At 53.8% G+C, this 132,234-nt stretch overlaps 4 protein-coding genes and 1 long non-coding RNA gene across 8 annotated transcripts; 3 read left to right on the top strand and 2 right to left on the bottom strand.

Moving 5' to 3' along the window:
• The first annotated feature begins 12,053 nt into the window (after window positions 1-12,053).
• On the top strand, window positions 12,054-45,723 carry ANKRD11 (ankyrin repeat domain 11). Its single transcript, XM_027719763.2, has 11 exons — window positions 12,054-12,198; window positions 19,307-19,445; window positions 29,698-29,868; window positions 30,963-31,166; window positions 33,106-33,248; window positions 33,960-34,107; window positions 34,865-41,592; window positions 42,684-42,782; window positions 42,873-43,016; window positions 43,612-43,704; window positions 44,503-45,723. The coding sequence occupies exons 1-11, from the start codon at window positions 12,112-12,114 to the stop codon at window positions 44,686-44,688; spliced, it is 8,142 nt and encodes a 2,713-aa protein (XP_027575564.2). The 5' UTR covers window positions 12,054-12,111; the 3' UTR covers window positions 44,689-45,723.
• Window positions 45,724-48,280: 2,557 nt separating this feature from the next.
• Window positions 48,281-51,783, top strand: SLC22A31 (solute carrier family 22 member 31). The gene is made up of 9 exons (XM_027719770.2): window positions 48,281-48,628; window positions 49,173-49,276; window positions 49,352-49,506; window positions 49,747-49,915; window positions 50,197-50,318; window positions 50,431-50,539; window positions 50,621-50,835; window positions 50,950-51,061; window positions 51,147-51,783. Exons 1-9 carry the CDS (start codon window positions 48,281-48,283, stop codon window positions 51,493-51,495), a joined length of 1,683 nt encoding a protein of 560 aa, XP_027575571.2. The 3' UTR covers window positions 51,496-51,783.
• A 255-nt stretch (window positions 51,784-52,038) lies between these two features.
• On the bottom strand, window positions 52,039-57,662 carry CDH15 (cadherin 15). Its single transcript, XM_039382243.1, has 14 exons — window positions 57,597-57,662; window positions 55,748-55,882; window positions 55,456-55,611; window positions 55,231-55,375; window positions 54,992-55,152; window positions 54,683-54,811; window positions 54,381-54,566; window positions 54,059-54,312; window positions 53,832-53,974; window positions 53,526-53,762; window positions 53,212-53,451; window positions 52,585-52,721; window positions 52,348-52,503; window positions 52,039-52,268 (listed from the first exon to the last, which is right to left on the bottom strand). The coding sequence occupies exons 1-14, from the start codon at window positions 57,645-57,647 to the stop codon at window positions 52,071-52,073; spliced, it is 2,328 nt and encodes a 775-aa protein (XP_039238177.1). The 5' UTR covers window positions 57,648-57,662; the 3' UTR covers window positions 52,039-52,070.
• Window positions 57,663-62,459: 4,797 nt separating this feature from the next.
• On the bottom strand, window positions 62,460-118,620 carry ACSF3 (acyl-CoA synthetase family member 3). Of its 4 annotated transcripts, XM_027719765.2 has the most exons (10): window positions 118,541-118,620; window positions 115,300-116,022; window positions 113,788-113,943; window positions 104,016-104,170; window positions 103,401-103,546; window positions 97,533-97,645; window positions 84,859-84,985; window positions 65,376-65,510; window positions 64,705-64,816; window positions 62,460-62,761 (listed from the first exon to the last, which is right to left on the bottom strand). In XM_027719765.2, exons 2-10 carry the CDS (start codon window positions 115,990-115,992, stop codon window positions 62,644-62,646), a joined length of 1,755 nt encoding a protein of 584 aa, XP_027575566.2. In that variant the 5' UTR covers window positions 115,993-116,022; window positions 118,541-118,620; the 3' UTR covers window positions 62,460-62,643. The 4 variants fall into 4 exon arrangements, with proteins under 4 accessions (XP_027575566.2, XP_039238152.1, XP_027575568.2 ...); XM_039382218.1 differs by lacking the exons at window positions 115,300-116,022; window positions 118,541-118,620 and adding an exon at window positions 114,938-115,283; XM_027719767.2 differs by lacking the exon at window positions 62,460-62,761 and having other exon boundaries at window positions 64,534-64,816; window positions 118,532-118,607.
• Window positions 118,621-123,636: 5,016 nt separating this feature from the next.
• Window positions 123,637-130,659, top strand: LOC113987231. Its single transcript, XR_003540419.2, has 2 exons — window positions 123,637-124,397; window positions 128,316-130,659. It is a non-coding gene; the product is annotated as an uncharacterized LOC113987231 (long non-coding RNA).
• The last annotated feature ends 1,575 nt before the right edge of the window (window positions 130,660-132,234 follow it).

Here is a 132,234-nt window from a genome sequence, read left to right as displayed (position 1 = left end):
CCCTTCCAGGCTGTGAAACCCTTTCCCAGGCATCAAACCCCTTTCCACTGTGGAGCGTTAAACGCTGCCAGTGCCAATCAGGCCAATGCCGAAGAAAGAAATTCCAGGGTTGCTTCTGCAGGTTGTGGAGCTCATGGTGGGATCACCTGGGCAACCCAGGAGCCCACTGGTGAATTCAGGTCTTGTATTGACCCTTGTCTTTAAGTCCTAAGCCCCGTGTCCACCAGCTCAAGGTGTGTGGTACATGAATCTCAATGTTTTCCAGGAGCACCAGGCGCTGCTCCTTGGAGATGGCAAGGCTCTGCTGGGCTGATTTCAGTCAGGGGGTGGCTGGTGAGGCTGCTCAGTCCATGGGAGGCTCTGGAGAGGTGGCCAGGCTTCACCATGCAGAGGATTGGAACCTCAGCTCTGACGTTTTCTGTCTCCCTCACCATTGTGCTTGGCCAGGAGATAAAATCATTTTGAGACAAGACCTGGTTGAGCTGTTTTCTGTGCCCTAATTCACCACACAGGTAAAGGACCAAGCCAGGAGTGTGAAGCTCTGCTGAAGCCCAACACTCCTGTCCTGCTCCCGAGGCCCCTGAGGCTGAACCCTCCACTGGCACCCACTGGGCATCCACCTTCTGACACAGTGGGAGCGGTCTTGGTGTGGCCCCGTGCCGGGCTGGGTTCCGACAGGGTTCCACCCTGGTTTGTGAGGAGGTTTAGTCCTTGGATCACAGACAGAAGCTGGCTGTGCTCACCTCTTGAGACTGTGATTCCTGGGAGGACCGGCAGTGTCCCCTTTGCCTGCTGTGATCCTGATGGGAGCGCGTGTGCAGTGTGCCAGGTGCCAGCCACGTCAGCCTGGCGCAGACCTGGGGGACCAGGTATAAATAGTACCATTCCACTTGTTCTGTTCCTACCTGTATCATCATGATCTCTGCTCCAAGGCTTGGCTCCATGGATGTGTTATTTTGTTCTGACTGCAGCCTGGCTTTGGGCTGCTCTTGGGGCAGAGGCTGCCTGTCAATTCTGGCTTCTGTTTCCCCCCCCAGGGTCACCAAACCTGACCTTGAACCCTCCTTTCTCAGAATTCTGCTACTGAATGCTATGTTGTCACACCAGGTCCTCAGCCTCGGGAGCCAGGCAGATCCAGGACACAGCTGGGAGACAGACCTGGCTTTTTAAGGAAGACAAGGAGGTGACAGAGTTTTTTACCACCCCCCCCCCCTTGCCACACTTATATATTGTCTGAGTGTTGCCTTTTGGAAGGTGTTGGGGCTCCTTGGCGAGCCCTGGTGGAGCTGTGCCGTGGTGCCAGGGACATCCAAAGAGCCACATGCTTCCCAGCATGTGTCTGGTCAGCTGCTCCAGGTATTCATAGAATTATGGAGTCATGGAATGGTTTGGGTTGGAAAGGACCTTAAAGCTCATCCAGTTCCGCTCCCCTCTCCCTCGTGGAAGGGACACCTTCCACGAGACCAGGTTGCTCCAAGCCCCGTCCAACCTGGCCTTGAACACTTCCAGGAATAGAGAATCCACAATGTCGTTGGGTATTCTCAGTTTGACTCGGTTTTCAGCCAGTGTTGAGGCAGCAGCTTTATCACAAATTGTCCCAGAGGCCACATGTCCCTTCATTGGGCTCAAAGTCAGGAGAGGCTCTCAGGTTTTTTTGAGGGGGGACACATGTCCTTACAGAAGAATCCGTTGAAGCAGGTCCATTCTTACAGCTTGCCATCACTCCTGCTCAGATGGTACCTTCAATAAGAACTTTGTAGAGGAGATTGAGTTCTCCCTATACAGGAGCCTACCCGTTTTGGTAAATGCGTTCCTATGTTTTCACATACAATAGATCTCCAAAAGCTGTGTAATTTGGGAGCTGGAGCTGGAAGAAGGAGAGCATCAGGTTTGTGGAGAATTCACCTTGGTTCGATGCTTTGCAAACCAGCAGTGGGGTTGTGCCGTGCCCAAACCTTCTCTGCCAGCCCCTGGACCAGGATGGCCCCTTCCCTTGCTTCTGACGTGTGTCCGACCGGGGTCCTGGCAGTGAGCTGAGCCAGGTGGGAGCATCCTGGCATCACCATGGCCGTGGGCAGGGACCTGCCGGCACCTGCCACAGCAGAGCCACCGCTTGTTGAACCGAGAACAGGAAAACCAGACGGGGAGTTTGGCTTCTGGAACGAGATGAGCAGAAGTGACGAAGATAACACAGGCAAGGCGCTTCTCCCCTGGCAGTGGAGGGCATGTGGTTTGCTTGGAGAAGCTCAGGATTTGTGTGTTTTCCACGTTGGCTGCAGCACACGGAGCTCCGTGAAAGCCACAGTGAGTGTTTCCTGTCACACAGCGCGTTGAGCAGCAGCGTGGCAGCGAGCTGGCGTCAGCAGCACAGCTCCAACTGGGGCTCAGCTCCCAGCTCGGGCTGAAGTAATGGGGAAATCCGCTGGTGGTATCAGCGTGTCGGGAGCTGCCATGGCTTTTTCAGTGGTACAGAAAGCATGGTGACAGTTCTGCTGGTGGGGAGGGAGCAACAGCAATTGAGAAGGAAGGGACCCAGCTCTGAGTGTGGCACCTCACGCATGGCTGCCCAGAACTGTGCATGACAGACCCGCCGTGTGCCCGCTCTCCTGCCCTCCCCTTCCTTCCCTCTTGCATGGAGCTGTGAATCCAGCAGAAGCCTTTCCCCCCCTCCGTAGCCTGGTGCTTGCCCGGCTTTGGCATCATGCTGTGCTGCTCCATGGTGCCTGGTGTGTTAAGGAGAAAGGCTTCCCTGCTGAATGCTGCCCTGGCACAAAGCTGGAACTTCACATGGCCCAGGCTTTTTTCCCCCCTTCCCCAAGTTCCTTCCATGCTTACAGAATTCCAGTTTACTATAAGCTATGAATCCATCTTTTCATAGAATCCCAAAATGGGATTTAAGGGACCTCAAAGTTCATCTCATTCCATCCCCTGCCGCAGGCAGGGACACCTTCCACTATCCCAGGTTGCTCCAAGCCCCGTCCAACCTGCCCTTATGTCCATCTCTGTTCAGTTCTTGCCCTGTCATTTAAAAGCTGCCAGTAACATGGCAAACAAATCTGAGTGTTGCTGCAAAGTGTTTTGTACACTTTGTAAAACATTGGTCTGGAACCCGCTGGCCTCGATGGGAGAGGGAAAAGAGGAAAGCAAAGCTCCTGGGTTTGCAGACCCCAAATTAGAGGAAATCAGTGAAGTTCTGTGCTGAATTTTCCCTGAAGCCTGATTCCTTCAGGGCCCCTGTGTGAAATTCGTTCTGTCTGGTCCTTGCTCCTGAATCCACCAAAATATTCCTGAGGTTCCCACGCTGGGAGGAAGCACAAAGATGCTGAGATGGAGAGAGGGATCCGGGGAAGAATTGTGCAAGAACAGGGAGGACGAGGAATGTTTTGCTGCCATTACCACGGATTTTGCTGCTTGCAGCTGGGAGATGTTACTTGTCCACGTTGCGACATCGTGGACTGAAACCAAATTTAAACACAGATATCCCAAAGCATTTGTCCAAATTCCCTGAGGCTCAAGCAGGGATTTCACTGGGGTGTAGCTGGAGCTGCAGAGTCCTCAGGCTGGTCATAGCAGGACTTTCATGCCGAGGGTCTCCTCGACTTGAAGGACTCTGTTCCAGTGGCCGTGGCACCTTTTGCAAAATATTTTTGATTTCTTTCTTGTGTAATCAGTGTGCTTGGTCTTGATCTCTTCTCAGGTTTAAGGGCATGTTTGAGTCATGTGGTTTATTTGTAGTTAAAGCTGGTTTTTGTCCTAGACTTTGACATAGTGAAGCATGTGGTGGTGAAAATTGGGCAGGACTGGAGCGAGTTTCAGTTGGGGTTTACTGCAAGGTGTGTGTCCATTATATGCACGTGTGTCTGTGTGTGTGTGGGCATGTACACGTGTATGTACAGATATGGACACAGAGAATATGGAGTATTTATGGAATTAAAGCAGCCTGGACTCCCAGGACCTTGTCTCTGTTCAACTGTGTCACATCAGTGCCAGTTCTGAGTGCCTGAGAGTGAACAGGGCACAGAGTTATTGGTGATGAGGCCATGTAACGATGATGCCTGTGCTCATTTAAATGGCCAAAAATGAGCCTGCCACCTTCCCAAGCTTTCCTGTTGTGCAACCAAGCAGCAGATGGGGCTCTTAGGAGCCAGCATGAGCTTTCTGTAGGAATGGTGTTTGTCCTGCAGCTTCCACTTGGGACAGGGCATTAGTACCAGGAGTGGGAAGGTGGAATATGTGCAGGTGGAAACATGGAGGAGGGAGCAGTGTGGCAGCAGACCCTGCCAGCCCCAGGTCCCCAGTGCCACCAGCCCGGTGGGTAGTGCTGGTCACTGCCAGGGCACCAATGGCCACTGGTGCTTCATCTGTCACCCTTCAGTCCATGTGATTCAGCATCAAACCAAGGACAGCAGTGGTCAGGAATTGTCTGTGCTAACTTGTTTCTCTGTCTTGAAAATCAGATCCAGCCCATTTTTGGGGCTTAGCTGGTACTCTTGAACCCCGTAAGCTGCACTTCAGCGGAGCAATCCACAGCCCCAGCTCCGTACTGGGCACGGGGGGCAGAGCCCAGCACCCCAAACTGTCCTGGGAACACAGTGGGTTCTGCAGATTTGTGTTTAAATTTTGCCAGGATAAAGCAGCCCAAGGGAATCCCTGTCTTTCTCCGCTGGTGGGACTTTCAAGACCCTGCTCACATCCCTGTGAGCTGCGGGTGAAGGCTTCGCCATCCCCAAACTTCTCAGCTCATCAGGGTTGCGTTTCTTCCCTGTTTTCTGTGTGCAGGGTAGTTTAGGCTGTGTTTTTCCTCCCGTGTGCAGCAGCAGTGGAAATATCTGTGTGAAGTTGATCACGGTTTTAAAGGAGGTTGTTGTGCAGGAACTCCGGCAGCGACTGTGTTGGCAGACACAGCTCTTCCCTGGCTGATGCCTGATAGATTTCTGTGCAAAGCAGAGATGGGCAAAGCGCGGAGTCCTCCTTCTCCAGCAGGTTTTGGTCCAAGCTGGTGATTTGGAGCCATCCTGGAGAGGACAGCAGTGTGATAATCACTCTCTCACCCTGGATAACAGTGGGGTGGTGGGACCCTACACTGGTCCAGCCTTCCTGTAGCACTGTGGCTGCTCCAGAGGTTTCCTCATCGCAGCTGATCCCGCTCCCAGAGCACAGCTCGGAGCACTGACTCAAACTACAGTTTTGTAACCTTGGCCAGGAACCAGATCATCCATCGGCAGCATCCAGAAGTGGAGCAATACCAGAGGCAGCTGCGTACAGATAATTGAGGGAAGGGTTTGTGGGAAAAACTGCTCCCGGAGAAACCGCACAGGCGGAGTGGCTGCTCGTGGGTGCAAGGCACTGTCAGGGCTCGCTCCTAGTTCGGACTTTGTGTCTCCCAAGAACGGTCCCAGCTGGAGGATTCTGAGTCACAGTGTGGTTGGACAGAAATGTCCAAATATAATCCTGTTAAATAGCAACACTTGGTGTAATAAAAGTATGTGGAGCTGTCGGAATTTGGCACTGTTGACCTCCTGCTGGGGCAGGAGAAGACACTGGCAGGTCACAGGTATGAGGTTGTGGTTGGAATTCAACCCTTGGCAAGGATGGGTTTGTGTAGTGGGTCATCGCCGGAGAACTGTGGAGGAGCCGGACGTTTGTGGAGCCCAGTGAGGTCATGGGCATCATCCTGACCATGGCCCTTGGAGACGTGGGTGCAAATCCACGTGCAGGCCGAGCTGCTTCGCTGTGTTGTTTTCTGCAGGTCCTGAGGAACGCCAGGAAGGGGCATCTGTTCCGCAGATGATTGAAATACTAAGAGCCGCCATAATTCAGTAATATTATTTAATTCAGTTTAATTTAGGTAACTTAGGCTGCAGGATTGTTGTTTTTTATTACAGTGAGGGTGGGGAGGCCCTGGCACAGCTCTGGCTGCCTTGTCCCTGGAAGTGTTCAAGGCTGGGTTGGACAGTGCTTGGAGCAACCTTGTCTAGTGGAATGTGTCCCTGCCCATGGCAGGGGATTGGAATTAGATGGTCTTTAAGGTTCCTTTCATCCCAGTCTGGGATTCCATGATTCCAACATAGTAAGTTTACTTGGCTGGCGTGTATTTGAGAGGGCAGCAAGCCTTGCCCAAGCCGGCTGTGAGTTGTTGCAGGATATCAGGAGGTCAGGAAACACTAGGAATTAAGGCAGAATAAATATTTGGGAAAGGTGGAAGGAAGGACAGTTACTGGGGACCAGGTAGTGATGTTGAGAACAGGAGAGGAGAAGCTGTGCAAAGAGGTGAATGAAGATGTTTCATATCTAAGAACTCCTGATAATGGGGGACATCCCCCTTCGAAAGCCAGGAACAAGCAGATAACAGGTTCCCCATGGTAAGGAAAGATGTGGAGTTGAAGGTGAGGACACGACGGAGCTGTGAGACCAGGAGAGCATTCTTTCCCGTGGAAAACACAGGGCTCTCTCCATTGCCCTTTTTTGGGTCCTAAGAATTATTAGCACCTTGCACTGCACTATCTCATTTAATAGCTAATCTCTGTGATTACCCATTGTCAGGTGCTGAGGAAACCACCTGTGTTTGCTGTGCAGGCTTGCAGGGCTCCTGCTGCTCCTGGCCCTGTGTACTCACCATGGAAAACCATGGACTTTACTCCTCCAGAGTGGGGCTGGAGCACAAAGAACAATTGTTCCTTGTTCCCCAAACTGCACGTCCCGCTGGTGCTCACAGGCAGTTTCAGGGACTAATCGTGGGTTGTGTTGGCCAAACAGGTGAAGGATAAACTGGTGGAGAGCAGGTGCTGGGAGCATGTTGGTGGAACAGCCTGAAGGTGTTCCTGCCCATGACAGAGGGTGGAACAAGATGAGCTTTAAGGTCCCTTCCCACCCAGACAGTTCTGAGATTCTATGGTTCTGCATGTTGAAAGACCTCAACTCTTGGTTTTCTCCCCTTGCTTTCCAGTGCTGGGGGTGTATGTCAAATTCTGGGTGTGAGATTATTTTAAGGCAATTTTCAAAGATTTAAGACACCTGTTTTTCTGGGACAGAGTCCTTAAAAGGAGCCTGAGGTATTAAAATTTTCATTTTTCACAAGGTTTGTTCCTATTCCAACCTTTTCAGACCAAACAAATGTGTTGAATCTGTGCAAATAGTGTCTGGGGCTCTAATTGCACTGGGGGGTTTGCATGGGCAGGAGCCTTCAGCCAACTCCCTCCTTATTTTCTGGCATTGAGGGAAGGCCTCAGGATCTTTTTTGCTCCAGGCTGGCGGGGTCCGGGCAGGCTCCGATGCACAAATCGTGTGCATGAGCTCATTTATTGTGGCTTCAGCTTGAATGCAGGAGTTTGGCTGCTCTGCGGGAGGGCAGGGATGGAGGGCTGGGACCAGCAAAGCTGTGGAAAGCTGCCATTCCCCTTTGGAGATACATCTGAAAGTGTTCTTTATTCCTTCCCTGTGAGGGTGGTGAGGCCCTGGCACAGGTTGCCCAGAGAAGCTGTGGCTGCCCCATCCCTGGAAGTGTCCAAGGCCAGGTTGAACGGGGCTTGGAGCAACCTGGGATAGTGGAAGGTGTCCCTGCCCATGGCTGGGGGTGGAACTGGATAAACTTTTAGGTCCGTTCCAACCAAACCATTCCACGATCCTATTCTGTGATTCGTTTGAGGTCCTCAGTGGTGTTTGCATTTCCCTTGTCACAGATATGGTTGTTGGTGTGTTGCTTGCTGGGCCCATGAGCAAGGAGGGATAGGGATGGGGGAATTTAAATGTACATGGGATCCATTGGGTTTGTTAACGAGAAATCTCCTCTCCTGTTGGGCATGGTGTTGGTGTTGTCTGGCTGGGACTGGAGTGGGCTCTGTCAGTGTTCCTCTGTGCCTGTCCCAGTTTGCTGTCACCTTCACTGGGAGCCTGGTCCTGGCAAACAGGAGCAGCTGGTCCCATACTGCCTCCCAGATGTCCTGAGCTTGAAGCCAGCAGTGCTCTCCTCCTCCAAGGGACAGATGAACCCCTCCCTCCCTTCCCTCCCTTTTGGGATCATTGCTGTTTGAGGTCCTCCACAGAAGTGTTTGGTCTCAGTGTGTGGCTTTGGCTTGGTGTACCCTGGGCAAAATAAAACCCATTTTCAACTGGTTCCTCAGCCCAGCAAGGGGAGAGGATTGTGGGTGGGTGGGCATGGCCAGGGCTGGCTCTGCAGAGCTCTGCTGTTCTCAGCTGGCCTCACTCTGCATGGCTCCAGCCCCACTCCTGGTCATGCTCCCAATGGTCCTGTTTCTCCATCATCTGGGAAGGTTCTAGGGGATGCTGTGGGGGCTGTGACCTCCATCTGCCAGCCCCCGGCAGTGTCCAGGAGCGCCCTAGGTCTGGGGCAGGGGGAACTGGACTGGGTGTCATCTCTGCTTTTCCAGCTTTCTCCCAGCTGGCCAAGTCCCTTGTGCCATACTCTGTGGGCTGGGACCACCATGGCCTTCCATGCTGGAACCAGCCATCCTGAAACAGCAGGAGCTGCCATGCCCAGGCTGGTCCATCCCAGAGCAGGCTCCCCGTCTCCATTCACCGCTTTCCCAGGGGATTGTGTGGAATCCAAGCTTTCCGGCAGTGGGGACTGCTGTGGCCATGCCGGGGCCTGGTGAGCACCAGGCTGGCTGTGCAGCCAGGGCTGGACACTGGCCGGGGGGAAACAGCTCCTTTGTTTTCCAGGAGAAGTACAAGGGATTATATTCCCTTGAGCTCACTCAGTCTCCCACTTCTTATTGTGTGGCGACATGGAATCAGCTCCTTGGAGGAGCTTAGTTAATTGTTTATGAAATAGGAAGGGTGCTGGTTATCTCTGGTAGGGAGGTGAGCTGGAGAAGGAGGTCGTGGAAGAGGGGTGCTCGTCCAGCTCCTGAATTAGGAGGGGTTGAAGCCAAATTGTCGTTCTGCAGCCCTAGATTTGTGACTCTCTGCTGCGCCTGGGGGTGGCTCTTCCAGCCGGGAACGTGTACCTCCCCTCCGACTCTGATAAAACGTGCTTCAAAATGAAACGAACTTATTAAACGTGCTTAAAAATGAAAGGAAGGCTGCGGCGTTGTCGGCAATTGTTGTGCAAATGTGATACTCCCTGCAAGCTGTGGAACAGGCCAGGGCTGTGTTTACCCGGAGAGGCAGTGGCTTTCCAAGTGTAATGAGTCAGCTCTGCGAACAGAAGGGGCGCAGAATTAATCTGGCATCCGTCTGGCCTTTTCTCAGTTAAACAGGTTTTAGAAGCTCCACGTGAATAGGTACCTACCCCTGGTACAAACAACCACAAAGACTTGGGAGTGGGCACAGGTTTTTTGAGAATAAATTGGCAGCGTGCAGGTCATGGAGCTGTTTGAGCGAGGCACTGGTGGCAATGTGGGGTTGATTTTTGGCTGCAGGTGGGAGCAGAGCGTGTCCCAGTCCCAGCCTGCTCGCTGTCAGCAGAGCTGAAGCTGCTTGGGTTTAATATCCATTGGAAAGTGTAAATAAATTTCTGTTGCCCAGCACTTCATCTGAATTTCCACCTCTTAGGTTTGCAGTGAATATTGAAGGGAATATTGTCCTCTGCTCCTGCCTCCTCCCAGGCACACACTCCTTTCTCCTTTACCTGCACCTTAATGAGGCCCAGTAGGTGAAACTGAGGGGAAATAATTCTCTAATTTTACCAGCTGGCTAATGATGCCTGACAGAGTGAGGTTCTTGAGGCTGGGAATGGCTGGAGCTGCTCCTGGAGCCTGGGGGTGGTGGTGTGGGGGAGCTCCGGGGCCAGCGCCCTTTGCCTTGGCCAAGGGTTTGGTGAACTCCAGCCCCTCCATGCTGACAATCCAGGAATGGCTGAGCTGCCTTTTTAAGGTGCTGTTTGCATTGGCCCTGGTGTGCTGAACCTTGGCACTGTCTCTGAGGAGTGAAGAGCAGAAATGTGGAGACACAAATCTCTGCAGGCATTCCCTCACTCAAACAGGTTTTCTTTTTCCTTAATTCTTTATGGGCACGCTGGGTTATTAGACTGAATTTTCTACACTTCCCCCCTTCTTGCTGCCCAGCTATGGCAAGGAGGAGAGTGGATCAGCCTGCTCCTGTCTTGGCCAGTTCAGGTCCTTTTCCTGCTCTCCCAGCTAGAAGGAAAGGGCTGTGGACTGCTGGTTGGGAGTCCCAAAGCTCAGCACCACAGCTGTCCCCACATTGAGCAGGGAGACACAGGGAGGTCTCTGTCCCCAAAGCTTCGTTCCTAAACGTGGATAACCACCTTCCCATAGTCCAGGCAGAGGATCTGGGGCTGAGAATTAGCCACCTTGGGAAGCACAGTCACCTAGTGCTGGGACTGTCTGTGCCTAGTGCTTTGGTCTGGGAATTTGTGCTGCTGCTGGGCTGCGATGAGGCCTCTGAACCACCTTTTTTTATTAAAAAAAAACCCACAAACCAACCCAAAGGGCCCCAAAGCCTCTGAAGCATAAATAAAACATTTAAATTTGAAAGGGATTTCCAGGGAACTTCTGAAATACAAGGCTGATGAAAGCACCACTCTTGAGTTCCTTCAGCCTGTAACCCCTGTCCTGCCCTGCTGCAGGTGTGGGATCCAGCACCTGGCAAGGTGGTGCCAGGCTCTCCCAGGACATGGTTCAAGCTGCTTCAGCCAGGGCTGGCAGGAGGCTTTGGGTTCTGTCCTGTCCCGTCCTCTCTCCTTTCTCCTCTCTCTTCTCTCCTCTCCTCTCCTCTCTTCTTTGCTTTTTCTCTCTCCCCGCCCCCAGAATTCCCATCTTGTGAGGGAGCACTGCATGACTTTGTTCCTGGACAATTTCCTGCAATTGTAGCTCTGCAGAGGTGCTGGTGTCAGACGTTAATGGGTGCGATGTTAGTCCTGGCAGGTGACAATCAACTGGGGAAATGTTCCCAAAAGTGCCCTGTTTGTGCCATTCCAGCCTCAGTCCAAGGAGCCCGTTGCTGTTGGGGTTGCTGGGGGTCACTTCTCGCAGATATCCCATTGCACGGGTGCTTTCCAGCCTCTGGTCTCAGGAGAGGAGATATTTTTGTTCACCTAAAAGGGCCTTGGCTGCTGTTCCTGATCCCTGTTACAGCTCGTGCCTCCCTCTATTTCAGATGTCAGTTGTTGTTCCAGCCCTGTAACCAGGCAACACACACCGGAGCAGGAGCGCTTTGTACCCTCTAGGTTGGCTCACCTGGGCCAAGGTGTGGCACCGGAGCCAGAGCTGGGATGTCAAACAGCCCTGGGAACGTTCTGACCGCTCTGTCCTTTCTGGTCTGATAATAGCAACTTGTTCAAAAAGTGCGTTTTTTTATGTAGGTTTTTGTAATTTGTGTTGGTCCTGCAAGTGTCTGGGCGTTCAGTGTGGCAAACTGGGGGGAGCAGGGCTGTCCCTGCCTCAGGGTTGTCCCGTGTCCCTGCGCTCTGGATGGAGCCGCAGCTCTGGGAAGCTTTGTGTAGACTTGGAATCTTGCTGTGGGTGAAGAGCAGGAGAGACGTCTCTTTGCTGGGACGTTATCCATTCTAGGCTATTCCTTGCACATGGAACAAGCCATGCTTGCAGCTGCAGGTCCCAACTTGCCTCTCTTGGGGTCAGCCTCTTCTCCCAGGCAACAAAGATAGGATGAGAGGACACAGCCTCAAGCTGTGCCAGATGATGTTCAGATGGATATCAGGAGGAATTTCTTCGTGGAAAGTGTTGTCAGGCATTGGAAGGGGCTGCCCAGGGAGGTAGTGGAGTCCCCATCCCTGGAGGTGTTCAAGGAATGACTGGACTTGGCACTCAGTGCTCTGGGCTGGCGAGGTGGGGGATCAGTCACAGGTTGGACTCGATGGTCTTGGAAGGCCATTTCCAACATATATGATTCTATAATTCCATATGTGATTCCTCACAACACCTCTTACTTATTGGGAAGGTGGCAGAAGCCCGCAATGGCTTTTCCCACATATGAGGGTGCTCTGCCATCCTGAGGCTGCCATCCAAGGATTGGGAGGGGTTGTATCCCCATGGGAAGTGCCTTGCCTTTCCCCCCCGCAGTAGGAAAATCCTTCTGAGATGTCTGACCTTCCTTTTCCTCTCTCCCAACAGACGGTCGATGATGAGGCGATGGCAGCATAAATGAAGATCAAGTAAGGAAGGCAGAACGATGCCCAAGGGTGGGTGTTCTAAAACACCACAGTCAGAAGATTTCTCTCTCAGCAACGACATGGTGGAGAAACAAACGGGGAAAAAGGTTTGTGTTTGGGTTGTCTTCCTTCCTTTGGGAATGCTGCTCCTGGAGCCTGATGTCTCCAAGCCAATGGAGTGTTTCACATGGTGGGAGGTTGCCATGGGCTTTTATCCTGGGAATGACATTGGTGCTCTGCCAGCTCACGGGGTCCATGCTGTTCCTCTGTGGCTGCAGTCCTTCCCAGGAAATGCTATGGCCACCTGGACCCGACTTGGCTGAGCAACAGGAGATGCTTTGGAAGATTCTCTTCTGCAGTACTGTGCATTTTTAGAGGTTTCTTCACTGAGCTGTGGAAGGCCCAAGTGATGCAGTGATGGTGCAAGTGTGTGCTGGGCTAGGGAGGAGCTTCTCCTCCTCCTCCTCCAGATGGAAATGTCGTGTCCATGTCAGGCTCAGCTGGTCTTGCTTCCCCCAGCAGTGTGGGCTGACCAGGGCTCAGCCTGGGAGCTGCTCTGCTGAAATTGCTGCTTCTGGGCTTTATTTGAGGTGTTTGGGTTTTGGTGTGGCTTAATGTGAAGCTACTGAGATGAAATCTGAGTTGAAGTATAAATAAGTTCACACTTCTCTTCATTCCCAGATTCTTGTTTTGCTCTGGGCATGAGCTCTGCCTCCTCTCATTCAGCTTTTCCCCCTCCTCAGTATCAGTCATTTCCAGTCAATAGTTTTGCAGAAATCTGGGTGCAGATTTAAATAAACATGAAAACCTACATCTACCGAATTCTGCTAAGGAAACAGATCTCATCCACTTCCCTTTCATCTCCTTGCTCCAGTTTCTCAGCATTCCCCCAGGAGTTTCTGCCTGGGAGCTGAAGCTGAGCGTGGCAAGCCCCAGCTCCGTCACTTCCCCTGCAATCCCTCCCATGGTGATGGCAGTAACTCCTCGTGTGATTGAGCTCATTTTCCTCAAAACGAGGAAAATGCCAAATAGCCAGCAGGAAAATCCCAGGAAGGATTTGGTTATGGAGCACGTTGGTAGCATCTGCCGCGTTCCCCTTTCTGTGTCATCGTGCATGCACAGGTCAGTGCAGGAGCGTTTGTGGGCACAGCGTGGGACTTCTAGGAGGGAGCAAAATCTGGGATCAGGGGTATTGGAGAGAGAACAGCTGTCCTGGAGCATGGGGAAGATGCCAGCATTTACCCTGGCAAACAAGGATATGTAAATACAGGGCTGGTCTGTGCCGGGTAAGAAGCTTAATGCTGGCGCAGGTGCTTGTGCAGGGAGAGGATCAGTTGGAATATGAATCAGCTCCCATTTTATTTCATCCACTCCCGGCAGCTTAAAGGCTGCGTGTTATTTACAGAGCAGGTTTGTCGAGCGGCGCGGAGGACGCCGGGAGCCAGAGTTATCTCCCGCTGGCTACAGAACTAGGACACAATTTTCTGCCTCCCATTCAGAGGTGTCGGCACAGACCTGCGGAGAGTGGCACTGAGAGGGGACGGGGCAGAGCTTTCTGCTCACTTAATTCTGGCCTTTTCAGAGGAGGAGATTTTCACAGGCTCTTGTCTTCCCAGGACTGAGCTGAGATCCAGCCTGAGTGGCCAAAGGATCCGTTTCTCCCTGTTTCTGGTTCATTCTGCAGCTGAGCTGGAGCAGTGACTCAGGGGAAAAGCACTTCGACCTCCTCCCTGCAGACGCTGTTGTACCTGCCTGTCAGCAGCCACTGCCTTTCATATATCTTGCCTTTGTCAACATGTTCAAAGGCCTGAGCTGTAACTTGGCACACGAGGCTGGATAGGGAGGGCAGAGCCTGAGCAATGCCACACGCAGGGACCCACCAGTGGGCACGGGGAGAGCAAAGCGATGCCACTGCAGTGTTTTCCTCTTAATGTGACCTTAATATCGATAGTTGATTTAGCAATAAACAGACTTTACGTGCCTGGGCTCTGCAGCTCCAGCACTTGCAGTGGGATGGTATTGGGTGCTGGGGGGTCCTGCTGCTGCGGTGGGCTGAGGGCCACAGGGTCAAGGGGAATGGCCTTGAGCTGAAAGAGGGCAGGGTTAGATGGGATATTGGGAAAAAATCCTTCTCTGTGAGGGTGGTGAGGCTCTGGCACAGGCTGCCCAGAGAAGCTGTGGCTGCCTTATCCCTGGAAATGTCTAAGGCCAGGTTGGATGGGGCTTGGAGCAACCTGGTCTAGTGGAAGGTGTCCCTGCCTGTGGAACAAGATGGGCTTGAATGTCCTTCCAACCCAAACCATTCCATGATTCTGTGATCACCAAACTTTGAACATGAGTTCCATGCTTGAACACGCAGCAGCCCAGCTCTCAGGGAAGCCGCGCTTTTCCAGAGGGCTCCTGCTTTGAGGAATAGGATTTCAGCTGCTGCTTTGAGCTGTAGAGCTCATACTCCTGGCTCTCCGCTCCCTGCCCTTCCACAGGAGGGACTTACGAACTAGTGGGATGCAGCCACGAGTGTCTGACAGCACTGAAACCGTTTCTCCCGGGATTAGTGGAGCCCTTATATGGCTGCACTCAGCCTGCCTGGGGCGGGCACTGGCAGCCCCGTGGCTCCTCCTGCTGAGTTCAGGCTAAAGGGTTCTGTAAAAATCTGCATGCCTTATATGAATAATTCTGCTTTCTGGTCTAGATCCACAGATCCCCATAGCAGAGGCAGATTACTCATGGCTTAGCCTGAGCAGGGCTCTGCAGCGAGAGTCAGATCAGTTGTGGAAACCATTTCCTGATGTGCCTGGGACTGCCTGGGTGGTTACACCATGTGCTCGGCGGCTGCCACAGAGCATTTGCCTCTTTGTGACGAAATGCTCCCTCTTGCATAGCCCAAATTGCATTTTTGCTGCAATGGTTGAGCTGAACACCAAACAGAACAACACTTACCCTGGTTTTTGCTTGTAAGAGCTGGCAGAGATTAAAAGAACTGAAGGTTTTTCTCCTTCCTCTTCTCCCCGTTTCAGAAAAGGGAACATAGTCCTTGTTTTTCAGTTCTTCTTGAAACCGATTGGGCTGTCAGGGCTTTCCAGTGCTGTACAAATGAGAACTGGGCTATGTGTCCACCAGAGTCACCTTCTGGGCCATGAAATGGCCCCTGCAGGGATGGGTGGGTGACTTAGATACCGAAGAGCCTACGTTTAGATGAAGAAAATCATCCCATGGTCATCACAGGGTCATGTTTCTTACAGACCTCGGAGCCTGAGGCTCACAGGAAAGGGGCTTCAGCTCCAGTCACCTCCATACTTCAAATATTTCATTGCAGCACTGATAACAACACAAATTCAGACTTTTTGGAACTTTATGTGTGTGTGTGTGTGTGTGGTGTGTGTGTTGTGTGTGTGTGTGTGGTGTACTCTGGTTTTGGAAAGGCTGCAAGGGACCTAGATTTAGGGAATAGTTTGGTTTCTACCACATTCAGTTGCTTTTTGGGTAAAACCGTCCATTCCTTTTTGTAACACAGGGGGATAATGTTATCCTGCCTCTTCTCCCCCTGACAAGACCTGCTCAAGAAATGACCTGCTAGTGCAGGGAAAACCCCACCCTTGGGAGCATTTGTTTTTTTGCAGAGTGGGCTGGTTTGCCCATGGCAGGACTGTGACGTGCGGCATCACCCGGGGCACAGGCCTTGGAGCCCTCAGTGCTCCTGGGCTTCTCCTCCTGGGCTGCCTGGGCTGGTTTTGTTCGTTGCTGCCTAATTTTTACTGACATCACAACTTGAAATGCTTTCAGCTTGTTTTGGAGAACAAAGGGCTCGGGGATTTCCATGGCTGGCAGTGCAAGTCTCTGCATAAGCTCTGGGATGCGAGTCAGGTTCTGTTGGAGCAAGGTGATGGGGCTGGAAATACGGATTCCTTTGCATGGGTTTGTAAATCATAGAGTCCCAGAATGGTTTGGGTTGGAAGGGACTTTACAGCTCATCTTGTCCCCCTCCCTGCTGTGGGCAGGGACACCTTCCACTTCCACGTTGCTCAGAGCCCCATCTAAGTGGCTCTGTCTTTAGAATTCTGCGTCAAAAGGAACCACAGGATTGTTTTTGCTCAGAGAACCAGCCTTTGTCTGTTTTTTATGTCAGAAATGCCCTGAGCAGATTGATATCGGGGTCTGTCGTCCTGATTAAGAGAAACCATTCCATCCCCAGGCTGCAGCATCTCACCCTGGGTGGCTGCTGGGGCAGTTCATGGTGGATTTGTGTTCTAAACCATGGCAGCCAAGAGTGACTTGTGATCTTTGAACTTTTGCAAGTGTAACTCACGGTGGGTTCAGTTACTCATATAGTAAATCTTACTAAGAACATGACATGCCAGTAGGGGATTTCTCGTGTACTCATGGTTGCCGTGTCCCCTTTGCCAAAGCAGCTTTTATTAACACCTACAAAGGGGAACTTGTTGCTGCTGCTGAGCTCTCAACTGTTCTCCATCCCCAGGGCTCTCCTGGCCTAGGAGAGCCCTAACTCTTACACACAGATGTTCATACGAGTTTCTCTTCAATGCCAAGGCCAGGTTGGATGGGGCTTGGAGCATCCTGGTGTAGTGGAAGGTGTCCCTTGCACATGGCAAAGAGGTTAGGATGAGATGAGCTTTGAGGTCCCTTCCAACCCAAACCATTCCAGGATACCGTGATTCTGACTTGGATTTGTTCCATTTGTGAAACCTGATTCTGATGAGTCTGAGCTTTCTTTAAGCATGAGAAGACCTAAAAGTGAAACCAGGTTTTACTCAAGTAAAGGATGACATTCTTCATTACAAAATTGGAAATAATTAGGGAAGTAAAGCTTAAAATAAGAAAAGGAAAACTTTTAGGAATAAGACTCTCCAAGTGCCTTGATGTTCTGCAGGCTACTGCAGGCATCCCCAGCAGGTTGCTGCTTTCCAGGGGGGAGCAGAGTCTGGATCTCCCTTGCTCCAATTAGTAGAAAAGGTTATCGTTGTGCTACTGTACAAATTAATCTTCAAAGCAGTGCTGGGGCTGCTGCCACTTCCTTTGCTCCGTGATATTTAATTGTGCTGAACTTACTGGATCAGCAGCTCCGAGCGTTGGGGCGGATGCAAAGGAAGCGCTGCCTGAGCATGCCCAAGATTCACACAGACAGTTCCAGTGCCAGTCCCATGCTGGGCTCACCCTGCTGTCTGGGAAGGTTTTTCCCCTAGTTCCTCTACTCTCTCCCTCCTCCAAAGTGGAGATTTAAACAACATGGCAATAACAATGGCTTTAAATTTGAGGGTGGTGAGGCCTTGGCACAGGTTGCCCAGAGAAGCTGTGGCTGCCCCATCCCTGGAAGTGTCCAAGGCCAGGTTGGACAGGGCTTGGAGCAACCTGGTCTAGTGGAAGGTGTCCCTGCCTATGGCAAGGGATGGAACTGAATATGTTTAAGGTGCCTCCCAACCATGATTTTATGATTATGACTTTCTAGAATAAGCTGCGTTTTTACCTGTCCTTCCCTTTTTCTCACTCCTGGGTGTGCAGAGATCCTGGACAGCATTAATCCATCAGAAAACCTCCCCGATGTATGAGAGCATCTTCCAGATGCTCCTTGAACTCTGACAGCCTTGGTGCCATGACCACTTCACAGTGCAGGAACCTCACAGACTCATGTCCTTAGTGCTCAGAGATGTCTTTTATCCAAGCAGATATAAGGAAAAGTTCAGGATGTGGATGGCCAGTGTGGTAAAAGGTGCTTTATTTATTTGGTGGCTTTTTTTCGTGACACATACATGTTTTATTTTATTCTTTTGATAATAGAATCATAGAACTGGGACAGACTACAGTACCTGCTCACAACACGACATTCCTGGGAGGTGATGGGAGCTCCTCAGAGCAGCAGCTGGCAGTAGAAGTGGCATCATTTGTTATTCCCAACTATTTTTGTTCACCTCAGAAAAAGCAAGGCAAAAGCATTTCGATCTGGAGGGTTTAAAGGAAATGCTGGAGTGTTTATTTTGGCTGTGGGGACTCAGTCCCGTTGCTCTGGTTCTGAGGCTGGCGCTCGGCAGCTGCTCTGGAGCAGGGCTGCCCTTCCCAGGGCTCCAAACGTGCCTTGGCTCCCTCCCACCACAGAGCCCTGTCAGGCAGGTTTGTTTCTCTTGCTTTACCAAAAAAGGGATTCCCCAGCCCATTTCCTCCGTCCTCACTGGAGCGCAGTGAGAAGAGCCACGGGGCTGTCACGCTGCAAACTGAACCCCTTGGGCTGAGTCAGGGGTTTCTCTTTCGTCTGTGGGTGAAGTCTGGTCTCCAGACAGAAACTTGGGAAGAGGAAGGAGCGACGCATGCAGTGACAGCACAGTCCTGTGACTGCTGGCACCGGGGCCACCTGCCAGGGACAGACAGAGACTGCGCCTCTCTAAACAAGGGATTGCTCTTAGGTTGGCTCCTCCGAGCTCCCGGCCACAGTCTGGCATGATTTAATGTATTGAGGTGCTTGTATTTAATCTAACTCTGCCTCTAAAGCTCAGGGTCTGGGTTTTACTGGGTTATTGAAATCAGATCTGTCACAAAGCCACTTGTGCTGCCCTTGTTGTTGGAGCAGGGGCACAGTGGTCAATCCAGAAGTGCTTGCTTAAAATAATACTGTTCCTCACATACAAAAAACACAAGGGCATGACCTCGGGCTGTGTGTTCCCGGCACACTGAACTCCTGAAGTTTGAGTTGTGAACCAGCTCTCCCTGATCACGTGAAAAATCTCACTTGTCTCAGTACTTGGTAACTTTACCTTGCTCAGGATGTTCCTTCAAAAGCTCTCCCTGCTTCCAAGGAGTTCCCAGCATTTCTGCTTCACATTAAAATCCAAATCAACCTGAATAAACAAGACTGGTAAAAAGCAGGACATGGGTCGTTTTTGTCATGTCGTTTTGTTCAGAAATCCTCAGGTTCCCCCATCCCAGCTTACCTTCCCTCCATGCTCACAGCCAGGCACATCCCCAGCCTAACATAACGTGTTGGCTCCATTTTTTACGTGAATTGGTTGGAATTTGGCACCACACAGCAGCCTCAATTGGCCTTGTTGGAGCTTTTTATCTTGGTGGAGGCTGCGTTGGCAAACCCTGATGCTGGAAATTCACAATATAAAGGAAAGAGGTGCTGTGTGAGGCCAGTGTGGGATTTGGGGGATCAGGTGAACTCAGTCTGGGGAAGAGAATTGTTAATCCGGTCTCTTCTCTTTCCAGGATAAAGATAAAGTTTCTCTAACCAAGACTCCAAAGTTGGACCGTAGCGATGGCGGCAAAGAGGTGAAAGAGCGAGCGACCAAACGCAAGTTGCCTTTCACTGTTGGAACAAATGGAGATCAAAAAGACTCGGATACAGGTACAGAAATGCCGTATTCCACCCTCAAAATGTGAGTGTTGGGGCTGGTGGGGAGCACACAGGATCCAGTGTACAGACAATCCATACGGTAGTGTTGTATCAAGTTTCCTGCTTTTTTTTTTTTTGGAGGAAGAGGATGTGGATAAGGGTTGGATAACTGCTGTGTGCACATCTGGAGCTCAGTGGGTTAAAGCCCTTCTTGGTGCTGTTTCTAGGTGGACCAGGCAGTGGCTGTGTGAGGAGACACCCTTCCTTCAGCTGTTGTCTGTTCTTCCTGTTTCTTACTATCCTGGTTCAGGAACTGTAGCTGGGACAAGCCATGGAGCTGGGCCTGCTCGTGAGAACTTTGAAAATAAGCAAACTAAGCTGAGTATTGTTTAAAAGGAAACCAACAAATAAAATCTGGTCAAGCAGGTCAGTCTCGTGGCAGAAGAGTGGCTGGTACACACCGGTCCTGCCCAGCATGGCTACTCACAGATGTAGAAGGCTGTTGGATTTATGAGGAGTTGGGAAGAGCTGTCACAAAGCTTGGATGTGGAGAAAATAGTGTTGTTTGGTTGTAAGGGACTGGTCTGTGGATTTCTGAGCAGAGGTTTGTGTGGGTCCTTCCTGTACATTCCTAGGAAATCTGTGCTTGGAAATAGTTTTGGTCAGGTAAAATGGTTGTGCAAAGAGATAAAACCAGCTGAAAGTTGGGAATGTGCTTTAAAAGGGTACCGAGGCTGTGTTTTGTGTTGCTCTCTGGTGAGTGTGGGAGGTGTCTCCTTTGGTTCAGAATTTGGGAGGGCAGATTTGGAAGGGCCAGGAGTGCCACTGGTGAGGGCTGTTCATGGATGAGCACACACTGTGACGCATCCTGAGGTTGGCCTGGTGCTTCCATGAGTTTGTGTTGCTGAAGTCCCTGTCTGGAGAGAAAGTTTCAAAAAATTAATTAATTCTGTTAAATGTGATGGCTTTCACAGGGATGAATTTGGGGTGCTCTGGTGTCTCACGTGGGGTGTCACCTTTGGAGGGGAGGTGGCCAGGACGAGGCAAAGCTGATTAACCAGAGCCAGAGCTTCTGCTTTTTGTCAAGGGTGTTTCTGCCACGTTCAATACTTGGTTGAGAATTGAAGGCCAAACTGGCTGCAGGACTGTCTGACCCTCGTGACAGCTGAGACGTCACAGCAGGGCTCCGCCAGCTCGCTTGCCACGGTCCCCAGCAGCAGGGATTTGCTTTTCCGAGGGCTCTGGCCTCTCTCTGGCTGCAGAGATGTTGGAAATGTTTCTGCTGGCAGCAGCGAGAAGGAAACCGAGTGAAAAAAAGAGCAGAGAGCTGCTGGAGAGAGGCTGTAGCTGCTGGGGAGGAGCAGCAGACTGTGACCCCCCTGCCTGGGGGCTCTCGCGTTACCCCTCTGATTTCTGCAGCTGTGTGACTCTTATCTCCGGACATGTCTTCCCCTTCCTCTCCAGAGCTCTTCCCCTTCCTCTCCAGAGCTTGTCCTTCCTGGGGAAGCAGGTGAGCTGAGGGGCAGCAGCAGCCCAGCTCCCACAGGAGACCTGTAGAGGGTTGTGGCACTCACAGGCCCATTGAAAGACAAACTGGGCTCTCACAAAATCTGGGAAAGTGCAGGGAAGGTGTAGGAGACTCTCAGCAACCTGTCTGGTGGGGACTGGAGAGGAAGTGACTCAGCCACTGGGTTGGAGATACCAGCAGGGAGCTGCAGATCAACGTGCAGAGTCAGACTGATGCTTAGCAGGAGCCTGTTCCTCTTCTTTGAGATCATTTACTCCAGGAATCTGATGCTGGATATGGGAAAAGACTTAGTGGAGATAGGAAAAGACTTCTTGGCACCTTGCTCTCCTCTTGCACCACCCCATTGTGACAGTGGGGTGTCTCACACCCGTCTGTTCCTTGGCCTGGCTTGACGTAGAGGCAGGTGGAGACATGTTTGTGGGTGCACAGATGTTGCACGTTCCGGGGTTGGAGGGGTCCCCCCGAGCCTGTGCTGGTGCCACCAGTGGCACTTGGCTGAGGACACACATGTGTGCTGTACACACTGAAGTGTGTGTGGTGTGCAGGACAGGCTTTTGTGTGGAACAAAGGGACTGCCACTGCCATGCATCCACCCCACATTCCCAGAGGAGGGAGAGGTTGCTGCTGTTTGTTCTGCTCTTCAGCTTTGCTCCCAGCCCTCAGAGGAGCGGGATTGCACCATCTCTCTGGCTGACCCTGGGCGGTTTATGTAACGTGGTCGTGCTTCCTGGGCCTGTTCTGTGTGTGTTCTGTGTGTGTGTGTGAGGGGGGGGTGCAGGGATATTCCACAGCCACGTGGAATTCAGATGGAAGGACGTGGGAGCTGGGAGCTAGCACAGCTCTCTCTTTGCCTCTAGTGGGATATTTTTCCTCCTCTTTAAATGTTTAAACAATGGCGTGGATCCTCATCCTGATGTGTGGCAGTGACTCATTTTCCTTAGCACGGTGTGTGTTGCTGTTTTCCCGGACAGCTCTGGCTCAGACTTGACACGGGTGCTCCGATCATGGGGCGAGAAACATCGGAGGTGGGATTGTCTGCCATGGAAGGGCAACAAAACCCATCCTGGCCAGGTGTTGGGCAGCAGCCAGTGCTGCAGGGCAGTTTGAGGGCAGGTGTTAGGAAAAAATTCTGTCCCTGTGAGGGTGGTGAGGCCCTGGCACAGACTACCCAGAGAAACTGTGGCTGCTCCATCCCTGGAAGTGTTCAAGGCCAGGTTGGATGGGGCTTGGAGCAACCTGGGCTAGTGGAAGGTGTCCCTACCCATGGCAGGGGGTGGAACGAGATGAGCTTTAAGGTCCCTTCCCACCCAAACCTTTCCATGATTCTGTGGTGTGGGCCCCAGAGGCGCTGCTGGCCAGCACTACTCTAAGCGTACGGTTTGGGTATGGTTGGTTCAGTGCTAAATCTTTTTAAATAATTTCCTTCAAAATGGTTTCTAGAGCAACAAATCTGGCTCTCGGGTTCCTCAGAGTTAACTAAATAAACTGTCTTTGGGAAAAAAAAATGGCATCAAGCCGTGAACCTCCAGACTGTGCATGTTACAGCTCCAGCACTGTGGGAGCAGCATCTCTGTGCCTCAGACTTCTCCTCCTTCCTTCTCTTTCCCTCGTGCAGCATCTCCCCACATCCACAGGCACTGCCGGGAGCCTACGTGCTGCCTGGCAGCCACCAAACGAGTACAGCCAGCTCTTCTCCCAGCAATTCCAGCAGCTTGGGAGGTTTCCTGCAGCTCCTCATCCCTGTGCTGCACCAAGGGGGGTTCAGGCTTTAAAATAAATTAATATTTGATAATTGTGGTATTAGAAGCACACAGAGAGCGGACAGCAGGGAGAGAGGGCAGTCCTGCTGGGAAGGCACCTGTGGGGAGGTGGTGGGAGAGATGGGCACGGGCGGCTGGCGCAGCGGTGCCGGCGCTGAGCCACGGCTGAGTCATGGGCTGACTCAACGGCACCAGACTGCCGGCGTGGGGCCGGCGCTCCCCACCTCCCCCGGGCTCCCGAGGGGACGGATTCGCACCAACAGGTCCCTTAATGCAGAGTGGGACAGGTAACGCTGCTTGGGGAGCAGCTGTGAGATGCGCGGAATGCAGAATTCCTTATGCCCACTCCTCCTGCGGGTGCTTTCCTTAGCTGGATGTCCTGCTGTCACTTGAGTCCCTTGGCTCGAGGTGCAGCTGTGGTTTCCAGGCCTTTAGTCATCAACAGGGAGAGTTGGGGCTCAGTACAAATCTCTGAGTACACCGAGTTAATTTTGGCTTCCGACAGCTCTCCTTGGGAGCTGGGAAGGCCTGAGCAAGGCTGGGCAAAGCTGGTGGTCTGCAGCAGTGATAGGTGCCCTGCCCCCTCCCTGTGTGCCCCGCTCCCCTCCTGGGTGACAGCTCTTTCTCTGGGTGCCCAGCTCCCTCCCTGTATGTCCGGCTCCCTCCCTGGCTGTTTTCAGGAAAAGAAGGGAGAGACAAACCCCCACCGGCCCTCTGAGCTGCTCTGTCCACACCGACCTTCCCTGGCTCCAAGGTCTCTCTGGGAGCCCAGGGCTGAGCTGGGGGCTTGTGGCCCAGGAGGTGCTGGATGGACGAGGGCCAGTTGTGAGTATGGTTGGCAGGAGCTGGCCTTGGAACTTCAAACTCCTCTCTAATCCCCTGAGGTTGTTACGTGACGCTAATTAGTAGGTTAGAAAATGCTTGATGAATCAGCTGACCCAAACCATCCTTTCCCAGAGCCGGCTGCTGCCTAATGCCTGCAAGTGTTTGAGAAAGGGCTCGTTAGTCCCAGGTTGGGAAGGCTGGCAAGGGAATCCGTGAGAAGCAAATTGCTGGCTTATTAAAAAAGGCATCTGCATCCCAAAGTGTTATTTGTGCCGTTCCCTGTGCTGGCTGTGCTCCGGTGTTTGCAGCTGGGGGCTCTGAGGGGCTGCACTGCATCGGGGCTTTCTTTGCTTGTGTAATTTCAATCCTTTAACTAAAATAGTCGAGGAACTGTTCTCACCTAGCAACAGGGAGAGAGTGAATGTCAGAGCTTCTCCTTTCCTAGCTGGGCTCCATAATGCCGGTACAGTGTGGAGAGCCTGGCACACACCAGCCTTCAGATCACCCTGAGAAACTCCCCGTGTGCAGCAGCCATCTGGGAAGGGCTGCGCAGAAAACCAGGTCGTTTTATGATGGGAGTTGCCATAAATCTCCCTCCTCCCCCCTCGTCACCTCCTTAACATGCAGAGGGAGAGGTTGCAGTGTGCTGTGTCTCTGTGAACCAAAAATCTATCAATGATGGCTTTTTCCTTAATACAAGAGCTTTTATCAGCGCTGTCTGCAGAGTGTCCTGGCCCCGGCTCCAGGAGGGGGAGGGCTGGCCATAGCCTTCCTCCCCAGTCCTCCCTCTTCCAGTTCTTTCTATTTCGTGGGAAATGAACAGTTTGAACCTGAAAATTGGTCTCTCTCAGAGTTATTCTTGTTTAACATGGAGATTATTGTTTCTGATGAAGCCTCTGGGCTCCTCTTGCAGCAGTTTGGGAGCCAGTTGCCACTAGGGAGGAGCTGCTTTTACACATTTAGGCACAACTGTGGGGTCTGGCCTACAGGTGTAGGGAGAACACCTGGATTTGGATCACAGCATTAAACCTCTCTAGTCAAATTATGTTTTAAAATACTGCAGCCAGTGGGGAGCTCCCTGAGGAGCCAGGCTGAGCAGTGGGGATGGTGGGCTCAGCTCACACAGTGACCTGACGTGGTTATAAAGGGGCTTGTTCCTCCTGCCAGCACCTCTCTCTGTTCCTGCCTCAGAGCCAAGGTCTCTGCCATCCTTCAGGAGTGCAGGATGAGGCTCTGGCTTTGGACCTCCATCTTTCAGGTTAGGAACCAGCTTCCTGCTGTACAGGAGTGTCTCAGGGTGCCTTCCCTACTCTTCTGCCAAGGCAGACCCTGCTTTTCTTCTCATTTTGCCCATTGGTTTCCTTTTTGGCACCTGTTTGATAAACCAGATCACCTCCTGGCTCTGCCCCCCAGTCCATCAGCATGTCCACGACCTCCTGGTGCCAAGGTGCCCCCCCAGCACCAGCCCTGGGGTGCAGCCCCCTAGCCCAAGCCGTGTTCCTCTGCATTCCAGGAGTCTCCGTGTAGCCCTGCTCACCCTCCTCACTGAGCTCTTCACCACTGGGTGTTCTCCTGGCCTGTCCTGCTGCCCTCTCTTGTTTATCCACCTGTGCCATGGTGCTGCTTCCCATTCCACGCCACTGCTGCTGGGCTCTCTGCCACCTCCAGCCTTCCCCTCAGCAACCCCAGCCTGCATGTTCTTCAATTCTGGGGTTCCGTGGAGCGTTGGGATATGGTGGGACCATGCTGCTGTCAACCTTTCTACTCCTGAGTCGCTGGCCCACATTGCAGGTGCCCTGTGAGTGTATCCTCAGGCCACGGTGCTGGGCCAGACCTGCTCTTCCCTGCCTTGAGCCAACACGCTCCAAAACGTTTTATGCCCTCCAAGTTCTGCAGCAGGAATGAGTCACTCTTACGCAGGCTGGGCCGGGCTGGGGGGAGCAGAGCCCGCGTGGTCTCAGGGGTGCAGTGCAGTCTCTGTTGCTGTCTGTGCTCCTCTAATTTATTCTTATTGATCTCCTGGTTGTTTGCTTGCTCGGCACGGAAACTGTTGAAAATCCCTGTTTGCCAGTGAGCCGGCACTTGGTGTCTCCATGCCAGAGATGTTCGACGTGAGCTGCTGGTTTGGAAATGGTATTTTTCCTCAGGGTTCCACCTTCCATACGTGTGTTGTCATGTCAGAGCAGTGGAAGCAGATGATTTTTGCATTACAGGGTTCTCTGCATGTGTGGGGAATGAGGAGCCATGCAGCTCCGACATCCCCACGACCTGCCGGTATCTCATAGCACAGGCTCAAGAAACCTTGGAGAGGTTTTCAATCATCGCCCTGTTCTCCTTCCTTCCCTGCTTCTCTCCGTTTTGGATAGGGCCAGGGTTCAGCCTGTGTCTGCCCTGCACACAGAGCCAGCCTAGCAGCACTGAATCCCTCTCAAGCTGCCCTGGGACCCCATGGAGCTGCCAATGCACTTCCAGCAGCCCCGGATTTGTGCTCCCTGTTGCAGCACTGCCCCGAGTCTCGTTTGGGCATGAGAACCACCCTCAGGGAAATGCTCAGACCCGTTTGTCCTGGGAATCTGCTCCTGTTCTGCCTTTGCAGCCTCTCAGGCTCCGTGTGATGAAAGGCAGGAGCAGTTCCTGGCTGGGCTTGGCAACTCTACTCAGAACCTGCTTTCCCCTTTAAGCCTGCGCACGCGGTTCCTGCTGGCGTCAGCGTGAGGGAAGAGCCAAACAGGATCCCCGAATAAAACCAGGGTTGAGGCTGTGCTCAGGAGGTTTGCAGAAGGGCTGAAGCAGCAAACGAGCTGCTTTAAAAATAGCTGCATGGAGGTGTGGCTCATCCCAGGCTCACAGAGCATCCGTGGGCTGCCGTGGTCTTCCGCTGGAATCCATGTGCACAGTCCAACCACTGCCTCTGCCGATGGGCACTGGGGGCTCCCTGTCTGCTCACCCCCTCATACCTTGGGGGTCTGTGCTTATTGAAGGGGTTTGAGTGTGAAATGGGCTTTATTCTGTCTGCTTGAGGTATTTACCCACTGTGAGTTTCTCTCCATTCACTCCATCTTCCTGCAAGCTGTTCTAGAAATGCGTTTAATTAGAGAAGGAGCAGCCTGTGGGAGCTGCCGGCACACGGAACCATTGAGTGGAGATCTCTGTGCAGGGGCACCTTTAAATCTGCTGAAAAGCCGATTCTAAGTAAAATCTGGGCTGAAATAAGACCCATGTGCAACTCTGTGAGCCTGGGACCAGCCAGGGCCGGGGGATCCAGCCAGGGACCAGGCAGGACCCTGACTCTTCTGAGGATGAGGATGGGAAGCAGCTCTGTGCGGGATGCTGGGAGCAGCTCTGTCTCCATCCTCCTCCTCATGTTTCAGACCCACTTATGGGTCTTGCTTCTGTGGCCGGAGGGTTGTGCCACACAGGGATCCAGGACTGCCGCACTGCCCACACTGGGAGCCATAGAATGCCGGAATCCTGGAATAGTTTGGGTTGGAAGGGACCTTCAAGCTCATCTCGTTCCACCCCCTACCATGGGCAGGGACACCTTCCACTAGACCAGGTGTGATGACCCACACTTAAGGGTAAGTCATTACACCAGGTTGCTCCAAGCCCCATCCAACCTGGCCTTGAACCCTTCCCACCGGGAAGCACGAACCCGAGTCCTCGGCTGCCTCCGCCAGCCCTCGCTGCCTCACCACAGCAAGTGAGAACACAGCAGTCGCTTTCCAATTTATTTTTATCTTGTTGATCACATGCTTCTTAATGTTAAATGTTCTGTGGAGGAGGAAATTTCTGCAACTGCAGAATGAATAGGAGTTTAAGGGGTTTCGGTTGAACTCAATAATCAATTTTTGCAAATCCCAAGCTCGTGCTGACAACCTGCAGCAGCCGAGGGATATTAATGATAATGTTCCTATTCTAATTGTGGAAGGAATTGTGCTCCCAGTTGAGGGAGCAGCCCTCTGCCACGTACAGCTCTGTGAGTCGTGTACTTCAGGGACACTGCCTGGTGGCACCAGCCTTGCAGGGTGTGACCCCTCAAGCACCTCCATGCCTGGCTTTGGGGCAGGGCTGGAGGTGACAAAGGCTGAGGAGAAGCCAGGCCTGGCAGAGCAGGATTTAAGCAGCTTGGAGCAGCAACTCGGAGCCTTAGGAAGAGCAGAGAGGTGCTGCACACATGGGTCAGATGTCCTTGTGCTCAGGCTGAGTGTGCCTGGCAGGACACACCGTGCAGCAATGTGGCTTCTGGAACTGTCTGGGTGAAGTTGTTTTCTTCCCGTAAGCATACTGGGTTTAATTTTATTTTAAGCCATTAAAAAACTGCCCACTTTCCTGTGATCTGATTTCATCTTCCAGCTCTGTTACAGCTGCCAGAATGACCAAAATGTGGCTTCAGAAGAGTAGACTGGGATTCTCCTTCAATGCAGACGTGTTTCCAGGGCTTGTATTTCATAGAACCATGGAATGGTTTGGGTGGGAAGGAACCTTAAAGCTCATCCTCCTGCCATGGGTAGGGATACCTTCCACTAGACCAGGTTGCTCCAAGCCCCTTCCAACCTGGCCTTGAACACTTCCAGGGATGGGGCAGCCACAGCTTCCTGGGCAGTAAGAAGAGGGGTTTGGAGAGGGGTGGCCATGCTCTCTGATTGAGAGATTCCCTGGGACAGTCATTATTTTTTAAAATGTACAGAATCCCGGGAGCAGGGGTCGATGGAAATCACCTGCTCCAGGTGAGATCTGAGCAGCAGGGGATGGCAGCTCTGCACATGGTGCAGGGAGGAGGCTTCTGGAGCTGCCTGTGCCCCAGCCACGGGAGTGCAGGAGCTGGAGCGGCAGGAACGGAGCTGAAGCAGTGCAGGCATCCCCACACGCTGCTGCCCTCGTCTGCTGGAGACTTTTACTCCACTGTAGTTTGGTGGGTGAAGGAGGAAACCTGTGCTGTGGTGCAGAGTGTGGTGGCCGAGCGTGACCCCGTCCGCTGGCGGTTCCACCTGACCCACTGGACTTTGCACCCAGGCACAACAGGCTTCGTCCCAGTGACCGCGTGCCCGTGACCCACATCGAGCCTGGCAAATGGCAGAGGGGGTTGGATGAGCAGAGCTGGGGCTGCAAGATTGTTACTTTTTATTCCAATGAGGCTGGTGCTGCCCTGGCGCAGGTTGTCCAGAGAAGCTGTGGCTGCCCCATCCCTGGAAGTGTCCAAGGCCAGGTTGGATGGGGCTTGGAGCAACCTGGTCTCATGGAAGGTGTCCCTGCCATACTGGGGGTGGAACAAGATGAGCTTTAATGTCCCTTTCAACCAAACCATTCCATGGTCATGTGACTCTGGCGTGGCTCTGGCTCTTTGGACCCACTGGAGATGGTGCAGCAGGATTTGACAAATCCTGATGTTAGTGGCAGTTGCGTTTGGTCCCTCAGCAGGAGCTGCCTTTGCACCTGGATGATTTAGGAGACTGAGTGTCAGGCTGGAATTTGGGTATGACAAGCCAGGCACTTCCTCTGGGATTTCTTCATCCCCTCTCTTCCTGTTTGCTTGGGATTTTTTAGAGAGTTGCAGAAGACCTGGCGGCAGGTGGGTGCTCTGTGCCAGGTGGGAGCAGCCACTCTGAGAGAAGAGGACCAACCTGGTGCTCCCTACACCCGTTTGGCTGCTGGCTCCTTGGTTTGATGATGTTGATGATGGTGGGGGGTGATGGCCAGGTTTCCGAGCTGGCAGCCTGTGCCTTGCCAGCACTCCTTGTTGATGCTGTTGGATACCTCCAGTTGAGTCTGTGCTGTGTTGGTGTCAGGCTGTGTAGGCTCCTCCAAGCACCATGGCATGGGATGGAGGCTCTTAAAGCAAGATAGGAAGCACAGCACTGTCAGTGGCCTCAGAGGACCCACTTCCTTCTTCCTGTGCTGCTTTTTGATGGTGGAGGGAGAACTGGAGGCCGTTGGAGGAGCAGGAGTGGAGCATGTCCCAGCTCCACCTGCAGCAGTGTGAGCCTGGGTGGCTGCTCCAGGTACCAGTGCTCCCATTTCAGGTGTCCATCCTTCACCACAGGAACATCCTTCACCAACCTTCACTGCTGTCTTTTCGGTTTGTGAGATGTGGGATGTGGTTTTCAGTCCCAGTGACATTCATGGCTTGTGTTCCTGTGTCCTTGTCCCACAGAGAAGCAGGGTCCTGAGCGGAAGAGGATTAAAAAGGAGCCCGCCACCAGGAAGCCTGGCTTGCTCTTCGGCATGGGCCTCTCGGGGATCCGGGCAGGGTACCCGCTCTCCGAGCGCCAGCAAGTCGCTCTCCTCATGCAGATGACAGCAGAAGAGTCTGCAAACAGCCCAGGTGAGACCTGGAGGAGGGGTTTGCTCTGAGATGTGAGTGGGCAGGTGGGACCTGCATCCCAAATGCCGTGTCTTTCCAGTTCCTGGCGCCACCAGGAGGTTCAGGTGACTGAGCTGCCACCTCCAGCGTGGTCCAAGGGGGCTGGTTTGCTGCTCTGTGGGGTCTCACCCATCCCACAGGGCTCTGCAGGTGACTCCAGCCATGGTGTCACTGGGATTTGCACGTGGCTATGGTTGCCCTTCCTTCCAGTGTCAGGCAGTAGCAGCAAGTGTCCCACGAGCTGAATGCAGGCCACTACTGAGCCTGCCCTGGCTGCTCAACTAGAGTTTTCATTCCATAGGAACCTCCTCCACATCAGCTCCCTGTTTCCCACTGACCTCTCAGCTATCTCAGTAAAGGAGGATTGTGAATAAAGACAAAACATCATCCTCTGTATGTTTTTTAATGTTTCTTCTTGTGGAGGGGGATAAGGCATGTAACCATTGCAGCTGTAACTCGAGATGCGGAGCAGCTGGAATGTGTTTACCACGGATTTTGTATTTTGGTAATTTTTATCTGTTGCAAACATGACCCCCCCCAGGGTTTTTGGAGGACTGTGTCACATCTGCATCCTACACACAACATCGCAGCTTTTAGCCACGTATTTTGTTGTTCTTAACCAATCTCACTGCTGATGTTGCTGGTATTTGGGAAAACTAAAAGGGAAAAAACTGTGGAGTGTTCACTGCATTCCAGTGTTCTCCCAGGAAATGCACAGTCTCCTCCCAAGGCCATCAGACCTCACATGTGCTTGGTAAAAGGCCGCTTCCCTTGGGAATTGAGGTTTGAGGGTAAGGAGCTTCATTGTTGCTCCCGAATCACGGGATTGTCCACAGTGTTTGCCAGGACTCCAGTGGGCTCTGGCAGCCCGTGATTCCCATCTCCGTTGGACACACACAGGCTGCTCTGTTCACATCCACTTCGGAGGCTGGGTTGCCTCTCACTGCCATGTGGGGAATATTTAGGGAAGCGATGAAGCACGATGCATGAGCTCCCTCTAAAGGTTTAGGAATTCTTTGGAATTGCAGTTCCTGACTCTGCTTCTCTCCCTGCAGTTGACACAACACCAAAGCATCCCTCTCAGTCTACAGTTTGTCAGAAGGGAACTCCCAACTCTGCCTCCAAAACCAAAGATAAAGTAAATAAGAGAAATGAGCGAGGAGAGACTCGGCTGCATCGCGCCGCCATCCGAGGAGATGCCCGGCGCATCAAGGAGCTCATCATCGAGGGTGCAGATGTCAATGTGAAGGACTTCGCAGGTAACCAGCCTGGGAATCCCAACCTCTTCCCACCTGGTTGCATGTTCCGCCTCTCAGAATGGCTCCCACCACACAAAGTAGTTTGTTTATAACATGAGGTTGCTCCTTGGAAAGAGAGGATTAGCCAAAAATAGTGATTTCTCTCTTTGGGGAGGAAAGTCTTGTTGCTCTTTAAAAAACAACCAAACAACAAAACACCACACAAAAAACTCCTGTCTGGGCAGGATCCAGAGCAATCCCTGGGGCTGCCCTGGCTCCATACACTGAAACTGTGTACAGGCCCTTCTGGTCCATTTCCTTTGCCATTCCACGTAGGTGCTGTCTTGGAGGTCTGGAGGGAGATTTGCAAAGGGAGATGTGCTGGCTTAGCTCTTTCTTTTTCTTAAAATAGAAGAAATTATGTGCACAGATACATTGCTAAGAGTGGGTTTGTGAAGTCATCGCTCTGGAGTTGGGGGCTCAATGCCTGCAGTTTTCTGAGAGTTGCTTTTAAGGACTGAATGTGGGGGTGCTGCTAATGGAGAGTGAATGTGAAGGGCAAGGTCAGATCCCACCAGGCACTGGAATTAGTGGAGGTGGTGACTGTCCTGAGCCTGGTAGAACCACCTCCTCCTCCTCAGCAGTGCTGCCAAGCTCCTGCTTAGGGTGGTGGGATGACATGGGAACAACCCGAAGTCCTGCAGGGAGAAGGCAGCAATGAGATGATGGTGAAGGTGCTGTTCAAGCACCCCCGTGCTGATGGTGGGACTGGATCAGCCTTTCTTCAGCACATCCAAGAACTTGACTTTGCTCTTTGCTGTTCTCTTTGCACGATTTTGGGGCTATAAATAGATATGGCTGTTCCTCCTCCCATATGATTAATCCGAGTGCCAGACTGAAGTATCAGTTGTGATTAATTCTGGGCACAGGTGCCCCTTCCGAAGGCTCCAAGTGAAGGTAACGGAACGCGCTCCCACGGCGCTATCAGCAAAACACCGGAGCAGCTGCGCTGGGAAACTTCAAAACAGACCCTGCTTAAAAATAGTCTGTTTGAACATGATAAAATATTTTGTTCTGTGCTCTTCAGAGGTTTGTTTGAGAACTGAAGTCGCTGTTACTGTTGAGATCTGCTGTTTGGTTCCCCCCCCGAGCCGGTGTTCAGGTCTGACTGTGTGCTTGGAGAGCACAGAAAATATTTGTGAGGCCAGTTTCAGATCCTTGTCTGCAGTTCAGAGCTCAGGCCCAGTCTGGGCACCAGTGTTTCCCTTACAGAGGAGTTGGAACCTAAAGCCAAACCTTAAACAGTGCTTAAAAGAAGGCTGGAGAGGGACTTTTCACAAGGACATGTGGTGCCAGGAGAAGGGTGAATGACCTTAAGCTGAAGGAATGCAGGGTTAGATGGGATATTGGGAAGAAATCCTTCCCTGTGAGGGTGGTGAGGCCCTGGCACAGGTTGCCCAGAGAAACTGTGGCTACCCCATCCCTGGAAGTGTTCAGGACCAGGTTGAACAGGGCTTGGAGCAACCTGGGCTAGCGGAAGGTGTCCCTACCCATGGCTGTGATTCCTCCCAACCAAAACCATTCCATGATTCTACAAAGAGGAAAGGATTTCAGACCTGTCTTTCACGTAACAGCAGCAATTCTCTTCATTTCTCACATAAAACTTTCCCTTTCCATCTCCTGGGGCCGTGTCCGCTGTGGCAGATGCTCTGCCTGTAGCACATGGTGTGACCAGAGGGAAACGTGGGATTGATTCTATGAGTGCCTGACTGGAGTAGCAGGGCAGAGCTGCAGGTTCCTTCCTTCATGGGCATCCGGACAAACACAGCCGACTTGGCCATCAGAGCAACACGCCCCCTTCCACAGTGGTACCTGCAGCCTCTGTGCCTGGGGGTGACTCTCCCAGTCTGTGCATCTCTGTGAAGGTGCTGTCGTGTGCTGAGTGTCCCTTTCCCTGCAGGCTGGACGGCGCTGCACGAGGCGTGTAACCGGGGCTACTACGACGTGGCAAAGCAGTTGCTCGCGGCGGGCGCCGAGGTCAACACCAAGGGGCTGGACGACGACACCCCCCTGCACGACGCAGCCAACAACGGACACTTCAAGGTTGGGGGTTGCTGGATTTCATTGCTGGGCTTTTAAGGACTCTTTTGTAAACTTGTGCTTCGTGCAGCCAACTGTGAAAACACGGGGATTCTGGTTATTTAATTCTCATTTGCTGTTTAGTGGGCAGGAATTAGTGTTCAAGGCCAGGCTGGATGGGGCTTGGAGCAACCTGTTCTAGTGGAAGGCATCCCTGCCCATGGCAGGGGGTGGAATAAGGTGTTCTTAAAAGTCCCTTCTAATGCAATGATTCTGTGTATTTCCTTGCCCCAAAGCTGTTGTGTGTTTTACTTGGTGTTCCTCTGCACACAAGATAATTCATTCTTCTTCAGGAATTGGGAAGGGAACATGGCCTTGTGTCTTGTTCTTCACCCTTCTTTCCTGCCCAGGTTGGTTCTTAGAATCACAGAATCATTAAGGTTGGAAAAGACCTCCCAGATCATCGAGTCCAGCCATTAACCCAATGCTGCCACGCCCCACCACTAAACCATGTCCTTAAACACCACATCTACATGTTTTTTGTACTTCCAGGGATGATGATTCCGCTGCTTCCCTGGGAATGTTGCTGGATTTTGTCTCCTTTTTAATTGCTGACTGTTAGTACCATGAGGCATGTCCTGAGGACATTCCCCTTATAGTTTTGTATGAAAGTTCTACAAAATACCTGGAATCAAAACATCATGAGCATCTTCAAGCCTCAGTTTCTCTTTTCAGGTGGTGAAATTGTTGTTACATTATGGAGGGAATCCTCATCAAAGCAACAGGAAGGGCGAGACACCTTTAAAAGTAGCGAATTCTCCCACCATGGTGAATCTGCTCCTGGGGAAGACCACGTACCCCTCCAGCGAGGAGAGCTCAACAGGTGAGACTGACCTGTCTGGGGCCGGGGCACTGATGTTTGTGGCCTGCAGCTGTCTGTTAGTGCAGAGACATTAGAGGACAGTGAAGTTTAGATTCTTGTCAGAATATCCACACGCTGCTGCCGTGGTCAGGAGCCCACCTGTAGCTGTAACCCAAATTCAGACAACATAACCAGCAGCTTTAGCTCCGGGAGCTGTTTGCCCTAAGAACCAACGTTGAGATCCCTTCCCTGGGACAATCAAGATGCAGGATTGGAAGCCAATTGCAGGTAAATGGATGTCTTACCTTTAAGACATGGGTAATTTCCGCGGAGAGGAGGAGGTTTGCGTGTCCGCCATGTGTTCCCATCCCTCGACTGTCCCAGCACTGGTGTTTCAGGTTCTGCTCCCAGTCTGTCCTTGCTAGAACCTGTCCCACCAATGCCACTGTTGTGGGACACACTGCAGGTTTTAATTAGAGCTAGAGTTCCCAGTCTTATGGGGAGCCTTGACCTATGCTGTGTGCTGCCATAAACCTGTTACAAAGTTCTCGTGATACACTCAGGCTGTTGTTTTGAGGAGCACGCCATGCAGGTTGGAGCCAGGATGGCTGTTCTTTCCTAAAACATATCCCAACCTGGCATTCCAAGCTGTTGGCTGCCAACCTGGCAAAGTCTGAGTGAGGCCAAAGGGTACCAGGATTGTTCTTAGTGGTTCATGTCTGTCGTAGACCCCAAAGCCTCTCACAGCCTTTAACACGCTGTTCTTCTCTCTCTGCAGAGACCTCAGAAGAGGAGGATGCCCCTTCCTTTGCTCCCTCCAGCTCCGTTGATGGCAATAACACAGACTCAGAGTTTGAGAAGGGTTTGAAGCACAAGCCCAAGGCCCAGGAGCCGCCTAAAACCATCACGCCAGTGAAGGACGAGTATGAATTCGATGAGGACGATGAGCAGGACCGGGTCCCGCCGGTCGATGACAAACATTTGCTGAAAAAGGATTACAGGAAAGAGACTAAAGCAAACAGTTTCATTTCCATACCCAAAATGGAAGTGAAAACTTATACTAAAAATAACACAATTACACCAAAGAAAGCTGCCCACCGCATCCTGTCGGACAGCTCGGACGAGGAGGAGACCAGCGTGGCCGTGGGGACGGGGGAGAAGCTGCGCCTTTCGACCCACTCGATCTTGCCCAGCAGCAAGATCCGGGAGCCCACCAGCACCAAGGCACCGAAGGAGAAAAGCAAAGTAAAAAAGAAGCGGAAGAAGGAGACGAAAAGCAAAGAGGTTCGGTTTGGCAAAAAAAATGACAAGTTTTGTTCCTCTGAATCAGAGAGTGAAAACGTGGAGAGTGAGGAGGATGATAGAGACTCTCTCCAGAGCTCTAGCTGTGTAAAGGACTCGAGGCTAGTGCTAAAGGAATCCTCCTTGTTTAACTCTCTGTCTGCCTCATCAACCTCTTCTCATGGGAGTTTAGCATCCCAGAAACATAATCCCAATCTTACAGAACAGCACTCCAAGCACTGGAGGACGGACAATTGGAAAACCATATCTTCTCCCGCTTGGTCAGATGTCAGTTCCTTATCGGACTCCACCAGGACGAGGCTGACAAGCGAGTCAGACTATTCGTCCGAGGACTCGAGCTTAGAGTCACTAAAGCCAGTCAGGAAGAAACCAGAGCACAAAAAGAAAAACACCCCCCACAACGCTGTTTCTGAGAAAAAGAATTCATTCCATAGCAATGTGGATGGAGCAATTCCAAAGCTGGACAAGGAGGGGAAGGTTGTTAAAAAGCATAAAACAAAACACAAACATAAAAACAAGGAGAAGGGACAGTGTCCCATCAGCCAAGACATTAAAATAATCAAAACATTTTCTTTTGAGTTTGAGGACTCTAAACAAAAGCCTGAGAAAGGCTTGATAGTAGAGACAGAAAATCCAGTCGAAAACAAGTTGAAAGTGTTAAAGCATGAACGGGAACATGGTAAGAAGGAGGAAAAGCTCTCCAAAGGTAAAGTGGAGGAGAAGGAGTGGTTGTTTAAAGATGAGACTGGAAAATCCTCAAAAGAGGAGAAATCATTAAGAAAAATCAAAGATGGTAGTAAAGACCTGAGCAAATCCTTCAGAGAAGGATTGAGTAAATCAGAAAAAGAGAAACCTGTCAAGGAGAAATCTCCCAAGGAGGAGAAACCAAGAATACACAAAGAGGACAGAAAGAAGAAGTCAAAGGACAAGCAGTCCAAATCTGAGAAAAAGAATGAGCTGAAGGAGGAGAAGGTTTCTAAACTAGAGAAAGAAAAATCCTTCAAGGAGGAGAAAGAAAAATGCAAAAAAGAAAAACTTTACAGGGATGAGTCTGGGTTTGATGAGTTTAATAACAAAACCCAATTTGCCGAAAGCGAGGACACGAAGTTCAGCCTTTCAGATGATCAGCAGGAGAGGTGGTTTTCGGACTTGTCCTCTGATTCATCCTTTGATTTCAAGGGTGAAGACAGCTGGGATTCTCCAGTAACAGATTTCAGGGAGATTAAAAATGACACCGTGGCAAAACTAATCATAGAACCCGTGAAAGAGGAAATTAAAGACAAGAAAAAGGAAAATAAAACAAAGGAGAAGAAGGAATACAACGAGAAGCGGAACGAAAAGGACACTTTCCTAAAGAAAAAGGAGAGGGACTATGTGGAGAAAAGCTCCGAGAAGAAAAAGGACCAAACAGACAGACACAAAGTTACTCCCAGTTATTTGCCAGAAAAGGATAAGAAAAGGAAGGATTCTGTAGAGACTGTCAAGGAGAGGAAAGAGAAAGATACAGGTGAAACCAACAAAGACAGAAAAGATTCCTCTGATGGCTCCAAAGAGCGAAAAGATCCCAAGACGAAGCAGGAGGAGCCCTATCGAGACGACTTCAAAGACTATGGCTGTGAAACGTTCTTCAAGGATAAGTCTGACCCTGAATTCAGTGGGAAAACCCTGGAGAGTTGGGAGAGGCACCATTCTGGGAAGGAAAAGGAGAAAAAAGATGCTCCCGATAAAGAAAAAAAAGAAAAGGTGAAGCCAGAAAAATACAAGGAAAAATCCAAAGAAGGCGACAAGGAGAAAAATGAAAAAGTTGTTCCGGAGAAAATTCTGAAGGACAAAGAACTAGAGAAGAGCTTCAAAGAGAAGAAAGAAACTAAGGAGAAGTACAAAGATCTTCACAGCAAAGATAAGGAGAGGAAGAGTTCTTTCGACCAAGTGAAAGAGAAGAAAGAGAAAAACTTCTCCACGGATCGTGAGGATTTCTCCGAGAAGAAGGATGAGAAGAAAGGCAAGGAGAAGAGCTGGTACAGCATCGCCGACATCTTCACGGATGAGAGCGAGGACGAGAGGGATGATTACAGCTTGAGTGGGTTCAAAGTGAGCGACTCTGCTGGGGGCGAAATGCATCGCCTGGACAGTCTGCAGGACAAGGACGATGCGGCTGCCGAGAAGGAGCTGTACCCCGACAAGCACCGCAAGTACTCCTCCGACCGGCAGCACTCGGAGAAGCAGAAGGATAAGGAGTCCAAGGAGAAGAAGAAGGACAAAGGAACATCAGAAGGGGGAAAGGAGAAGAAGGAGAAGAGTTCCTTTGAGAAACACAAAGAGAAGAAAGATAAAGACTCCACTGAGAAGTACAAGGACAGGAAGGACAGGATGTCCATAGATTCCACTCAGGAGAAGAAAAACAAGCAAAAGCTCCCAGAAAAGGTTGAAAAGAAACACACCAGTGACGACAAGGTGAAAAGCAAACATAAGGAGAAACCGGATAAAGAGCATTCCAAAGAGAAGAAGTCTTCAAAAGGAGGGGAGTCAGAGAAGAGCCTGCTGGAGAAACTGGAGGAGGAGGCTCTGAATGACTATAGGGATGACTCCAATGACAAGATCAGCGAGATCTCCTCTGACAGCTTCACAGACAGAGGGCAAGAGCCAGGACTGACCAGCCTCTTTGAGTCTTCAAACCTTTCTCTTGCTGATGCTGCTGAAGAAAAGTTTAAGGACTCTCTCCCTTTACCCTGCCTGCAGGACAAACTCAAGGAGAAGGAGAGACATCGACATTCCTCATCTTCCTCAAAGAAAAGTCACGAGAAGGAAAAAGCAAAGAAGGAGAAGACAGAGAAAAAGGAAAAAACAGAAGAATTCAAGGACTCCAGCAGCAGAAAGGATTCCACTCATTACGAAAAAGATTTCTCTGTGGATGGGGAGGCTTTTGGCTCTTCCTACAACATGAAAGCAGAGGCTGATGAGGAACCAGAGAAGAGCATTGATTACTTATTTTCTGAAAAGAAGGATAAAAATGATTCTGAAAGAGAGTTGTCAAAGAAGGCAGAAAAAGAAAAGACTTATGGTTCCAGCACCATCAGCACAGCTAAAGAGAAAAAGAAGCGGGATAAACACAAGGAAAAATGGAAGGAGGAAAAGGAAAAGCATAGAGACAAACATGCAGATGGTTTCTTTAAACATCACAAAGATGAGCCGAAGTCAACGCTCAAAGACAAGGATGGACCTCAAGTTACCACCTTTAAAGATAAATCCAAGGAGGACAACCTCAAATTCGGCGAAACCAAACTGAAGGAGAAGCTCAAGGAGAACCAAGACAAAGACAAATCAGACTCCATAAAAATAAGCAATGGGAATGAGAAAATAACCATTTCCAAAGACAGTGGCAAGAAGGATGCCAGACCAAGGGAGAAACTTCTGGGAGATGGTGATCTGATGATGACCAGCTTTGAGAGGATGCTGAGCCAGAAAGACCTGGAGATCGAGGAACGGCATAAAAGGCACAAAGAGAGAATGAAGCAAATGGAGAAAATGCGGCACAGGTCCGGAGACCCCAAGTTAAAGGATAAGCTTAAGAGCTCGGAAGATGTGCGCAAGAGGAGTCTGGATCTGTCCACAAAGAAGCCGCTGTCTCTGGATACTCAGCTCAAGGACAAGAAACTCAAAGAGTTGGGTCCACTGACTCCTATACTGTCACCAGAAAACAAGGCACAGCCTGCCGTGGGGACAGACTCCAAGGACTGGATCACGGGTCCTCAGCTGAAGGAGATCCTCCCGGCATCTCCCAGGCCAGATCAGAACCGGCCGACGGGCGTCCCAACCCCAGCATCCGTTGTCTCTTGCCCAAGCTATGAGGAGGTGATGCAGACGCCCAGGACTCCGTCATGCAGCAATGAGGACTACACGGACCTGATGTTCGAGTGCGCAGACTCACAGCACTCACTGCCCATCTCCACCATGTCCATGAACGCCTGCTCCCCATCCTTCTTTGACAGATACACCAACGTTCCCAGCGGGCTCCCCGAGAACCCGAGTCAGACCCCGACTCGTACCATCCCCTCCACAAACCTCTATCGTTCCATCTCGGTGGACATCAGAAGGGCGCCTGAAGAAGAATTCAGCGTCGGAGATAAGTTTTTCAGACAGCAAAGTGTCCCGGCGACATCAAATTATGACTCTCCAGTGCAGCATTTAATGGAGGAGAAAGTTCCCCTTCCTTCTGTTCCTGCTGAGAAGTTCCAGTGTTTATCTCCTGGGTATTACTCCCCAGATTATGGAGTTTCCTCACCCAAAGTGGAAGCTTTGCACTGTGCACCGGGAGCTGTCAGCGGGGTCGCCCAGTCGCCTGAAAGTGTTTTTTCTGGTTTACAAGCAAAATCCTCCCCTTCGCACAGAGATGAGTTGCTGGCTCCTTCGGTGGAAAGTGCTCTTCCCCCCGACCTCGGCATGCCCTTGGATACCACGGAGGAGCAGCAAGCCACCGCCTCCATCATGCCACCAGAATCCACCTACCTACCACCCATCGAAGAAAACCATTTCAGTTCAGGTATGCCAGAACAAAACAACATAGACTGGGATAACCCTCCTTCCCGAAACCCGGACGCCACCATTCCCCCTAGCCTGATGAGTACCCCCACAGAGCATCCTGTGCCCTGGTCCATGGGCTCTGAGCTTCTGATGAAATCTCCCCAGAGGTTTTCCGAGTCCCCTAAACCTCCACTCTGTTCCCTAGAACCGATTCATCCTGCACCGGTAGCCTTCATTCCCACAGAGACTTCCTACCCCGTTTCTCCCATCTCTTACCCTCTGTCAGTGTCTGAACCACGGCTGGAGGAAGTCAAGGAGGATGCTGAGGAAGCAGTTCCTGGAGAGATAGTGAATGCCGAAGAGCAGGCTCCTTACATGTCCCCTACTAGGTTAGACACCTTCTTCAATAACTGCAAGCCTCTTCCAGAAGAAGCACCAGAGATCCCTCCAGAGCCCCCGTGTGTGCCAGCAGAACCTCAGGCCGAAGTTGTCACTGCACCAGAAAACAACTATTTGGAAAACAATAACGCAGCACCTGCAAATACGGAGGAGGCGGTGACGTGGCCCGATCCCTTCACCAACACTGAGGATGACTTGGACCTTGGCCCCTTCTCGCTCCCAGAGCTGCCACTCCAGCCTAAGGACGTTGCGGAGACGGAGATGACCGAGGCAGAGGCGGTGGAGGAAAGCCCAGCAGCAGCTTCGGAGCCGAGCGCTGGGATCATCAAAACCAGTGCGTCCGTGATAGCATCTGGCGAGCCGGAGGAGCCACCGGCCAGCCAGGCAGCGGCTGCCCTGCCCGTGGACACGGAGCCACCAGCAGAGGAGCAGAAACCAGAAGTGGCTGCGCAGGAAACCGCCTCAGAGGTGCTGAACGTGGCTGAGGAGAAAGGAACGGAGGACTTGGAAACGCAGGTTTTCCAGCAGACCCCGTCAGAGTCCGCACAGGTGGAGAGCAAAGAGGTGGAGGCTGTGCACGAGGAGCTGTCATCTGCTGGTGGGGTGGCAGAGAGCAGCTCCCAGCCCTGTCCCCTGCCCTTGTCCAGCTGCGAGGGCGCCGTTCCTCAGGACGGTGCTGCGGCCCGTGGCGGGAGCCAGGCCCCATCATCCCAGGCAGACACACCTCCAGGCAACGCTCAACCAGAAGTTGTGGAACCAATACAAAAACCAGTAGCAGAAGCTCCCAAACCACCCAAAATAGAAGAGATTCCTCAGCGGATTACCAGGAACCGGGCTCAGATGCTCGCCAACCAAAACAAGCAGAATGCCGCCTCAGCCGAGAAGGAATTTCCTCCCGTCTCCGCACCCGTCACACGTGCCAAAGGCCGCATCACGGAGGAGGAAGATTCCCAGGCTCAGCACCCGCGGAAGCGCCGCTTCCAGCGCTCCAACCAGCAGCTGCAGCAGCAGATCAACACGTCCACCCAGCAGACGAGGGAGATGATCCAGCAAACACTGGCAGCTATTGTGGATGCGATAAAACTGGATGACATTGAACCATACCACAGTGACAGGTCCAACCCCTACTTCGAGTACCTCCAGATCAGGAAAAAGATCGAGGAGAAGCGGAAAATCCTCTGCTATATTACTCCCCAAGCTCCACAGTGCTACGCTGAGTATGTCACCTACACAGGCTCCTACCTGTTGGATGGCAAACCTCTAAGCAAGCTCCATATTCCAGTGGTGAGTCACCTTCTCTGTTTAGCATCAGGGACTGTCCCCTCCCTCGCTGCAAAAGGCACAGCCAAGTTTTCCCCCATGCCCTGTGACCACCCTTGCAATGCCTACATGTCCCAGCTGTGGCTTTAACCTGCTTTTATAATATGACACCAAACCTGAGCCTGGATAAAAGTCCATGGCTGTGTGTTAAATGCAGCCCCTGAGATGCTGCATTTTTGCAGGGAAAGACCTTGGGCTGTGCTGAGGGACCCGAGATTTGGGCAGGCTTTAGAGCAAAGTTTGTATGAATCCATTGGATTTGAAGCTGGAAGGTTAAGCCACTTTTACAGCAGTGTAGTAACAGGATAATGAACCTGGAACAGAGGAAAAGGATGGCTCTTAACTCCTGCCTTCGTTTTCCCAAACTCTGCTATTTGACTTGGCACTGGGACCAGCATTTCCCTACTGGGATGATGAATGGCCTCACTAATACAAGTGCATCAATAATCTTAGTGCTGCAGGCAGTAAATCTGGATCCGGATGGAGGAGGGTCAGTGTGACCGACCACACCAGGTTCTGTTCCCTGCTGTGCACAGGGCGAAGGACCTCGGGCTGTGGGTTCCTGCCACAGGGGTGTTGGCCCTGGCGTTGTGTTCACATCTTGTTCCTTCCTACACTTCCTAGACCAACCTGTTTCTCTGTTGGCAGCTGGGGCTGTGCTGGAGGAACACCTTGCTCCCCAGAAGGTGCAGGATAGATTGGTACACAGGCTCCCATCCCAGGACTCAGGCCAGACTGCTCCTGGCAGTGGTTCTCCAACAGTCAGACACGCTTGGACACCTGCACAACCTGCCCTGAGGCACGTGGAGGGGTTCAGGCTCTAGTTCTGGAGGCTGAACTCTCCTCCCATCACTGGGCACCTTTTGCCTTATTGTCTCATGCTCACTGAGGTCTGAGCACCAGCGGGATCTTGTCCTTGGCAGACCATGGGGTGTCCCCCGGTCCCTCCCCAAGTCCATGGCCAATGTGCATTTCAGGGTTCTGGCAGCACCCCAGGCTGTGCTCCCAGCAGTGATCCTGGCTCTGACTCTCTGGCTCTAACCCTGTGCCCACAGATTGCCCCACCGCCGTCGCTCGCCGAGCCGCTCAAGGAGCTCTTCAAGCAGCAGGAGGCCGTCCGGGGGAAGCTGCGGCTCCAGCACAGCATAGAGCGGGTAAGGGGGCACTCAGCTGGGGAACGGGGCCCAAATTTCCTCTGCTGGGGAGGCTGAGGCTGCCATGCTCACTGCTTTGCTCTTCCTCAGGAGAAGCTCATCGTCTCCTGCGAGCAGGAGATCCTGAGGGTTCACTGCCGGGCAGCGAGGACCATCGCTAACCAGGCCGTGCCCTTCAGTGCCTGCACCATGCTGCTGGACTCTGAGGTGTACAACATGCCTCTAGAAAATCAGGTCAGTGCCTGTCTCGGTGGGGAGAAGTGTCTCAGAAGTTTATCAGTGAGTCTCAGGACCCTTTGCTCTTCCTGATCAGGATCATCTCACACGCTGGAAAGGTTTATTTTAGTACTCCCTGGGTCTTTTCCTGTGGAAGGAAGGGGAGAGGGCCATGACACTGCTACACTGCGGGAGGGATCCTGGGTAGGGACAGGGTCCTGGGATTTATTAGTGACCTGTGTATTGATCCAGGAGCTTTGTTTTATCCCTCAGCATTTCCCAGCCAAGTGTCTGTGCTGCTGTGATCTTGACATGAGTTGAAGGAGACAGGGAGGTGCAGGTGCTGTGATGGGCTGACATGGACAGATTCCCTGCAAAGCAAGTTAAAACAGGGAGTGTGTGCACACAGGCATATGCATCCCCACCCAAGGCTGAATCCTTGGAAAGGGCTTCAGGAGCAGCTGGAAGCAGCATGCTCCATCCTCCATCCCTGCAGGCACCTCATTTCTGAGGTGTGCCCCAGGAGGGGTTTGAATGTGGCCTGTGAGACCTGTAACCGCTTAAAGTACAAAAATAATCCCCCGTGTCATTCCTTTTGCTGTCCTTTCCTTAGGGAGATGAAAACAAATCGGTCAGAGACCGTTTCAACGCACGACAGTTCATTTCCTGGCTGCAGGATGTGGATGACAAGTACGATCGGATGAAGGTGAGAGCCCTGGGAGCCCCGTGCTCCAGGCTGGGGCATTCTAGAAGGGTCCCGGCTGTGGCTGGAACCTGGAAGCTGCCTTAGTGGTTTCCAGCACAGAGTGGGTGTTGTGAGGTGATCAGGGCAGGGTTGCATGGTGGGGATGCTCACATGTGTGGCACAGCAGAGCGTTGGGAGCCTCTGCAGGGATTTGGGGAGCACAGTGGTCTCTGCTGGTTCCAAAAATGGGGAGGGGAGGCAGGTTCACCTTGGGGCTGAATTCAGCTGGGATTCCACCTCATGCCTCTGGTTGGAGCTTTCCCAGTCGGTTGAACCCTCAGGGGCTGCTCTTTGCCAGGAGCATGTGTTGCAGTGAGCCCAAAACCTGTGGAGAGCTTCAGGGTGTCAGGAGCCCGGGCGGTGATTCCAGAAAGCTCTGAGAGCCACACTCTAGCATTGGAAGGAGCAGGGACAGTTGTGCTGCAGCTGGTGACACGGAAGGGATTGGCAGGTCCCACAAAGGGAGAAGGTCACTGTGGGGGCCAATGGGGACTGTGCCAAAGTGGTTATTGGTGGGGTCCGTGTTCTGGGGTACTTCCAAGCCTTTCAAACCCAAAGCTTCTGGGTTTGCCCCAGCTCCTGCTGGAACTGGGCTCAGCAGACATCCCAAATCCAGCTGTCCTGTGTGTGGCATCCCTTACTGCATTTAGTGCTGTGCCCACCTCAGTGGCTGCACATCCCCTGGGTTTGCTGGGTGGGACGGGCAGCAGGACCCTCTCCCCCTCCGCCTTCACCTCCCATTGGTTTTTCCCAATCCAGACATGCCTGCTCATGCGACAGCAACATGAAGCAGCTGCCTTGAACGCGGTGCAGAGAATGGAGTGGCAGCTGAAGGTGCAGGAGCTGGACCCCGCAGGGCACAAATCCCTCTGTGTGAACGAGGTGCCCTCGTTCTATGTGCCAATGGTCGACGTGAACGATGACTTCGTGCTCTTGCCGGCATGACAGTTCCACCCCAGGAGACATCACTGAACACTGGCAAGGACGGGAGCGCTCCGAGGTCGGGCGGTCGAGCTCACATTCACCTTTACCGCTTGCTGATGAATCCCTGGTCAGAGGAGGAGGAAGCAGCTATCGGCAGAAAACAAAACAATAAGAAAAAATAATTGCACTTTCTTCACAACATGTCCCTCGCTTCCGGACTGACGGCAGCTCCGCGGGGCAGCGGGCCGGGCACAGCTCCTTCCCACCGGCGGCTGCGGCAGGGAGGCACCGGGCAGTGCCGGCGGCGGGCACTCAGCGGCCCTGAGACTGGCCAGGGCGCGGAGGGAGGAGGCCAAGGACACCGTGTGTGTGTTGCAGAAGCTGCTGAGCGGGGCCAGCAACCACGTGAACCATGTACTTGTGAACACCGTGATTTCCAGCTCTCTGTTTTCCACCGGGCGCGGATCTCCTCTCGGAGAAGCTGCAGTAGGAAACCGTGGGGGGAGGGGGGGTGTTTGAGTTTCTCGTTCCATCATGGGTATGTCTACAAAAAAAAAAAAAAAAAAAATCCAACAAAAAAAGTCACAAAAAATCCCCAATTAGCAACAAAAAGACAGTGTCCAAGTTGGGCAGCGGCGACTCGGAGCGGGGACGGCTCCGGGATGTGCCCACAGCAGCCGCTGCCACCGTCGGGGACGAGCAGAGGAGCCGCCGGGGCGGCACGGCCGGGGAGACGGCGACGCAGAGAAAGGACTTTGCCAACTGTGTTTTTAATGGAGTAAAATCCACGTGGTTTATATATTTTTTCCTTTAATCTTGGGCATTTCGTTTCTCTTTCTGAGAACATAACTTGAAAACACTACAGAGCCAATACTCATATAAAGAAAAATTGTATCCCATAAATGCTGTACAGTTTTTATATACATTAACAATGTACTTTTGCTGCCTTCTAGATAATTTATTTTGCAACACATTACTGCACAGTTGTAAATAACTTATGTACTGTAACATCACTTTCAGTTATGTGTAAAGAAATAAATAAATTAATTAAAATTATCTTTGTATTTATAGTTCAGCCTGGGCAGCACTTTCCCTGTCAAGGAAAGGGTTGCCCAGAGAAGCTGTGGCTGCCCCATTCCTGGAAGTGTTCAAGACCAGGTTGGAGCAACCTCGTCTAGTGGAAGGTGTCCCTGCCCATGGCAGGAGTTGGAACAAGATGAGTTTTGAGGTCCCTTCCAACCCAAACCATTTCATGGTTCTGTGATTTTGAATATTGTTTTTCTCCCCTTTCCCTGCCCCTTTGTGTCCAGTGGGATTAGAAACCCTTCAGCTGGTTGTGATGGGGAGGACCATGGGGAGAGGGGAGCCCCCCCTGTGCCATGTGCCAGCTGGGGGGTCACAGTGTGACATGAAGAATGTTTGGGCTCAGACTGGTGAATTTACAGCCCCTGTAGTGACTGTGAGCCAAGGAGCTGCTCTTTGGGGCTGCAGAGTCTGGAGAAGGCCCAGGGTGGGCCTGGGCTTAATGCAGGGGACAAAGTTGACTGTCAGCTCAGGGATGCAGCTGGAGGCAGGTCAATGCCTATCCAAGACTTCTGTGCTTTCCTTCCACCTGCTGCCCAACCTTTCCCAATGGGCAGCTGCCCACAACTGCTGTCCCCAGGCTGGTGTGCTGGGATGAGGGGTGGCCTCTGTGGACCCCTGATGCCAGCTCTGAGTTCTCCAGCTTCTTCTGTTGGATTTTCCTGGCTGCTTGTGCTGGTTCAGTGTCTCAGCTGCCACTTTGGGAAACAAAGATATTCCAAATGCCTTTTGGCTCCTCTTCCTCTGCTGGTGAGGCCATGCTGAGGGGACTAGGGGGGGGCTCTGGATTCAGCCCCCAACCCGGTTCCCCACTTGCGCTCCCACCGGCTTTGCAGCCAGCTGTGGAATTTTCCGTGGTCTGAGCATGGGGACCTTGAGGGTTTCACTCCAACACGTCTCAAGGGGGGTCCCTCCTTCCCCTCCCCAACCCCCAACTCCTGCCTTGGCACTGCTGGCACCAGGATCAGGGATCACCACAGCAGGACCACTCATTGCAGCTGCAGCAGGATGGGCAGTGCCATGTCCCACCTACAGCCAGAGGGATTTTTCCCCCCATCCTTGCCCTGGGCTGTGGGGTCAGGGTGGGCGACTAGTGCACTGGGACTGGGGGCTGCTTCTGTGTCAGGGGCTTCAAGAAAGCAGCCACAAATACATTAATTAATTTCCAACCCTGCTCTTTATTTTGTTAAATTCATCTCTGTAGGCACAGAGAGGCCTTTTATCAGTGTGTAAAGCAGGAAAGTCCCGTGGGCTCATCTGACCAAGGTACTGGTGGCCTTGGGAGTCTCCAGGGTCAGTTTTCCTCCCGGCACTGTTACTTCCAGCCGGGTCCATGGGTGCAGATCCCGTGGAGGGAGGCAAAGAAATGCAGATGTGATTTTTTTTTTTTAATGTGATTCTTTCAGTGTGACTTTGTAGGTGCAATTTCTCAATGTGATTTTCGATGTGATTTTTGATGTAATTTTGTGGATGGAATCTTTTTCACCGCTGCAGGTCCGGAGCTGAGCACCCGAGTGATGCTGCTGCCCCCAGAAATCATGTCTGTGAGTAAATTTTAAAAAGAAGAGGGGAAAAAACCCCTCTATTTGCAGCTCGGCTGCTCCATTGGCTCTTCCCACAAGGTAATGTGGCACTGGGTGCCCACCAGTTCCCTTCCTGGGGAAGGGTCACAGATCCCACTGGCCCCTTTTGAGGTTTAGGGGGACCCGGTGCATTTGTGGGTGTTCACAGATGGGTCCTGGCACCCTCGGCTGCACCTCAGCACTCCCAACACCAGCTGGTCTGCGGGTCCCCCAGTACCGAGAGGGTGCCTTAGTTTGGAACACCGTGGAGGAAGGGGGGCTGAGCTGGGGCTGGGGGGTGAACTGGGGCTTGGAGGGGGGGCAAAAAGGGGCAGGGGGGGTGAATTGGGTTGAGGGAACCGAGCCGGGGTTGAGGGTGAAGGGGCCTTGGGGAGCCAAAATGGGTTCCAGTCTTGGGATGGGGGCAAACCGGGCTGGGGTGTGAACGGGGCTGGAGGTATTGAACCCAGTGTTGGGGGGAGGAAACTTGGGCTGGGAGGACTGAAACGGGCTGGAGAGGGGATGAACAGAGAGGCGGAGGGGGTGATCAAACAGACTGGATGAACTGGGTTTGGGGTGGCAAACAGCTGGAGTTAGGTGGGCTGAGCCCGGTGTTGCAGGGCACGAACCGGGAGTGGGGTGTGTGAACTGGGCTTGGCGAGGGGCAAATTGGGACTGAGGGGGGCGAGCCGGCTCGAAGAGCGGCTGAACCGGGCCTGGGGTGTGTGAACCGGGCTGGGGAGACAAACCGGGCTTGGGCGGGGGGTGCAAACCAGGTCTGATCCCCGTGTTGGGGGGCGCGAACCGGGCTTTGGGGGTGCTGAACTGAGTTGGGGGGGGGACCTGAACCGGTACTGGGGAAGGGGGGGTGTCAGAGCCGGGGGGGCCCCGTCGGGGCGGTGCCGCGGGGCGGGCCCGCCCGGTGCCGCCCCCACCTGCCCTCGCCGAGCGCGGGCGCGATCGCGGCGATGGCGCTCGGGGGGTCGCGGCCGCGGGGCCGGCGGGCGGCGGGGGGGTGGGCGCCGTGCGCGGCGCTGGCGCTCGGGTGGGCGCTGGGGTGGGCGCTGGGCGCGGAGCCCCCGCACCGCTGCCGCCCCGACGCCGCGCTGCTGCCGCCGCCGCTCCGCCGGCTCGGGGGCCCCGCGCTGCTCCGCGCCGCCGTCCCGCGCCTCCGCGGCGGCTGGAGCCCCTGCCAGCTGTACCGCTACACCCCCGGCACCCCCGGCACCCCCCGCCCCAATGGCACCGGGCCCTGCACCCGCGGATGGCACTACGCCCTGCCCGCCGCCGGCCTCCGCGCCAACCTCGTCACACAGGTGGGGGACAGGGGCGGGGGGGTCTCAGGGGAGTTCAAGGAGCCCCGGGGGTGGGGGGTCCCGTGGTACAGGAGGGTGGGGTGGGGCGGAAGGCTATGGGGGGAGTTTGGAGCGAACAAGCTGGAGGTCCCAACCCCTGGAGCAAGTTGGGAACCCCCGTAAGGATCCCACGGGAAAGCCCTGGATATGCTGGGAGAACACCGGGGATGTCCTGGGATGTGGGGGAGAGGGAGTTTGCTTGGAGGGGGAAGCAGGGATCCTGGGAAGAGAGAGGGGTCCTGGGAGGAGAAGGTGGGAGACCCCATGGAAAGGGATTTGGGGTAGGTGGGGGAGCCCTGGAGGAAAGTTGCTGAGGGGTTGGAGGGTGTCCAGGGGAGAGGGCTCTAAGGACCTTCAGCACCATCCTGGCACATCCCCACATTTCTACTTGTTGGGTGGGGGTTGGTCAGGAGACCCCCCCCATCTTTCCCAGCCCTGTCAGCAGCAATAGGGGGGGCCTGCTGAACCCCCCATGCTGACAGCCCTCCATTGTGTCCCCCCACAGTGGGACCTGGTGTGTGCCTCACGCTGGAAGGTGCCCCTGGAGCAGACCACACACCTGTTGGGCTGGACACTGGGCAGCGTCACCGCCGGCCTGGCCTGTGACAGGTAACGGGGGTGCCCGTGTGGCCCCCTGGGCAGGGGATGCCATGCCCAGCCCTACTCACAGCCTGTCCCTGGTAGGTTTGGCCGCCGTCCCACCTTCCTGCTGTCCCTGGCGTTGGCAGTGCCCGTGGGCCTCGCCGTGGCACTGGCCTTGAACTTTCTCATGGTCCTGGTGGCTCGGCTGCTCTTCGGGGCAGCACTGGCAGGAGCCTTCCTCGCTCTCTACGTGGCCCGTGAGTGTGATTGGGAGGGTCCACAGGGGTGTGGGGATTGAGGATGCTCTGAGGTGCAGGATGCTCTGGGATACAGGATGCTTTGGGGTGCAAAATGCTCCAGGGTATAGGATGCTCCAGGATGCAGGATGCTGCATGGTGCAGGATGCACTGGGATGCAGGATGCTCTGGGATGATTCTCCAGGGTGCAGGATGTCCTGTGTCAATGGCACCCACAGTGCACTCTTCACCTCCTGCCAGGGCTGGAGCTGTGTGAGCCCCCCCACCGACTGGGGGTGACGATGGTGGCTGGAGTCTTCTGGATCGCTGGGGAGCTGCTGCTGCCAGGGCTGGCCCTGCTGTGCCGGGATTGGCGGGTGCTGCAGGGCGCCGTCACCATGATCCTGGCTCTGCTGGCTGCCTGCTGGTGGTAAGGAGCCCCTGGACAGGGGGTTGTGCGGGGCTGGGTTGTGCCTGGTGCTGTTGCCAAGCTGTTCCCAGCCAGGCACACCCTGTCCAGGGCCACAGGAGGGATCAAAGGCTGCCCAGGACTCTCCAGGGGAGTGGGAACCCTTCCACCCTGGGTAAATGTTTGCTCAGGTTTGAAGTTGAGGGTTTCTGGGCAGTGTTGCTTTGAAGCCGGATGGGAGGGTCAGTGCTGGAGGGGGCCAGGCCCCTGGGGAGCTCTGTGACCTGACACTCATGCCCCAGGTGCCCAGCACTGCTGCTGGAGTCAGCACGCTGGCTGCTGGCCACGCAGCAACTGGAGAGGGCCAGGAAGACCCTACAGGCGCTGGCTGAGGACAACTGGCCCCAGGACAGCCTCCTCACGGGTGTGTGGGGGAACTCCAAGGGTGATGGAACACTGGGACCCCTCCCCACAGCCATGGTGCTGAGGGTGGTGGGGCAGTGCCGACTCTATCCTGGGATCCCTTCTCCCAGCAGAGCTGGAGGCCTTGTCCGAGGGATCCCCACAGCCCCGGTACCACGCCGTCTGTGAGATCTTCAGCACCAGAGTCATCTGGAAGAACGGCGTCATCCTCGGCTTCGCGGCGTGAGCATGAGGGGGATACTGTGAGGGTGCTGCTGGGGTGGGGGGTCTCACTTGTGGCCCCCTGACGCCGCTCTCCCACAGGTTCATCGGCTCCGGCATCCGCCACTGCTTCACTCGCAACCTGGCCCCCCACCTGCCCCACTTCTTCTCCTCCTACTTGGTGCTGGTGGGCACCGAGGTGGCCGCCTGCCTCTTCGTGTGCCTGACAGCCGAGCGCTTCGGACGCCGCGCCATCCTCCTCCTCTGCACCGTCCTCACGGGCATTTCCTCCCTCCTGCTGCTGGCCCTCACCCAGTGTAAGAACCCTCAGGGGACCCCCAGGGATGCAGCCCCCAACTGGGGAGGAAACTGCATGTCTGAGAGGGGTGGGTGCGGGATTTGACCCCTGATGGTGCTTCACCCCCTCCCAGACCTGCTGGAGCTCATTGTCCTGACCCTTTCTGTGGTGGGCACAGCTGCCTCCCATGCTGTCACCATGCTCAGCATCTTCTTTGCCAGTGAGGTTCTCCCCACTGTGGTCAGGTAAGGGGGGAGCCGCCCCCCTCCTGTGCTACCCTTGGTTGGGGGTACAGGGGCAGGGCCCCCTCTGAGTGTGTTCCCCCCGCAGGGGCGCCGGGCTGGGCCTGGTCGTGGGGGCCAGTTTCGTGGGCAAGGCGGCAGCGCCCATCACCGCCATCCCCAACAGCCGTGGCTTCTTCCTGCACCACGTGGTGTTCGCCTCCTTCGCCATCCTGGCCGTGCTCAGCATCATGTTGCTGCCTGAGAGCCAGGGCCGCAACCTGCCCCAGTCCCTGCAGGACGGTGAGAACCAGCGCCGGCCCCCCCTCTTCCGCCGACCCCCCTGCGAGGACCACCTGCCCCTGCTCTCCTCCCATGGCATCCCCCACGACTATTCCCACCTCGCTGCCTCCACCAAGAGGATGCTGGGCTCCCTGGACACTCCTCATGAGATGTAGCTGTACCCCGATCCCTGGGGGTCTCCCCACTGCTGGGACGCCCATCCGTGCGTGCTCACGGGGATGACAGGGAGCCCCAGGACGTGCGTTGGGTGGGTTGGGAGAGCAGCACACCCTCCCGCAGCAGGGCCAGATCCTGCCCCAGGAGGACCGGTGCTGGGAGCCCTGGGGTGGGGGTGATGCCCCCCTGATGGGTGCTGCTGGCTCCCAATAAAAGTGCCTTGTGTCTATGGGCCATCAGTGGGGGGGGGGGGACACCACCCCCCCACCACTGGCCCCTGCTCTTTATTATGGCGTGACTCCTCACCCCCCTCCCCAGCTCTGTGGGGCTGCCCCAGGGTGTCCCCTCCCGGGGCTGCCTGGGTTTGCTGGGCTGGGGTCTGGGGGGGGTGCAGGTGTGGACCCCCCTGCGCGGAGGCCTCTCGCAAAGCCTCTCCGGGTGGGTGTCTTGTGCGTGTCTGTATACAAAGCTGCTGCATCTGGTCATCTCTTGTCTATGTGAGCCCCCCTCTGTCCCTTCCCTGCCCCAGCCCCTCTGTGGGCAAGGGGTGCTCCCCTCCTGCCCCTCATCCCCGCTAGTGCCCGTAGAGGTCGGCCAGGCGGCGAAAGCGTGGCCCCCACTCGCTCAGGTAGTCGTAGTCCTGGTCCTCGTCTGTCAGGCTGGAGACGATGGAGCTGAGGGGGCTGGCGACAGAGCCCGAGCCCTCGTAGTCGTAGATGAGGGCCGTGTCATAGGGGGGCACGCTGGGGTCACTGTCAGCCGCCTCCAGCCCCTGCGGGGACAGGGGGACATTGTCAGCCCTGCCAGGGATGGGGGGCTGAGGGCAAGGGGAGCACTGAGCCCCGTCCCACCTCATTGATGAAGTCCTCAATGTCAGAGGGGCTGTTGGGCAGCTTGCGGGGGGCCAAGGGGGTCCCAGAGCTGAGCGGGGCGTCCCTGCGCACTGACGGCTTGGCCCGGGCTGAGAAGAGCTCGGGGTGCCGGAGCTGGTTGATGTCATAGGCGTCCTGCGGGGCCAGGAGGGGGTCAGGGAGGCAGGGCTGGGATGGAGACCCCCCGGGGCTTCCCCTGCCGTGGGTCCTGCTCACCTGGTCTTCCTCGCCCCCGCCCTGCTCGTCGTAGTTGAGGATGTTGTCGCGCATGTCATCCCGGGAGCGCTCCAGCAGCCCCTTGCGCAGGGCCCGGCGGCGCCCGCGCACCCGCACGGCCCCCAGAGCCGCCAGCACTGCGGGCACAGCGGGTGGGCACGGGGAGTGGGCATGGCAGGCTGGACAGGGAGGGGCACGGGGCAGTGGGGGTGCTGGCTGGGTGGGGCTGGGAGGTGGGATGGGAATGCAGGTAGGGATTCCTGGGGGCAGTGATGAGGTGGGATGGGGGAGGAGCAGAATGTTTTAGTGGGGGTTTGGTGAAGGTCAAAAATTGGGGGGAGGTGTTGAGGGTCACGGGTACTGACTGGATGGGGTGATTAGGACCAAGGTGGGTGATGGGGGACGTGGGTAGGGAGAGTTTGGGGTGTTTTGGGCCAGGATGGGGTGATGGGGGACATGGGCAGGATATGCATGGAGTGGCCAGGACCAGGATGAGGTGATGGGTGGGGGATGAGGTGACCGAATGTGCTGGTGGGGTCCGGGGTGGGTGGCCAGGGTCAGGATTGCATGGCAGATCTGGCCCGGGGTGCCAGGGAGGGCAGGGTGGAGGGGTGAGGGCTCACTCACCAAGGAGGAGGATGCTGCTGCCGAGGATGATCAGGAGGGCCCCGAGGGTGATGCCGGCCCCGGCGGTGGCGGCAGCCAGGACCCCGTCCTGGCAGATGCCGTCCCGGCCGCAGTGACACACCGAGACGTTCAGCAGCTGCTGCTGCTCCTGCGGGGGAGTCCCCGAGTCCCGGAGCAGCAGCGGGAGCGAGTAGGGCCCCTCGGGCAGCTCCGCCAGCACGGCCAGCACCGCGTGAGTCACTGCGTGGGGAGTGGGTAGTAGAGGGTGAGCAGGATCCCCCTATGCAGCAACCCCCAACCCATCTGCCCCTCACCATTGAAGCGGGTGATGCTCCAGTTGCGGGCGAGCTGAGGCTGCTGGGGGCTGAGCTGGAAGTGGAAGGGGGCTCCATGGGGGGGCCGGTCATCGTCGGTGGCCCCCAGGAGCAGGGTCCCCCCGCGTCCCGGCCGCCCGCAGAGCACCCCTGCTGGCGGCTGCAGCTGCGGTGCGTGGTCGTTCACCTCCAGGATCTCGATGGAGAGGGTGCCGGTGGCCGAGAGCGGGGGCTCGGCTGGGGGAAAGAGCAGAGGTGTCAGGGAGGGCAACGGGAGCAGGGGAACGTGGCAGGGGTGCTGCTCACCGTCATCTCGGGCCAGGACCAGGGCGATGTACCAGCCGCCCTGCAGGAAGGCCGAGGGGTGCAGCAGCTCCCGCTTGGTGCGGACAGTGCCGGCGTGGGGATCCAGCTGCAGCCAGTCCGCAGGGTCGTAGAGCAGCGCGTAGCTGTGGGTGCAGGGGGGGTGTGACATCACTCCCTGAAACACCGACGGTGGGTGTGGGAGGCCACGGGACGGGAGCAGGACTCACGTAAGGGTCTGGATCTGGTGGGTGTCAGGGTCGCTGGCAGTGTAGGTGGTGATGGGGGTGCCCGGGGGGGTCCCCTCCAGCACGCTGATTCTCCGTGGGTTCTCACGGAAGACAGGCGCCTCATTGACATCCCGCACATGCACCCGCACCGTGGCCAGAGCCCGGGGGCTGGCGGGGGCCGTGGGCTCCAGCGGCTGCTCATTCTGCACCGACACCGTCAGCTCAAAGCGGTCCCGCACCTCGTGGTCCAGTGACTGTGAGAGGGGCTACGGGTCAGCCGAGCCATGAGACCCCCAGTGCCCCCCGGCTGTCCTGTGCCCACCTTGACCACGGAGAGCACGCCGTCGTTGGTGTGGGGGTCGGTGCGGATGGCGAAGGCGCCCTCGGGGTCACCCTCCAGGATGGTGTATTTGGCCAGCCAGCTGCGAGAGCCCGCCAGGTCCTTGTCGTGCACAAACACCTTCCCCACGTCCACACCGGCTGCCTGCTCCTCCACCTCCATGGAGAACTGGGAGACAGCAGCGTGGGGCTGGGGTCTGTCCCTTTGGGATGCTGCAGCCCCTTGAGGAAATGGCTCCCTCCCTGCTGACCCTGGCAGATTCCCATATCCCACCCGGCCACTACCTCCTCCTTGGTGAACTCGGGAGGGTTGTCATTGATGTCCTCCAGGTAGATGACGGCCATGGCAGTGGTGGTAAGCCCATCCCCGGACATGTCAGCTGCCTGCACCGTCAGATTGTACACTCCCATGGTCTGTAGGGAATGAAGGGGGCCAGTGCTGAGCCCCTCCAGCCCCCCAAGGAGCACAGAGGTCCCACAGCTGCTGCCCACCCACCACATCCCCACACCTGGATCTGCTCATGGTTTCACCAGCTGGGGGGCCCTGGTTGCCCCCAGTCCCAATGCCCCCACGGGTGCTCCCCATCCCATTACCTCACGGTCGAGGCCGGGCCGTGCAGTGCAGATCTCCCCGGTGGTGGCATTGATGCTGAACATGCCGGCAGCGCCCTGCTCCAGGATGGAATACCGCAGTGCCGCATTGTCCGTGTCGGGGTCATCGGCATCGGTGGCATCCACCATCATCACGCAGGTCCCTGCAGCCGCAGGAGTGCCTGGTGGATGCCAGTTTTGGGACTGGCTCATGCCCCCCCCAGTCCCCCCTCAGGACCCACCTGGCTCAGCCCCCTCCACCACGTGCCCCGTGAACACGTCCTGCCGGAAGAGCGGCCGGTTGTCGTTCTGGTCCACCACGATGATCTCCAGGTCAGTGGGGTCCTCCAGTGTCACTCCACCCAGGTCCAGTGCGAAGGCTCTCAGCTGTGGGCACAGAGCAGGGTGGTCGGGGTCTAGCTGGGGACCTCAGGGAAGGGTCTATGGGCACTCAGGAACATCCTTACCCGGTAACGGTCGTTCTCCTCCCGGTCCAGCATGGCATTGAGGAAGACCTTCCCGCTGAACTTGTCGATGGAGAAGATGCCCAGGGGCTCCTCGTCCACCCCTGGCCCCTTGATGCTGTAGATCACCCCCCCGGGCTGCTGCTTGTCTGACTTGATCTGCCGCAGGGAAATCATAGCTGGGTGTCCCAGACTGGGGGTCTTTTCCCCTCTGGGGTTGCTCCCATGCAATCCCCCTGCCCAGGGTGCCTCCCATCCCAACACCTGGAAGAGAGGGTGGGGGGCTCTCACCTACCTGCACCAGGAGGTGGGGGATGCGCTTGTGGTTCTCTGAGACGCTGATGGGGGGGATCACCCAGGCCCTCTTCACCCGCCGTGGACCCTCGTGCTGCTGCCAGGCCTGGGGGGTGCCCGGGGCTGCAGCATCTGGCTGGGCCGGGCCGGCACCCTGGGGGGGGACATGGTGCTGCTGGTGACCCTGAAACCTCTGGAGTGGGGTGGAATGCCAGGGCAGTGGGCAGGGAGGTGCACTTGGGCTGAGTGTGTGGTGCTGGGGTGCACAGTGATGGAGTACATGGTGTGGGGGTACACGGTGCTGAGCCCCCCTGATGGGGTTGAGGTTGGGTCTGGGGGAGCACAGGGGCCATCCAGCTCCCACAGGAGCATTGTATTGGTGGTCCCCTGACATCCTGGTGTGCTGGTGATGGGTATCCTGCAGGGATCACCAGGAAGGGCTGCCCCACAAACGACCCTGGTTGGGCTGTATCCCATGGGACCCCTGCAGAGGGGGCGAGGGGGGTACCCCAGGCTGGCAACACCTGCTGTGGCCCCCCCATATCACTGTCACCACATGGACGTGGCAGTGAGGGCAGAGAGGTCAGGGATCAGTTTAGGCTGCTGGGTTTGGAGCACAAAGCTGGGGTGCTGGGGGGGGCACAGGGAGTTGGGGGGCTGGGGTGAAGCTGGGAGCTGTGAGGGGGGAGATTAGGGATGGAGACAGGGATGGAGATAGTTGTGGGGGCGCTGCAGTAGGGTCAGGGAGCTGATCAGTTTAGAGGCTGTGCAGGACCGGGGTCGGGGAATTGGGGGCGTGGCATGGGCGTCTGGAGCTGTGGGGGGTGTGGGGCTGGGAGGTAGGGGTGGGAAGGGAGTCAGCGACCTGTGCACGCAGCCAACCCCCTCCAGTTCTTGCCACCCTCGTCCTGATCCCACGGGACATGCACTGTCCCCTCCCCGGGAACGGAGCACATCTGGGCAGCACCAGCCTCGCACGCACATCTGCATCCAGCTGTGCCTGCACCACTGGCTGCTGGGGTGTCCCAGGAGCCCCAGAGACTTCGTGTGCACCCTGAGGGGGAGGAGGGGGAGCGGGGCCGTGGGAATGGTTCTGCTGGGGGTCCCTGGGGATGGGGGTTGGGGGGACCGGCGGCCGCGTGTCAGCCCCATGGAATGGGCAGGACAACGGCCTCCTTCCGAGGCTATGATGGGCACTGCACTGTGGTCTCCAGCTGTTTCTCTGAGTCCACCCCTCCCAGGAGAGACTCCCCCCCCTTCCCCGGGGGGCCGCTGGAGCTGGGGACGGATTGGGAGGTGGGGGGGCGATGAGGGCTCTGTTGCTGTGGGGAGCTGCCCTGCAGGATCCCTTGCTTTCCCCTGCCCTGAGCACCGAGTGCAGGGGATGGGCCAGAACCTCAACGGCCCCATGTGGCTCAGGCCTGAGACCGCGGTGAGGGGCTCTGGGGGGATGTGCATGGGCAAGAGGGTGTGAGGGGGCTCTGGGACCTCAGTTGGGGTGGGAAAAGGGGGAGCAGGATGTATCTGAGTGCCTAACCCTTCCCCAGATCTGCTCTCAGTCCATCCCGGTTCACAGGCGCAGGCAGCGTGCCGGAGCCGCAGGCCCCCCCCTGCCACGGCCATCTGTAGGGTGGGAAATGCCTCAAGAGGGGCTCCGAGCCCCCATCACCCCCAGCCCCATCCCCGCTGCCCTCAGGGACGTGACTTCACAGGGTTTGGGGTCTGGCTACTCCCCAGCTCCGTGTCCAGGCTCCCCATCCCGGCCATCCCTCCCGGGGTACAGAGTGGGGGTCCCCATCCCACCCCATCGCACCCCATCCCCACCCTCCCGGTCTCCCCACAACCCTTACCCGAGCGCAGAGTGGGGCGAGCAGGCAAGCGAGGAGGAGCGGGGGGCCCATGGCGGAGCGGGGCACAGCCCGGCCGCCGGCCCCGAGCTAAAATAGCGGCGGGACTGGCTGAGTGACAGCACATGTGCTGCGGGCACCGGACCCCCCCGCGGGCAGCTGGCCCCGCCGCCCCCGGCCCGTAACCCGCACCCCCTGCCCTGCCCGGCCCGCCGAGGGGCCCGCCGGGGGGATGCGAGGGGCGAGGAGGGGAGAGGGGGGCTCCCCGCTGTCCGGACCTGGAGAGCGGGGCCCGGGGGGTCGGGGGGCCGAGGGTGCACAGCCCCAGGGAGGGCGGGCGGAACGCGGCAGCTGGCGCCGGGCGCGCTCCGGGGATGCCGCGACGGGGAGGGCGGGAGGGGGAGACCCGGGCCCGCTGCCCCCGGGCTGCTCCGGCGCCGGGACAGGGACCGGCATCGACACGGGCAGGGGGACAGGGACAGACACCGAGATAGGGACACGGATAGGGACCGGCACCGGTAGTGGGACAGGAACCGTAACGGGACAGGAACTTGGACAGGAACAAGAAGAGGGACACGGACGCGAACAGTGACCGGTAGCGATTCTTCCCGCCGCGCTCCGCCGCTCCCCCCGTCAGGGGGAGCCCGCCCGCCTCTCCCCGGCCGTTCACGGTGCCGGTGCCGTCTGCGTTGGCGTCGGGGCCGGTCCTGGTGCGGGGTCGGGAGAGGGACAGCAGCGTCCCACGGTCTCCTGATCCCGACCGATTCCCACCAGGCGGAGAGGCCGGGGGCTGCTCCGGGAGTCCTGGCAAGACTCTCGGCCCCCTTTGTCGGTTCCAGAGCTGTCCCCCGACCCCCGGTCCCGACGCTGACTGCGACCATCGGGACCGGTCCTGGTGCTTTCTTCGACCCCCAAGGTTGGTCACGGTGCCGCCTTCGACCCCGCAAAGCTGGTCCCGGTGCCGCCTGTGACTCCGGGGCCGGTCCCAGTGTTTCTCTCGACCCCCCGGGCCGGTCCCCGTGTTGTCGCGATGCCGTGGCACCAGGTGGCAGCATCGTCCCGGCCACCAGCCCCGACATCGGCGGTCCCCGCGCCCGAGGTACCGCACCGAGGACCACCCCCCGCTCGCCGGCGCGGGGTCCCGGTGAAGCAGGGATGGAGAACCGCGACCCCCCGAGCAAGGCGAAGGGGTCGAGGGACTCTTGCCCTCCAAGGGAACCGAGCCCTGGATCTGGCAGGGGAGCGTGCGGTGTGTCGGTGACACTGGTGGCATCACCGCATACCTGCCTGGCAGTTGCCCATGCCCCCGGCTAGCACCGTCCCGTCCATGGGAACAGGTGCCTTGTGGTGGGCACCTACACGGGGATCGGGAACAAGGCGTGGGAAAAGAGACACAGGAGGAGGGATGTAGGATGTGTCCTGTCCGTACCCAGGAGCTGAGCGGTGGTGGCAGGGCTGTCGGTGTCCCCGGCGACCTGTCACGAGCGGGTGAACGTCGGGCACCGGTGACCCGCGGCTTGGCTGGACCGTGGCGTGGGCAGCGGCGCTCACTTGCCCGTCCGTCTGTCCGATCCCATCCGTCCGCCCCGCTGTCCTGTCACCCCGCATCAGTGTCACGGCGAGGAACCACCCCGGCGGCGCTGGCCGGGGGTCCTGGCGGCTGCCCCTGACCCTAACGCGCCGTGGCAGCGGGGCGGCCGAGCAGATGTTCCCTGCCACCGGCACCGCGGCGCGGGGGTGCGGGGGTGGCAGATGTGACAGGCTTTGACAAGGCGCCAGACCCGCTCGTGGGGACAGGGCTGCCCGTGGCGTGTCCCCGGTTGCAGCACGACAGCGGGTGCTGCAGCCCCCCTCACCACTGGCCCTGCACCAACACCCCTTGCTCCTCTCCCCCCAAAAACCGGGGGTTCCACTGGAGGTCAGAGGTCTGGGGTCCCCCAGATGCTGAGTTCAAGTAGGACCAGCCCAGAACCATCACCTTCCTTGCTGTGCTGAGTCATCCTCTTTTGGAGGGTCCCACTCCCCCCTTCCAGCTGACACACTCTGACCTGCCCAGAACAGTGCAACTGCTTTGGGTGCTCGGACCAGTTCTGCCCCCACTGTGTGTGTTGGGACCATGGATGTCCCTGAAGTGGGGTGCAATGGGACCACTCATGACCCCAGTGTAGGACCAGTCATGTCTCTCATGTGGGGTGCAGTAGGACAAGTCGTGACCCCAGCACAGGGACTGGGAGTCAGGGCAGTGCCCAGCGAGGGCAGAGGGAGCAGCTGGGGGTGCCACACGCTGACATAGCCCCATGAAGCCACCAGAGCTTCGATTTTATATGGCAATAAAAGGTAATGTCAGCTATAAAGCATGAGAGCAGGTCCTGGTGTGCAGAGCAGGGGGGGCACAGAGGGGTGGGCAGCCTCCAGCTCCCTGGGACACCCCAGCAGGGCAATACCCACTGGGGCGAGCGGGTCCCCAGGTGTCCCCATGTCAGGGACACTCCCAGTGCTGTCGACAGGACCAGCATTACAGCCCATGCATTAAAGCTGCTGCTTTGGGTTGTTGTTGTTGTTTTAATGGTTTTATTGGGCGATGCTGGGCCGGGCCTTGCAGGCTTTAATGAAGGAGATTGATGGCTTAATCGCCTGTAGCCATTACGGGGTAATTGAATGGTTGTGTACATATGATCCGACTGTCAATGCCGACGTGGCTCTCAAGCAAAACGCCTGGAGCAGAGTGGGGGACACAGCCCCTCCTGCATCCCTGATGGAGACAGCATGGGGGGAGCAGAGCCCACGGCCTTGGAGACTCTCATCCCTGGGGTCCTTGCTGTGTCGGTGTTCCTGGAGGTCTCCATGTTCATCCAGTGGCACCAGGTTACCCCACCCCACCTCCATCTGGCTCAGCTCCCAACCTGGGTTCCAGGGCACCATAACCAGGTGCTTTAATGAGGCTTTTAATTACCAGGTCTCATCTATAGGCATGAAAAGCAGTGGGGGAGTGGAGGTGGGAGCATGGGGGTCCAGCATGGATGGCAGCCTCAAACTGGGCAGTCACCACTGACCACCCTCCCCGTGGAAACCACTGAGGAGCAAACCCAGCAGAGCCACAGCTGAGTCCCCACACTGAGGTGTGAGTCAAACTACTCATTCTGTGTGTGACAACCAGGTGTTTTACAGTATTTGCTACCTGTGATCATCCATCAAAGCAATCGATAGCGTTCCTGCAGAGTTTTATTAATGATCTTGTCATGGGGCTGGTGCGGGGTGCCCGGGGTTGTCGAGAATGATAGATCATTAAGAGCTTTTGCTGCTATTTATTCTCCAGTGACCTTGTCTTTCTCCATTGTTGCTTGCTTAAGAGTTATGAATGCAAGACATGATAATTTGATATTGATCTATTTGGTAAGTTAAAAAATTTACTGCATCGTTGATGTTTTAACAAAGGATCTGCTCGGTCACTCCCGCAGGCTGGGACGAGCTGCCTGTGCTCGGCTCCACACGTGCGTCCGTGTGCCGGAGCGCTGAGCCCGTGGTGTGGGACAGGGAGGGGTGGCTGGTGAGCTCTGGGTGTCCCCAGTGTTCTCATCGCAATTCCTTCTGAGCCTGAAATACCAAAAGTCAGGCCCTGGCAGATGCTCCTGTGGGCTGGGTGCTGGGATGGATGGAGCAGGCGCATGACTGGACCACTGTGCAGGTGGTGCAGGGTGGGATGGAGGGGCTGCAGAGGAGGAAGCCTGTTCCTGTCCATATCCCCTTCCCCTTTTCCCATCTGCTGTCATGTCCCTGTCCCATCCCTGCTCCCTATGCCCAGTGCCTGCCAGCTGTCCCCTCTGTGTTCTGCCAGGTTTTTGGGGCTCCACTGACCCTAGCAAAAGTATCCCTGTAATTACTTGTGCTCTCTGTTCCTCTTGCCCTTTCTGTTGCTTCCAGTGCCCCACCAGCTGCTGGGGAAAGCTGGTGCTCCCTGTCAGCCCCTCAGCACTGGACAGGATTGGACCAGCATCCCGCTGCCTCCCCAGTGCAGTGGGATGGATCCGCTGGCTGGGGACCTGCAGGGCATGGCTGCCAACCCCCACTGGCATTACTGATCCCTCAGGGCTGACAGCTCCCATGTGAAGTCAAACAGGGACAAAATTCCAGGTATAAAGGTGGGGTTTATCAGTAGTGCCCTGTCCTCCACGTAATCGATGACCTTCAGATGTGGGCACTGGTGTCACACACACACACACACACACACACACACACACACACACAACTTAATTCATGCTGCATCTGCTCCAGGGTGCCTGTGACATCCCTCTTGGCTCTGCCCCCACCCCAGCCCACCAGGGCATTCACCCCTTGCCCCACTGTGGCCACAGCCCAAAACCCAAGCCTGGTCATGCTGTTCCTCCCCATCTCCCTGGGGTCTCTGCACATTATTTATTGTTTCATGGCTCTTTCATCACATTGATGTCCCTGCAAGCCCCTGGCAGCCATCCCTGCCCCTTCCCCCTTTCCTGCTCCATTGTGGGATGGGTTACACCCATCAAGTGCAATAGGAGAACGTGGGGGTAGACGTATTGGGTTGGACAGCACAGTCAGTATTTATAAGTGAATTTGTATTTATTCTTCATTTTTGCTGGGAAATCCTTCCCTGTAAGGCTGGTGAGGCCCTGGCACAGGTTGCCCAGAGAAGCTGTGGCTGCCCCATCCCTGGAATTGTCCAAGACCAGGTTGGACAGGGCTTGGAGCAACCTGGTCCAGTGGAAGGTGCCCCTGCCCGTGGCAGGGGGTGGAATGAGATGAGCTTAAGGTCCCTTTCAATTTAAACCATTCCATGATTCTGTGATTCCTGCAAAGGGCTCTCATACAAGGAAACCCTAACTCTGCAGCTCTGGCTCAGCTTGGCCAGGTGGGATAAATAAATCCTACTTTTATTGGATATTATTCATGGACCAGGCTGGGGCGAGCCCAGATCTGCTACTGCTGATCGCTGCAGCACCTCTTTGGAGGTAAAATGGTTGTGGATCAGGGCCAAGAACGCCTGGGGTCCCAGCCCTGGCCCCGGGGCCAGGAATCAGGCTGAGTAGAAGCGCTGCAGAAGCTCCTTCTTGTTCACTTTCCCCATCTGGTTTCGCGGGATCTCCTCCACCACGATCAGCTCCGTTGGGATGGTGTATGGAGCCATGGTCTCCCTGGAACACAGGTGTTCAGTCCATTCTAGCCACCTGGGACCAGCACAGGCTGAGCTGTCCTGGGAGCACCTACAGCCCTCAGCGCCCTGATCAGCCCCACCTGGGACCCCCACCCATACCCCAGGAGCCCACTTAGCTCTCAGTCCCTCTAAGAGATGCTGTTTGTTTCCAGCCTGTCTCTGCAGGGAGCAGCTCATCCCTTGGGGATCGCCTGGGGATGTAGGGCTTCTTTCCAGCCCTCTCTCTGCCCTTGTCTACTGGGAGAGCTCTGTTCCCCCGCCACAGCTCATCCCTGGTCCTATTCTTCTCCTGCCTGTGCTCTCTGGTGGCACCTGGACCCAGCTCACCACTTGCTGTGTTTTGGACTGGAGATGGACCCTGTTACTGACACCTGGCTCCACCTGACACCTCCAGCTCATCCATGAGGGTCACTCTTGGCTTCCCACTCCCTGCCCTTTGGGAGTAGCTGCCTGTGCTGCCAAGCCTGCCATGGGACATCCCAAAGCACCCACCCACCCCTCAGGAGGGGGCATGGAGACCCTTCAAATGGTAAGGTGGACTCAGTGACCCTCCCTGTTAGAGACAGGGACAATGTGCAGCAGAGTGGCGGATGCTGGACCCCACGTGTTCCTGGTGCCAGTCCCTGAGAACTGAGACTGCAGGTGAGTCGCCTCCCCAGGAGTGTGCAGGTGACTTGTCAGTGATCACAGCCCACGGGGGCCTTCCTGCTGCGGGGAGAGGTTTGTGCACTGAGCATCATTCCCTTTGCAGAGCACGGAGGGGGGTCTCCCCTGCCTTCTGCTGCCCGTGTATCACCAACCTGGGGCTGTGCCCGGCCCCAGCAGTGTCCTGGCACTGACTCTAATTCGAGATGCCAAGTCTGCTGAGCCCTTCAGCCCTCGCCTGGCCTCCTCCCCCTGCTGCCACCAGCACCCGGCCATATGGATCCGCTAACTCGGGATGGCGCCTGTCGCCGGGAAGCGCCATCGGAGTGAAAGCCGCAAAATGAATCACTCTGAAGAGGGACATGTGTCTCCTGCCAGGGAGTGCAAGAAAAGGGGCCAAGTGAATGTAAGTGACATAAAAAATAAAGGGGATAGACAGGGCGAGAGGGAGAGGCGGGAGAGGGCTGGAGTGGTGCCTGGAGCCAGTGCTGGGCAGGGAGCACAGCCCGGGCGCGTGGCCGGACCCTCGGGGGGCTCTGGTTTCAAGGGCAGAAGAGCAACATTTCTGTCACAGAGCTGGAAACAGTGATGGGAAGAGACATGCAGGGAACACTCTGGGAGGGGGGCAGGCAGGGAAGTACATGGGGGGCTGAGTGCAGCCCCCTGCCCTGCACCAGTGACACCCAGAGCAACATCTGGGGGATCCGCAAGGCCACAGGTGGGGGATGAAGGGATCTGCTGGGGTCACCAATGTCACTGCCAGAAGGACAAGGGATGAGCAGGCACTACGCAGCATGGTGAGCACCTCTTGTAAGAGGAAAGGCTGAGAGGGTTGGGATTGTTCAGCCTGGAAAAGAGGAGGCTTCAGGGTGACCTAATTGTGGCCTTCCAGCACCTGAAGTGAGCCAAGAGTTGGAGAAAGACTATTTACGAGGGCCTGGAGTAACAGGATGAGGAGGAATGGCTTCCCACTGACAGACGGTTAGATGGGATATTGGGAAGGAATTTTCCCTGTCAGGGTGGTGAGGCCCTGGCACAGGTTGCCCAGAGACGCTGTGGCTGCCCCATCCCTGGAAGTGTCCAAGGCCAGGTTGGAGAAACCTGGTCTAGTGGAAGGTGTCCCTGCCCATGGCAGGGGGTGGAACTGGATAGGCTTTAAGGTCTCTTCCCACCCAAAGAGGGTGGGTGATTCTGCGACACGTCCCTGATGAGGATACTGCTAGCTCTGCCCCTGCTTTCCCTGTGTCCCCCACTGTTCATCTCCCTGTGGCATCTTACCTGGCCCAGTCCTTCAGGTCCTTCACTGAGAGCATCTCACCCTTGCGCAGCTGCACGACAGCACTGACCCGCTGCCCCCACACCATGTCCGGGGGCCCGATCACAGCCACGTCTGCAGGGAGAGCAGGAGCTGGAGTGAGAAACCTGAGCAGCTTCTGGGGTCCAGGTGGGTAGAAGGGGGGTTCAGGTGTCAGCAGCAGCGGTGTGTGGGGAGGAAAATGCCACGGGATGTCAGCACAGGAAAACACCATGGACCTTTGTGCTGACACAAGAACAGAGCTTTTTACCACAGAAAAGGCAGGAAGCCCCATGGCTTGATCAATTTAGAGTCAACAGGGAGGAAGATGATGTACAGAGTGGTGTGGAGCTGGGGGTGCCTTCTGTCCCCTTGTACAGGGTCACGCATGAGGGCAGGACAGATCTAATTATAGTCTCATTTCCAAAATCAGATGGGAGCTGCTGCTGACTCAGCACATGGCCACAGGCTTTGGCCCCGGGAGAGAAGTAACAGTGGGATTTAGACACTTTGCTCAGACCAGCCTTTCCTGTGGGAGGGCTGTGAGTGAGCTCCAGGCAGGAGCCCTTGGGAGCTTCATGCACCCACTGATCCAGGGCTGTGTTCCCACGCTCCATCCTTCCCAGCACGGCACAGGGATAGGGCAGAGCAGTACCTGTGATGTGGGGGTGCGCGAGCAGGTGACGCTCCACCTCCAGGGCGCTGATTTTGAACCCTCCGTTTTTGATGATGTCCACTGAGGTGCGGCCCCTGATCCAGTACACGCCGTCCTTGTACACTGCTGTGTCTCCTGGAAAGAAAACCTCTCCTTGCTCCACTCCTTCCCTCTGACTCCTTTTGTCCAGCCCCTCAGAATGCCACTTTGCAGCATTCCCAGCCTAGATACCATAAAATGTGCCAGCAGTGGTGCAGTTTTCCAAACCTTATTCCCAGCTCACCTCTGGCACGCTCCAGAGTTTACACATGATGCTGCAAAGGCAGCAAATGCCCAGAGATTTACAGTGTCAGAGCAATGAAGCATCAGGATCAGACCTGAAATCCAGGCTGCTCCCCAAAAGAGCTGTGTCCCTGCTCATCTGGCACATGCCAAAATGCTGAGCAGCTCAGCTGAGCCAGGGAATGATTAATTGTTCCTGTATTTGCCTGCCCCTTGGCACTGTGTGGATGATGAAAGCTGTCTGGAATATTTTGAAGTTGAGGGAGAGTTTGAAACTGGGACTCTCACAGCGGGAAGGAACTCGTGGCTGCTGGGATGAACTGCCTCCTGCACCCAGACTGCTGTGGTGTGTGACTGACAGAGTATGGGAGAGGGAACATTAATTAAATGGTGGCACTGGGAGAGCAAAGAGCTGCGAGCTTTCAGCCAGGAGATCAGGAGCTGCTTATTCACACAGAAAAGATGGGGAGAGGAGAAGGAATTCTGCCCTGGATCAGTGACACGCGGTTCCCATGTTGCTCTTCGGGATCTAAGTACAGGAAAATGGCCCCATTTGCATTTTCTCTGCTCTGATGGGGTGAATGACCCCTGGGACAGGGACATGGTTGAGTCCCTGAGACAGACCTGGATGGGGGAAGTTTTCTCTGCTCCAGGGTGTCCTGATGTGAAAGCCACAGGGCTCTGTGCCTGCCTGGATGACTTGCTTCTCTTAATTCTCCTTACACTGAGAAAGGATGGAATTCTTATCCCTGTGTGTCCTTGAGCCTGTGGGGAGGTGTCAGCCACACTGGTCTCTCTGGAGCCTGTTTGCAAAACAAACTGCCAGGGCAGAGCCTGTCACTGGGACCTTGTGTCTGTCCCACTCCTGTTCAGCCACCCCATTTCCCCAGGAGGAGCACAGGCAGGATCTGTTCACACTTGCCCATGGAGCCATGTCCCACGCATAAAAATGTTACTGCCAAATGCAAAACGTCCTTTTTGGAGGAGGTGTGCTCCCTAACCTCTCCTCTTCCTGATGGTCTCCATACAACAAGGGAGAGGAGGAAGAATCCTCGCTTCTCCCCTTCCATCCCCTGTGCTCCCCACACAGATCCCTCCATCTTGTTGGCAGCACATCGTGGTGGGGGAATGAGCCACATTATTATTGTAACTATTGTGAGCTTCTGGGACGAGCTCTGTAATTCCCCTGTCTCTTCCTTTCCGCCTCCTCTCTCCTGCGAGCCCAGTGCCAGGGCCTGGCTGTCACTTCTCGCGCTGACAGGCCGGAGCACGCTCCAGGGGACCGCCATCCATGAGGACAGCCACATTACCCTCTGCCCTGCACCATCTGCTCCCAGCCCAGCACATCAGGCAGCCTGTGCAGTGGCACATCCAGCATTCTCTGCTTCCCAGGCCAGCGGGAAATTCCCAGGCTGAGGAGACCTGTTAAAACACTGCTGACTTTTCTTAAAGGCTCTTCCCCACATGCTGCAGGTAAACAGTCTGAGAGTCACTTCCAAACCTGGCACTGCCCCAAGGGCCCACAGCAGAAGCTGTGTCCGTATTTTGGGGGGTCCTGATGTGAGCTCCTGTGCCCCACAAGCCCACCCAGCCTCTGCAAGCAGCCCTGTGGCTGGTGTTGTGCTCCATCCATCCCATCTGCTCCAGCTTTTCCTGCTCCATCAGGCTGTTGCATCCTACAGGATGCAGACCATGGTGCCCTTGCCCAGCATGGTCAACAGAGGTGACGGGGGGATTCTGAGCAGGGAATGGAGCTCTCTGCCCATAAGATAGCACCACTTTCCCAACCACATTCCTGTCTATCCAGCCGGCTTCCGGGTGTCTCCAGGGAGTATCCGGTGCACTGGCACAGGGACAGGAGGGATGCAATGGACAGAGTTCACCCAACAGTGGGGTCTGCACCTGTGTGGATCCTGCTCCTGCCCATCCTGTCTCTGGAGCTCCCAGTCCTGCTCTGGTTTCAGCAAGACTGATGTCGGGCATCAGCTGGGGGATGCTGGACTCCAGTAATGCCTCACTCCCTCTCCATCCTCAGCCTTTCCCTCCTCCGCCCTCCAGTACAGGGATCACCACAGCACACAAGAGCAGGGTCAGGACACCATGCCCGTGCTCAGATTCCTCCTGCTGCTTGGAGCCACAACCAGCACTTCCCTCCTTGCAGCCAGCTGTGCAGGGAAGGAAATTTTGGCTGATGAGAAGATGATGGTGTCTGACACCCCACCTCTGCCTGCCTGGGCCACTTCCAACTGGCTCCTTTCATCCCACAAAGCCGCCGGCAGCAGAACTCCGTGGCAAGTGGCTCCATGTCGGAGCTGCATCAAGGCCGTGGGATTATTGTTTCCCTGACAGCAGCCGTCACTGCTACCTTTGGATCTGTTTCAAGATGCTCAGTGGGCATCTGTTCTGTGAAATGTTAAAGGCTCTGCTGAGCTGCATATTGAACAGGCTGCCCTTTGCTGGAGTTTCAGGCAATTATATATATATTTATATACACAAAATCATAGAATCATGGAATGGTTTGGGTGGGAAGGGACCGTAAGCTCATCTCGTCCCACCCCCTGCCATGGGTAGGGACACCTCCCACTAGCCCAGGTTGCTCCAAGCCCTGTCCAACCTGGCCTTGGACACTTCCAGGGATGGGGCAGCCACAGCTTCTCTGGGCAGCCTGTGCCAGGGCCTCACCACCCACACAGGGAGATGCAGAAGGAGACGTGCAATGGAGACCAACATTTCCCAAGTCAAACCGCAAAGATTTCTGCAATGAGGTTCTTCAAATTGCAAAATCCTCCTTCCAAGGACAAAAGGGCCCTTGTGACTCTGCCATGATGGGCTGTATTTTGAGCACCTCCTTCAGAGAGTGGAGAGAGCTACCAGTGACCAACACACTGCCAGAGCTGCTTCACAGGACAGAGGAAACAAGAGCCTCTTTGCTCCTTGAGCTGAACTACAGGATCAAACCCTCCCTAGAGCTCCTGTGCCAACACCCTCGCCCATGGGGCAGCTTGTTCCTGGCAAACATGGCACAATTCTCACATCAAAGGTGTCCTGAGCAAATATTTGAACCATTTATTAACCAAAAGAACACTTTGGCTGGAGAACTGAAATGCTGAGTGGCTCCAGAGAGCTCTGAGATAACTGAAATATGCATTAAAAAAAAGACTTTTCATGTAAACCATGAGGAACAGTGACTTCAACCTGCTCTAGATGGAGATCTGGGAATGTCTTAGGATCTGCTAGAAAAACTAAATGAACAGGGGTAGTGTTGCCCTTGACATGGGTCTGGCACATGGGTCTGGTACATTAATCCAAGACCTCAGCCCTACACATGGCTGCTGAGGAGAGGTTGGCACCCCAGGAGGAGCCCATCCCAGGCACGCTGTCCCTGCTCCCCAGGGACAGATGTTACTCAAAAACCTGGAAGACTGTTTGGTAACACGTGTCACCAGCTTTGTGGCAGTGACAGAGTGGCAGCGATGTGCGAGCCGAGATCTGGCGCACGGAGCTGACCCGGGAGCAACGCGGCGCCGCGCTGATCTGCAAACTGTCACACAGCCTTTCCTGGCTTCTGGGAGGTGTTTCCCCATCCCACATTGTTTATACACCTATTCCTTTGTGTTTGGAGCTCCCAGAAGGGACATGGCAGGTGTTTCCCAGGCAGCTCCACCCCAGCAGATGGGAGGCAGGACAGTGTGGACACCTGAGGATCCGCGCTCCAAGGTTTGCAAACCAAAGCCACGTAGTCCAACACCTTGAGCACAGCCTGGCCCAGGAGCATCAATCCCAGTGGATTTGGCTGTTTGCAGCTGCAATGTGACAGATTCCCTCAGGATCTTCCCGGCTGTGTTGCTGGGCAGACCCAGCACCAGGAACACTCAGCACAGCAGCTCGTGTGCGCATCAGCGGCAGGGAAAAGCAGCAGGAAAGAGATGCCAGTGCCACGGATTTGGGTCCAACCTCAGGCACAGCCTTTTGCTGGGTCTCACTCAGGCACTGGGAGCATGGTGAGGACAGTCTGGGCTCAGACCAGCACCAGCCATCACTTAAAAAATGAAGATAGAACCAGGGCGTGCATGAACATTGTGTTGTAAGAACAGAGGAGGCATTGGAAGCACACTGGGGGCATTGGAAACAGCACCAGGTACAAATGTGGAGTCAGAGAGGAAAGCTTGGCTTTGTATGTTATCAAACCTCATCCAGCTGCAGGATGTGGCCTCTGAAGGACCAGACTGCTGGGACACTCACAGCTCCATCCCCCCAGGACACCTCACAGGATGTCTGGATGTCTCCCCACTCCTGTCATAACTCCAACAGACCAAATACTGCACAGCAGAAAATATCAAGAAACAGCAAAATTCGCCTTCGAAAGGGAAATTAATTTGTTGATTATTTCACCCTCCTGCTCCAGAGGCTGTTAATGTTCTCCTCAGGAGCTCCAGGGGCCGGAGTGGTGCTGGGGATGCTGGTGGGCTCTTCCCTGTCAGCAGCAGGATGTGGTTTGAGCACTTTCAAATATTAATTAGACCTTTTGCTGCTAATGAATCACTCCTGATTTTTGCAAAGTCTTGGCTTTCAAATACTCCATGCAGAGCTCAGCCCAGTTCTCCTCAGAGACTGGGAATGGAGAGCAGGAATGTCTCACAGCCACTTTTCGAGGTGACTCTGACCTACAGGGACACAGAGGAGACCTGTATGGCAGCTCCTTTGGGGACGGTCACCCCGTGCCACCCATAGACAGGGCAGGGACAGCCAGCAGAGCTCCTTCAGATCACACAGTGCACCTTGCTCTTTTGGGAGCCTTTAAGGTTTTTTTCCCCCAAAATCCAGGAGGAATTCCCTGCTGTCAGCTGTTCTCCTGCCATGATGATCCCTCATTTCCACAGAGAAGAGCTGGAGCAAGGTGCTCACCCTCCTGCATTCCTCTGCACCTGAAATTGCTCACCAAGCCAGTGTGTCAGGGGAACTGTGTCAGGGGGACCAGCAGGCTCCCAGCTGGAAAACCCCTGGGAAGCTTGAAGGGAGGCAGTCAGAATAATCAGTCTTTGCCCTTCTCTGGTGCCTTTCAGCCAAGGATCTCCAAGCACACTGATCCAGAGGCTAATTAGGCAGAAATGGGAACAGCTGGTGGGATGCGAACGGCCTCGGTGGGATGAGAAGTGGCCTTGCACACCACAGAGCAATGGGCAGGAGGTTCTGCATCTCTGCTCTACCCTGGGATTAACTCCTGCCTGCCTCCTGCTTCCCTAAAATGGTTATTGATGCTCCTGGTCCGTCCCAGGCTGAAGCAGAGCTCACCCTCTGGCAAAGAGACACACCTCAGTGATTAAAATGATTTATTTTTCAGGCAGGATTGCTCCAACAGCCTGGGCAGGTGATGAAAAGCCTGAGCCCTGATCCTGATCCTCACCACTTCGGAGAGCAGAGCCAAAATCTGGGAGCTCAAACCCCATTTGCCTGGTGAGGGTTTTCTGGGAGTGAGTCTCCAACCCCAGCTGGATTGGGGCACACAGGGGCCCAGTCGGGACTCGTGATGGTCACCTTGACCACTCAAAGGCAGCTGTGGGGCCACAGCTGGCAGGCAGGTCCTTCTCCATCCTCCTGAGGATCAGGTCCAGGAGCAGACTACAGAAATGCTCCTTGCTAAGCTTTGGAATCCCCCTGCAGCCATTAGCTCCATGTGCCCATCACATCTCTCAAGTGCTTTCAAGTTTCCCTGCTCTTTCCAGGGCAGTTCAGCGTCTCACCACTCTCCTAAATCAATGGAAACTAATTTTTGCAGGTAACAGACACAGTGGGGCTGGGAAGCTGCTGAGTGTGGCTCAGCAGTGACACTCCTGTGGTCACTCTGCCTCTCTTCCCATCCCTGTGCAGCACAAGCTCCCTGTGCAGCTCCCAACCCAAGCCCAACGCTCAAAGAAATGGTTTTTTCCCATTCCCAGAGGCTCCTCTGCTGGAGAAAAGCCACGTGGGGTGGATAAATGATTATAAAGTGCTAAAGGCTGTTCATAGGAATTAGATAATCCGTCCCCTCTGTGGCCAAGTGCCGATCGGGATGGGCTGAGGGATGGGCAGCTGAGCGATGCGTCTCCGCTACGGTTTTCAGCCTTTCCCTCCCCCCATGCCATGAAACTGCATCCATAGATCCCCCATCTGCTCACATACATCACACACTTCACTCCAGTTTATTAGCTGGAATAAATCATAAATATTTCATTATATATCAACGACGCTCGACTCCGGGAAGGCGCAATCCATCACCTCGACATTCCTTGCGACCCGCTGCCATGCAATAAGCTTTCCAGTCTATTAAACAAGATTGATACAGTGTGCTGGGATGGACTAGGGGAATTTATTTATGGAGCACTGGGAGAGGGAGGGCACTGAACGTGTGGTGCCACACAGGCAAATTGGGGCTGCTCCCATTAGCCCTGGGGCAGCCCAACCACAAAGCCCTGGAGCTGCAGGAGACTGAGTCCTCTGAGTGCGCGGTGGGAATGTACTGCCAACAGAAGACAGGGAATCAGGGAATTGTTTAGGTTGGAAAAGACCCTTAAGACCATCGAGTCCAACCATTACCTCAGCACTGCCAAGGCCACCAATGAACCATGTCCCCAGGTGTCACATCCACATGGCTTTTAAATCCTTCCAGGGATGGGGACTCCGCCACCGTACTGGGTAACCTGTGCCAGGGTTGGACAACTCTTTCGGTGAAGAAATTTTCCCAGTGTTCCAACCTAAACCTTCCCTGGTGCAACTTTAGGCCATTTTCTCTTGTTCTGTTGCTTGTCCCTTGGGAGAAAAGATAGGAGTAGATGCTGCAGCAAAGCAGGGCCCAGCTGAAGCTGCATGCTGGCTCCAACACGGACCTTCCAGACTGTTCTCATCACTCACCATCACTATGAGTAACTCTCCGATTGAAAACTGGGCTTTCAACCACTGAGGAGTTACCAGCACCTGATGGACACTTGTGAAGATGCAACACAGAGCAATCCAGAGTCTCTCCTGCACTGCTGGGATTGATTGGAGGCATCTGTGCTCCTGAGGAGGATTGACACCTCCTCAGCAGCGATGATGTATGTGTACATATCTATTTAATGAAATGCTAAATGATAGGCTGAATAACAGCCCAACTTTACCTTGATTTATTGCATGGAAGCGAGGAATGTTTGTCCCTGCTCTCAGCCATCTTGGCTACGAGCAGAGGTCACGAGCACTAATTGTAGCTAATTAACGGTAATTAGACTTGTGGAAGTCTGGATTTTGGCTCCTTGTGCCGGCGCGTGTCCCAGTTCTCACGGGTCACCTGCCCGAAGACTCCTCTCCTCTTCCCCTTCACCTCCATCCACTTCAGCACTTCAGCACCCACATTCCCTGAAACCAGGCTGCACTCCCAGCCTTGCTTCCCACTTCCTTCCCCACTGCTGCCTCGTGTCCCCAAATGCTTCAGCAGGGAAAGGCAGCAGGAAAACCCTGCGGTCCTCCAGCAGCCTGTCGGCACCAAAGTTAATCATAGAATCATGGAATATCCTAAGTCGAAAGGACTCCACAAGGATCATTGAGTCCAACTCCTGATCAGGGAGTTAGTTCCTCACTGGAGCGAACCTCTGATTTTATCCTTTCTGCAGGTTATTGGATCCTCTGTGAGTTACAAGGGGACCTGAGAAAGTTCCTGTTAATCCCAATCCATTTGAAATCTTGAACTCCTGCTAGTTCACACCTTTTCCACCCTGCACAGACGATGACAGTGAGACCTGTAAGGCTCCCAAAGTCCAACTTGCTGCTGCCTTTGGAGTGTGTCACAGCCATGGAGAGGCTCTTTTGGGGCTTCTCGAGTCCACCTACCCTCACCTGGTCACTTGGACCAGCAAATGCCTTCCCTGGGCTCATGGAAGGCACTGCCCAAAAATAATGGGGCTGCTCCAAAGCTCTGCTCCCGCTGTGGTGCTTTGAGGGCTCTGTGTGTGCCATGATCATTAATAAAGCATCAAAGGCTCCTGAGGGGGAGACTTTGAAACTTCCTCAAAAAAACACATGTATATTAATACCACACCAATTATTCATGAGGAAACCATCTCCCCAGCAGCTCCCAGGGCTGCTGCTCAATCCGTGGGTCCAGGATAAAGCCCTTCCCCATGTCCCAGCCCTGCCCAGCAGAGCCACTGGCACTGGGAGAAGGGCTGGCACAACACTCCTCGATCCAGCTGCTATCCTGGCACTGGCAGCTCTTGCTGGCAGCAGCACTACAATCCTCTGCCAAAATCCTCCAGTGGGGCCTGGGAGTGGGAGGGAGGAGAGGGTTCAGCAGCTGCACCCTGAGATATATCCCTGAGCTTGGAACTGGCAGGTGAGCTCAGCATGGAGCTGCTGCTCTGCATGCAGGTTCCATCTGGGGTCCACAATACAAGGACGTGGAGCTGTTGGAGTGAGTCCAGAGGAGACCACAGAGATGCTCCGAGGGCTGGAGATCCTCTGCACTAAAGACAGGCTGGGAGAACTGGGGGTGTTCACCTGGAGAAGAGACCTTAGAGCCCCTTCCAGTATCTAAAGGGGCTCCAAGAGAGCTGGAGAGGGACTTTGGACAAGGACCTGGAGGGACAGAACAAGGGGGAATGGCTTCCCACTGAAAATGGGGAGATTTGGGTGGGATTTTGGGAAGAAATTCCTCCCTGTGAGGGTGGTGAAGGGCTGGAATGGAATTCCCACAGTAGCTGTGGCTGCCCCATCCCTGGAAGTGTTCAAGGCCAGGTTGGATGGGGCTTGGAGCAACCTGGTCTAGTGGAAGGTGTCCCTGCCCATGGCAGGGGATGGAACGAGATGAGCTTTAAGGTCCCTTCGAACCCAAACCATTCTGAGATTTTATGAAGCCCCATCCCAGAGTCTCCTCCAGGTCCAGAGCAAGCTCTGCCTCACTCTCCTGGAAGGGAAGAGCCCTGGTCTGGAGAACTCCTGCTCTCCAGACATGGGCTGTGCAGGAATCAAGGATGGAGGATCCAGAGTCAGGGTTATCCCCAGGATGGCACTGGTTGCTCCCACGCCTCCCCCCAGAAGAACAATAGGTGTCTGCAATTTGTGGCTGTCACACTTTGCAGGCCACTGGCCACTGAGGCAGAGCAAGATTTTGCTGCTGTTACAGATTTCTCCCCGTGTGAAATCTGGAGGTAATTTAATGGCTCAGGAGAAAGGAAATAAATCTATTAGAAGGGAATCGCTGTTTGTTTACGCACCTTGCCACGAACAGCCCCGGGAGCGGCAGCGGCAGCAGGTGGATGTGCAGCACCATTTATTTACATAATAAAATTGCCAAGTAGATTTGTAGCTCAGGGGCATCCTCGGCTCTCCCTGTGCTCCCTGATTCCCATCAGCACTAATGCACGTGCTGTGTGCTCAGCAAGGGGGGGACAAACCCTCCAACTGCCCTCGTGACTGCTGCTGAGGGATGGAGGGATGCAGATGCCTCTGTGTGTTGGGTCCTTGCTCTGGATTTGGGCAGGGAATGGGAATTGCACTATGCTTTGCAGTCCTTTCCACCTATCCAAGCTGAGTCAGGGGAGGGTTAGGATGGAGATTAGAAAAAAGGTTCTTCCCCCAGAGGGTGGTCAGGCACTGACCAGGCTTCCCAGGGCAGTGGTCATGGCCTCAAGGCTGCCAGAGCTCAAAGAGCATTTGGACAACGCTCTCAGGGCCATGGTGGGTGTCCTGTGCAGGGCCAGGAGTTGGACTGGATGATCCATGTGGGTTCCCTACAACTCAGGAGATTCTTGATTGATCTATGAGAGGCACTGGGTCTGCTGAGAGCTGCCTGCTCCCAGGAGAAAAGGGTTAAACAACTGACTCCCCACTCTCAAAACTTCTCCACAGAGCCCTGGAGCATCCAGCATGAGGAAAAAAGAAAATCAGAATAAAAAAAGTGCCCCAGCCTGGAATGAATTCCTGTCATGTTCTGTAACAAGGAACTTTGTATTCCAGAGGCAGCAGCGCTGAGCCTGCTGTCAGAGCCACGCTGGGAGAAAGGGCAAAACCCTGCCGAGATGAAAGAATGGGAAGCACTGGAACAGCCTCCCCTGGCATTTACACCTGGAAAAAAAAATAAATCACTCAAGGGCATCTCACAAAGAGCTGGGCTAATAAGGCACTGCTCCCCATGCTGGGTGGTTGCACCGGTAGAGCAGGAGATGGAGGGGTGCCAGGAATGCTGGCAGCATCTCCAGGTACCTGGGACGTGAAAGCAGTAGGTAAGACAAGTGTAATTCAAGCCAGTAACCCTGAGCTGTGCTCTCCCCCACTCTGCTTCCAGCCAGGGGACAGGGGGATTGGGGACCTGCTGCTGGGCAGCCCAGGAGCGCAGTTACCCCTTGTCTTGGCTGATCTATCAGTGATTCCTTCCCCTCATTTGTATTTTCCAAAGGTTCCTCAAATTTATTGCACCTCTCAGGCAGGGTGAGAAGTCACAGTGATGCTCGCTGACCATCTTGGCTTGTCTGCACATCGTATTTCCATTGCCATCCAAATTCCCCCTCCACAACCCTGATCTGGCCACTGTGAGTGGGCTCATTTCACCACATGAAACCTTTCCCTGCTCCCAAGAGGACTTTTCTCCTTCTCCAAGTACAGGGAAGAAGGCAAGACAGCATTTAGCCATTGCCCTTCTGTGTCACTGTCGTGCACTACGACTGCACACAGAACCCCCCTGAGGGTGCAAAGGGCTGGTGGGAGGTTGGTGTAATGGTGGTGCAGGGCTGGCAGGGTGCTGACAGCTTCAACCCCACTGATGAGCAGAGACAGCAGCATCAGCTTCGCCTGCAGACACTTCAGGGCGCTTGGAAAGCCCCACCCACTGCAACCCATCCACATCCCACCCCTTCTACCACCCACTGCAAGTTAGGCTTCCCAGCATGTCCCACTGGGCAGCAGGTGTTGGCTACCAAATACAAAGGCCCATCTCTGTACTATTGTTTTGGGCCTCAAGGGTTGCTGCAGATGGTCTCTGCTCCAGCCTTGGCGTTGGACACCCTTATGTGACATATGCCAGCAAAGTCCTCGGTGCTGGTGTCCAGCCAGGAGAGGACAGCACCAAATGGAAACTCAGCCTTGGCCAAGTCTGGCAGCACCCCATGTCCTGCCTGCCCTTGGCAGAGGTGCTGCTCCTCAGCTTTATCTCATTTCTTCATCTCAGTATGACCAGGAGCCTCTCCAAGCCCCGAGAGCTAAAGGATACGAGCAGATGAAGCCTCCCCTGGCTGCACGTCCCGCTCCAAGGGGGCCACACTGCTCTGATGGAAAACAGCGGATAAACCAGGCAAACCTTTGAAGGTTTCTGCAAACCAGGCAGCCAAGACTTTGTAGGTTCACTCCTCATTAGCAGGAGCTCATGGGTGACTGATATGACACAAGTAGGCTGAGCAGGAACCCCCCCCCCTTCCTCAGCCCAAATTACCGCAGATGGGTTTGCCCAGAGGAGCAGCCAGAAAAGAAAATGGGTAAGTAAAAATGAAAAACATTTCTTTTTTTCCACATTAGCATTTAAATATTTATGGAAATCCCTGCAGACAACGAGATGAAAAAGAAAACTCAAAGAGTAATAAATAAGTCAATGCTCCAAGGTGTGGCTGCACAGCTGAACGCGGCTGGTGGAGCTTTGAAGAGTGTGGTAACCAAAAATAATAATGGTGGTAATAAAAATATTAGAGCAAACCCCTCTGCTCTCTGCAGACCCTGAGATTGGCTCAGTTGGTTACAGTATGGTGCTAATAAGGCCAAAGTTGTGGGTTTGAGCCCCACATGGGTCATTCACTTAAGAGCTAGACTTGGTGATCCTTGTGGGTCCCTTCCAACTCAGAACATTCTATGATTCTGTGACCACTGAGGGATTGATCACACCTTAGCTAAAGAGAACTCTTGTCCATGCAGTGACCTGTCCCAGGCTCTGGTGAGACAAATGATTAAATAAAGCAGGATAATGTTGGGAGAGTGTTGGCAGAGGCACTGGTGGGACATGAGGACAGATTTCCGCCTTAAATTGTTTGCCTGAATATACAGAAGCCAATACTTTTGCTTACAGTACAATAGCATTAGTCGTGAGTAAATATGTTCTCAATTGTCTTGAGTGAAACCCAGAGGGAAAAGTAAAGAGCTTCTCAAAGGCAGAGACGTTCAGCTCATCTTCAAGCACTAATACCAGCCCAGGACCCAACAAAACCTCAGCACGTCTTGGATCATGCCTGATAAAAGTGATCCCTCGCTCTCCTTCCTTCCAGGAAGGAAGGAAACCAGGGCACTGGCTTGGGGGTTGGAATGAGATGATCTTTAAGGTCCCTTTCAACCCAAACCATTCTGTGATTCTATGAAACCAAAGGCAGAAGGAAGATCTATTTTCAACCAATTTCCTCCTGAGCTGGACACCTCTGGTGACAGGGCAGTGTCAGGACACCCACCATCACCACCCAAGGAAGGACAGGCACCACCTTCTACTCCACCAGGTTGCTCCAAGCCCCGTCCAATCTGGCCCTGGACACTTCCAGGGATGGGGCAGCCACAGCTTTTCTGGGCAACCTGTGCCAGAGCCTTCCCACCCTCACAGGGAAGAATTTCTTCCTAAATCCCTGGGATGAGATGGGAAGAACCACTCCCAGTAGTCAGGAGCTCATTCCAGCCTCTCTGCCTTCAGGCTGCGAGAGCAGCGCTGTCATAGCACAGCTTGAGAGGTGAAAGCAGAGTGAGAGAAAAGAGCCTGGACTTTGGAGGTGCAGGTGCCTGCTGTTCCCACCGGCTCTCAGCTGGGGAGCAATTGCTCCATGCCTCTGGAAATCAGACTCAGTGTAGCAGAGGTTCTCAAAGAAGTAAAGGGTTGGCATCCGAGATGTTTGATACGACGAGAGTAGAGCTTCGGAGAGTAAACAAATTCTGTGCCAAAAGCTGCTCTCATTTACAGCTACAAAAATCCCAAGTCACTCTGAACTGCTGAAAACATCAGCTTCACGAGCAGTCAAGGAAATGGAATCACAGAATCAGGGAATCATGGAATGGTTTGGGTTAGAAGGGACCTTAAAACTCATCTCATTCCACCCTTCCATGTCCTGATGACCCCTAGAATTCCAGCTGTTGGGCAAACCTGGAAATATTGAATCCTCAAGGAGAAGGAATAAATACTGAGGCAGAAAGCAAAGTGTTCAAAGTGCGTAAGGAACATTTGAAGGCGATAAAGGCTGTTGTATCAGAAACCATTCCACCTTTATATTTTTATTTCTAGAAACAGCTCTTAAATGAGGGCTGGGTGGAGATGTGAGGCCAGCACACGGCTGGTCTGGTTTCTGCTCCTGCTCCATGGATATCCAGTTAGATATCCTTCCTACAGCAGCACATGGAGCTGTGTTTGGGGTCCACCTGGTATTTTTGGGGATGTTCTTTCACATCATTTATGGGAAGATGGGTCCAAGCTCTGAGCTGCTCACAAAGGAAGAGGTGAGTGCTGCCATCCTGCCTCACTCACAAGCTTATCTCTGACAGAGTCCACAAGAAGATCCTCCAGGGAGGAGCCCACGCTCCATCCGGTGGGATCACCACACCAGTAACTCACATCATTTCAACACATTACAATTAAGGAATCATTCCTTTAAAAATAGAATTTGCATTAGCTGGATTTGTGCCTAGGAAAGCCACTGCAAACAAACAGAAAACCTGCAGATTAGGATGCTAATTAGATGCATTTCTATTTATAATCTGCCTTGATCAGGCTCAAGTGTTTTCTCTTTCAGGTGTCTGTGCTCCACCCACGGATGTGAGCAATTTCCCTGGCAGGGAAACACCTGCTTGTCCCTGGGGACAGGCAAGTGCTGGGAAAGGCCTGCGCTGGAGGGATGGGGGTTCATCCTGCCCCTTCTCCTTGGGGAGCAGCCTCAGAGGAGGGATGGTTTGTGCCTGGCCAAGGATACCTGCCCAGGGCCTTTCCTACACCACATTTCTCTGTGCTGGAAAACAGCAGAAAGCTTTGCCTCTCCTATCAGAAGCGGTGGAATTCATGGAATTGTTACAGTTGGGAAAGACCTTTAAGATTACTGAGTCCAACCATCAGCCCAGCACCACCACCATGGTCACCACTAACCATGTCCCCATGTGCCACATCCACAAATTTTTAGCACACATCCAGGGATGGTGAATCCACCACTACCCTGGGCAGCCTGTTTCAATGCTTTACACCCTTCCCATGAAGAAATTTTCCCAATATCCAACCTAAACTTCCCCTGGCACAGCTTGAGACCATTTCCTCTTATCCCGTCTGTTATTCCACCCTCCTGTCAGGGAGCTGTAGAGAGTGAGGTCTCCACTGAGCCTCCTTTTCTCGAGGCTGAACATCCCCAGCTCCCTCAGTCACTGCCCGTGCTTTGGTCTTGCTGGGGGTTGGACTTGATGACCTTGAGAGGTCCTTTCCAACCCAAACTATTCTATGATTCTATGGAATCTCAAAGAGCCAGCCTGGGAGTGGCAAGGATTTGCAGCTGGTGGCAGTTGTGGACTGGAGATCTCTGTCTGAAGAGGATGGACAGACACAAAGAGGTGCCTGGAACCAATCTGAGTCACTGGGATCCTTCCCTTGACTGGGAATTCACAGCTGCAACAAGAGCATGTTCCATTTCTGGAGCAAGCTGGGAATTCAGTGCTGAGTGAGATGTTCCCAGCTAAGCCAGGGCTTGGCCTTGGTGCCTGTGTTTGTAATAATACTGGAAAAACAACTTTTTTTTTTTAATCTTTTCCCTGGATCTCCTTTCACTGCAGAACATCCAGAAGGAATAAAGAGACACAAGATCCACCCTGTTCTCCCCCTAAAGCTTCCAACAAAGGTATATAGAAAGTGTTTTGGGCCATAGGATTTATTATGGGATTCTGGGGTGTCTGTGACCTGTGAAAAAGGGTCCAGCAAAAATTCAGTGACAAACCAAGACTTAACAATGTGAAAAACAGCTACGAAGGTTGTGGGGTTTTTTAAATGCAGCTTAAAGAAAGAAACTTAAAAGATATGAGTCATCATTTCGAAATGTGCATCAAACAAGTTAAATAACTCTTACTTTCTTAACAACATATTAATCAAAGTGCATTGATTCTTGAATCAGATTCCACTCCCACCAAGCTCTCTATCTTCCCCATCCTGATGCATGCATTAAGAGAGTTTTATTCTGACAGATACAATATAGCAATCAATAAAATCTTATTATATGGAGCAGAGATACATGGATTTGTTGCAGGATTTATGCACTACTTTCATACCCAGTGCTATTTCATGTCTCAGCTTTAACCTGTAATTGAAAATAAATCTCCCTGAATACACCAGATTCTAATTTTCTGGATGTATGGGCAAATGTGAATGGAAACTGGCCTTCCCTCGGGGAGAAAGCTGCTCTTGGATCCCATCGCTGCCTGGTGCACTCCGCTGGACTGACAGATTCCTATGGGGAAAACACCCTGTGCAGGCAGGAAAACATGTGGGAAAACAGACAGTGCCTGGGCACACCACTTCCAAACCCTCTGTCCCCTTCCTCAAGACTCCAGAGCCACTTGCTGCCTCCTGGGCAGGGATAATACAATGTGACAGTGCCACAGCCTGAGCTGCACTGGCATCGAAACGCTCGGATGGATGGATGAATAAACATCAGGGAATGTGACGACCAGGGAGGCTGGTGGTTCTCTGCTTTCCTCCAGCTCGCGGGGTTTGATTTTGCTCATAGAATCATGGAATGGTTTGGGTTGAAAGGGACCTTAAAGCTCATCCAGTTTCACCCCCTGCCATGGGCAGGGTCACCTTCCACTACACCAAGTTGCTCCAAGCCCCATCCAACCTGGCCTTGGACACTTCCAGGGATGGGGCAGCTACAGCTTCTCTAGGCAATCTGCACCAGGGCCACACAATCCTCATCCTAAAAAGTTTCTTTCTTCCTTCTTTGCTTCCCTCCTTCCTGCTCAGCAGCACACAAGCGTGTTTGGAGGCTGCCTCTCACCTGGCAGGGCGGGCACAGATGGGAGGGTCCGGCAGGGACAGGAGACAGACGGCCAGAGGCATCTTTCCTCTGGGCTCGTCTCGGTCTCCGAGGGCTCGGTGCCACTTGGATGTATGACAGCAGGTGGAAACCCAGCAGTCTCCCTGGAAATGGCTGGAGGGGACTTTGATCTAAGCAGCTCTGTCAACAGCATTAATACAATAAAAATAATCAAATTCACTCAGATGGAAATGAGAGATGGAGGAATCAGCAGACAGCAGTGCAAATCCCAGGGAAGAAAGAGGGCAGAGCAACAGCACATCCCCCCTGCAACACCAGGAGTTCAGAGGCTCTTCCAAGGAACCACAATCTTGAATTCATCAAAAAGTCACTGCTTTTCCCTTTTTTTCCTTTCCTTTTCTAGCTGGAGGCACAAAGGGGGTGGGTTTGCAGAGGGAGGGCTGCCCAACTTCCTGCACAGCACGCACACACCCAGAGGGAAAACAGGTCTGCAGTTGTTGCACTAAGCACCTGGTTTTCCCAAGATTTCCCTTGAAATGGAGTAGGGAGCTGCAGGAGCACATTGTGGGAGTGCTGGTGGCCAGACTCTGCATCGCTATTTTCTCCTCCTACCCTGGAGGGAGTGACCATCCTTAACATGAGGTTATTTTCCTGAGGAAGGCAGTTTAATGGGAGAAAAGGGGATTTTAATAAAGGAGCTGTCAGTCAGACAGGAAAATGACTGCTGCCATTAAGTGTTGGCTATTTTTTGTTTTGGATCCTCCACATTCTGGAAAAAAGTTAACTCCGATCACATATCCAAAGGAGGGAACGAGCTCCGATAACTCTTGGCTTTGTGTGTGTAACTGTGGGGATGGACACCCAGGTAGAGCCTCAAAATGATTATATTCAGCACACTGGGAACCCAAAGATAAGAAGGATGGGGAGCCACTGGAGCAGGTCCAGAGGAGGCCAAGGAGGTGTTCTGGGGGCTGGAGAACCTCTGCTGGGGAGACAGGCTAGGAGAGCTGGGTGTCCAGCCTGGAGAAGAGAAGGCTCCAGGGAGACCTTGGAGCCCCTTCCAGTGCCTAAAGGGGCTCCAAGAGAGCTAAGGAGGAACTTTGGACAAGGGCCTGGAGGGACAGGATAAGGGGGAATGGCTTCCCACTGCCAGAGGGCAAGGTTAGATAATTCCATAACACCATGAAACTCCAGCTGTGGGGCCTTGGCTATCACCTGCAATCACCCCATCATCTGCTTTAGGTGACCTGTAGGTCACTGGTGGACACACACTCCAGAGTCTGGCATGAGCAGAATGCTGGTATGGATTCAGAAATGGCATTGTTGGGGTTCTGGGAGCGCCATGTGCTGGTGTTCAGACTCACCTTTAAATCACCTCTATGACCTGGAAGTGGCAGATACAGCAGGTTACAGCCTGTAAGTGGCCAGGATTCACCTCTTTTGGATCCTGACAGTATGTCTTTGGCTCCAAAGTCACCCACCCCTGCTAAATAGGGGTATTTCACCCTCCAGATCCGGTTGCTATGATGGGACACAACCTCTTTTATTCCCTGAAGTGTTTTTTTTACCACCACAGGGACATTTGCCACCTCTGAGTGATCTCCAGAGGCTGCCAGTGCAGCAGGGGCAAGCAGGGAGAGTAAGGGGCAATAGGGTTCATTCACAGAACTGCTGGTTAAATGAGGCTTGAGAAAAAACCAGCCACATCGACCCAATATCCACGAGAGAGACGAAGCAAGCGGTGAGGAGGGGAATGAAAGGAAAGAAAGGCAGAGTGGGGGACGGGAAGGGGAGGGGAGTTCAAGCCTCCTGTCTGAGAGAGAGGGGACATCAGGGGGGTCACCTGGACAGGTGGGGCTTGGCCAAGCACCCCCTGATCCATCCTGAACCCCCCACTCCTGTCTCCACTCCCCTCCCTTATTTCCAGCTCTGAGCTTTGCTCAGTTAGTGAAAGGGTTAAGTTTAATTTATACTGATTTCTATTTAATATCATTCTCTCCCCGTAGGAGCCGGCAGCTGTGAGCTGATTGTAGTCCCTCATTATGCAGTCTGTATCACTAATGGCCTGTGACAAAGGCATGCCATCTTCCCGGCCTTACCCCCGAGAGCCAATTAAACACACATACTCCCTTCCTGTTTGCGGCGCATTACAATGAAATTAAACTGAATTTCAAAATCATTTTCTCCTAAAGACATCTCTTTGCAATAATTAATGCACGCTATTCCTTTGCAGCTGAAATATTCATCAGGAGTGTTGACTAAAAAAATTTTTAGAGCTGATTGCCCTGCACCCCGTGCGTCGGCTGATGGTGCTCCAGTCCCAGCCCGCAGTACCCGCCTGGCATGGGGACTCGTGGTGACACGGTTGGCAGAGTGATCTCTGCTCTGGGAGAACAATTATAATAAATTACAGCTTCTTCAAGAACCATCAATAAATAAGGTTGCACAGAAGGCATCAGAAATCCAGCTTGACTCCTGACACAATGGCACTGCTAACACACAGTAAAGGGGGGAATGAGGAGGTCAGAGCTGTGGGTATCATGGAATCAGAGAATCATAAAATCACTGAGGTTGAAAAAGACCTGCAAGACCATCGAGATCAACCTGTGATTAATCCCCTTGTCATCCAGCCCAAAGCACTGAGTGCCATGTCCACTCCTTCCTTGGATGCCTCCAGGGATGGGGACTCCATCACCTCCCTGGACAGCCCCTTCCAATGCCTGACAACCCTTTCCAGGAAGAAATTCCTCCTGATGTCCAACCTGAACCTCCCCTGGCACAACTTGAGGCCATTTACTCTTGTCCTGTCACTGGTTGACTGGGAGAAGACACTGACCTCCCACCTTGCTACCACCTCCTGTCAGGCAGTTGTTGTAGTTGGTAGTTAATGATTCTATGATCCTATGACACAGTCCCCATGTAAATAAGCTAAATCCCACCCATTTGCAAAGTTTAATACCCCAGAAAACATGAAGCAGTGGTATTTTATGCTTAGGAGCAAGGAACCCCAAACATCCCCCGTTACTTGGCTGACTCACTTTGGCCAACATATGCAAAGCCCATTCCTGAGCCCAGCATTTGGAAGTACATCCAGCCTGCACTCCAGGCTACCACCCCCAATTCCCAACCCCCCCAGAAGCTGGGGAACCCTGTGGGCCAAACCAGAGCTGCTGTACCCCTCTCCCCTCTGCCAGGTGCTGTGGGAAGCCACCCTGTACCTGTTCTGAACCAGCCATCAGGCGTGAAGGCATCTGCAGTTTCTTTGGGTCGGTTCCAGTACTCCCGGAAGACAGTGGGTCCTTTCACGAGCAGCTCCCCTTCTTGTCCCTCCAGACCTGGCGTGACCTAGGACAGGCACACAGTGAGTGCATCTCTCCATCACCTGTCCCCCAGCACCACATTTTGGGAAGCAGGGCGGTGACCGAAACACAGGACCCACACCATGTACTCTTCCAGCCTTTACCAACCTCCACCACACCCTGCTCACTTGCAGGACCTCTTTCCTCAGGTGGCTCAACCAGGTGCTTTTGATACTCCAAAGCACTGGAAAGAGACACCTGTGTCATATGAAAACAAGGACTGCTAACCTGGTACTGCAGTCCAGGTAGGGCAACGCCTTCCAGGTGCTGGGAGAGAGCTCTCACATGCAAATATAAAGGAAATAACCTTGGGAAACAGATAGTCCTTTCTGACCCCTTAAACACTTCCAGGGATAGGGCAGCCATAGCTTCTCTGGGCAACCTGTGCCAGGGCCTCACCACCTTCTCAGGGAAGAATTTCTTCCCAATTATCACATCTAACCCTGCCTTCTGGCAGTGGGAAGCCATTCCCCCTTGTCCTGTCACTTCAAGCCCTTGTCCGAAGCCCCTCTCCAGCTGTCTTGGAGTCCCTTTAGGCATTGGAAGGGGCTCTGGAGCCTTCTCTTCTCCAAGCTGAACAACCCCAGCTCTCGTGCTCCCATGACATGCTCTCATGCCTGTGCCACCCTGCTCCCTGCTCTGTTGACAGACAAAACCCTTCACTTTCCAAAACTGTCAATCTAACAGTTATTTTTTTCCTGAGGAGGTGGCAGGAAACACCATCTGATTTGTGCTTGGAGACACACAGCTCTTTTTAGGTTCACTGGAAGGCAACAGTTGTAGTGACAACGTGGTCCCCTGCAAACCTGCCCAGGCAGGTTTTCTATGGCAACAAAACAAATATCCTGCTGTTATGGAAACTGGGGAATTGCAGGAAGGTCACAGACTTGTCTGCCATGGCACCATGTCTCATCTCCTGCACATACATCACTTGGCAATTAGAAGGATGCAACAGGCCAAGGGAGCAGGAACTGGACAGGCACAAATGTCGGAGCACTTGTGGGACCGTGTTAAACTCAAACTTTTTGCAGGGAAGATCATGGAATCATGGAATGGTTTGGGTAGGAAATGACCTTAAAGCTCATCTTGTTCCACCCCCTGCCATAGGCAGGGACACCTTCCACTAAACCAGGTTGCTCCAAGCCCTGTCTAACCTGGCCTGGAACACTTCCAGGTATGGGGCAGCCACAGCTTCTCTGGGCAACCCGTGCCAGCACCTTACCACCCTCACAGGGAACGATTTCTTCCCAATATCCCAATGTAAACCCGCTCTCTGTCAGTTCAAAGCCATTACCACAGTGTGCAAAGCCACTCATGGGATGGAAGGCACTGAGGGATGGGCTTGCTCCATGTGTCTGTGGAGAACAGCTCAGTAACGGGAATTCTCTGCCACTTTCCGAGCCACTTTGCACTTGAGCTGCTGCAACACGGACAAGATACATCTGGGACCCCGAAAATCAGCAGTGCCAGAAACAGGGCCACGAGGGAAACAGTAATAGCAGCACTGGCGCATCAGGCAGTCCCAGGGCAGGGCAGGATCTGTGGCTCTCTGCCATGGAAACAAAGCCTCTCTAATGGGAAACGCTCAGAAAACTGCTTTTTAAGGCATAATATTAAAGTAATTTCTTCCTGATGTCCTGTCCTGGAGGATGGCGTGACATGAGGATCTCTGCACACATAACTTGGGCTCCCAGAGCCCTGGCTGGGCATCAACTCCCTGCCTGGAAGATGCTGCAGGAGAGAAAGGTTGTTAATTCCAATGAGGAACTGACAGCAAGGTGAGGGTGGTGCTGGGTGAGTTCTCCCCAGGGGTTCTGAAAAAGGGAGCCTGAAGTCCAGACTATCCATGAGCAGGACAGCACAGAAAAACCTGAAGTCAAAGAGAGCCCAGGAGAAAAATCTACACCTGCAGCAGCAAAAGGGACAAGGATGCACAGAGGGCACAAAAAGGGCACAAAGGGCTCAAGAAAGGGTACAAAGGGCATAACAGGCATGAAGCTTCCATGGGTAAGCATGGCAGGGCTGTGGTGGGTGATGCAGAGGGACCAGCAAGGCTGGTTTCAGGGCTGGTAGAGGCTGTGTGGAATTTTATGATGCAGCTCTGTCTTCTCACTCTTTTCCTGCTGGTCCAGCTGTGGCATCACAAAACAAGCACTTCTCTGAGCAGCATCCTAGTTTTTGGGCTGCTTCCAACTCTCCCAAAAGGGCTGGGGAGGGGGTGACAGAGGTAAGAACATGCAACTGTGTCCCTGATCTTCACCTACAGATCCTGACATGCTTTGGCTTCTTCTTGGCAGTGCTGAACACAAGAACAGGTGGAAATTTGGCTGCTACAAAGCCCTTCAGCCCCATCCTACCCAGGCACCACATGGTGCCGGATAACCAGATACCTGCACAGCTGAGCTGCCCAAGGGACCAATCCTGCCCCATGTTTACCTGCACTCTGTGATGTCTGCTATGAATCAAGCCTTGAACCAGCTCCAAATTTCTTGTCATATCAACTCAAATTTTGGCAGTGGCTCAACCCACATCTTATCTTGAGCAGAGCCCCTTGGCAGCAGGCACCTCCCTGTTGTGTAATTTAATGATGTTTTGGCTGGCTTGCAAACAGTAAAACAGAAAGGCCGTGACGTTATCTTAATAGGATTTTGCTTGCTGAACTCAGAATGTCACTGGCACCGCTCCCCAGCGTGGCAGAGGGGACGCGAACCAGCTCACAAACAGTGTAAATTAAAATTCAAGGTTCAAGGCATTTATCTCCTACAACCCCTCGTGTCTGATCCCTGCTAAAACCCCACTACCTGGCTCTGGGAGCGGGGTTGGAAACACATGGCTGGGGTGGTTGTTTCCTTTCTCCCTCAAATCTCGGCGGCTCCCGGTGTTGAGGCACCAGTTCAACGGCACAAGCAGCTGCTGGAAGCATCAGATTTCTGATGGCACAGATCTCCCCCTCTCCCAGTACCATATTTTAATGCATTCGAGCAACTTTAACACCCAGGCACAGTGTGGCCCTAGAGGTTGTTGTCTGAGAGCTTCCTGCTCTAAACCCAGCTGGAGAATAGAGCCAGCCCAGCCGGCACACAAGATAAGATTCCATTTTCCACGCATGAAAATAAAAGGTTGTAATAAATCCTTTGAAGGACTAAATCTGGGTGATTATAAAATGCATATTTTCCCTGTTCCCATTTTATCTCTTTATTAGGAGGGCGGTTTGTAAAGAGCTGGGAATCCCCGCTTGGCAAACGGCCCTGGGATTTGTTCAAAGTGCCCATTTGTTTTCTTGCGGTCTCTGCCCCACATTCCTCCGGGAACTGCGGGAGAGGAGCTTGTAATGGACTTTAATGGAATTAGGGGCTTTTATGGAGGGAGGCTCAGAGCAGCACGTCCTTCTCTGGGAAGCAGGGGAGGCACGGTAGATTCCTAAGCAGAAACATGTGGGAGACACAGTGAGAAAGCTGGAAGGTGAGGTTTGTTGGGAAGGTAGGAACGTGTTATTGGGCTGACAACTGGGAGGAAGACAGGTTTTTAGGAAAAAACCCAAATATCTTCAGGTTGCAAACAGCAGGTTTCAGGGGGCACATATAATTTCTACCAGATGCTTCCTTCCCCCTGCCTCTCCAAATAATCACATTATCATGGAATGGGCTGGGTTGGAAGGGACCTTAAAGCTATTCTAGATCCAACTCCCCTGCTATGGGCAGGGACACCTTCTACTACACCAGGTTGCTCCAAGCCCCATGCAACCCGGCCTTGGACACTTCCAGGGATGAGGCAGCCACAGCTTCTCTGGGCAACCTGTGCCAGGGCCTCGCCACCCTCACAGGGTACAATTTCTTCCCAATATCCCATTTAACCCTGCCCTCTGGCACTGGGAAGCCATTCCTCCTTGTCCTGTCACTCCAGGCCCTTGTCCAAAGTCCCTCTCCAGCTCTCTTGGAGCCCCTTTAGGCACTGGAAGGGGCTCTCAGGTCTTCCCAGAGCCTTCTCTTCTCCTGGTGAACATCCCCAGCAGAGCAGAGGGATTCCAGCCCTTGGAGCATCTCCATGGCCTCCTCTGGACTTGCTCCAGCAGCTCCATGTCCTTCTGATGTTGGGCCCCAGAGCTGGAGGCAGCACTGCAGGTGGGATTTCACCTGAGCAGGGCAGAGGGGCAGAGTCCCCCCCTCATCTGCTGCCCACGCTGTGGGATCAGCTGAGGGCAGGGAGGGGAGGTTGGTTTCTGGGTCCCACTACACACTGATGGCTCATGTTGAGCTTCTCTTCCACCAACACCCCCAAATCCTTCTCCCAGGGCTGCTCTCAATCCATTCCTTACCCAGCCTGTGTTTGTGCTTGGGTTTGCCCTGATCCACATGCAGGGCCCTGCACTTGGCCTTGCTGAACTTCTTTCCTGGGTGAGCACCACAGGCTGTGGTTCAGAGCATCATTTCTCAGAAGGGACCTTAAAAGGGACTTTGTGACTCCATGAAGGAAAAGCATTTAGACTTGGGAGGAAGGAAAAGTTTCTGCAGCCCTGCCTCCTCTGCCACAGCCTGAATGCACTGCTTGGCTTGGAATTGCTTGGCATTTTTCCCCATCTTGTAAATAAATGATTACTGTGATCAAAATAATTAAGCAACTGAGCCCTTAAGTGACTAATAAAGACAATAATTTATATGTGTGAGGTTTATGGAAATGATGGAGTCCTTTTAGCAGTTCTCCCAGAGAAGTAACTATTTTCTGTGTTTGCTGGGGTTTTTTTAATGTACTAGAGCACAGAAAATGATATAACAAAGTCTGAAGGACTGACCCAGCTCCCTTCTGTACTCCAGGGTTGGGCTGCAGAGCACGGATGCTCTACCATGCTCCCAACACACCACTGCTGGAGCTTACTTGCCACCAACACCTCCAGACATACCCCTGCCTCTCAAGAGACCTCTCACTCACCCCTTCAAAGCTTTGGTGGCCCAGAGCCTTGTCCACCCTCTTGTCAGGGAGTTGGAGAGAGTGAGAAGGGTCCCCCTGAGCCTCTTTTTCTCCAGGGTAAACACAGCATCCAACAGCTCAGCCCCCACTGATCTGGAGAGAGCAGGGAAGCTCCAGGCTTTGCCAGACTCTGCTTTTCCAGACCAGGAGATCACGCCACATCCAGAACTGGCATGGTGGGTACTGAGGGAGGTGAGGACATGCCCACCTGCCTCCTAAAAGGAAGCTGGAGACCAATAACCCACTTGACAGCGCCTTTTAATCACTGCCTCCCTGGGCCATATTGGAATGGATGTCCTAGGGCTGCAAGGTTTGCTAGAGCATTACCAAATTCCCAGGCAATCTGAACTCTCCTGCACATTCCTAATTAAAAATTCCCTGCTAAGTTGCATGTTTTTGTCATGGTATTATTGTTCCTCGGAGCTCCATGTCCTGCAGCATCCTGCACAAGCCTAGCAGGAGGTAATTTAGACACAGAACAATTTTCCTCCTGCTGGAAAAAGGCAGATTTCTGTTCCTTGGGGACACAGCACAGAGAGAGTAAGGAAAAAATAAACCCCCAACCTAAAAACCCCAAGCCCAGGCTGTAATCTATGAGGCCACATTTCACATCTGTTTTTGCAATGTTAACTTTTATAAAAGGGCTGGGAATAATACAATCCATTTACTTTTCATTTTGGAGGGTTATAAATTTAAAAGCAAGGCTGGTGCACAGTGGAGCTGGAACACTGAAACTTATTTTCAAACAACCCAACCCTTTACTTACAGCAAATGTTGCTCCACTGAAAACAAAAGTGATTGTCTATATTTTTAGGCAATACTGATTTTTGAAAGTTACAGAACTGATTAACTCCAGATGATCCCAAAAGCACCACAGAAAACAACCCAAGTTTGGGAAAGGTCAGTCCTCCCTGCAGTTGTTCCACAGACACAAAACTTCTTATCTATATTAACACCATAAATTAAACGTGTAACACTATTCCAGAGATGCCAACAGCTCTCCCTGCTGCTGTTCTCATCCCTCTTGTTTGCAGGCTTCACCAGATAATAAACAAAGTGAGATGTCAGCACATCCTCCCTCTCCCTCCGCTTTCCTCGTTAGGGGAAGGCTCCTGATGTGACCTCATGATGCCCGTGCTGAGCCTGTGCTCGGGGCAGGCAGAGGACTAGGGAACTATTTAATTAGTGGCCCACCTTTGTTTTGGTTTCCATCAGCCTCCCTTAAAAGTGGAGGTTGTGAGGCTGTGAAGAGCTGGGACTGTCCCAGAACCTCTAATTGCTCCTTGTGCTGAGCCACCCCTGTGGCTGGTGCCTCCTCCCCTTGGCTGGAAGAACTCCAGAGAAGTTCTGAACGACTGCCCCCCTTTCTTCTGCCTCTAGTTCAGCATCTCCCCACCACATCCAGGGCTCTCCCACAAACATCCCAAGTCTCCCCTCAGCTATGAAGATGAATGGTCTAGTGGAAGGTGTCCCCGCCCACGGCACTGGGTGGAACAAGATGAGCTTTAAGGTCCTCCCAACCCAAACCATTCTGGGATTCTATGTAAGCACAAAACAATAATAAAGAGATTAATAAAGATTCTGAGGGTGCTGTGACAAAAGCGAGTTCAACACGAGAAACACTTGTGGAAAGAGGGTTCTTCTTGACATACGGATTCAACTTCAATGTGCGAGGAAATATTCTCCTGGGATAGAGTCTGCCTGTGTGAGGAGAAGAGTCTTCAGCTGAGAAATAAGGGGACATGATGCTAAAGTAATCTCTGCCTCCACTTTTATTACCAGGAAGAAATAAAATAGATCTATGGCCACATATTAAGCAAAAATAATCAGAGGGCAGAGAGAAAGAAGGAAGGAGATATAAATACATCTGAGAATGGAATTACTGACTGAGTTGACCAAGGAACTGGATGTGATCAATGAGAAGCAGCTAAAATGTTTATACAGTAACAAAAGAAGCCTGGGCAACCAAGTGGAGAAACTTGAATTAGTCGGGTAGGACACAAAACAGGCTTCTGAGGAGATGAGAGGAATATGGGGAAACAAAAATGATAACTGGAACATACACAAGTGCAGTGTCCAGCACTGTGAGGGCTTTGGAAAGAGGTTTTGGAAGAAGCAGAGGCAAATGGAAAATGGGAAAAAATGCAGCATGAGTTTACCGAAGGTGGATTGTGCCAGAAACCCTCAGGCCTGGAGTTGCAGATAGAAGAAAAGCAGCAGATCTAACCCAGGCTGCCTTCAACAACGCATTCCCCACGCTACCTGATCAGGGGCTGAGGGCAAGCTGCTCATGGGAGATAGAACTGGGATGCTGGAGGTAAGGTCCACCATCGAGATACCAGAATATGAGGATGGGATGCAGCAGGGACAAGAGAACAGGTGAAAAACTGGAGGAGAGATGTTATGGAAGTGTAGGAGCACCGAGGACAAACTGGTTTAGGCTGAAGCCTGATCAGGATAGGAAAGGAAAAAGTAGGTGTCCCTTTGGTTGTTCCTCTGGGACAGCCAGACAGGATTCCCTTGGCCAGGCAGTCACATCCCCACCAGCATGTCCATCCCTGGCCATTTTCAGGAATGCCAGGCACAGCTGGCATGTGCTTATCTCCATTCTCGGGAGCTATATACAGGAAAAGAGCCTTGTACAATCGCACCAGCTGTTTCAGACTACCTGGATGGATGAGGAGAAATCCCACAGAGATGCATGTGCAACAGCACCTCCAAATGGGACCTGCCCCAGAGAGGTGTCAAGTACCCAAATCCACACCACCCACGGGCAGCAGCCATGGGGTGCCCAGTCCTTGGAGGAAGCCTCCAAGACAGTCCCGGCAGCTCAGTGGTGACCGAGCACCTCCCCACGGTTCTCCAGAGATCTCAGATGAACATGAGCAAGGTGGAGTCGCTCCCGGTCTGCTCCACAGGGACATCAATGCCAAGACCTCCAGTCACAACCACCGTGACAGTGCCAGCTGCCCCCAGTGCCCGCAGCTCTGCCGAGGCGCTGCCAACCAGCAGCAAGCTGGGAGCAGATGGCAGAGACACAGGGGGCACGGGAGGAGGGGCCCGGGAATGCTGGTGGCTTTCGGGAGCGATGGCCACAGCCGAGCCGTTCTGTCCAGGACGACAGCTTGCATATGGATAAACAACGAGATAATTACAACCTTTGGAGGGGGGAGCAAAGCCCATGGCACAGCGTCCTCCTGCTGCCAGCGCCTGCAACCCATCCGTCCCCACAGCTCCCTTCGCAGCCTGGTCACAAGGAAATCACTCACCATAAAAGCCCTGGCTACAGCCCTGTGCTGGATACAGCTGTGAAACCATTTATCTACTGAGAGACCCCCATTGTCAGGGGCTGGGGTTTGGCTTTCGTGCGAGTGAGCAATTTGGAAGAGATTAAAAAAAAAAGAAAAAGAAATCCAACAAAAATGACAACCCAAAAAAATCCAACAAACAAACAACTAAAGAAGGAGAGAGACAATACCCGACAGCTTGCAGGGTTTCCAGGCCTCTGCCAGCTGGGAAGCTGAGCGTATGAAATATGCATTGCACTGAACAAAGCAAACTCAAACGTTCAGCACTGGAGAGCTGTAACCCTTTCCTGGGCACCGGAGCCACGGGAAGAGCTCCAAAAAATAAGGGGAAAAAAAAACAGGGGAAAAAACATTCAGAGCTGTGGGTAAGGATTATTGAGCCTAAATGGTCTGACAGACTCAACAGGGAGTTGCTTAGGGTAGGTGAAAAGTTTAGGAGCTACTTCGGATGCAAGTGGCTCCAGGAGCAAGATCTGGGATGACTCAAAACAGGCAAAGTTGCTGTTCCTGACATCTGCTTCCACACCTCTGCTCCCCAGGGATGTGTTAGAGGAGAAGCACTTCTCCCAGCACTTCTCTCAGCATTCCCAGGGGATCAGGCTCTGTGTCCCCACGCTCCTGCACAGGGAGGAGGTAGGGACACTGTCAGGGCAGGCACTGTGAGTCCAATGCGACTGTCACCTCCTGCCCACGCTGTCCTGTCACAGGTGTCCCCAGGCTGCTGTGCATCCTTGGCTGGAACAGACAGAACAGTGAGGGGATCTCACCCGGCTGGAGCAGCCTCAGTCTGGGCATGGTCGACAGCCTGATCCATGTGTAGCTTGGGAAACCAACTCGCAGCTCAAGGTGCAGAAACATCCAGTTGAAAACCTGAACTGGGATGCAATGGAGCACAGGGCTCATGAGATGTGAGGAGACTGAGGGGCTGGAGCACGTGTGTGAAAGGAATCCAGCACTCTAATCAAGGCATGGGAGAAAATGAAGGGAAGAACAGAGATCCAGCAAACTTTCAGCTAAGTAGATTATTGATCTTCAGGGTGTGCCAGGAACCAGCTTTGCAAATTACAGCAGTCCCCTGCTGCCAGCTCAGGCAGTTCCCGGATGGCAGAGCAGAAACACTCCCCACCTCCCTGCTCCTGCCACCCACACGCCTTCCCCAGCACCACCGCGCTCCTGTTTGGATCTCACGTGTCCAAAGGGCGATGGCGCGAAAGGAAAGGGCTCAACGCCCCAGTTAATGGGAGAGACTGTGTTAGCGGGGAAAAAACAGCTCGAAGAGAGTCTGTTGTCGTGGGAGCAGAAGGCAGGAACCCGAGCCCAACACAAGCGGGGAAGGCGGTGACCTCGCGAGGCTCCACAAACAATTCCCTTGGCAAAGGCAGGCGTGCTCTGCTCACAGTCAGGAGGGTCTGCATGGCACAGCCGAGGTGTGAACGCCTCACAGATTGCCCTGACAATGTGCCTCACCCCCAGTACGGAGATCACCTGCTCACAGGAGCCTGGTGGGAAGAGATGGCTTGGAGCCCAACTCCTACTGGGGTGCTCAGCATCCCACTGGATCAGCCCCACAGTGTTCACTCTCACAGAATCACAGAATTCCCTGAGTTGGAAGGGACCAACTCGAGTCCAACTCCTGGCCCTGTGCAAGACATCCCAACAATCCCACTCTGTGCCTGAGAGCGTTGTCCAAATACTTCTTGAGCTCAGACAGGTTTGGTGCTGTGGCCCTGGGGAGCCTGTTCAGTGCCTGACCACCCTCCGAGGGAATATCCAATCTAAACCTCCCCTGACTCACCTCCAGCCATTTCCAACTGTCACCAGTTCCACCACCAGCCCTCCCACCAGGACCTCTCTGCCTTTGCCAGGTCCACGTTGTGGACCTCCCAGCCCTCAACCAACACTCCATAAGGCTCAGAGCCTTCCTGCAAGGGAGTGAGGAAGGATTTGTTCATCCTTCTCATAATATGCAAGGAAAAGGCCACCGGGTTATCCAGTGGCACAGGCAGGGTGACACAAACTGGATCCTCCCATCACAGGGACATCCCCTCCGCTGTGGAGGAGCTCATTTAAACAAAGTCAGGCCTTTGACTGGTGGAGCGTGACGAGCACTCGGACTGTCAGATCCTCCTTGTTTTAAATAAATTCCACTGACGTACTCTCTGCTGACATGAATTATTAACCAAGCATGATGCACACACAGTGCCAGCAGCCGCGTCTCGGGGCAGGGACAGGCAGCAGGTGAGGCTCTGCCCGGGACCTCAGGTGTGAGGCAGAGGAATTATAGCATCCCTGGGAGCAGAGGGGTGTCACCACCTGCCTGCCTGCCTGGCCACGCCATGGAAAGTAACATTGCATGCCCAGGGCATATAAAACCCAAACTTCTGACATCTCCACACATCCGCCTGTGCCAAGACACACTGGGAACAGTGACTGTTTTTCGCACCTGAGGGGATGACGGGCTTCCAGCATCAGACAAAGGTCAGCTGGGCTCCCCTTCTCTGGTCACTCAATGCAATGAGAAGGAAGGGGAAGGAGTATTGAGCAGAAAAATAACATCCCTTTTTTTTTCCTCTCATAATTCAGTAGAACAACATCCACATTTCATCCTGGAAGTAGCTGCACTCTGGGTATTCTCGTGTCTGAGACCTAATCTGTAAAGAGCCCAGAGATCCCTTAGGGGACAAAAAGCATTATAGGATCATTATTAAAAGGGACATGTTATATTTCATGTCTCAGTTCCACACAAGTGGAAAAAAAAAGGCCAAGAGCTAACTCTGGGATGAGGGGACAAACCTGTGAAACATAACACCCATCCAGGGAAGTGACAAAAATAGGATGTGGTGAGTCTCCTGCTTTGCCCACTGCTCAGCCACACCACAGCAGTGACACAGAGGAAAGAGCAGAAAACCTTTTTTTTAATAAAAGCCATAATCCCTGGCCAGAGTGGCCCCTCTCATCCTTCCCCCGGGCTAGTTTTACATGTCTGGGGTGGGATCCAGCGCTCATTCAGCATCAGAACATGGAACACAACCTGCCCCAGCCCGAGCACAACACACCCACGGGGCTGCCTGTGGTCCTGCTGGTTCCTCCACCTGCTAGCACAGAGAACTTAGAGAATAAAAGGTTTTCTTGAGCCTTTCATCAGTGCTTACCCCAGCAGTGTCTCTGTACACCCTGCATAGGCTGGGAGCTCCTTTCAAACCCTCGGCATGTAGGTGGCTGGATGAGAAGCAATTTCCCCAGAGGAATGAGTGAAGCCACGTATTTCAGGTTGAATCTCACGCCTGCCTGTCTCCCACCCACACAGCCACACGGCTGTAATTTCTCTCACACACACATTTATCTGCTCAGCCGAGCCCGGACATCACCTGGGGATTGATCTGACGGAGCGACACGACCTGCACCCACAATGAGGGAATGTGGCAGGAATGCAGACCTTGTTCAGCTTTGTGGTAAGAGAAAGGGCTGAGGCAGCAGGACAGCCTGGACCAGCCCTGGGTTGGGCTGCTTCTGCAGTCAGATATTTAGGATGGGGGCAGATCACGCATCCCCATCCAAGATATCCAACTTCTGATACCAGAACTGCAGGTGCAGACATCATGTGGCAGCTGGAGCTCAGCATGGAGCTGGATTTTCATGGAAACCTGATGGGTTTCCCCCAGTGCTGTTTCAAAATGAATGCAATCCCCAAGGCCACCAATCACAGAATCGCAGAATGGTTTGGGCTGGGAAGGACCATCTTAAAGCTCATCTCATTCCACAGGCAGGGACATCCCACTAGACCAGGTCTTCTCCCTGAAAGAGACTAGATTTAGATATTTGGAAGAAATTCTTCCCTGGGAGGGTGGTGAGGGACAGGAATAGGTTGTCCAGAGAAGCTGTGGCTGCCCCGTCCTTGGAAGTGTTCAAGGCCAGGTTGGATGGGGCTTGGAGCAACCTGGTCTAGTGGAAGGTGTCCCTGCTCATGGCAGGGGGGTGGAACCAGATGACCTTGAAAGGTCCCTCCCAACCCAAACCATTCCATGATTCTGTGATTCAGTGGTCAGCACTTGTTCAGTCCATAAAGTACCATGGCTACAGTAACCCAGAAAAAGAATACAAAAACCTTTCAATAGCATAATTGACTCCCTGGGAATTACAGCAGTGGAAGCCTCAGTCCTTGAGGTTTCAGAGGACTGGGAAGGAGAGAACTTTTCATGAGTGAAGACCTTTTCAGAGTGCAGACCTTTTCAAAGTGAAGCAAACATGGCTGAGTACTACCTGTGTGCTGTTCTCATCCCCCTGAGCATGGACGGTGTAGGAACGAGCCCCATTCTTCAAGGTCTCAGTGGCAATGCGCACTTCCACCCCTGGGAGAGGGGTGCCCACGGAACCTACAGAGGGAAACAAGGTGGGAACAGTGGACAGCCTCTGGGAAATCACAAAATCAAGGATGCGAAAGAGCAGCTGCTCGTCTATCAATGGCATCTGCAGACTGTGCTGGCACTAAAGAACTTCCTAGCAGGGGGTTACCCTTCAGGAAGGCTTCGATCACGTCGTGTGTCTGCATGCAAATGTCACAATGGTGCAATATGCTGTTGTTCGCTGAGCAGGCAGTGCTGGAAATGCCTCAGAAAACAAATGTGTCTCCAGCCCTGAACAGCCTCTCTTGGCCAGTCTTTGAAGACTTCAGCACAGCTTCGTAGCTCAGTAATGAAGCTGTTTCTTTTTTTTTTTTTAAAAAAGTACCATGAAACCTACACAAAGCTGTGAAAAAAAAGAGCACAGTGATTACTCCGGTGGCTCCTCTACAGTCTGAACCTGACAGGGGAGGCAAAGGCTTAACAGTGTGAGAATTGCAAGGGATTATCTCAGTTTTAGGAGACATCAATACACTGTATAGAAAACATCACAGGAGAAAAGCAGGGATCAAAACCATACCATTCTTCCACAGGTTTCAATTTTCAAAGCCAGGGAAGCTGACACAGTGTCAGCTATTGAGCTCCAAGATGGTTCTGTGACCAACCTGCAGCATTCCCACCCCCTGGTTTAGTGCTTACTCTTCCTGGGGAGCACCTGAAAGCTCAGCAGAAAGGGCAGCTTTGTTCCTGTGACCTGTCTGATGGGCTCAGCAGCAACCAGGAGCTGTGGGCATCTGCTGGCTCAGCAGGGCTCGCTCGGCATCTCAGCGGCACAAGATGGCTCTTGTGGCAAAATGAGGCCTGTGACCTTCATCCCCTGTGAGCAGGGAAAGGGACAACAGCTCAGAGAAATCTCTGGCTCACGAGGACTGGAAAATTCGAGAAGGACTTTTCACAAGGGCACAGAGTGACAGGAAAAGGGGGAATAGCCTTAAGCTGAAGGAGGGCAGGGTTAGATGGGATAGTGGGAAGAAATTCTACCCTGTGAGGGTGGTGAGGCCCTGGCACAGGTTGCCTAGAGAAGTTGTGGCTGTCCCATCCCTGCAATTGTTCAAGGGTTGGATGGGACTTGGAGCAACCTGGTCTAGTGGAAGGTGTCCTTGCCGGGAGTGGTACTGGATGGTGGTACCTAAACCATTCTGGGATTCTATGATTCTAGAACTGGTAAGTGTGCTTTTTATTTGAAGAGATGATCAATTTTTCTCCCTGAAGATGATCAATTTTTCTCCAGTTGGTGCTTTCCAAGTCTGCCAGGATCAGCTTCACCTTGAGAAGTCCCTACAGCAGGGTGTGCAGGACCTGGAGCTCAGTGCTGTCTTCCCCTTGTCACCTCTATTTCAGGCATTTGGGTTCAAGTGACACTTTCCTTATCCTGGTCTCATTCTCCTCTTCAAGCCCTGGAGATCTGCTATCCGTGACATCATGATTCTGTTTGCTACACTGGTCAGTTGCCATGGAAATAGATATGTCGTCGTAGCCCAGATTTATGGCATCCCTGCAGGATGAGCCAAGAGCAGATGGGCTATGAGGGAGTGAGATTTTATTGCAGTGAAACTACCCGAACAATTAGCAAATCTGGCAAGAAATAAACAGAAAGCAACGTGGCAGCTCTGTGATCCGTGTCTGCTCTGCTCGGAACTGCCTCCGGCATTCAGGTCAGCCAACACACAGCCAGGTCTTTCCTTCTCACCACCAGCATTGCGTGGGCTGCTCCCATCTCCTGGCCAGACACTGCCAAAAGCCTGAGACAGAGGGTTGCAGTAGGGTGAAGAGGGAGCCATGAGCCAGAAGTGCCCTGAGGTGCCACGCTGAGGTATTTATGGAATCAGAGAATCACAGAATATTTGAGTTGGAAGGGGCCTACAAGGATCATCAAGTCCAACTCCTGGTTCTGCACAGGCCAGCCCCAAAAATCACACCATATGTATTTAAAACCTGCTACGAGAGACTCCAAGAGACCTCAAAGCAGACAACAAGTCATAGAAAACACAATCAGTGTTGCATGGAAGCTTGTTGAAGCCGCCTTCTAGACTTCTATGGGAACAGTTTCTCCAGGGTGAAAAATGCCTTGGGTGAACAGACTTCTACCCGCTCACAAAACGTGGCACCCGACAGTGGGCAGACACCACAAAGTCTGTCCTGGAAAGCTCATGGAGGGAGCATAAACCAGAGAAGGAATTGACATGGGCTCTCATAGACTTGGAATTTTTCAAAATCAAGATCAGCTGGATGCCTTCCTTGGAAGATCCTTCTTCCCAGGATGAAAGCTGCTGACCTCAGCATGGAAATGTCATGGAGTGATTCATAGGCAGCAGGACTCAAGGATTAGTGCCCACTTCTAGTCTCAGTCTTTGAGAAGGGAACACCAAAGCTCAGGACAGTGCTGGCAAATCTAAGCCATGTAGAAGTGACGTGTTACCCACACAGTGTTTTCAGATCACAGTTACAAATACAGCTCCACCACTTTGTTTCCTACTTGGCTAAAGCAAAAATCTACATGTAAAACAAGTCCCTGGTGGAGAGCTGCTTCCTTATATTGGGTCTGGAAAAGGTTTTCTGGTATTTAGGAAAAATTACAAACTTGGAATTCAACATCTGTAAAGGCTGAAAAGCTCATATCATTGATTAGAACTACACAAACCTGACAGTACTAATAAAATTCATGTAAAAACAATGACTAGAGCTTCCCAGGCCCATCCACCACATCAAAATACACACTGTGCCAACTCCAATAGGTCAAGAGAAGGTTGAGCCCATTCCCAAAGGAACAGCATTGGATGTCCTGGCTTCAGACCACAATCGGGGGTGATCAGCAGGGTGTCAACACTTAGCACTGGCTTCCTTTTGTCCCTAGACATAATCCTGAGTGGAAACTGGGGAGAAATCCCTGCTCCTTCCCCTCTTGCTCCCTCCAGCTCTCTCCAATTTGCAGGTTCCTGACTGTTAGGAGCTGCTGGCACCATGCCCGCGGTGTAGGCACAGGTGGCACCAGCCGGGCTGCGGGCAGGAAGGAGTGACACTACTATTCTTTCACCGGTTCTCCTCTGTTTAAAAAAGTTGTCAGCTCTTCCCAGATAAATTTAATTGGCCCCGTGGTCTGTGTCCTTCGGTATCTGGGTACCTCGGTGCTGTTATGTGCCGAGGTGTCCTGGGAGAATTGAAACAGGCCAACGATAAGGCACTCAACGATCTCACTGTCAACAATACACGGAGTCCCCGCTGTAGGAGCTATTAGCTGCCTCTGATCTAAACCTCCAATTAAAGTGGTGATTAGGCCCAGTGAGGCATTCTCCGGCCATGAATTATTCATCTCCCTTCACAGTAACAGCACCAGGGGGGATTAGAATGAGAGCTGGTGAAAACAGAGGCATTTTAAGCAGGGTTTTAACCATATACAAGCAAACATTTATCTTTCAAATCTTTCATCTTTGTTTCTTCTGAAAATTAAAGCCCCCACATTCTCCTTCATGCCCCTTCAGACCTGTGCTGTGGGTGGAGAGAAGTGCCATGCTGCTAGTGACACCAGTGGGGACATCAGCAGGATGAGCAGGGTCTGAGGACTTGACCCTTCCCCAGCCACACCAAGCAGGTGGAAGCGGGCAAGGGAAGCCCCAGAATCTCTGCTCAGAGGCTCAAGAATCATAGAATGGGTTGGGTTGGGAGGGACCTTTAAGATCATCTAATTCCACTCCCTGCCATGGGCACGGACACCTTCCACTATCCCAGGTTGCTCCAAGCTCTGTCCAACAGCTTCTCTGGGCAACCTGTGCCAGGGCCTCATCACCCTCGCAGGGAAGAAATTTTTCCCAATATCTAATCTAAACCTAATCTAATCTTTCAGTTTGAAGTTATTCCTCCTCGTCCTGTCACTCCAGACCCTTGTAAATAGTCTCTCTCCATGTTCCTTGACGCTCCCTTCAGGCACTGGAAGGCCACAATTAGGTCATGCCAAAGCTTCTGTTCTCCAGGCTGAACAATCCCAATTCTCTCAGCCTTTCCTCATAGGAGAGATGCACCATCCCTCTAATTATCTTGGTGGCCTCCTCTGGACCCTCTCCAACAGGTCAAAGCAGTAGAGAAGGGCATGTGCTGCTTCCACTCCAGGAGAAATCTGCTGACAAATGTCCCCTGTCCCCAGCCTATCATCACATTTGACTTGGATGCTCTGTGGTACGTGGTGACCTCCCAGCCCAGCCTCTAACAGGGCACTAGATCAAAAGCTTTTTCACAGCTCCAGTAAATTATGCCTCAGCTTCACCCATCTGCTTCCCAGCTGACACTGCCTGAAATAAATTAATCAAGCCTATTCAATTATAGCCTCCTCTCTGTATGGTCTCTTGCTGATCCACACCTTTACGAGATGCTTCTCTTTCCTCTTGGGGCCACAGGAGCCCCTGCATGGGGCTGGAGTAACAGTCCCCAGCCCCTCTGCTCTGGCTGCATGAGAGGATTTAACCCCAGGTCCCCTGCAGACCCCAATATCCTCAGGGTTGATGTCTCAGGAACACAGCCACCCAGCTCTGGGGCAGGAGCTGCCCATCTGGGTGCCAACTTCTGTCTTGCCAGTCTTATTTCCTGTCTTTTTTAGTCTCCTGGGAAATTTCTAGAGCCTCCACTCATTTCCCCTCCTGAAGATCAATAAAAAGCAAATATAACCAGGCCACAGGGACACTGGAATGATCTCTGCACCGCCACCCTGCAGTGCAGGGCTCACAGTCCAAGCTAATGCAGGTGGGAATCTTGTTTCCTTGCCTGCTTCCCTTCCTGCCTGCAGGGATGGGGCTTCTGGAGGGAGGGAAAACTGCCTGAGATGGAGTGGGGGAATGCGAGTTACTCTGCAAAAGTAAAATAGAGTTTGTATTTCAAGCTGTTCTTGGGTTGAGGAGTCAGTGAGGGGGAGTTGCGGCTTCCCCTTTTCCTATGTGAATCCTGCGAGGTCCAGTTTCTGCATCCCATGGGATTGAGGTGCTGTGGGAAGCTGTGACACCCAGGACAGCCCCCCACGACCCCCAAAAGGCTGCATATGGTGCCATGTCTGCACAGACAGTGTGCGGGGAGGCAGGTGGCACGGGGTGGGTGCTCAGCACACAGATGGCCATGCTCCAACCAGGGGAGGGTGGGGGCATTTTATATTTGTAATGTTCAGATCAATTTATTTCTAGGTTACATGAAGTACAGATATCAAGAGGAGTCATAAAGTGTAGCTAAGAGAAGGGGGGGAGGACAAGGAGAGAACAGGACCAGAGAGTACACTGAAGTGTGACAATTCTAATTCCTTAAGAGGCAAGAAACAGGCTCTAAAATAAGAGTGAGCAGACATCCTATTTTAAGTGTTCAGCACTGATGGGTTGGACAAGCACTGCTGTGTGGAGAATCCTGTGTGACACCACACAGAAATACAGCTCCAGGGAGCGGGAGCTGAAGAAACAGTCCCAGTGCTTCAATTCACTATGATTTTGGAAGTAATAAAGCATCAATATGGACTCTGCCAACCTGGCTGCTCAGGCCAGTGGGCTCCACTGTGAGCTCTGCACACACAGCTTTGATCCCAAGGAACAATCAGCCACTTCCCACACATCCATGTCCTGGCTTCCCAAGGCCAATTCCCCCACCAGCATCCTTGTAGCCTGCTCCTCACTCATGTATAGACTCTGTGCAGATAAAACCCACGACCACTTCCCAGCACACACCTCCAAACAGTGAGTGGGCACCCTCTGGAGACTCCTACCTGGGACACGGACTCCATGCAAAGGGTTAGAAAGCGCCATCCCAATCTCAGTCATCCCATACCTCTCCAGCAAGGTGTGCCCAGTGATGCTCTTCCACTTCTCCAGGACAGGCACTGGCAGAGCTGCTGAGCCTGACACCATTAACCTGCACAAGGAAAGCCCAGGTAAGAGAGTATCCAAGATTACCTTTGCTTCAGGGAATTTGCAACCTAACAGGGTCACATAAAGTCCGCTCCTATGTAAAACCTTAAGATAGAAACCCCCGAAGCCTTTTAACCGGTATCAAAGATGTTCCTCACATGCTCTGTCTGATATGGGGTTTAAGTTAAGACAGGACAGTCTCCTAAAACAGGTCCTGGAATACAAGCATGGGCTGCAGGACAAAGTCCTCAGCCACGTGTTACACATGGTGACACAGACAACGAGCCCCTTCTGGCTTTACCATGCAAGAGTGGCTCATAATTAAATAATGTCACCCTTGTTCCTGTCAAAGAGACACTAAGGCACAACAACCAGCACTGAAAGAGCTGGTGCTAAAAGGAAAACCTGGAGGATCCATGGTATGGATACCCAGGCACCAGCAGCCCCTGCCCACAGGGGCATTGCTCTCCCACCTGATGTTCTCCTGGCAAAAGGCCCGCACGAAATCCTGGACTTGTGGCTGGGAGAAATGCTTGTCGTAATATTCCATCAGTTTGGCATAGATGGTGGGCACTGCCATGAAGACACTGATACGGGGAGCTTCGGAGCTCAGCAGCCTCTTCCAAACCTAGAAAGGAAGGGAACCTACATGGATAAAAATGCACCTGTGTTATCTAAGACTTCTGGGAAGTACAAACAGCTGGAAGCCTGTTGCGTGCACCTCATCCATGTCCAGAACAAGTTCCCAACCTTCATCATGCCCTTATTGCCCAAAGCACAATATTCATCTCTTATCTCACCAGTGGATCACCTACCTGCTGTCATACTCACAAGATGATGGAAATGGCATTTTTAGTGCTGTCACATTACAGCCAAGAATTTGCTCTTGAAGACAAAAGCTTGTGGCAGAACCAGTTAATTCCCTTATCATGCACAGTTCTCCAAAGGCTACACAAAGCCATCAGCTTTCCAAAGCATGAGAGCTCTTCTTTGGAAAGACACTAAGCCACGTTTGAAGAACACAATACACAGGTAGGAGCCCAGGGACTCAAACTTCTGAGGGAGAAAAGCTTTGAAGACAGATGGCAGAGTCTGGAAGAGGAAGATCACACACTGGAACTGGGAGTGAGACTCCATGAAAATAGTCATCTGCTGCTGAGTGGGTGCAGAGAGACATGTCCTCAACGAGCTCAGAGGAGCCACCAGAATCCACAGGTAAACCAGTGGCAGCAGGAGAAAGCAGCTGGCCAGGAGGGCCAATACACCAATGAAACTCTTCCCGAGAGGAACAGTCATAGAATCAGTAAGGTTGGAAAAGACCTCTTAGATCATTAAGTCCAACTGTTAACCCAGCACCACCATGTTCACCACTAAACCAGGTCCCTATGGGACAGATATTTTTCAGCTGCAACTCCTGCTAACCTGTGGGAACTATTAATGGGGGCAAATTCCACCATCCAGCTCTGCTGGGATGTGGATGAAGACCCTCTCTGGGATGAGCAGCCCCTGGGAGCAGTTAACAAGGCGCAGGAGCCACAAATACCACACTTGGGCCCACTCCTTCCACACCTTGCCACTCATCCCCCTAGGCGAGCTCTTCCCAAGACAGGAGCGATCCAAAGCCATCAATAAATCAGAGGCCCCACTGACGGCCGCCTCCTTCCCCTCGCTCCGGTCCCTGCCCCGCTGGTGACAAATGTATTTCCTAACAGCTCCTGACAGGGCGCTGCCTCCGCTCCTGCCCGCGCACGCTCAGCTGCACATGGGCGCCTGCGAGAACCCCGGCAAGGCAGGGACTGATTGAAGGTGAACCACAGATTCTCCTTCATGCTGTCACTCTGCCCCTTCCCCTCCATTCTGCTCGCTCAGGCTCCATTTCATTACTTTCTACTTGGCTGCACTGGCGCCGCCTCCCCCCACGTCTTGCACTCCACTGCTCCAGAACAATCAGCTCCTAAAAAAAACTCACCACCACCACGGTGTTATTCTTAATAGAGCAGGACACATCCACAAAGGCACTGTCCCATCCAACAGGAGAGAGTTCATGCTGCCTCCCAGCCCAGAGGTGCGATGGGGAGAGAGGAATGCATAAGGTGGAAATCCCCTGGACACCTCGGGAGGTGGGACACGAGCACTGCAAGATCCCCTGGACATCAAGGAAGGCAGAGTTGGAATATGACTTCCTGGACTGATGGGTGATATGTTCAGAGAGGGGATATTTCACTCCCTGCAGAAACCCCACCTACCAGCACGATCTCCAAAACCCAAGCTGGAATATGCAAAATTGCATTCAGAAGGATCTAATCCCTATCATACGCCTCCCATCCTCTTTTTCTCTTCAGCCTCCCAATATTTTTCCCATTCAAGGCAGCAGAATGGAGAAGGGCTGCAATCTCCAAAGCCAGGGCTGAATGGACCTGCTCTCCTCAGCCTGGTGTTCCCGAGAGCCATTGCTGTGGGCAGGGAAAGACATGTCATGGCAAGCAGGGATCAGGACTGTGTTGAAGGGATCGAAGGGAGACAGATGCTCAGGGTTGTTCAATCCTTGCTGGGTGATTTTTTTTGTCTTCCCAAGTCCTGAGCAGCTGTGGGGAACACAGGGAGATTTCCAGTCTGGCCATGCAGCAGAGTTATTTTTATATGATTTTGGATTTGAAAAAAAACAACACTATCACTCTAAACAGAGCAAGTCTCTCTTGCACCCCAGAATTCCCTGTCCCGCTGTGCCTGCTGAACTCCTGCTCTAGATAAAACCCTTCTCCTGCCACTCCAGCCATAGGAGCAGCTTTTTCCATGTCAGTCTGACTTGCCCCAGCAACAGCCCCTTCCTGAGGATAAGCAGCTGCCTTTGGATTTGTGCCACCAGCTGCTGGGGTGATCTGCTGACAGCCAAACTCCCCACCTGCTCTGCTCCCGCTCAGCCAAATCTGGATCCTTCCCATGTGTTTAACAGGACTAAGCCCCAAGCTGTGGTACAAAGCTGGCAGCTCTAAACACTCCACAGAGCCCGAGCTGGCCAGAGGGCTCATCACTGCCCAGCCAGCTGGAACAGCTATTCCTGGGTTATAACTTTAACTTCACGCTCTGAGAGAAGAATCTGGGAAAGCCTCTTTACCTGGGACTAATCAATCAATTCCGGGTCTTGGACAGGCTTGTAGCAAGAGGCCACTTTGTCCTTCCAACACCCGGCATCCTCCGACAGCATCAGGCTTGGAGTAGCACAATCCATCTCCCCCTCTGTTCTCCCACGTGTCACTGACACCACATCAATTCCCTGTGGAAAGGATATTGGCAGCCCATCATTCTGTTTTATTTTGCTCACCTGACACCTCAGGCCTCCAAATGCTTTTAAAAGCCCTGGATTCAGGAGGAAAATGTGGCACCTCATGCCAGGGCTACTGGGTTCTGCACCAAGGGAAGCAGCAGCCTTCCAATGGAATATGCTCAGGATCAAGATTCCTTTTAAGATAACCAAGGGCTAGAAACAAAAAGTTTCTCACTGCAAGAAGCAAGAGTGTGAACAGCTTCCCATCAGGAATAACAGCAGCGAATGCTTACAGGACAGGGTTGCTTGTGCCAGCAGAGAAATGGGAGACCTAATGTTCCCAAGAGCCTTCCTGTCAGCATGACATTCCTGATTTTCCCCCCTTCCTACTGCTCAAAAGCATATCATGGTCTGGCCAGTGGGATTTTGCCATCACTACATGGAAAAAAAAGGAGAAAATGACACCAGTGGGTACAAACCAGCCACAGTGAGACACAGCTGGAAGATTTTTCCCACGTATTTTTCCCAGCATGCAGATGGTGAATGAGGGTGAAGGAACATACAAGCTGCTCCAAGGGATGGTCATTCCACAGAGCAACCTTCTCAACCAGCCCCCAGACCCGCTAAGATCATCTGAAGGAAGAGATGTGAGCACAGAGGAGAAAAGGCAATCATTATTTCCTTTTACAGAGGGAGACACGCAAAGACATGAGCTAGGAAGAAACAACAAACTCACCAACACCTGGGCATCTTCTCATGCAAAAAAAAGAAGAGAAGGTGGAAAAATCATTTGCATCCTAAATCATGTAAGATTTTCCCTGATACAAGATTCCCAAAATCAGAACTGTGAGCCGAAAAGGAAGCAAATACCAGCATGGATTTTTCCATCAGCCCACAAATGGATAATGTGCTGTTGCCTCTATTGACAGACACAACAGCTCCTCTCTCCTATAAAATTATTGTACCATTTTCAGTTGTTATTGAATTTTTCTCAACCTTTTCAAAAGTAACAATCCCCCTAATGCAAGGTTAACTCATCCCTTTACTTCCCTTTTGCTCAGGGAGATGGGTCTGTGTTTTACATTGACTACTGCCATGTGGGAAGCATCAGCAAGGAAGAGGGCTGACCGTGTTTTCCAGAGTGTCTGTGAGAGCAACAGGCACAACAAGGCTGTAGCCAAAGCAGCTGCTCATTTGGGGAGATCCTGTGCCAAACATCGAGGGTAGGAAGCTCCTGTAACTCAACAGCAGCAGCAAAGGGACGGCAGGACCACGCTCACAAATTTGACAGCAATTTATCCCCAAAAAGCACACGGGCATGACATGAGATGAGAGAGCACCAAGGGGAGCTCTGCTCACTCCCAAGGACTGAGCAGCCGACACTTCACGAGCAATATGCAGAAAGAGAGAAACACTCTTCTCTTCAAAGGGAAATTGGGCCCTCGGTGGCTTTGTCTCATGTTTGTTATAACCCCAAACTGTTCACGCTCTGCGTGACTCTGGTTTTAATCATTTATTCATCAGCGCAGTTTGACGGCCCCTCTGCATTCCAGGCTGAAGCTTTTAAACCCTTCCTATGCTGGAGGCATACAGAAAGGAGCAAGTGCTTTCCCTGGGACCTGGAAATATAAGTAAATATGACAGGCTCTGGTTCCATTTTTTGTATTTCCCCACACACATCAAAAGCCATTACTTAGGAACAGATGCTGAGGACAGACGGCAGATCTGGGGAGATGGGAAGAAAACCTCTAACTTTTTAAAGCCAGGTCTGTGAGAAGTGATCAAACATAATCCATTCACTAGTGACCTGCTCCTCCCTCCACCAACTCCTCTTTGAGTCTGAAATAAAATTACTCCTCTGAAGCCTCCCATTAATGGATGAAAAGACTTCCAGCCTTTCTCCAGCTGAAATTGGATGGGAGCCACGATCCCCAGCACATTTGGTTATTGGAGCTCAGATGCCTGTGCTTGGATTTGCTTTTCTTTTAAAAATAAACTAAAAGAGCTGCCCAGAGTGATGTTTGCAGAAGTGACAGATCCAGGGGAGAGGCTCAGTGTGGTACACGCTTCTCCTTCCCAGAGGCAACCAGAGCTGCCAAGCCCTGGATCTCCCCATGCAGCCCAGCCAAGGTATAAAGAATCAGCCCAGCCTGGCTCACACAGATAACAGCAGAGCCAAGGACAAAGTTTGCTCCCAGACGTAGCACAGGCTCTCCTGGCCTTTGGGAAGTCAGGGCTGTGACCACATAAGATGCAGCAGCGACCCTGGAGCGACACCTCACACACAACCTCAACGAGTGCCAGGTCTGCAGCTCCCTCCCACCACCGGGAAAAGGTGCCACAGGTGACAGCACACCCACAGCACGTCAGGGCAAGCTTGTCCCAAATCACACACCACCTTTGGGCACTCAGCAGTCCTAGTTCCCTAGAAAGAAGGGTCTAATTAAGATGATTTTGATGGCTTTGCATGCGACATTGTAAAACAGGGTATGGTTTTTAGAGGGTTTGATCCTCAGAGGCACCTTAAGTCACACACGCAGTGAGGCTGGCACCAAAACAGCAGCTCTTTGCAACTGTAGGGTAGTAAATCTGCATCTTGGCATATTTATCATGGAAGGGTTTTCAGGGCACAGCCAGGGCTGTCACTGCACAGGCAGAACATCACAGCTTGAAACCTGCCCGGCAGAGCCGAGCGGGCAGCACACGCCACAACTGGGTCACTGGAGTGGAGATTTCCATAAGCTTCTCCCATCACTCATCAGAGCAAGCTTTTTCTTTCAGGTTTTTGAATACTTTTATTTCCCACTCGGCACAAAAGACTGGAAGACCTCCTGGAATCTGATCTTGTGTTTATCAATGCAAAGCTGACAGGGAGCCTTTTCCTATTAGAATATCTTTCCCTTAAGGCAAGAGCAAGGATGGTCCAAGGCAAAGATAAGCTGTTCCTGTTGTTCAAACTCAAAATGGATCCTCTTCGGCCAAAAGCCTCAGCAGAGGCTGAACTGCTGTCTGACTGACCTCATGACTTGCTTCAAAATGCTCCTGTCTATAGGGTACCTGGCACAGCCAGGTCCTGGTCTGGAATGGGGACGTCAACATGTGACTGTTACAGCAAGAGCAGCTGCATGGAGGGCACACAGCTTCTCCTCACTCCATCTCTCCAGACTCACTGACATTTCCATGGAGCTACAGTCACCACACAGGGAGTGCTCAGCCTCAGCAGCCTGAACTGCTGCAGGAAGGGAGCCCCTGGAAATGGATGCTCTAGTGAGTGCTTGGTGCAAGCCCAGAAGCCTCCAAAAAGCACTTGGTCACAGGCTTTCTCTGCTGCCCAGTAGGAGAAGGCTCACTTTGCAGTTCTCCCTTAATGAAAGCATTGATCTCTTCTCCTCTGGCCACCAGAGTGCACAAAACCTGCATAAAAATCTTTTAAATGTCTCCTCCTGCACAAGCAAAAAGCTGGCACCTGGGATAGGGTCAGCAGCAGCTGAGGAATGCAAACAGGAACAGCACAGCTGGAGAAGTAAACTCAGCTTGGAAGCAGGTTATGGTGGGAGGATCATGTAGGGATGCTGAGGCTGCAGCTTGCTCTGGCTCCAGAGGAGGTTTCTGCCCTCCCAGTTCTCACCCTTGAAAAACACTAAAATAATTATATCACAGCCAGCTGTGCCCCACACAGCTGCTGGGAGGAACACACTGCCAGGCTCACTGCTGTTCTCCTGCCTGCTCTGTGCCCACAGCAGTGCTGAAAACTCTCCCTCTCAACCATCCCTGCCATTTCCAAGCCCAGAAGCACAGACAGGCACAGTGGATGCTGCTCCCATGGCCCCCAGGCAGAGAAGGGCTCCCTGTAAAGACACTCCACCCCATGGAGTACAAGCACCAGAGGACTTTGCATGTCACGTACAAGTCGACTAATTCTGGAAAGTAAGGGTCCATTTATAAACCCTTTATTAATAAATGATTAATAGATGCAGCCATATTTTTTAATAACTTGCAATAAAAAGATGCTACAAAAAGCTTAAGCAAGACAGTCTTAACAGATGGTGCTATAAAGTGAATTATAACATGTACAGTAGCTGGTGCAGAGTAATGGATGTCCTCATTTAATAAAAAGAATCTGATTTTATGCAGCAACTTTCACGCTTGAGGCACCTCAGTACAATTTAACAAGTCCTCATGGCCTCAGCAGTAGCTTGTGTGCAGCCACAGACATCAGATGCTGCTTTAGTGAGGGAGAGGACGTTGGTCAGGACACTGGGGCTACTCCACAGTCCTGATTTTTCACCTTTCCTTGGCCAGCTCCCAAAAACAGACGGAAAGGTCTGAAAGCTGCCACCTCCTAACACTGCACCGCAGGGAACGACAAGCAAGCCTTGGTCTGGGGCTGGAACTGTCTTCTCAGGAAAAAAAAAAAAGAGCATTATTCCCACCACCAAACCCAGACTGCCATCTGCATCCACGACTATGAGGCATGCCGCAAATTATGTAATTTAATAAACACTGTAATAATAAAGTATTTATTTTGTATAATGAAGTGTTAGTGATTAGAAACCAAACACACATCGGGCGTGCTGCTGCGGTTTCTCTTGAACCTTTGCCAGTATCACTCAAGGCTAAATATGTCTGCAGCAGGTTGAGAGTAAGTTCCTCGCCTTGTTTTGATCAGCCTGTCAAGTGTTTTAGCTGCCAGTCGAGTTTCTTTATATCACACTATAATTGGCTGCTTTCTCAAGGTGCAGCGAAGGAAAAAAAGCACACGGCAAAACTTGGGCTCCTTTGGCAAAATCCTCCACTGCTGCTTTGCTGAAAGCTGATTTCAGTAGCAAAGGGCATTTTGTAAACAGCTGGTGAAAATAGAGTGGAACTGAAAGGCAGCTTGCATTAAACTCCACAAGAAAGCCTTATTTACCCTCCTGTGCTCGCTTTGTAGTGTCGATCAAACCACTTGCAGCTCCCAGGGGAGGCCCTCGGAAAAATAAAGGGAATACAAAAAATAGAAAAGCAAATGACGTCCTTCAGAGCCCCAGTGCACCTGAGAGGTCCCAGAACAGCACCCCAACCTCCCTGCCCAAGTTCAAGCTCCAGGGTCAAGCGGCTGCCACCGGCGCTGTCCCTGCGTGCCCTTGGACACGTCTGGGGAGAGCTTGGATCAGGGAGGGCAGGAGGGGTGTCCCACTCCCCCATCCTGAACCCATCCCTCAACGTCAGCTCATTGATTTGCAGAGCAGAGAAAAACACCAGGGGACAAGGGACCATCAATCACCGGTGGCACAGGACGTGGAGCAACGCGCCCTCCAGAGGCTTTGGTTCCAGGATCCCAGCACCAGCTCTGCCTCCCAGCACTGGCCACGCTCCCAGCTCCAGCACACGCCTGCCGCACCCCAAGCTTTTGGGGTCACACCCTCAGGTCACGGGAGGACAATTTGGCAGCATCCATCAAGGAGAGAGCACTGATTACAGCTGCCGGGGGACTTTCCTGCCGCCTTCTACTGCAGCATCCTACCAATTTACTCTTGAAATTTGAGTGCAGAGCTGCCCCTCTGGGATTCTGGAGCTGTTCCACCCCAAAGGATCAGTGTTTAGGTGTCAGAGCCATCTTGACACGAGGAAGGAAGTGTCCATTTTCTGTGGTTGCTTCTCTGAGAAGCAGAAATAAGCACTGAAGAACTTCCCCGGTCCTGCCATCATTCAGATCGGAGCCAGGGCTCACCCTCACGTGGCAGCAGCACTGCCAGAGGCTTCCAGGTGTATCCCACAACTGTCCTTCCAGTATGACAAGTGTATGGACAAACACAAACAGGTAGAAAAGCCTGTTTAGTTACACAGCACAGGCTTGACAGGCTCCTTTCACTTTCCCACGGAATTCTGCAGTGACACCACACATCTCCCTTCTGCTACGAGGAGGCAGCAGCACCTGAAAACCCAATTATCCCTTAACAGTGACACTGCAGACACCATCCACGACACTGGGAGATGTGGATGAATGGTGCTGGACCCCAGGAGCTGGGAACTGTAGAACCTTTTCCATCTTCCTGCTGCTTGCCCTGTTTCTAGTCCCTTTTCATCCTCTCTTTACATCGTTTACCTGCCACTGCTGCACAGAACAAAGGAGAAGCAGAACACTGGGACTGGTGTTTCCTGGCTCAGCTACAAAACGACATTATAAATGCATCATTCAGGTAAGGTTTCCCTCCTGCCACCTTTCCTAAAAGCTGCGAGAAGGTCTGGATTTGCAGACTCTCTCATATCACTGAGTCCAAACCAACAGCTCTGTTAACACTTGTTTCTCCACAGAGGAAGAGCAATGTTTCCATGCACGTGAGGAGAACCAGTATTTCTCTTACCTGAGCTGCAAGAAACTCTAAAGGCTGTGTTCTGTCACGTAATGTCATACAAAACACTACAGATATAGGATTGGAAGGGAAAAATTTGGAGTGGGCTGCCCAAGGAATCACCATCCCTGAAGGTGTTCAAGAAACAACTGCATATGGCATTCAGTGCTCTGGTCTAGTTCCAAGGTGGTGATTGCTCACAGATTGGACTCGATCTCGGAGATCTTTTCCAACCTGAATGATTCTGTGATTCTGTGAAATGCAAGGTATCAAAAAAGCCAACAAGCAGCACAGCTACAAGCAGCACCCAAGAGAAGAATCCAGCATTTCCACCTTTCCTGGCACTAAAAAAATTAAGAACCCACCAAGAGCATTTGCACCCAGAGTTAGGGTCCGTGGAAGGGCCCACCAGCAGCCAGAGACCCCCAGCCCCACGAGGAGGAGCAATGTTAAGTACGTCACGCTTAAACAAGCTGCAGCCTCTGGAATAGCATTTACCCCGGACTGAGTGCTGTGAACCACACACAGCCAGTGGCTAAAGAGCCTGGAATTCTTAAAGAACTTATTTCCAGAGTTGCTCTAATTACAATGCACGGGGTCCTGCTGCTGAATTTCAAAGGCAAGGCTCAATCCCTCCAGGCTCACCATCTGTGCGCTGAATTCCGGGAACATGATGCACGTCGCTCCCACCCACAGAGGACACAGGAGCTTATTGATCACCCCGTGGACATGATGCAAAGGCAGCACGTGCAGAATGACATCCTCCTTCTTCCACTCCCATTTTTCAACCAGCCCTGTGGTCTGCAGAGCAAAACAAACAACACAGTGTTAGGGCAGGAGGAAGGATTCTCCTGAGGTATCCAAACCCCAAATCCCTGGGCATGGCTGCCGGCAGGAATCCCAGACCTGCCTGGGCACAGAATCTTTCCTTTAGGATCAGCACGAGCAAAATTCCCACCACAACAGCAGAACAGAAGAGGAACACCTTTTGCATCTTTATATATCAGCAAAGCCCTTCCTTGTTGCTGAGAAATAGTCAACAGTGATTTTAAGCAGGGCCTACAAAAATATCAGCCTGCTGCTACACATGCAGACTTAGCAGCAATAGTAATCAAAAAACTAATTTTCCCAGAATTCTGTTGACTGTTTGGACACTGATGACACCAGGCTTTTAGCATCTGTAAGGGATAAACAGTAGGACCAGAAAATCACTGATAAGCAGAAAGTAGGTTTCATGTTAGTAAAAAATGTTGATGTAACAAGCTCCCAAAAAACTCTGCTCTGAAGGGATAATTATCAGGTTTCGGGGCGACCATGCCCTTCAGAGCCCAGTGCTGGCAACTGGAAAACTTATTTCCAGCCACCCAAAAATAAAAAAGCATTTGAATAGTGGAATTTGGTCGTGTTCCTCACAATCCTCTTCCACAGTGCAGGGAGCAGCTTTAAGGCTTTCTGGAGGACAGTACAAAGGATGGGAACTGCTCAGGCCACCCCCAAATGATCAGCATATTTGTAAGGGAAGAGATTCTTTGCCCAATATAGCCAAGCCCTGGCTCTATCCATCAAGGCTTTCATTCCACGCCCGACACTGTGGTATCTGAGCGCCCAGAACAACGTCAGCTCCCAGAGCTATCCCTAAGGCCTGCTGTATTCCCTGCCCTTTTTCCCTAATGGCGGGAGTCTAGCAGTTGCAGGCACTGATAACCAAGTGGTGATGTAGTCAGCAGGCTCATTCAAACTTTTAATTCCTTTTGGCTCTGAGAGCTAATGGATTTTTTGCCTTGGGGATACAGACCTGAATAATGCACAGGCTTCACACAGCACTGGGCTGGGCTAAGATACATTCCAGTCAGGAGAAAAGATTCTTTCCTAGTCACAGCGTAGAAAAGCAAACTGCAAAGAAATGAGTTTTTTTGCCACAGGTCTCATCCCTTCTGCTTTCCAGGAAAGTAGGGAGGAGAGTCCACCTGCCCTGGGATGCAGCTGCAGCAACACCACCAGACCAAGGTTTAGAGCCTCAAACGCTGCTGGCTGTTCACTTTCCAAGTGCTGAGGATTTCTGAGTTACAGCCTCATAGCTCCCTGCAGGAATTTGATAGCGGGAAGGTGTGTTTGCAACTCCAAAATCCAAGACTTTGGAGGGGGAGCAGCACTCACCACAGCCTGCACGTTCTCATGGGTGCTGAGGACACCCTTGGGCCGCCCCGTTGTCCCGCTGGTGTAGATGATCATGGCTCCTCTGTCTTTCCACGAGGAGCAGGCTGTCAAGGGACCCTCTTCCACAGCTGTATGGCCTGTGGATCCATCACTACGGGACTTGGGAAGCGGCAGCATTGGGATTCCCAGTTTCTCAGCAATAGGGGCTATTTTCCCCACGTATTCCTCAGCTGCGATAACCAGAGCGCTCTGGGAATCCTGGATCACGTACTCCAGCTCTGGCACGGGGTGTTTCCTGTACAGGGGCACCGCTATGCCCCCGCTCATCCACGAGGCCCACTGGGCCACCACGTACGAGGCATCATTGGGACACAAAAATGAGATCCTCTCTTCCTTCAAGTCCCTGCTGGAGCACTCCAGAACTCTACAGATCTCCCGGGATAAGTGCAGGCTCTGGCCGAGCAGGTCTCTGTACGTGTGCTCCCTGTTTTGGTCAATGATGGCAATTTTGTCACCGAAAGCCAAAGCCCTGGTGAAGACAGGGTTGACGTCACTGCTGCAGGTGGCCCAGGCTGTTTGCAGACCCCTGTGGGGACAGCCAGCCCTCTTCCACCCCCATCTGGAGCAGGACAGGTCCCGGACACGGCTCCAGAGGGGCCGGCTCAGCCGAGGGAAGAGCAGGGAGAGCAGCATCCCGCCAGCACCACTTGTTTTGGAGTGATTCTGCAGAAAGCAATTACAGGAGCAGATAAGTATGTGCAGAGATTACCCAGGGGGTTATTCCCACCAAGGAGAAGTGGCAGCCTTCATTTGAATAACATCCACTGTATTATTGATGTCCCCACTTCAGGCTGTCATATCCCTGGCACGCTGGGCAGTGCCTGGATGAAACAGGAGCCTGAGACCCTTCCCTGCACAGCCTCCACATCCGTAAAAACCAGCTAACTTAAATTATGACCTAGTTTTCATAGAATCGTGGAATGGTTTGGGAGGGATCTTAAAGCTCATCCAGTCCCACTCCTGCCATTGGCAGGGACACCTTCCAGTAGCCCACGTTGCTCCAAGCCCTGTCCAACCTGACCTTGAACACTCCCAGGGATGGGGCAGCCACAGCCTCTCTGGGCAACCTGTGCCAGGGCCTCACCACCCTCACAGGGAAGAATTTTTTCCTAATATTTTTCTGAGGTATCCCCTCAGTCCCTTCCAACCCAAACCATTCCATGATTCCATGAAGAATCCTAACTCCCTCTGCACAGCCTAGAGCTCTGTCTGGGAACTCAGCAGGAAGCAGCACCCTCTCCATAGAGCCCTCAGCAATGGGGAGCAAAGAGGAGAGAACAGGCCTGTGGCAGGAGAGAGGGATTTACTGCACAGAATCCAATTACCACCAAAATATCCCCAGAGAGATTCCATGACAAGAGGAAACAGCCAAAGGATGACAAGTCCTCACTCTCTGAGAGTGTCCGTGACACTTCCTTGGCACCAGCAATCACAACTTGATTTCCTACAATTTTTTTGATAAATACCTATTAGTGGAGCAGCTCGGCTCAAACAGCCTCCCAGCTCAGCTCCCCACTGTGGGGAGGAGCTGAAACAAAAGGGATCTAGGCTGGCAGCTCCCCAGGGAATTGCTGAGCAGGGCTTTACCCAGCTCAAGTGTTTGTTTTTCTGTAACCCCGCAGTCTCTCCCCTCCACCTTCGGAGCGTTTCTCCACCCAGACACCGGCTCTGCTCATATTTTCTTTTGCATATTGACCTCAATTTCTGCTTCTGCAAAACAAACTTGTGATTTACTGCGGAAACATCTGGGGGAGCAGAGAGGCTTCAAACCCAGAGTGGGGTGACTGTGTGAACCCCTGACATTTGCCACCAGGATGGAAAAAAACAAAGCAGGTCATGACCAAATTCGTGTGACATCTTTCCACTGCTCTGCAGAGACTAAAAGATAAAGAGCCAACACATTTTGTAACTTAAACCGAACCCGGGACATTAACTGGAAGCAGTGGTTTCCCAGGATCCTGCTCTCAGCATTCTCCCTGTTCCCTGTATGGCTCCAGAGCAGGTGTTTGTTGCTCCTTCACAACAGTTCCTTCCAAAAACATCCCATTATCCCATTCCCATGAGTCTAGATTTAATGGAGCAACAAACAGCAGCACCTTCAGCCAGGCCTGGGCATTAGGGACTTCAGAGAACTGGGCTTGTCTACGTGTGCAGACTTACAGACACTCAGGGGAAAGTAAATCCAGGGGCTGTTTTCTTTCCCCTCCCATTCCCCAGGGATAACTGGGACTACAAAGTCTGGCACAGTACACCTGGAAACAAAGTTTGTCACCAGGGCCCATGGGAAGATCATGGTAGCACAGAGATGGGGCTCTGCTGCTTTGGAAAAGAAGGTTCAAACCCCCCTGGAAGGGAAGGTCCAAGAAGGGAGGGTCTGTCCCCCCCAAGAAAGGGAAGGGTCCAACCCCTCCCCCTGGGAAGGGAAGGGTCCAAACCCATCCTCCTATGACTGAGGAATTTAAAGCAGCCAAGGGCACCCACCAGCTCCCAGCACAACCAAACCAGTGCAAACTGGAAGCTGACCCAGTGCAGACCCATCCCTGTCCACTCTGTGACAACCCCCTCTGCACCTTCTGAACATAAAGGGCATAAATTGCATTCCCTGAAGTAAAATGATCCATGGAGTTACTCTGAGCTATTCCAAACTGATTTATAATAGGAAATAATCATCATTCCAGCTCTGATCGTGGCTTGGTGATGTAACTATCACTGAAAGTCCAACCTGCAAGATTCCATCCTTTCCTCATTTATAGACATAAATACAAAGCAACTCGGCTTTTTCTACAACAGAGGAGATAAAAAAATACTTTATTCTTGGAAAATAATAAAATAACTTAGAGAAAGAGATGTGAGAAAGGTATCAAATAATGATTGAGATGCTGATTATTCTCCCCTTCTCACAAAAAAAAATAGAGAAATATTTAATCCTAGAAAGGTTTGTGTTGGAAAGGACCTTACAGCCTACCCAGTCCCACCTCCTGCCATGGGCAAGGGCACCTTCCACTAGACCAGGTTGCTCCAAGCCCCTTCCAACCTGGCCTTGAATGCTTCCAGGGATGGGGCATCCACGGAATACCCTGTGCCAGAGCCTCACCGCCCTCACGGGAAGGAGGGGTCTAATTCTTTTCCTATCCCAGACCGGATTCCTCCCCCCCCAGCTCTTTGCCCTCACCCTACTCACGGCACGCCCCAGAGCAGAAGCAGCAGGAAAACCCTTCGTCCCACGATTCCCGAAGTCCCGCGGGCACGGACCGGCCTCGCCGCGGCCCCGCCACAGGCCCCGCAGCCTGCGGGACCCCCTCGGGGCCGCCCCGACCCCGCCGCCTCCTGCGGGCCTCACCTGCCGCCGGGGGACCGCTCCGCCCGCGGACGGCTCCGGGCGAACACAGCGCGACGGTCCGAACGTTCCGCGCACGAACGTTCCGCCACCGCACCAACCCGCACCTGATTTATGGGGATTTGGCCCCAAACAGCTCACGGGGGGCGGGGCTGGGGGCGCCGCGGAGCCGACGGTCACTGCAGCAACCTGGAGCGTCCTCATGGTGTCCTCTGATCTCATGGCGGGTGTTCATGGTATCATGGAGCTGCAGCTCTGCCTGGGGGTGCTGGGGCCACGTGCCCAATCCACGGGACTTCGGGATTTTGGCACGGATGAGGGATCGCCTGGACTCATGGGACCTCCAAGGTGTGGAGAGAAGTCCCTGGGGTGCACAGACATCTTAGAGACACACAGACACCCATGGGACACACAGACATCCCATGGACACATGGACGTCCCTGGGACACAGGGATATCTCGGGGACACACAGACATCCTGGATACACACAAACACCTTGGGGATGTACGGACATCCAAGGGATGCTCAGAGGTTGCCGGGTGGCACACAGTGTGTCCCCTGCCAGCCCTGCTCCCCGGTGGAGCCATGTTTTTCCGGCCGTGCACAGTGTTCCGTGAAGCGGCACAGCCGGGGTGACCCCCCACCCACCTCCCCAGGTGTGTTTCCACCAGGGCCGGCGGCCACAGCCCACGAGGCACAGCGGGGTGGGAGCGGAAACAGGGCCGGGAGCCTGGCCTAGGGCAGAGCCCAGCCTAGGGCAAAGCCTGGCCTAGGGCAGAGCCCAGGCCTGGCGGAGGCGTGCAGCCAACAAGCATGTTCCAGCTGAGCTCCCAGAGCCCCACTGCAAGGAGTACCATTGCACAGCACCCCATTTCACAGCGCTCCATAGCACAAATCTCCATTGCACAGCTCCCTCCTCATTGCACATCTCCTCTCTTACCCAGCTCCCCATTGCACATCTCTCCATCTCCTGGCTCCCTCCCTGTGGCACAGCCTTTCCCCGTTATGCAGCACCGTCTCCCTTGCACAGCACCCCATTGCCCGGCTGTCACACAGCTCCTGTTGCACAGCTCCCCAAAGGATATGTTCCATGGCTCCCTCCCCGTTTCATGTCTCTCCATCACACCACTCCCTCCCCATGGCACACTCCCTCTCCATTGCATGACTCTCCACTGCAGAACTCCCTCCTCATTGCACAGCTGCAGCACAGCTCCCTCCCTCTTGCACACTTCCCCATCACACAACTCTCCCCCCCATTTCTTCCCCATTTCGTGCCTCCCCAGTGCATGGTTCCCTCCCCATTGCACACTCCCTCCCTGTTGCACAACTCTTACACACCTCTCCATCACTCAGCTCCCTCACCATTTCACAGCTCCCGATCGCACGCTCCCTCCCTGTTCCACATCTCCCTATTGCACAGGTCCCTCCCTGTTCATGCTTCCCCATCACACAGCTCCCTCCCCCCATCCTCCCCACTGCACAGCTCCTCGTGTCATGTCTCCCCATTGCACAGCTCCCTCTCCATTTCAAGGGTCCCCATTTCATGGTCCCACAGCTCCCTTCCCACTGCACAACTCAGCATTGCACAGCTCCCTCCCTGCTGCACAGCCCCCTCCCCATCGCACATTTCCCCATCACGCATCTCCCTCCCCATTTTCTCCCCATCACAGGGCTCCCTCTCCATTGCACAGCTCTTGCACGACTCCCCATTGAACACTCCCTTCCCATTTCACACCTCTCCCTCACATGGCTCCCTCCCCATTTCACATCTTCCCATTTCACAATTCCCCATTGCATGACTCCCTATTGCACACTCCCTTCCCGTTCCCCATTTCAAGCCTCCCCATTGCACACTCCCTTCCCGTTCCCCATTTCAAGCCTCCCCATTGCACAGTTCCCTCCCCACTGCACACTCCTTTCCCATTTCACACTCCCTTCCCATTTTACACCCCCTCCCTATTTCCTGGCCCCCTGTCACACACCTGTCCCATGCAGAGCTGCTGCAGGAGGGTCTGAACATCCCCAGCAGCTCTGGGCTGGCCCCCAGTGACAGTAGGTGCCACCTCCCTGCAGAGGGTTCAGGGTAGCTGTGCCCACCTGCTGCCCTGCACCTGTGCCCACCCTGGCCTTGCCACTGCCCAGCTTGACCCTGTCACCACGACCCTGGCCCTACCAGTGCCACTGTCATTCTCCACTTCGCACTTGCCATCTGTCACTGGCCTCCCCAGGCCCCGCAGGCCGCAGGGATTAACACCCCCCTCGCCAGGGGATGTGTGCCCACAGGGGGGTCTCTGATGCCAGCAGGGTGTCACCACCCCCGTGGTGGTTCAGGGGCTGGCAGGGACAGGGTGCACGGGGTGAGGACAGGTTTGGGACATCCATGGATTCCTGTGTCAGGCAGGATGCTCCTCTGTGCCTCTTCAGCGTGTTCAGAGACCCCCCGCCCTGGGGAGGGGGGGGGTTCAGGGCCGTCCCCCCCGACCGTGGCAGGCGGCAGGGCCAGCTGGCCGTGCACACCAGATGTCCACCCCGACCCACCCTCTGCTGCTCCGGCCCCCAGCACCTGGTGCCCACCGGCCATCTGGAGGCAGCCACATCCCTGGAGACGATGCTCAGCCACGGCCACGAGCAGCAGCCGGCCACTGCCGTCCATTCTGGGGCCACACGCTCCCATCTGGGGCTGTGAGGAAGGAGGGGTCCCCTGGGAGGGGTCAGTCCAGATGTGCCATCACAGCTGGGAGCAGAACACCCAATGTCATGGAGCAACCAGACACCGGAAAACCAAAGCCGGGGCGCACCACAGCCCTGCTCACCCATCGCCCCCCTTCCCCAGCTCACGGGGCTGTTGAGATGGTCCCCAGAACACTGGGATGCCCCGAAAATGCCACCGCGGTTTGTCCCCTCCCTCCCTCCCGGCTGGGTGTGAGTCCCACAGCCCGCACCGGAGGGAGGGTTTTCCGCCTTCTCCGCCACCCCCCCCCCCCCCGCCGCCTTACTCAGCTCGGTGATTAATTATGGATCCAGCAGAAAGCTTTTATTGCGTTCGAGTTTACTTGTGGCACATCCGTATTTATTAAAAAAAAAAAAAAAGGAAAGTAATTACTGGGTGGTGTAAACACCGCAAACACCGCTGGGTTCCAGGGAGCTCAGTGCTCAGGGAGAGCACCATGGCTGCCAGAGGCTCCATCCTGGTGGGATGGTGTGGCATGGCATGGCATGGCATGGCATGGCATGGCATGGCATGGCATGGCATGGGGGAACTGGAAGCTGCCACACAGTGCTGTTTCGGGTGAGGATGGAGTGAGGTGGGAGCCCATCCATCCCCACTGGGACACCCCAAGACCATGGGAATTGTGTCCCTATCCCCATCCTGCCCCAGTCCAAGGAGGGACAGAGCCGGAGCGCATGCCAGGATCCCTGATTGCTGCCCAGGAGGGTGTTGTAAACAAGGGGGAGTGAAATGTTTGATCTCCATCCATCTGCTGGAGCCTAATCCCCCACCCCTCGTGCCTCATCACTTCCCAGTCTCCCTAATCTGCTCCCCGCCAGCCAGCGGAAGGTCAGTGCCGGGTGTCCCCCACCACATGCCCTGTGGCACCGTCTCAACCAGGAGGCTGACAGGGCTGGTAGGGCCATAAGGTGGGAGAAACCAGATTAAGTGTCCCCATTTGGGGGTTTAATCCCTGTGCTGCTGCTGCTGTGATGGGAAGGCACAAGACAGGGACAAGATCTCCCTCTTTCCCTTGTTCTCCTCTGTATTTCAGAGGTCCCCCCATGCCTGCATCCCACCCGACATGAGCATCCATTGTCAGAACCACTACCCACACTGGAGCGACAGGGCACAGGTTTGTCCCCAGGGGCCTGTGGGGGACACGATTGCCATCGGGACTCCCTGGGGACAGGAGCAACTCGGAGCTGCTCGGCGTGAAGTGGAGCCATAAGTGGCTCCTGTGTCACGTGCTGAGGATAAGTGCAAAATGGCCCTATTATGATAATTGCACAGAATTATGATTGATGGAGATTAACTGCTTATTTGAGGAAATGGCAGGCGCACGTGTGACACGGGCAGGCTGGGGCACAGCCACCGGGGCATGGGGACACAGGGACATGGGCAGAGTGGCACACCAGGATATTCTTGGGATCTTCATATGGCACAGTCACCACCATCCTCGGAGGTGCCATGTCCCCAGCTCTCGGGTTGGGATGTGCCACCACACAGGAATATTGGGGGCTGCATGGCAGGAGGACCCACTTATACCTCATCCTGTCCCATGGAAGGCTCCTGGTATCTCCTGCCAACTCCATTAAAGACATCCCTGATTAGGGGGTAAACCTGTTAAACAGGGATGGCAGCGGCTCTCCATGTGCTCACTGTGCTCTGTGCCCCCAGGCTGTGCCATGGGGCTTTGTTGTGGGGCTGAAGAGGGGGCAGGGGGCAGCCCTAGGATCCCCATGGCTCCCAGTGAGCGTGGCTCTCAGTAAATGACTTATTTTGGGAGAACTTGAACAGGAACTGGGCTGGCTCTGTTTCCTACTTCCAGCCCAGTTGTTCCCACCAATGTCCCCTGGCCTCAGGGACCCTCCTGGGTTATTGGTGCCAGGAGAACCCAGGCTACAGTAGACGTCCAAGACACACTCCCACCTCTCCCTTCAAAAATACACCAAACCCAGGAATTTGGAGAAGAAAAGCCAGAAAAGCAGGGTCGGTTGTGATGCCGATGGCTGGCCAGGATGGAGCCATGACATGACTGCACTGCCAGGGCCAGGATTTCGGCACAAAGTGAGGATGTTGTGCTGCATGAGGCTGAGACAGCCATGTCGAGCAACACACGGCCAGAGGGCACCCCAAAACCCCCCACCCATCACCAGAAGTCCCTCCTCCGCTCTCCCCTTCCCAATTTCCTGGGCCTCCCTTCGCAGCAGACGGATGCTGGGTAAGAGGTGTGTCTATGGGAGCCGTTCTCGCCATGCAGCATCGCTGGTCTGCGTCGGCACTTACCATCCCTGGGATGGGCTTTCGCGGCTGGACTGGGGGCACGAGTGGGGACAGACGGGGCTGAGCCTCTCCATGTGAAACCGGCACCTCGGCCAGGCTCCCGCACCTCCACGAGGGACAAGGACATTGCCCAGCTGGCCTTGGCCAAGGGAAGGGGCCCCTGGTGGGTCCCCACCACCGGGTACAGCGAAGCCAACTCTTTTCTCTGCATTTTCCCCTTTTCCTCCCCCCATTTGGCTTTTGGCAGCGGAGCTGCCGTGGCGGCTGGGGCACGCGGTGCCGGGGAAGGGCTGCCAAGCCTCGGCAGCCCCCCGCGGCCCCCCGGCCCACCGTGCCAAGGCTGGTGGCTGGCAGAAGGGCTGCCTGCGCCTGGCAGGGCTCCGTCAGCTGCGGGAGGATCCCTGTGCCGCGCTTGCTGCCAATTTCCCTGCGAGCTGGCACCACAGGCGGCTCTGGAGGCACCAGCGGAGAAGGCTGGGGAGGACGGATTGTGAAAGGGAGAGAGGAAAAAAAAAAATAATGGACACATGCCATCGCTGGAGCGGTGAGGCTGCCAAAACGCCAGCAGGCAGCGGGGGCCAAAATCCACCAGTGGCGGAGAGGAGGGTCTGGCAGCGCGGGCACATGGAGGACGGGCAGCACGGCAGAGGCACAGCGTGGCCGAGGCAGGATGGGCAGCAAACGGAGGAGCCGGAGACAAGAGAGGTATTTGCCTTCGTTTTCAAGGGTGTGCGTGTGCGTGCATGTGTCTGCAGCCGGGGCTGTGCATCCCGGCCAGCTCAGCGCATCCCGGCTGGCTCAGCTCCATGCAGGCTGCCCATGGCCTCCCTGGATGTCCTGCTGCTCTCCTGCCTGGCCTGTCCCATGGCAGCCCTTCAGTCCTTCCACTGCTGTCTGGAACAGGCAGGCAAGGGCTCTGAGTGCCGGTCAGGCTTGGTCGGTGGCTGCAGAGGGGATTTGCTGCACGTGGGGCCGGCAAGGGAGGTTGTGGCTTTGTGTGGTTGGGCTTTGTCTACCGGGGGCACAGGGCTGGGAGCCACAGGGGCTGTGGGCAGGGAGGTGTGAGCCAAAGTCCTGCTGCCAGCAGAGCTGGACTACTGCAGAGCTGAGCCTGGTGGCTGAGTGAGGAGAAAGGGAGGGTGGGCAGTGAGTCCCCCACACTCACCACCATACTGGGGAGGAAGAGGAGGGAAAGGGAGGATTTTGGTGCACTGGGAAGCTCTTGGTCCATGACCATGACCTGCATGATGCCAGGGTCATAGCCACAGCATGATGCGTGAAGGAGATGGGGGTGTGAGTGGTTGTGGGAGCCTTAGGGAGGAGGCTGAAGGTGCAGGACAGAGCCTTGGTGCTACCACATGCTGGTCCAGCTTGCAGAGCATGCTGCCTGCCCTGTGCTGCAGGAGCAATGTTGGAGCCAGCAGCAGATGCCAGGAACACTGTGGTGTCACCGCTCCACAGGCACCATGTGAAGGCTAAGGGTCCCAAAGTGCCAAACCTGCCCAGTGTGAGGGAAAGGAGATGGCACTGAAGGGAAGCAGGGTTGTTGGCAATCCCAAATCTCAAGCCACCCTGATTCCTGCCTGATGCTCTGCACCCTGGCTGTGCCCAATGATGTCCACTTGGCACCAATCCTACCAGGACAAACCTCTCTCAGGGTCCCTGACCCCAGCATCCATCATCTGCAGGAACCAGGGCAGGGACCCCAGCATCCAGCTTCGAGGGCATCAGCATGTCCCTGAGAGGGATGTGGAGGGAGACAAGAGGAGACATCTCATCTTATCCCATCCCATCCCAGGCTCCATCATCCCAGGCTCCATCATCGCTGGCTGGGCTGGTCAGCACCTGGTAACCCCAACTATAAGCTGGAGGAGCAGCTCTGTCCATTCTTTCATTGGATATTTGGACTAAACACAGTACCCTGCTGCAGCCTGGTCCCCCAAAATGTCCCATGGAGAAGGATCAGAAAAGATCCCTCCACCTGGATGGCACCACTGCAGCCCCTCCACCTCCCCAGAGCTGTCATTCACCGGAGGACGAAGCCCCACACCTTCCCTGCACTGCCCATCACAGGGCCAGAGGGGCAGGAACGCTCCCCATGTCACGGGATGATCCCCCCATCTCCCCCTTTCCCTCATTTTCCTCCGTATTTCACAGTTCCTGCTTCCTGCACAAGGCAGGGGTCTCCAGGGACTCCAGCCAGATGTTCTCTGCAGCACACCACATTGCTTTCCTAATGAAATATTCATGGAGCCTCTCTGCCTCTTGCCATGAAAGCCTTCTGCAGCTCCCAGCCATGGAAACGCTGTGCAGGCAGCATTCCTGCAAAGCTCCTGGCCCCCTGCTTCCCGCTTGCCACCTCCATCTTCCTCTTCCTCCTCCCACCAGCCATGCTGGAGTGAAGTCTTTGTCTCCTTTCACCTTGCAGGTGGACATAGTCAGGGCATAGCCAGGCCCATGTGCTGGGGACACTGTGTCCCTATGCGGCTGTTCCCCACCCCGAGGAGAGTCCCTCCATGGCTGGGAGAAGGGGGCAGGGGGGGTGCAGACCCTGGTGTGGGGCACGGAGGGGTGTCACCCCCCCCTCTGCCCAAACCACCCCTGCTCCTGGTGCTCCCGCCGGCTCCCAGCCAGCCCATGGCATTAGCGATGCTGTGCGCCATAATCCAATTAGGTTGTTTATGCAAACAATCAGGTTTTATGTTTCGGTAAAAAGCTTAAATAACCTTAATCAAAGCAAAAGACCTGAAATTGTCACCAGCAGGGGCTGTGGGTTGGTGGGTAGTGGGCAGGACACCCTCTCTGGCTCATGACACCCTGCCTGGGTCACACCCGCCACTGGCAGCCCTGGGATCTCCAGGGGGCTCAGCACCAAGGGCCACATGGGAGATGTTCTGCTCCATCCCAGCATTGCTGCCAGAGGTTCAAAGCCATCCCACTCACACTGGGGATTCCTGGTGCCCTTCAGCATCACGTCCAGCAAGCCCCAACCTGGCCCTCAAGTCATGGCCTGCTGGGACGTCTTGTCACCCCTGTCTCTAAATATGGGAACACTGAGGTGTGGCATCAGGCTGGAAGGATGCAGGAGGTCCCAGACAGTGACCGATCCAGCACGCTGCCACCATCCTACCTCACATCGCCAGTCTCAGCAGCTCTGACAGCACCACGGCATCCCAGTACCAGGAGAAAATCCCTGCAGTTTCACCTCAGGTCAGTGTGAGGTGGCACAAAGGACTGTGCTGTGTCCCTGTGCCTGCGTGGGGATGGGCATGGTGAGCTGGGGAGCAGGGCTGGCTCTGGAGGGCCATGCCCGCTGGCACTGCCTCCCGCATACCCCGAGTTTCTGGAGGAGTAATAAGCTATGCATGTAGTGTAGAAATAAAACATGTTCTGCAGAACAAATGATGTTAATTTGCTGAGAGGCTCTGAAGCCGAGTATTAGCAAAATGCCTTGAGGGAGAGAGCAGCAGCTGTGCTGGAATTAATGGCAACGTGCCGAATTAGCACTGCTATGCATCATAGTCAGAGGGAAAAAATTACCGGAGAGATGGGGAAAACAACCCCCTCTGTGTGCCAGCCCCGACCCTGGGGCACACTGCGGAGCAGAGCCGATGCGGTGGGTCCTGGTGCCCGGGGAATGCCCTTGCCCCGGCCCTGCCCAGGCGCACCATGACTCACTCTGAGCCCCATGGCCTCCTCTGCCAAGGTGTGTGTCCTCAGGAGTGCTCAGCATCCCTCTGGGATGGTCAACATCACTCCTGGGTGCTCAGCATTCCTGTGGGACACTCAGCATCGCTCTCATGTGCTCAGCATCCCTCCAAGACACCTGACGTTGCTCCAGGATGCTCAGTATCCCTCTGGGGTGCTCAACACTCTCCCAGGTGCTCAGCATCCCTCTGGGACATTCAACATTGCTCTCGTCTGGGATGCTCAGCATCCCTCTGGACCAAACCATGCCATTCCATCCCACCCCTCTCCCAGGGACTGTCTCCTCTCAGATCTGCATCCCTGCTGCTCTCCCACTCCTTCCCCTTCTTTCCGGGATATTATTCATCTCCTTGTCTGTTTATTTCTTCTCTTCACTCTTGGTGGTTGAGCACTGAAAGTCTGTAGCTCCTCATTGATTACTAACAGTGCATCTGGTTTATGGCTCCGCAGTCTCCTCCAGAGCATCCGTCTTCCTTCCCTGCCTCCTTCCTCCTGGCCGCCCACCACGGCATGGCCCGGCTGCCAGGAGCACACTGCGGACTGTGTGTTACCTCCTAATGGATGGTTCCAGTAAATTCCACACCTCTGATGAATATTTAATACCAACTCCCATCCCTGCTGCCTGCCGGAGGGGGATTGGTTTGGCAGGTACCACAGTGCTGCCAGCTCTCGTGGGAAATGGGGTTTGGCCCTTGGGTGCTGAACTCGAGCTCATGGAGATGGCAGTGAACAGTTATCCCAGTGGAGGCTGGGACTGGTGACATCCTGAGTTGGTATTCCTGTGAATCCTTCATCATCCCATGTGCCTGTCACAGCCCATGGCTGCTCATCCCCAGCATAAAACATCTCCAAAAATAAAACGTGTCTCTGTTTGTCTTGTCACCCTAAGTCTTTTCTCCTGCTTTTCATCTGCAGATCCCAGTCCCATGGGAGCAGCCCCCGCCTGGCCCTGGATGCCACTGTGTCACCCAGTCCTGGGGCACAGACTCACACCTGGTGGTGCCATGGGCCATGTGATATGACATGTGGATGTGCCACCGGTTTTGTCCTTGCTGGGATGTGCCAGCAACTGCTGAGCACCGAGCCTGCTGGTACATGGCAATGGGAATGACCTTCCGGCAGCCATCAGATTTCAGCATCCCCAGGAGTGAAGAAGGTTTATCCATTTGGAGGCTTATCCATGTGAACACCAGTACATGTGGAGCTTTACCAAATACACTCAGGCTCTTCTGGATGCCTCAGGGGACAGGATTTGGCCGGGGAAGGAGAAACGTGCTCCCAGCCGTGCTCTGGACCATGGGAGCACAGAGGCTGATGGTGGCATCACCCCGCAGGACCTGCATGGACACACCAAGGGCTGTGCCAGAAACTGCTCTGCACACCCGGAGCACCATCAGTCCTAATCCTGACCCTGCTTCTCAGTGTTCAGGGAATACTTCGGCGTGTATTCCTCATCCCCACCCCAAGCCGAGAGCTGTGGGTGTGTGAGGCCATCACACCCCTCTATTGCCGAGGAATTGGGCTGGGAAATCTTGTAACTGCATTGATTTTGGAGCGGGATGGAGAAGCTGGGGGAGGTACTGTGGGGTGCTGGGGATGCTTGGGGTGCTGGGAGTGCCCGGGCACAGGCAGGGCAGCGGGAGCTGCCGGTCACTGCCAGGTTACATCTGCCGGGGCACGCAAGAGTGACTCCAGATGCATTAGAAGTGCCATGCTCCAATTTCAATTTCATCGTCTCACAATCATTTTCAGGCTCCTCTTAGTGCCACATTAACGAAGCCTGCTCGTTTGAATGCATAATTAGCCCAAGCATTCTACCTCGCTAATTTCGAAGCAAGGGGGGGGGAGGGAAGAGGGGGGAATTTGCATATTAATTTAGCAGAGGGAGAGAAAAACTGTTTACCACTTGCTTCTTGCTGTTGATCACAGCGGACTTAACTCTTTCCCGGGTGCCATCTGGAGCTGCAGAGCCGGGCGCCCAGCCGGCACGTGGGACAGGATGCAAAGGTTACAAGGCAGCAATTAAATCCTCCTCGACCACCCTGGTTGCCTTTGGGAGCTGACTGGGAGCACTGGGGTTGAGGCTCCTGGGAGCACAGGACTGGTGAAGGGCAGCTGAGGTGGTGATAGATGCTCCAAGGTGTTCCCCAGTCCTCCTCCACATGCAGCTCTGGGGTGAAACTGCCACTGTCACCTGCCCCAGGGTGGCAAAGTCCCATCCTGGGTCTGTCCTTCCATCCTTGGCAAAGCCAGGAGAAGGGATTCCCAACAGCATCATCCCTCCTGCAAAGGACGGATGGGTCCACCCTGTCACTCTTGGTGTGTCCCCTTCAAAAGGACACCTCTGTCCTCATATTTCCCTTAATTTTAGCATCATCCACCTGTAATATAGTGTTAGATGAGCATGTGCCATCCCCAGAATCCCTTTGGGTCTCATGGATTTGGTGTGCATGGGATGCTCACAGACCTGCTGCACCCACAGAGCACCCACAGACCAGGGTGGGCAGCCTGGCTGAGCACTGGCAACTCATTACACCTCCCCCCCATTACCACCCCTCTTCGTCTGGGAGTCCGTGGGTGTCTTGAGCCGAGGTTGGAGGTAATTTGTCTGTCTCCTGCAGTGGGCTGTCATCTCGCATCTGTGAACCAGTTCCATTTGCACTGACATTAAAAAACCCTCAGATCTGACAGGTAGTAAAAAAAAAACATTAAAAAATTGCAACAGGATGTTGGGAATATCACAGGCTCATTCCAGAGATAGCTAGATTTGAGGGTTGTCACAGCTCCGATGATCCGTATTTTGGCCTTTGGATGTGTATTCCTGTCTCATCTGGCCTTTGCACCTCCATTCCGGCTCCCCAAAATGACTTTCTCACCCCTGGAGACCCGCTGCCCCACCATCCACTCTTTTCTGCTGGCTTGAAGCCATCCCAGTGCGTCACAGCAATTTGGGGACACCTCCATCCCTGGCATCCCTGTGTGACTCCTGCATCCCAGCTGGCACAGAGACATGCACAAGGGGTTTATCCATCACCCTGCTATGAGAACATGGAGCTGCATGGAAGGGGACATCCCAAATGTGGGTCTGGGGTCTCCAGAGTGGCCGGAGTGGTACTGGGTTTGTGGTGGAGCGTGGGGCTGGCTCGGAGGGGGTTAACAGTTGATTACAGCCTTTGTCTCCGCATCAGTGTACATAATGCGCCCGCATTTGCATACTGCAGTGTGCGCTCAATTAAAATGAACTTTTAATTTCTTCTAAGTAAATTACTTCTTCCCGCTACGTGACGCGCACAAAATGTCAGAATAATGGGAGAGCCTTAATGAGCTGGGAATGAGGGCCAGGGAGGGGAATGTTGGGGGCTCCGGCTCCCCTCTGGGCTACTCCTGCCTGGGGAAAGGATGGATCCTGCTCTCTTCTGCCTTCCCTGCTGGGGCACGGGACATCCCTGCTGCCAGGATGTCCCCAGGGCAGGGCAGGTGTCCCACCTCCTTCCCATCACCTTCTCCTGCCCGTGTTCCTGCAAGGAACTGAGTTCTCTGGGTGCTGCCAGCATCCCAGCATACAGGGATGTGTGGGACAAGGGATATCGGGGCATCCCTGCAAGGGGCTGAGCTCTCCGTGTCCTGCACACATCCTGGCACTCCACATCATCCCAGAAATGCTCCCTGGACCATCTTCTTCCCAGGATGCCCCAAGCCATCCACAGGGACTCACAGCCCGCTCTGTCCTTCCCACGGAGGATGCTCGGGGAGGGACACGGAGCACTCCATCCCGACCTCCTCGGCTGCCTCCCGCCCGGAGCCGGGGCGGCCGCGTGTCCGCGGGGGCCAGATGGCAGGCGAGATTACTGGAATTTGATTTTCAGATAAATCACAAACCTGGATGAGCGAGTGCTGCTCCAGATGCATTATCCGTAATCCCTTGGAAGGGAACCTTTCGGAGGAGACGGTCCCTGTGCCAGCTCGGCAGCAGCTGGGTAATCCCGGCCGGCGGTACAGCCCGCACAGCCCGGGGGGATCAGCTGCTGCCCGGCCGCACCGCGGTGTGTCACCCGTGCTCGCCACGACCCACATTTGGTCCCGCCGAGCCCGGGCGGGAGCAGATGGAGCCAGATGGAATCACACCAGGAGCACACGGGCACCAGGACGAGCCCGTGCCCGCAGTGCCCGTGCCTGGTTGTCTCACCCGCTCTGCTCAGTGCGGCGGGAGGAGGGTGAGGGGATGCAGGGGAGCTCTCCCCATCCCGTTTCTCCCCTTAAGTGGTGCCCAGAGCATCCCAGTGCTGCCCTTCACTCATCCCACTATGCCCAGCCTGCCCACACCAACAGCATTGCTCAGTTAAGTCCTAAGGATACAAGTCCACTCGTTCCACCGAGTAACTGGGATGCAGAAATGACTCCCAGGCTGCAGGGCCAACCCTGGCGAAGCTGCCGAGGAAGTGGAGGGAAGGGACGGGGTGGCTGCAGCCTGGGCTTGGCACCTGAGGGGGCTGCTCCTTGAGACCCTGGTGCCTTGGGCTGCCCAGGGGAACCAGCATCGCAGAGGCAGGGAGGGCAGGGGGGTGCAAGCCCCGATATTCCCGGGAGTGCTCAGGGCTATGCTGGGGGTTCTCCACTCCAGTTTGGGGTCATACTTTGAGAGCACATTGAATTTTGGGGGCTCTCAGTTGGGCAGCAGCTTCCCCAAGCCCCATATTTGGCTCATCCCCACCTTTGGGAGCCGTGTCCTGCTGTTCCCCCTCTCCTTCAGCAGCACAAATTCAGGGACTCCCCAAATAAATGCAACCTGCAAGAAGTGGGGTTGAAGGATCCAGTATAAAGTCCCCCCCTCTCC

This window comes from Pipra filicauda, unplaced genomic scaffold (assembly GCF_003945595.2).
Source record: "Pipra filicauda isolate LSUMZ 115617 unplaced genomic scaffold, ASM394559v2 scaffold261_size1826302_pilon, whole genome shotgun sequence".
NCBI lineage: Eukaryota > Metazoa > Chordata > Aves > Passeriformes > Pipridae > Pipra > Pipra filicauda.
Note: the sequence above shows the minus strand (reverse complement) of the source record. Positions and strands in the feature narration are given on the sequence as shown.

Excerpts from the sequence above, each read along its gene's own strand:
- ANKRD11 (XM_027719763.2), top strand. The coding sequence starts at position 12,112 with ATGCCCAAGGGTGGGTGTTCTAAAACACCACAGTCAGAAGATTTCTCT. Across the intron at positions 12,199-19,306 it reads AGAAACAAACGGGGAAAAAG|GATAAAGATAAAGTTTCTCT; the intron begins GTTTGTGTTTGG and ends TTCTCTTTCCAG. Across the intron at positions 43,017-43,611 it reads ACATGCCTCTAGAAAATCAG|GGAGATGAAAACAAATCGGT; the intron begins GTCAGTGCCTGT and ends TCCTTTCCTTAG.
- SLC22A31 (XM_027719770.2), top strand. The coding sequence starts at position 48,281 with ATGGCGCTCGGGGGGTCGCGGCCGCGGGGCCGGCGGGCGGCGGGGGGG. Across the intron at positions 48,629-49,172 it reads GCGCCAACCTCGTCACACAG|TGGGACCTGGTGTGTGCCTC; the intron begins GTGGGGGACAGG and ends GTCCCCCCACAG. Across the intron at positions 51,062-51,146 it reads GTTCTCCCCACTGTGGTCAG|GGGCGCCGGGCTGGGCCTGG; the intron begins GTAAGGGGGGAG and ends TTCCCCCCGCAG.
- CDH15 (XM_039382243.1), bottom strand. The coding sequence starts at position 57,647 with ATGGGCCCCCCGCTCCTCCTCGCTTGCCTGCTCGCCCCACTCTGCGCT. Across the intron at positions 55,612-55,747 it reads TCCCCCACCTCCTGGTGCAG|ATCAAGTCAGACAAGCAGCA; the intron begins GTAGGTGAGAGC and ends TCCCTGCGGCAG. Across the intron at positions 53,975-54,058 it reads CACCAGATCCAGACCCTTAC|CTACGCGCTGCTCTACGACC; the intron begins GTGAGTCCTGCT and ends CTGCACCCACAG.
- ACSF3 (XM_027719765.2), bottom strand. The coding sequence starts at position 115,992 with ATGCTGCTCTCCCTGCTCTTCCCTCGGCTGAGCCGGCCCCTCTGGAGC. Across the intron at positions 97,646-103,400 it reads GCATGGAGTCCGTGTCCCAG|GTTCCGTGGGCACCCCTCTC; the intron begins GTAGGAGTCTCC and ends TTCCCTCTGTAG. Across the intron at positions 84,986-97,532 it reads GGGATGAGAACAGCACACAG|GTCACGCCAGGTCTGGAGGG; the intron begins GTAGTACTCAGC and ends TGCCTGTCCTAG.